This window comes from Tauraco erythrolophus, chromosome 12, assembly GCF_009769465.1.
Source record: "Tauraco erythrolophus isolate bTauEry1 chromosome 12, bTauEry1.pri, whole genome shotgun sequence".
Classification (NCBI taxonomy): domain Eukaryota; kingdom Metazoa; phylum Chordata; class Aves; order Musophagiformes; family Musophagidae; genus Tauraco; species Tauraco erythrolophus.
This window is the reverse complement of record NC_141476.1, coordinates 14,066,314-14,210,492: the sequence shown is the minus strand read 5'-3', so window position 1 is coordinate 14,210,492 and position 144,179 is coordinate 14,066,314. Positions and strand designations below refer to the sequence as shown.

Here is a 144,179-nt window from a genome sequence, read left to right as displayed (position 1 = left end):
AAACAGTGTAACGCTAAAAACACTTCTTAGAGGGTTCAGAGAGATTCTTCAACTCATTAGAACCAAATCTCATCTGTTGCTGTCAAATTTGTATCTCAAATAAAACTTTTGAATGCCTTGCAACGTTTGTAAAAAAAACGTACACAAAAGGTAAGAACAAGACTAACAATATATTATAGAATGTTTCAACATAAGACATATATTCAAAAAGCTGGCTACTAATTCAAAGCAGCCCTGTTAAACTACAAATTATTAGAAAGATCCTCCTCTTGCAACTAAAGCAAACTGAATCATTAAACTGAATCACTAAGATCAACAGAAACAAGACACATTTTTATGCAACATGCCAGCTGAGATATGAAAGCATATTTCTCCATATTAAAGATATGTTTGACAGTGTTTTGTTTTTTCTTCTACAAAACATTTAATTCTCAAAGAGCCCTTCTCTACTGGTAGCAGCTAAAGAAACATGGGTTTTTCTGCTACTTAAAGCTGTAAATATACAAAGCTAACTAAAACCAATTCTTTGTAAAGTTACTACCTTCCTGAATTTTGCCAGGGAAATGCATCTCTTCATACAAAACAGAGCATTTCTTACAGAAGACCACTGTAAAACTTGCTCACAAGTTAACTGATGTCAAAGCTATGTCCGTATATATATCAGTCACGAACCAACGCTGGTATTCTGTCACATAGTAATTACAGATACAAGACTTAGTCTTTAAAACACCTCGGTAAGATAACTCCGGATGATTACCCTCATGTGACAGGGAGAGAGGGAAGTGGTGTAACTTGCTTCAGTCAGGTGAGTCACCAGCTGAGCTGGTGAAAGAACTGACTGAACCCCGTTGTAACTGAAATTTGCTCACCCTCCCTACAAAAGAACCTAGAACAAACAAAAGCCTCCTCACTTCAAAAATCTTTAATTGTTTGTAATTTAATACCAGCCTTTTCCTTTATCTGCTTTTAAAGGTGAAACATGATCTGATACAACATAAAGAAAGGTCTCCATAGCAAGACCGCACAATAGTTAATCATTTGCTCTGCTGGATGACTTCGTGTACTTTCTAATCAGGTTTTATACCAAGTTTATCTGGCCCCAAAAAGGGAACAGCCTTTTTTTTTTTTTTCCCCCTGCAGTAATAAACGTATCTAAAAAGTTACTAATCATCTATTAAAACGCAGAAATGAAATATCAAATAATTTCAGAGTTGAACCAGCTTGCAAATTCGAATACAATGTAAAGTTTGGCTTTGCTTTTGTTAGTTTTAAGAGTGAGAATTTTATGCAGCCTCTTGTTTGACACATGGTATACTTTAATGTTTTTAAATGAATGGAAATCTGGACGGATATTCTTGGTTAGCAATTTGTACATACTCAAGACCTCCTAAGAGGCCTCTCTTAAAATATGAATTGCTTAACCTGCAGGAATAATTTACAGTACAATAACTTTAGTAAAAACGTACTACTCACAGAGGGCAATTCAAGAATATGCTCTTTTTCAAACAGTGCACAACGACCTGGTTCAATTCCAGCAAGCCCTCACAGTAGTTTTAAGCATTTCAAAGTTGCCACCAACCTGCAGCACCAAGCCCAACCAGCCTAAGAACGCGGGAAGTCTGTTAGAACTGATTATACTTTTGCTTCACAAGGGGAAAAATTGTGGTCAGCAACGTTTTTGGTTTTTTTTAAGACACAAGCAGGAACACCTGGGCCTCAGCTGGAGCTGCCACTGGAGAACACAAAACGCGAGGGAGGTGGGGACGGAAATACTTTCCTCATACAAGCCCCGGGAGGTGGTGGAGAACGATGCCACAGGGATAAAAGCAGACTCCCAAAAGGTGGGCGCCAGGTGACAACAACAAAGGGCAGGAGACGCCGCCATCGCGAGAGGGACACTGCGGCGTCAGCCCCACCGTGGTGCCGTCCCCGGGACAGCCGCCCGCCCGTGAGGCGGCGGCGGCCAGAGCAGGGACAGGGCCGGGAGGAAGCACCGACTGGTCACACAGAGCGCGGAACTGCAAACGCAGAAAAAAAAAAAAAAAAAAAAAAAAAAAAATTAGTTTGCTTTTTCCCAGCAACTTGACAGCCATCCTCGGCCCGCGGCAGCTGCGGGCCGGCCCTCAGTGTGGAACCGCCCCTTTCCGCCTCCGCTCCCACTCACCTCCCCGAACCGGGGGCGGCCCGACGCAGCGGTGACGGGGCGCTCTCCCGAGAGGAGGGAGCCCGCCCGACGGCGCCTCTCGTCCGCTCCTCGTTTCACTGACAAGGGGGCGCGGAGCCGCAGCCCCGCCCGCCGGACAGCCGCCACGCGCGCGCGTGTCGGCAAACAGATGGGCCCCTTCGCCAATAACAAGCTGGCAGGCTGCGACGGAGAACCAATAGAAAGGCCAAGCGGGCAGCGGGGGGGCGGGACGTCCGGCGCGGAGACGCCCGTGTTGTGACTAGGGGGGAGCGGGAGGGGTCCGGTCAGCTGGGCGTGCTGCGGGGTGTGGGAGCTGCAGCGGCGCGGAGTCAGCCCCTGCGGCCGCCATGCCCGGGATCGACAAGCTCCCCATCGAGGAGACGCTGGAAGACAGCCCGCAGGTAGGAGAGGCAAGACGCGGCCCGGTGGGGGGAGGCCAGATGGGGCGCGAGCCGTGGGCGCCGGGCCTAGCGCTGCTCCCTCCCGCCGCATTCCCGCGGGGAGACGTTGGAGAGTTTCGGTGGCGGCGCGGCAGGGACGCTGCGTGCGCGGCCAGGTGCCTTCCTGTCCCCTCGCCCCCGTGGCGCGGCAGGGCTTGGGGCGGGAGTCGCGGCGCTCGGGCTGTCACCTTCGGCCGTGCCCGCTGCGACACGTCGCCCCGTCTCTGCGGCCCCTTCTTTCCGCTCAGGCGTCCTGCGGGCCGACGAGCTGCTCAAAAGCAGCGAGCTCGGTAACAGCTCTCCGGAGGTGCTGCGCTTCGGCATCGGGCGTCAGGGGCGCAGCGTGCCGTGGTTCCCTCGTTTCCCACCCCGCGCTTACTGTCGTGATTTGTTTTGGAGACCTCGCGTTGACAAAACCCGCCTTCCCTTCTCAAGGCGATTTTTCTTATCTTTGTCTTTTACTAAAAGCGCATTAAGGTTTAATAGATACATGTGAAAGGCGGTTATTGGATGAAGTTATCGTGGCGGTTGTGGGAGTTTGATTGATTGAGAGGTGGGAGCCGCATGGCACTGAGAGGCCTGTAATTGCCCGGGTGTCTTCACTTCCGTCTGTGCGGCCTGACCTTTGTCGGCGATGCCATGTAGCGCTTTGGCGTTTCTTTCATACTACTATTAAGCAGGAAGAGCTTTATTCAGTTGCACTGGTTTCTCTTGCTGGCAGCAACAACAGCAGGTACTTTGTACTGCTGTTCCTGGACGCCAAAAGAAAAGTTTGCAATATATTTTCTTTTATTGCATCCTTTCGAATTAAGATCCTTGTTTTGCTGCATTGTTTATGTAGATGAGCAAGACTTCCTGCATTGTAATAGCATTGCATTGGTAGTTTTGATTCTTCAGCCATAGGTAAAGAAACTTTCCCTTTCTTAATAGGGAATTTTAACACTTAAAGTGGCATTTTAATAAATCTACATCAAGTGGAGGGATGACTTAAGAAAGGCAACAGAAGGAAGCCATGCAGAAAGTGTATCATTGCTTTCCAAAGGACGGTGCCCCATCTAGCTCAAATACTAAATATTAAATGAGCTCTAGCCTGTAGTATGGTCTCTGGCCCAGTGATAAACCTGATGTATTCTCATGAAGAGAAAAAGTTTTTGAAAGTGTTATAATAATGGTAATTAAACAAAATTATCTCTTGAAGGTCTGTTCTCAATCTATGGAAGTCAGAACAGTTCATTTTAATAGGAAATGTCAAATATAAGATAAACTTAGGATCCCTAAAAAGTACAGTGTAAGGTTCTTTTTTCCGAGCACTTAAGACTGGAACATCATTTGGGAACCACATGCAAAAAAATTACTATTAATTATTGGAACATAATCATAAATTCTAGAAACTTCTGTTTGAGGTTGTTTGTGATACAGACGAGCAAAGCCTAACTCAGCCCAATGAGTTTGATGTGCTTAAATTATTAGGTTTGCCAATACCATCTTCTATTTTTGGTACAAAATTTTACATCTTTCAGTCAACCTAATATTTCTGGTGAATTCCGGCTAACACTTCAGAAGAGCGTAACAAGGACTCTATAGTCTTCTATTACATTGGTTCGTTTCTGTTATTTTGAAATCAATTGGCAACAAACGTTGCTTGAAGAAAAAAGAAACCTTCCTTTCTTGAGGAGTTGCCGTGACTTTCTGATTGATATGTTCATCAGTCTAGGTCTTGGTTTAGTGCTGATCTATGGACAGGAGTTTTGCACCTGCAGACATGTTCCAGACGCTAACTTTCAGGTATATGAACATTGTATCAAACTTATTCTGCATCTGAGGGAAGGAAAGGCTTTTCTAAAATGGCGAAACCCAATCATTTCCTCTTGTGGCAGGATAAAAATCTTAACCACTGTGTTTTCAGATGTAAACCAAATGCCAAGTTTACGTTGTCTTTTGCTATGCAAAGCAGTGCAATTTAAATATGAAGTTAGGACACGCATTACAGACCTACTCAGTGTTTGTGTATGTATTTAGAGAGAGTTTCTGCTCAGACTTCTTTGCATTCCCGAAGCATTGCACAACAAGAAAGCCAAGAGACTTGATAGTACAGGCTCTATCTCATGCCACTGACATTACTACACATATGATGGGATGATAGAAGGCTCAACAGTTCACTGACTTCTAACTAGGTGGTTTCTTTGTGCAGCTTGTCACGGGTAGTTTCCAGTGTACCTCCTCATATACGTGGGTTGAAAGCATCTTAAAGAACATCAAAAATGATACAAAGTTTTACTAGAAACATGAGTAAACAATTCTTCTAATTTTTTGCAAAGCAGTAGTCTGCCATAACTTGTTTACAGTTTCAAGTTATTTTCTTTCCATCAATACCACACAATGTCAGTTTGAAGTCCAGCTATCAATAACTGATATTTTTACAATAAAATATAGAAATGCTTTTATTCTACAGTGTTCAGTTTTAAAGAGTGAGCATAATCTAGAAACCTGACATGATATTCCTTGAAAATTACAAGTACAGGTTTATTTATGTTCAAGTTTAAAGGTCATGAGTATATAATTCAGTGGTTATGGTACTGTGTAATTTTGTCTTTTCTTTCATGTATGTCTCCTTTAATGAGAGAGTCACAACTAGTGGGATGAACACAACATGTTGCCAGGCCTGGCAAACATTTGAGTTCTCCTCCACCTCCTTCCTCCTCTACCCACTCTTTTCCACTTGTTTTATAAAGTAGAACCACCATTAAAATGATTTGTTGTGTTGATGATGCTGTTTGATTTTTTTTTTTTTTGTATTTAAGTATCTTGTAGGCATTATATGATATTTGTGAGACAGCCAGGCATCTAATTCAAGTTAAATAAAGCATGGTCAAATAACATACTTTGTACAAGTTTAATATGTACTCCTTGGTTATCATTAAAAGCAGAAAATCAGAAAAGTAACTGAAAAAGACCTCCATGCTTCAAGGGGAAATGGACTAAAGTCTAAGTCATTTCAAGGCAAGTCTTCAACATAGCAAGAACTCCTGATAATAAAACCCCCACAATCCATATGTAGTACAGTCCAATGCTTTTTGCTGTTCTCATCAGAGAGGTTTTCCTGACGTCCGGACTCCTTGCGTCAATCTTTCATTCTTTTCCCAGGTTCCCTAAGTTCCTTCCCTTCCTCCTTGAGGAAACTACAGTTATTTAGCCTAGGGAAGATTAAGACACAGAATTTCCGATTTCAAGTGTTTAACAATCATATTTTTTTTTGAAAAAAAACCCAGTTATGTACCTAACAATTCTTTCCATTTGCTGCCTGGACATTAATTTTCATGTAAACCTAAAACCAAAGCACAGTCCTCTTGCTAAGATGTTACTAGAGTTAAAGGATTTATTTTTTGGGTCTTGCAAGCGATACTCTTGTTTCTACATCCAAGCACCTCAACCAGTATTTTTGATGAGGAAAAGCAAATGTAGCCTGTGCAGAGTTATAGGTACATGCTCTGCTCATCCTCCTTTTGGGTTTTTGTCTTGGTGGAAGGAAGCTATTTAATATCCTGGTGGTGAGGAGTAATATTGCTTCCAAGTGCAAAAAGGATGCAAGGACACTGAGTCAGTGTCTTGTTTAAGTTTAAGGGCAAATTATACCTGAGCAACCTGATTGCCTTCTCATCCAGAGTCATTCGTTCCATCATGGGGAAGAGTAGTGGATGTCATTTACCTTGACTGAAGCAAGGATTCTCACGCGATCTCTAGTAACGTTCTTCTGGCCAAAACGGCGAGGTACAGACTGCGACCTGGGTGGAGAAACTGGCTGGGTAGTTAAAGAGTAGTGATCAGTGTTTCAAGTCTAATAGGTGGACAGTGATAAAGGTTTGACTTTGAGGTGGATACTGGTAAGCACCTTCATCAGTGTTGCAGGCAGTGCAATAGGATGCGTAGTCATCAAGCTTGTGGGTGACACCAGCTGTGGAACAGACTGGCTGACAAGCAAGGGTCAGGACAGAAGGACATACCTTCTCACTCCCTTTCACCGTGGAGTGGTGAGGGGGAGAAACATGTATTTTAAGAACAAGATGTAGGTTGTACTGGTTTGGTTTGGCTTTTAGTTTCTCGGCCTTTTGATCACAGAATTGACTGTTGTTGCACAGGTGAGTTACAGGACCAAGCACAGCCAGCAGCTCTCTTCGTGCAGGATGAATGGTACCAGAAAGTCACAGCCTTTGTCGTGATCTGACTGCAGAAGAAATGTGTCTACTTGACACGCAATTAAATACCAGTCACCTTTAACCTTTTCCTTAGGGGTGTACCATAGTGGGTCCAGTAGTTGCCCACAGTTCCAACTTTTTTATATGTTAGTCTGTCTCCCTTGGTCCTGTCTGAAAACGGACTTGTATTAACCTGGAGAGAGGCTGACAGTAGGACTGGTGCTGAGCTTGGATACCTGTAAGATTCTCTGCCATGCAACAGGTATCGTTCCTGTAAACAGTGTTGGAGGGTTTATAAACTTTCCAGTAATGAAACCTGAAACAATGCTATTTAACTTTGAAATTCTGGTACATTTAAATGCTGCTTTTCTACCTTGACATGTTTTTTTGGCTGTTTCATTTTTACAGACCCGGTCTCTGCTGGGCGTATTTGAAGAAGATGCTGCTGCGATTTCCAATTACATCAATCAGTTATTTCAAGCCATGCACAGAATCTATGATGCACAGGTAGTGTTAATGAAATTCTTGAATATATTGTAAAGCTTTTGAACCACTATTCATGTCTTTTGCTTTTTTTGAAATTATTACAAGCAATTTTTTTAAAAAAACTTTTATATTCTTTAAATGTGGAAGTGAAGTAAAATAAGAATTAAATTACTGTTTTTCTATAGGAGAGTGGTAAAGACTAAATTCTCATGATTTCTCTTGCAATAGAATTTCTTATGACAAGTAAAAAGATTTTCTAGTCTTCTAGTAGTTCTATTGTATTTCTCAAGTGTTTTTAAAATGTTTTCCATCATGATCTGAGCATGTATAATAGTATGGATCAAGTGAGATGTTTCACTCGTCCTCTATAAGTAACTGCACTTTTAAGCCAAAGGCAAAATCTGTTTTGTGTGTTTTTTCTGAACAATTGAGTTTATGGCTTTGTTTTTAATTTGTGTATACTTGAACTGTTTCACTTTTTTTCTGATTTGTTACTTTTGCTTTCCATATTTTATTTTACTGTTGTTTTACTTTAATGACTAGTGTGTTGTAGGTTTGCTGCTATGTAGTTTTATTTTACTGCTTGTCTATTTAGCTTTTAATTTCTGTACTTTCTCCTTCAACTGCACCATGAAAAATGAAGTTGTTCCATACCATGAGTCTGCTAATTAGGTCCTGTCTGTGTATGACCACAGAGCAGTTGGTGACCAGGTAGTAGTGAGGTTCATTGTAATCTTTTCTTTCCTTTACAGACAACAAATTCCTAATACTTGGTAACTCGGGCAGCTAATTTGAAATTATTAAATGTAAATATGCACCGCATAACATGAAATCGATGCCTATAGTACAGGCTCTGAGTTTGGTATTTGTAAACACTGACTACCTGTAACTCTCGATAACGTTAGAGAAGTGGAAGGGCAGGATGCTCAGGTTTTTTTGGAAATCTGTAGTCAGATTGTAAGCTCCATGTCTGTAATAGTTTCCTCTTCAAATATATGATTTATTTAATATTAATTTAAATCAAAAAGTAACAAGCTTGTTTTTGTTGTTTTGGGTTTGTTTTCTTTTAAATCAGAATGAATTAAGTGCAGCAACGCACCTGACTTCAAAGCTTCTGAAGGAATATGAGAAACAGGTACTGTGTAAATAATTGTTGATTTTGTGTGGTCAAGACTGTGTATTTTTGTAGTCCTTTATCTCCCAGAGCACGGTGTAGAATGTATTTAGGTTTGGTCCAGATAAAATGAACTGCTGTAGTTGGTGGCTCGAATCTTTGCCAAAAGAATCTACTGTCTTCATATTAGTTCTTCCAACTAAACCAGAATGAAGTTCCTCTGACCACGATGAATATTAATAAGTTCTGAAATATTTTACTTTTGGATCAGGGTTTTGGGAGTTGCTTAGGGGGGTGGTGGTGTTTTGTTTTTGTTTTATAAACCTGTTTACTGTTAAGTGCTTTAACGTTACTAGTCACAATTAGGGCATGATATTCGTGTTTGTTAGCAGTTACGGATATCAAAATAGACACCAAATATCCTTATTTCAATTACAGTTTGGTACATTCATTTAGAAGAAGAAGGGGGGAACTAACAAGCTGGAAGGAGGTGGTCAACATTTTTAATAAAGAAATTTATTTATTTTTTTTATATTTCCAAGTGTTTTATGTATAGCTGCTGTGAATTAAAAGACAAATTAAATAAGCACTGGACCTTGTAATGTATTTTTCTGATTTGTCCCCTTTGGACTGCTTTTTTTCTCAGTCAAGAGATTAGCTTAAAAATACACAACTATGGTTTAACTGGATTATTTTTTTTCAGTTGTGACTATTTTGCTCATACTTTTGCCTCCATCAAGGCATTATAGAAGTAAACTCCTTTGGGTGGTTAAAAAATTTCATGTAATCACATAATTTGAGACGTAGAAATTTAAGATGAACATGAAATATTGCTTAATTTTTGATAATTTTAAAATAATTTGCAAAGCTGGATAAAAATCTTCATAGATGTCAAGTCTGCATATTTCTTGATTTTTAAAAATTAAAATCTATTAATTAATTTATAAAATAGATTAATTACATAATCTATTTAAAATGCATTTTTAAAATGAGAATTATTATGTCCTCCTCAAATATTCCTTCCTCACAGGACAATAAAGAAGTGCTTCAGTGTATCTTAACTGTATAATATTTTAAAATAATGGAATACCTGAAACTTTCTTAGACATGCTGAATACAGTTTTGTGAATGGCAGAAAACACTGCAAACAACGTGCCTCCTTTTATCTTTTAGCGTTTTCCACTAGGAGGAGATGATGAAGTTATGACTTCCACTCTACAGCAATTTGCAAAAGTGATAGATGAGGCAAGTACTTGTATTCCTTTCACTTACTTTGCTAAAGTTGTCAAGTGTAGACTTTAACTTGCTTAATTATTCCAGCCTTTTTTCAGACAGCAGGTGCAGAAATGGCATTCGTTTGTCAATAAGGTAACACTTAATTGTACATTGCAGCATATATTTAAAGTTCTGTGAGATAAAAAGATAAAGTATCTTGAAGATAAGAGTCAGTTCAGCAAAATGAGGGTATGTTGTTGAAAAAGAACGTAGTTTAACTTACTGTAAATGCAGCCCCAAACCATTACAGAGTGGCAGTTAGAACTGTTGTTCAGGAGGGTGTTTGTATTGCCTGATTTTACTTACCTGACTGACAAAGGAACCTCCTGCTGTCTGTAGTAGAGACAGAAACTGACTCTTAGGAAATACAACCCGCACCATTGAGATCTGGATCAGGAATTGATTGAGTGAAATTAATGTCTACTTACCTTGATTTGATTTGATTTAGTCTCAGCACTGTTTTCCTAAAACTTCCTTCTTTCTCTTGTCTCTTACAGCTCAGCTCTTGCCATGCAGTCCTTTCAACTCAACTTGCTGATGCAATGATGTTTCCTATCACCCAGTTTAAAGAAAGGGATCTAAAAGGTAGAGTGCTTGACAAATACTGGTTTTGTCAACAGCAGCAATAACAAAAACGTGGCATTTAATCTCCATAGCTCTTTTTTCGCTAAATAGAATACGCCACTTATTTTTCAGCTCTCAAAGGTATGCATCTCCACTTTTAAAAAAATGTAAGTTATTTCTATTCATGAGAGTATTACAGTTGAAGAACTTAACACTATTACTGTTTAAAAAATATTACATATATTATGGAAGCACTTACCTTCCATTCAAGATGAAAATTTTGTGGTTACTGTAAACATTAGGAAAGAATGATTTCAGGTAATTTTACATGTTCTGGAAATATTTCATATATATTATAATACCATGACATCCAGTATAATGGCTGGATCAACTCAAAAGGCAAAGTTCCAAAGCTGTATTACTTATTATATTATTAAGATTTAGTAAGGTAGTTCTTCAACCCTGCTGGTAATATAGGTGGCTTCTTACATGCAGGGTAAGATCTCAACTTGTTATTCTTGTAGCAGTTGTATCTTATTCTGCTTTGTCTAAAATAATACCTAATGTGTCTGATATGATAGATTTCACTTGAGATGCTGGAGTGAATAGACTAGTGTGGCAAACGAGCTTCAAATATAAATGATAAGAGTTAAAACCAAAATAACTTAAATCCTGAATGTGAACACCCTACAGTGGGTCTACCTGACATATGAACATTTAAGTCTATAAATGAAATAAAAATTGCAATTCTTCCATAAGTCTTCTAGATTTTTATGAATCTTGGAAAAAACTTCTTTGGCAATAGCTTGTTGCAAAATTGTGGATTAAATAGACTATGCTATTTGAGCAAAGGAGCATGAGTATCTCGAGGCTAATATTATTCCTCAGAACCTGGAAAAATCTCCTATTAACATTTACTGAAGAAGCATCCCTGAGGTGATAATCACAAATTAAATTTTCCCACTGGAAGTTTTTAACCACAAACTGATGTGGTATTTAATGACACCACACTTGTTTGTGGACTTCGTAGGCACTTTCTGTAAAGCTTTTCCATACTTTTTTGTCTTTGCTTTACCATAGAGTTGAACATAGCTCTCCGCTTGTTTATGTTGCAATATGACACAAAACCACGATCAAGATCAGAACAAGTGCTAAGTGCTGTGCTGTTTTCTGTTCCGTGACACAGTGAGAAAAAGTAACCATCTAGACCATGACTAATTTTAGGTGGGAGGAATCACATGTGTTTGGGGCTTTCCTTTGATCCAGTGGTACTTCCCCATCTCCTGTGCTTCCACTTCCTCAACTCAGACCAGAACTTTGACCAGAATCATAGGTGACGCACTTGTATTGACCACGTCTTTCAAAGTCTTTTGAAAAGAAGTTCCTTCTTAACTTACTACAGTACAGTACCTTTTCTGGGAAGCCGGACAGCCACGTAAACGATACTCAGGCCTGAAGTAGGAGCAGACTTTCCTGGCCACAGTAGTGCCTGTGCTGGTAATTCAGTACGGTACAAGGTGTGAATGAACTACAACTGTTTAGTAGTGAAACACTGAATGAGAAACCTTAGTGTATAAATGTTACGTTAATAACAACTTATTTAAATATGTTGTTTTTTAGAGATATTAACTCTAAAAGAAGTTTTCCAAATTGCAAGCAATGGTAAGTGTAAAATACTTAATGTTACAGATAATACAAGACGACAGTATACTGTAGATTATTTACCTAGAAAACTAGTGGTGATATTTGCAAGACTTAAAGTGACTAATTAACGTGTAATTTTTTCAGTGATACTTAGGCACCCAGGTTTCCTTGGCTCACTTGTAAACCCCTGCTTTGTGTACCAAACTGACAGTATTAGTCTTTTTTACAATACTTATATATAGAAATATTAAATCATTTAGGATTATGCTACCAAAATTATGAGAAATAATAAGGTGCTAGCTCACTTAAAGTCAGATTGGATTAATAAACAAATTTTACTTCCCTAAATTAGTTGGGTAGTTCCCTTCCCTATTGTCAGAAGTTACTGTTTTTAGCTCGCTTTCCTATATCCTCATAGAGAACCTATTCTTTAAGGCAGGATCAACTAGGGATTCTGCTTCTCTCAATGTAAATGGCTTCATTGCTTCAGAAGCAAAAAGATTAGATACAGGTTTTCATAATAGAAAGTTGTCTCTACTTACAGGAAGTTTCTGTCCTTTGAAGTTAATGAGATGTTAGGAAAAATTCTAACAATTGGTCATATTTACATCTGGTTAGATTTTTTTTCAAGCCCAGTATTTGTGGCAATGAAGTAATTATAAACAGGCAAGAACAATTCTCAATTCTTACAGGTTTATATGACAGAACTTTGCATTCAGCTGGCTGTGCAACACAGTGTGATATAAAAGGTTTCTGCTCTGTTTCATAAGTCATTAATTTATCAAAATGATAATAAATTCTCTCTTTATCGCTTAGACCATGATGCTGCCATTACCAGATACAGTCGGTTGTCAAAAAGAAGGGAAAATGAAAAGGTTCGTAAAACAAAACACTTAATATAAAGCTTTTTAGAGGAGATAAGAAATATTTTTCATGTAATATATATTTATGATGGAAGACAACGTATGGCAGATTTCCCCTGAAGTTTGATAGTTTACGTTTCAGCAGCATAGACAGTTTGCTTCAGGACCAGAAAGCAGGCTTCCCCAATACATGCCTGTCTTGTAACACTGAGAATGCTCTATGATTAAGATTGTGGTACTCTGTTCAATTTATTTTTGTAAAGAAATAACCACACTTTCCTGGGAGAAAAGAATGCTTTATTTTTTTTTCATGTGTCTCCCATGTATAAATAGAGAAGCGGAATGTAGGGTGAAATGTCACAGCAATCGCTGAATGATAGAGGGTAGACGTTACTGTATTGTTTTTTCCATGCTGGCTATAAAGCTGTCCAGAATTTAGCGGAATACCAAGTCTCAAACATTCCTTTTCCCCCTCCCCCTGTCTGTGTCTCTTTAGGTCAAGGCTGAAGTTACAGAAGATGTATATACTTCAAGGAAGAAACAGCATCAGACTATGATGCATTATTTCTGTGCGTTAAATACTCTTCAGTACAAAAAGAAAATTGCTATGCTAGAACCCTTGCTGGGATACATGCAAGCTCAGGTAACTTCATATTCGGAAAGCTGTAGGTCTGAAAGAAGACGTGAAAGTACTCCATGGAGGTTGATGTACTGAAATCCATTGCCAGACCTCTTTTGCAATCCAAGGAAGCAAATGGAGCCACCACCTCCTGGTCGCTCATACACCATCCTCATCTCTGTCGCTGTCCTAGCTGCTACTGTGAACAGTGTCATTAGCTAGCGCTAGTCATTTCCCACTCAGTACACGAATCTCATCATGGCGTGCCTCACTTCCAGCAGAGAATCTTTGGGAAAGTCTGGGTGACAAATATAAAGGTCTAATTCTACCCCAAAACCCAGATGGCTGATTTTAATGCACTGCCTAAATTTTCATTGCTGGGTGCTTTTTTGCACTTCATCACTAATGGGAATAGCTGATGAAAACTTTCATGCATGCAAGTCCACATGGAAGTGTACCTTCTTAGAAAAGTAACGTGGAGACAGCTAAACCCTTTCCTGTGGCAGCTGTTCTGAGATAAGATAATCATCAGTCATATCGCTCCTGTTTTCAGTCAAGGGCACGGAAGAACTGGAATGCTGAAATCATTCCGGCTTGTTTTTGTCTCATATAATGAGTTCATGATGGGTCTATTTGAGGATGGGTGCAATAGAAAATACAACTATTAAAAGTCTTTGGAGGCACTTAATTTGTACTTTCAGAAGTATGTCATTGGTATGTTTTTTAAAAAAAAAGAAAAAAGTAAAACTTTTTGCAGCATCTCACACTGCCACAGTGTCCTGAGTAGAAATGAACTTCTGAGTACTGTCTGAAAGCTTTCCGAGTGCAAGAAGAGCTCTTTGAAGGACGAAGCTCTGCATGTTTTCGGTAACAGAGTAGGTCGTGCAACCTGCTGTGCAGGTGCAGGTTTTGACAATCTAAGGACAGGAAGGGCAAGTCCTCACAAGTTCCCCTTCTCCTGTGCCTCTCAAATAACCCCATCCATAACACAGCGGTGGGCTCGAAGAAGTATAGAGAGACCTTGGGATCACTAAAAGATCAAACCTTGTTTCTTTTCCAGGGCAGTTTCTGCATATTTCTGTATTTTCTGTGCACATCCTCTTGCCACAATGAAATCCCACTGCAATGTCAGCATCAGCCTTCACTTGCAGACAAAAACGTGCATTGTGCTCCTTATTATTGAGAGGCTTTGGTGGGAATGAAGGACGAAAACAGATTTATCTGAGAAACTTTAACCGCCTGTGGTTTAATCTGTTAATTGCTAATGTAGTTTTATTAATGACTAAATTATCCCTTTTCTTCCTCTTTTTTTTTTTTAAAGATAAGTTTTTTTAAAATGGGTTCAGAAAATCTTACTGAGCAATTGGAAGAATTTTTGACCAATATTGGCACAAGTGTACAGAAGTAAGTTTGGACTATTATCAAGACAATTATTTTTTCAGTTTCTACTTATTAATTATCTTTGTTAATAACACATTATTTACCTTAGTGTTCGCAGGGAGATGGAGTGTGAAGTAGAAAACATGCAACAAACTATAGAGGACTTGGAAGTAGCCAGTGATCCACTGTATTTGCCTGATCCTGATCCTACGAAATTCCCTGTTCATAGAAATCTAACACGGAAAGCTGGCTATCTCAATGCAAGAAAGTAAGACTAACTTGTTACTTACAAATTCCATAACATTTAATTTTGAGAAAGGAAAGCTAAAGAAGTATGCCATTTTTTTTTTTGTTAGCTATGCTGATTTTACATACTTAGTTGAGTAAGTGACTTAGGAGCTATTCTGTTTCTTTGGACTGCCTCAATTAGTGTTAATTTCATTGTTACAATGAGGTAGTGTCATTCAGGTGCAAAGCATAGTTATCCTGATTTTAGCCTAATTTTGCCAGAGTTTTCAAACCAAAAAGAAAAAGTTTATGAGAGTAATTTCACCAGATCGTAACTGGAAAACAATAAGATTGCAGCTATCAGGATTGTCTGTAAGTATCTGTTAAAATTTTGGGATTTGAGTCGATAATAAAACATGACAAGCTTGAGACAGACAAGGCAAAACGTCCTTGACTACAACACAAACACACTTGGAGTGGCTGCCTCAATTTCCTGAGGTAGTCTCTTCTCCACAGGACAGAGCTCTTACTTCTATTTCTTAAAAGTCCAGCAGCTGGTTTTTATGGTCATCAAAAATAAATCGTAACACTGAGATTTTTTTTTTCTGTAATTTATACAATAAGTTCCAAGGAATTTTTTTTAAAAAACGTAGACTACTTTTACAACAGGTTAGAGTAACATGCTCACTGAGTGAGCCATGAATTTCTGTAGCAGAACACAATTGCAGCACCTAATACAGAACACAGCATCTGAACAAAAAGGAAGGCTACACTGCAGGTGTTACTGATTTTTGGTTTCAGATTGTTACTCTTCTGTTATTCTGGGGAAAAAAAAGACAAAAACCCAACATGCTCTAAGCAAAATGTTGGCAGTCTTGTTGAATGGCACAAAATACTTGAAAAATTGAGAAATCTTATGTGACTAAGCTAACTCTTAACACCAAGTTCTTCAAAACTGAGTCTTAGCAATGGGAGTGCGGCGTTCAGAGGTCTCAGCAATTATATCGATAATGGATATAATTTAAATGTGCAGATTGCCTAAAGGAATGCCATAAAAGCTGATCATCAAAACTGAAGTGCTTGTGACTCTTCATTCTAAAGTGGTTCACATAATTTCAGAAAGCCATTATTATTATTATCTATGCATTGGTTGCCCTGCAGTAGGTTTAGCATGAAAAAACCAACAGGTGGAAAGAAACTAATTTAGCTGTAAAGCTAGCCTAAAACAGTAAAGAGAGAAAAAGGTTTTCTTACGTGCCCAGATGGTTTGTTCCAAGTGATTTTCAGCTCAGATGAATACCTAATCCACTAACTGAGAACCTGTTTTTATCTTTTAGTAAGACAGGGCTGGTATCTTCCAGTTGGGAGAGACAGTTCTACTTCACTCAAGGTGGAAATTTGATGAGCCAGGCAAGAGGTGATGTAGCTGGGGGACTGGTCATGGATATAGACAATTGTTCCGTAATGGCTGTGGACTGCGAAGACAGACGGTACTGTTTCCAGATAACTTCTTTTGATGGTAAAAAGTAAGTGTTCTTACATTACTGTTACCTTTAAGTCATACTGGACTCGCTGATTAAGAAGAGAAAGATGATCCACCTTTAGCCCGGTCGTAGCTTGATAGATTTTGGGGGTATTTAGAAGCAAAATCTGGGATGTCCTTTTAACTTTGTAATGTCTGAGTTATTTTTTTTTTAGTTTATCAGCTCTATAATGTACCTGAATGGTATTTCAGAATAAAATTACCATAATCAGTTTACAATTGTGTATTATTGCATTTTATGAGTGTTTAAGTATTACATGGGCACAATTAGGATTTTGTTCAATTGAAAGGAAAACACAGATTATTTCCCCCACCCCACAAATTAAATGTTGACTGCACTCAGCACATACACAGAATCTTCGCTTTTCTTAATTTGTTGTGCATTTTACAAACACGAAAGTGGATTTTCCTGTCTGAATGTACTTGTGAGGCATTTTGAATAGGCAAAAATTGTCTTTTCCATTCTTCTCTTTCAGGTCTTCAATATTACAGGCAGAGAGTAAGAAGGATTATGAAGAGGTAAGCTTATAGGAGGTTCATGTGGAGTCCAGTGATTTTCTGTTGCACAGAAGGAATGCATTCATAACAATAGTTGGAATGCTCATTTTATGTTCTCTAGGTGGTAAGCAGTGAACTTTTAACTCATTCTATCCATAATGACAGGTTTCAGGAAGTCTGACTAAATATTACTGTGTTTAAATCCTAGAGGAAAAAAGATGCAGTTTTGATTGCCACCAGGTCCTTTTCAGTATTACGGAAGAAAGAAAGTGGGGGAGAGGGGGAAGCCTACAGCAAAATAGCTAGCAGTAATGGAATCTCAACAAATGCTGATTCTCCTTCTTCCTGCTCATGCTTTCCCAACATTCTTTCTTCCTACCTGCTTGTCAGGAAGAGAAAATAAAAAAAATACTAGGTTAGGACACAGGTAATGATACAGGCAGTTGAGAAATGAGGAAAAACTGATTTTCTGTGCCCGGTGCATGATGGGAAACATGTTTACACTTCATTAACAAGTTGGATTAAGAAATGTGAAATAATTTGGTTTTGGCTGCTTTCAAAGCTGCTTCACTGTTTCAAAATGGTCGCTAAGTCTGGCGATGCAGATCCAGTTGCACGTGCAGTGGATGAATACCACCTGAGAAACGTCAATATTCAAGTTCTAGGTCAGCAAACTTGTATGTTGTACAAATATTGATGGGGAGAGAAAATGGGGAAAAAAAAGCCTCGCCCAACCAGCAGGGATACCTTTCCCTACCTTTTTTAGCTTCTCTCGAGATGAAAATAAAAAGTTAAGGCTTAAAAAGTTACTGGCCTAACAAAGAAGGTTCTAGTTATTGGAATTTATGTTTTAATTGGACAGCTTCTTACGGCTCTCCGAAGGCTTGCACAGGTGGGCCAGACTGATAGATTCATCCCTTTCATAGTCCATGAATACAGTCAGGTTTGTCCAGAAACAAAGGAACAGATGCACTAAGTGATATGAATATTAAAAAGGTCTGTTTGCTTCATTATTTACTACAGACTTTTCAATAGTGGGCGGGATGGGAAAAAATGTTTTAAAAGTACTGTTGATATAAAAGATGTTTGGACAAGCAGCTGGATAAGGAAATCTAGAGAATTGGTACTTTCAGCCTGGATCCAAATCCCTCTGCAGTCGTCACTGTTACCTTGCTCTAAACCGGCCTTTTACGCTATTTCTAAGGTTTTTAGCTGGGCTGTGTTGGGGTGGCCCTGGTTCTTTTGCTCTGTTGAGGCTGTACAATAGCCCAACCCTGAAACCGCTGCACTCGGATGTCTCACCAGAGGAAGGGAATTTATAGTCAGCTTCAGCAGCTCAAATTTGCGATTTTGGGGGCTGCAGCTGCTGTGCTGTTTTTAGGTAGCTCAGGTGACAGCCCTAACAACAAGCTGGGGCTCAGTGGAACAGCAGAGAAAAGCTGAAAAGCAAGGAGCAGTAGCAGATGGTTTTCCTTAGCCCAGGAAGAAAATAGATTCTAGCTTACAGATGCAAGAAATGGGCAAATTCCATAAAAGGCAGATGGAATTTTTATAATCTTGAGGAAACAGTGTCAACTGCAGTCGCAGAATAATGGAATACGGAGAATCCTGTTTTTTTTTTTTAATTATTATTATTATTCCTCAGAGTCTTGATTTAAGCTTGTTTTAGCTTTGATCTTCAGAGTGACTAAAGCAATTTTTTCAAGAAAAATCTGATATTATAAGGTGCAGCATGCAGATAGTAGTGAATCTAATGACAAGCTGGGTGCCCAGAATACTGGTTTGGCTCCCTGAAGTTACCAAGAACATGGAAGCAGGGCTGAAACTAGCCAACTCAGGTATTTATTCAAGTTTGTTAAAAATCTCTGAAAAATTATTTTTTTTTCTTTTTTTTTTCTCTTTTTCAGTGGATATGCACCATAAACAACATATCTAAACAGATATATCTAAGCGAAAACCCTGAGGTAACTTTACTAAAATGTACAGCATCAGTAATATGTTAAGATGTGGACAGGCACAAATTAAAAAGAGATCAACTGGATCTAATTGGGTAGGATAGAATTCAGCCGGGTACCTCCTACATGTTGGTCAGGTTTTCATGGTGTGAAAGCAAACAGTCCATGGTCTCCTTCATCTAAACGCTTACGTAGAAAGCATTAAAAATATGTGACTCTTATTTTGGTGTAACTTTCTGAAGTCAAGATCCTGTATTTGTGTTTTGTGTATGATACTTTTTTACAAATTAAAATGATAAATATTCGGATAGATACATTTAATTTCTACTAGAGGGAACTGACAATCTTGGGAATTACATGAACAGCAATTTTGTAGGAAAGACATTTTTCACTTCATGGAGGAATTATTTGCCTTTTAAAGAGTTAGAAATTGTAAATTAACGTCACTAATATGGTTTACGTTTATATAGTAAATTCATGTTGATACAAGCTTCCATCGTGATTTTTACTTGCTAAATTAGAAGAATTCACAGCTGTGTTAGTGAAAATTAAGGAATGTAAGATCTCATGAAGGGTTGACTTTGTAAATTCTGTGAATTGCATATAAATTAAACTAAAATATTAAAGCATCTTTTGAGGAACATGTTTTCAGTTATTTTTTTCCCATCTCTCTGTTGCAGGAAATTGCTGCACGTGTAAATCAGTCAGCTCTGGAGGCTGTTACTCCATCGCCTTCCTTTCAGCAGAGGCATGAGAGCATGCGGCCAACTGTGTAAGTTAATGAACTATGGGTCATTTGAAGAGCACATCCATAAAGAGAATCCTGGATACAGTTCCAGGAAAAGAAAACAAACAACAAAAATTTCTATGTTCAGAACTAAATCTTTGATGTGCTACAGGAGAATTTCTTGAACTCACCTTTTTAGCATTGTTTAGCATCCATTGTTAGAAGTAATTCAGATTTCCAGCTGACTAGGCAGTTGTGTTGTTTTGCATCATATGTCTGGTTGGTTGTATGAAATCATAATGAGGTTTTTCTTAAGGTGTCTTCTTTGTGATCTGATCTAGGTGGTCCTGCTCAGGCAGGGGGATTGGACTAGATGATTCTTTGAGGTCCCTTCCAGTCCCTGACATTCTGTGATTCTGTGTCCAGCCCCTGGAAGCAGACCTCAGATTGTTTTAACATCAGTATATGATCACATGAAATATAATACAATCTGATGCAATTAATGCAAGTAGTAACTTTAACTTAAATTTGACTAGGAACGTAGACTCCACTTTTGTTTACTTTACCCTGATCATCTTCAGGTTTTTATTTTTTTGGTTTATATCCAAGTTTTGGAATATTATATTGGTCTTCCATATGGTTCAATTTATTATCAACCAACTTGAAACTAAGATATCTTCGTTTTGATTTTTTGTTTTGTTCTAGACAATCTCGTCCTCCTGCAGCTCGTACTAGCAGTACAGGGTCACTGGGATCTGAATCAGCAGCTTTATCAACACTTTCCTTGGATTCACTTGTTGCCCCTGACACTCCTATACAATTTGACATAATATCTCCAGTTAGTGAAGATCTGCCTGGGCAAGGAAAATCTTCAGGGCAGTCGGGCAGGTAGGAAATGTAGAGAGAAGGGAAAAAAGTCCTGATGTTAATATTATTAATTTAAAACCAAACAAACAAGAAAACCATGTTTAGGCTGCAGCTCCAGAATCCGCATTGCATTTGCCCTGACTCATGTCACAAAATTTGCAGTGGCCAGCAAAGCAAACCAATTTTTTAAACTGTTAAATAGAGTTGTAAAAAAATGGCTTAATTCTGTGCAATAGATTCAAGGTGTAGTTTTCTATTTAGCAGCAGCTTTTCTTGCTTTAACAGCTAATGCTTTTATTTCTGGGTTTATTTTAATCTTTTGGTTTCACAAAGTATTTTCCTTTCCTATTGCTTGCTCACCCAGCAGCTTGGGTTATTTCCTCTTGGAAACTCAAGAGAAATTTGGTAGCCCTGCCTCCAGGTGATGATGGCATACGATGACACTCTTCTTAACCTGAAAGGTGAGTGAAAATGATCTAGGCTTCTAGAGTAATCTCATATACAGACAAGTTAAAATTGTCTTAAGAGCTCTTCCCAAAATATAAAAACATTTTCTCCTACTCGTGGTTTTTTTTTTTATAAACTTCCCAATCAAAAAAATTAATAAAAACCTGTAAATCTGCACAGCGTTTCTGAAAATATATGTAGAAAATTCAGATATTAAGAACACATATTTGCAGATCCATCTGCCCTTAACAACAACAAAAAAAGCCAAAAAGCTGAAAACTAATTTATGTGATTCTAGTCACAATAATGTGTTGTATCCCCCTGCCTTCTAAAAAAATACTTGAATTTTCAGTTGCAGCTGACAGATACATAAGAGTTAAAACTATATATATATTCAACTATTTTTTCACAGTTTTTGTTGTTGTTGTTTGGTATAGCAGGATAATCAGTTGGCTAACTAGATCCTTAAGAACATATTGATTTTAAGTAGACTTGACCTGTATTACAGGAAGTGGAAAGGTTAATACTTCACTAAATTCATGTCATCAGTTTTAATTCCATTCTAGAAAATCATATTTTCGTAGCAAAAAATGATGCAGTTGTGCTCAGTATTTTCAGTTATCCATTACTGTCAGTAAAGAACTGCAGTGTTTGTACAGACAGGCAACATGTTACTTTAGAAGTATTAATTATTAAAAAAATACTACTTTTCTCAGTTTCTGATACTGATGACATATTATTTAAATTTTATTTTTGCCTTTTGAGAGATCTTGTGAGATTTTGCATTTACTGTTCCAGTCTAATCTAAAATGAGAAGAAGAGTCTGAGCAATAAAAGATGCTAATAGAATTTCCCTTTAGTGAATTTACACAGGTCAGCATTTAACGGGATGATTCTGGATTCAGTCCATGTTATAGAAACATTGTGGCAATGCGACTTCAGAGTTCAGTCCAGAACAATTTTATTACCCAAAAGTAGACAACTCTTAGTTAAGACTTCACTGCTGAGATAAGACTGGCAGGCAGTGTGGTGCGTAACTGAACAAGAGACATGGACGTTTTTTCTCTTAGTTATGAAATTTGCTTTTAGAACACCAGCTTTCAAGAGGTGACACCTTCATTACTCCCCTATAAAACCCAATTTGAAGTTTATTGAACCCTTGACAGTAGTTTTTCAGCTACCAGTTAGCTGAAGAGAAAGGGTTTTTTCTTCTTTACACGTTTTAAATAAAATTTCCCCATTTCTCATGCTCTCTTCAGCGTTGCTTTACTACTTTTGAAAAATGCAGACTTGGAAGCCTAGAGTATTTTCACTTTTTGTTGTAACTGATAGCAGTTCTGTCTTTGAGAGCCAGAAATAGCCACATTTCTCTTGATCCTCTAGGAGTAAAACCCCAGTGATGTTTTCAGAAAGCTGCATTTGAAACAAAACCAGTGACTTCTCTTCAGTAAGTAATGCAACAACTTGAGACAGTGATGAGAAGCGTGGTGCTCCTGTGGAGTACTGAAAGGATGAGCTTTTGGTTGTACTTCCTGAAGCTGTTCTGTGAAATTTCATCCTCTGAAACTGTACTTTTTCAGATATTAACAAGGTTTTGACTTGGGCTTAATTCAGATATAAAAATACCATGTGAGCAAAACTCTATGGCAGCAATAGGACAACAATATCTGGTATTTTTCCCATAATTTGAGTGCTCAAATACAGCAGCTTATGTCTGACTCTTGATTAAATTTATGGTTTTTATGATTTATAATGCATTATTCCTCCGGATTACGAGCCTGTGAAATCGTGACATGTTCTTATTTGATGCACCTTGAGACTAATACATTACTGATTACTGATTCTTGCAATCTGACTCTTGGTTCAATGTTTTCGTTTTTAATAGACGCACAAATCCTTTTGGCGAATCTGGAGGCTCAAAATCTGAAACAGAAGGTAAACCAAAATTTTATTCCAATGTAAAATAAAAGTAGAACTTGAGAATTGTTTTTCTATTTTCATCTGTATCTTCTCTCTTCTAATTTAACATCAATTTTAGAACGCTTAGTTACATTTGCAATATGTTAAGACAAGTTGAGCTAAATCAAGCTACTATGTGAAAGTCTGTTTTAAAAATAATTCATTGCATCTTTTGTATTTATTAAACCAAACAAAAAGATTTGGGACTTGCTGTTTAGTAATTGTGCCTCTAACTCATAAGTATGATCAATCTCTTTCCAAGTAATTAGAAGTTTGGAGTTTTCCTGACTGCAGTCCATCTTTGGTTTTGAATGGAAAACCCAAAATGGAGAGTTTACTTTTTTCCAATACTTTTCTTTGTCATAGATTCAATTCTGCATCAGTTATTTATTGTAAGATTTCTTGGCTCTATGGAGGTGAAGTCTGATGAAAGTCCCGATGTTGTTTATGAAACGATGCGTCAAATACTAGCAGCTCGTGCCATCCATAATGTTTTCCGGATGACAGAATCACATTTATTAGTCACTTGTGACTGCTTAAAGTAAGTTTGCTTCCTGACTTCTACTGACGATAACTTACAGAATGATCTTTCACTTTGGTAAAATTGACTTTCTGGTTTGTTTTTATAAACAAATTTTTAGGTTAATTGATCCACAGACACAAGTTACAAGACTACGAGTAAGTAACTTTACATTTTACAATAAATACCCAGCAATGTAATTCTTCTACTTTAAAAGTAATATTATTAGATGTTAGCAAAAATCAGACAGCATGAGCTTTCCAGAGAAATTTCCACTGAAGTGAGGAGATTAATGCGCACATGTGAAAATAGACAGAAAAACACTTGCAAATCAGGTTTGCGGGGAGTGATTTCAATAGGTCAAATAGGCTATTTCCAGTAGTGCTTTATTCTGTCTTTACCTTTGTGGCATTAATTCAAAGCTGCCCCAAAGCTGTAAGGCTGGGAGCATCAACCAAGTGTATGTCCAGGATTTTAAATGTGTACATTTAAGGTTAGGAAAAAACAGTCCTATCAGTTTATAACAGCTGTAGTAGGGGCTTTCAGAATTTAAAAACTTATCCTGTGATAAGTCCACCCTCTTTCAGGTATAAGAATGCAGAATAGTTTTCTTGTAACAAGATAATGAGGATAAGTGGTTTTTCGGTTTTTATTTCTTTTTACTTGTATAATTCATGAGAGCTGAACTAATCACAGTAAGGGCTTTGGAGAAGCAGTGCCTTTGCCTGGCACCAAACATCGCAGTCTGAGTCACAAAGGTAGTTTGTATGAATGATGTCTCTTTAAGGAAAATAAAAAGGGGTGTGTTCACACTTAGAAAGATGACTGGATCGCATCACAAATGTAGTCCCCTTTTCTTAGCTGGAGGGTATTTGTAGAAGTTTTCCTGTCTTTTGAATAATTTAATCCTTGCCTTCTAATCTACTGTTGGTGTTTCGTAATTACATATTTGGTCAGGTTGTAACTTCTGGTGTAGCTGTGCATTTATGATGCTGAAGTAGTTCATGTGCAGTATATTGAAACTCCATATGGAAAATATTTGCAACCAGTTTTAATATCTCCATGTTTGATCCTTTTGGCAGTTTCCTTTGCCCAATGTAGTCCTGTATGCTACACACCAGGAGAATAAGCGCCTTTTTGGATTTGTGCTTAGAACTTCAGGAGGGAGAGTTGAGAGCCACCAAACTTCTGTCTGCTATATCTTTGAATCCAATAACGAAGGGGAAAAGGTACTGGCGATGGTTGTAACTGTATCAGTTTTGAACCTGACGTGGGTGCCAAGACATTAGATCCATGCAAGCTGTCTAAGGGATTTCTGTGGGAGAGCATTTTGTTTATGTATGGAAAACAGATAAGCCTGACAGTCTAAAGTACCTGCCAGTGCTTTAATATGCTATCATATCTAATTTGGGAATCTGGCTTAATTTTAAAGGCACTTTTATTAGAGTCTTTTTGATTATTTCCAATCTGTTTTGTGTTTAGATTTGTGACTCTGTTGGACTGGCAAAACAGATAGCTTTTCATGCAGAACTGGTAAGAATCTTTTTGGGGTGAGGGATATTTGGGAATGGAAGGGAGAGTATATTCAATATGTGTAACGGAATATATTCTGCAAGATGCTTATAGATGCAGTAATACTGTTGGGGTGTATTTTAAGGGATTTTTTTTCTAGAATTTGAACCCAAGATAAAAAGACTGACCCATGTCTACTGTGGATTGGATTCAGCCTGCTACCTCTAGCAAACATACCAGTTCTTTAAAAGAAGAATAATCAAACCAGTGGTATAACAGTTTTGAGCAAACTCATGTAAATCGGTAGTGGTGTATCAAACATCTCAGGCTGTTGTTCCTTTATTTACATTTTTGCCCTTTAGGATCGAAAAGCATCAGAAAAGCAGAAAGAAATAGATAGAGTCAAAGAGAAACAACAAAAAGAACTGAATAAACAAAAACAAATTGAAAAGGTACATTTCATCATTATTTCTTAATATACTTTTTTTTTTCCTACCTACTTCCTTTTGCAGTTTTGTGCTCCAAGCTCCACTATCATAGTCTTTAGTACAAGTTCATAGAAGGTTATGGAGTTACATTAATTATTAGAAGTATTTCTTGTGGCCATTGAGCAGATTTTGTATAGTTTTGTATAGTAGTTTGTAAAAAGAGCTCTTCTGAGGAGATAAACCACAGAATGTCTTTATAGGAATACTTAAGAGCTGTGCTTGAAGAAACACTTGTCACAGGCCCGAAATAATTTCTTTGCTGGGGAGAGTTCAGTTGCACAGTGAGGAGGGGGCTGCAGGGAGTAGGCTGTAGCCAAAGATACTTGTTCTGACCTGCTGTGGTTTGTGGGTTATAGGTACAGATGTGTTAATGTGTCAGATGTTCCAGTAACCAACTACTGAAATGTAAATGTTTTGGTTCCCTGTTCAGTCTTTCAGTTCCCTCTGTATAGAAAGCTGTCCCTTGATAGTACTAAAAGAAAGTTTATATATCATAAGAATGGTATCTTGCTTCAATTGTAGGTGGCATTACAGTTACTATTATTTTTCTGATTTTCCAACCTCTCCTTCTGAAATTAGGACTTAGAAGAGCAAAGCCGGTTGATAGCTGCTTCCAGCAGATCGAACCAGAGTGGTGGTGAAGGACAATTTGTAGTCCTTAGCAGTAGCCAGTCAGAAGACAGTGATTTAGGAGAAGATGGAAAGAAGAAGAGAGAATCTGAAGCCTAAGGTTGCCTACTTTATTGTAATTGGAATCACAGATGTATCTGGTGAAATGGCACAAGTTTTACAAGAAGTGAAATGTAGGTGGAGGGTCCGTTGTATTATACAAAAGACTTCACAATATGTAGACTCTATTATGCCTTGATTTTTCTTTCTCAATTACGTGATTTCCATTTTCATGTCAGTATAATTTCTCTTCTGTATGCCAGATAAAGCATGGTGATGCTACCATGTTTATTACAAAATTGTGTTTTCTGAAGGCTTCTCTACAGTATGGAAGAAACTGTGGGTGGTTTTTTCCCTGTACCTCTCTGTGCAATTGATAGCTCTTGAAGCAAAACTTTAAACTCTCATTGGACTTCAGCAGTGCACTGAAATTTGTTCCTTACACTGCTGTATGGAGTACACCTTGCTGGAAACAAAAGTGGATGTCCTACTAAGACAGTGCTTAGCTTTACCTAATCGGTTGCACATAACTGTTGTTAAATTTAGAAAGAAAAATTCTTATTATCATCAGTGAGATGTGCAACAGTTCTAGACAGAAAGATCTTATTTTTTGTTTCATATTGCACTATATGATACTGTTGATTTTTTTTTTGTGAATATAATGCTGAAAGACTTCTTTCAACAGGAGAAAACAACGGTCAGACCTAGAGAAGAGCTAACGAGAGGCAGTTGCACTTTGCTGCATAAGGAATGTATAAAGCATTCCTTATCGAAGGGTTAGAATAATGTCTGTGTTCTTGTAGCACAAGTGCCATGTTCTTGGTTTTTCCCCCAGTATATGTCATAAAAAACTGTAGGCCTTTGAGTTCACTTTTTATAAAACATGCTTAGGGTTGCGGGAATATCTGGAATTCCATCATTTGAAAAACCTTCAGAATATGTAAATGCCTTGCCCCCAGTACACTACATTACTGAAAACGAGTCGAGGCGCCTTATGTATTTTCACGGAAATTGATTTTGCAAACAGAATGTAGTAGCTCTGAAGCAAGAGACTATGCTAATCCGACATCCAAGAGTCAATCCTGTAAAGTAGTCTCTGTTTACAGTTTGTAATCTGAGCTCCGTGTTCCATACCCTGTGTAATATTTATTTTGTATAGTACTAAATGTGCATTCACCTTTTGATCCAGAGAGGAAACTTGAAGAGAAATATTTATTTTTGCACTAATTACTATAAATACTAAAATCCAGTGGAACAGAAGATATCTCTAATAGTGGCATGAAAATAACAGGAAATGTAGAAAGAGAAGAATATACTTCTACTCTAAGTTATATTATAACAGTTAGGAGTGTTTTACAGTTCGGAGTGTTTTACAGTTCTTTGCAGGCCATTTCTGGTGTTCAGGAATGGAAGCAATTTTCAGAATAACTCGCCCTCAGCTGCTGATGGCTTAGCCCTCTGTAGCTGGAGCTGCTCAGTGCTGATGAAGTAAGCGAGGAATCTCAGGACCTCTCTGCTAGATGTCTGAGGTGCACAGAGGGATCAGTATCCTTAGCGCTCCTCAAGCGCTAGCGGCCCTGTGTTGGCTAAAGCAGGCAGTTTCTTCCTGCCCTTTATGCTGGAGATGTAAATTCCTGTGCAGAAGTTCACTACACCTGCTCCTGTCGCAGGAGAGAAAGGGGAGCAGTGCCTGGGGCTGCTACTGCAGCATGAGCTAGAGCAGCTCCTGGAGCAGATGTTTTTGGCACCACGGCCGATGGAAGAGTTCAGCAGCCTTGGAAGGGGTCACGGTGCCCCTGCCTTAAAGCAGGAGGTGGAGGGGGAGGCTGAGCAGCAGGCAGCCTCCATGTTCTCTTCCTGAATGAGTTAGCAGCTCCTGTTCCAGTACATTTTTCATCCCCAGAGTAGCCAGTCACTTGCAGAAATACCTGCTTTTGCTGTTGCCCAGTCAGGCCAATGGGCATTGCCCTGTGGCCAGATTTGGCTAGCATACTGTCACATGGACCACACAAATCTGAGGCTTTTTTCTAAAAAAGAGTGGCATTTTGTTTCATATATAGTCTTGTATGGGCAGTTCTCATCCTTAAGAGACTGTTTTTATTCTTGGCAGCAAAACGTACAAAGGCAGCAAATCCAATTTTTTCCCTTTTTAGGCTTACAGATAGTCTGCAAATCGTTTCTTTCTCTGTTTTTTTTTTTTTTCTTTGGTTGTTTTTATTTACTGATATTTCTGTTTTCTATCAAATAATACGACAGCATAGCTCAAGTTTACTGTGTCTTACTGTATCTTCCTCAAGGATGTGCTGAAGATGAGGTAGTTTTGAAACAGCGCAGGAAGAACATGAAATCAGTGGTCTCCGGTTTCTAGAATCTAGTCCTCCTGCTTGCCACAGTAGGATTGGTTGTGTTAGCCAGTTCAGCTGCAACAGCCCTAGCTCCAGCCAGAAGACAGTTAACAGAGAACCATCTCATCAAAAAGCATTTCTGATGTGTAGCCTGTTTTACATTAGCCTTATTGAAGAAACACCAGAAAACTGAATTGCTCTATTTTTTCTTGAAAGCTACCATTACTGTTTCAGACAAATCTGGAAAGGAATGAAGGAATGAGGAAGAAATGGGAGAATGAAGTTGGCAGATCAATTTACTGTCATACGGGATTTGTCAGATTTAGCAATACATGATTGGAATTATTCCATTTGCTTTTCAGGCTTTCCATCTATGCCATTAAATGTAGTTTTCTAAAACAGACAGCAGAAGAGTGAAGTGCATTTCATTTGTGTTGGATGATTGTCATCTTAAACGCTAAAAAAAGAGGGAAATTAATTAAGAGAGTGGTTAAAGAAAACAGATGAATGAAATGAATGGGTTTTTTTTTTTTTTGCTTATTTAGGAGAGTTTCACTGGTGTAAAATGAGCAAAAAGATATAAAAGCTTCTGGGAGGGTGATGAAAGCTGCAAGAGCAAACAGCAGGTCAGAAGAGATGAGGAAGTTTAACAGGAATGGTGCAGTAAGTCAGCAGGGGGGTGAGATTTCTGGGTTTTGCTCAAGGGGAGGAGCTCATGGCTCTGTAATTAGAACTACCTCAAGGCAAAAAGTAGCTGCTGAGGTTTTATCCATGCCCTCCTACCCCCTAAAAAATCCTGTTTGGTACATTTTTTCCTATGAGGTTTAGAACTACTTCATTAGAAAACATTTTTATTAATTAAAAAAATTAGAGTGCTTAGTATTTTCCCTGAGAGTATGACTTTTAATATAAACACCTCCTGTTCTGCTGAGAATTGCTGCAGTAGGATTTCACCACCTGAGCATTTTATTATTGATTTCCTCTCCTGACATTTATTTCTCCTCTTTAATATTTCCTATTGCCTTTTACTCACAGACTGATCTTCAGGCACTTCCAGCTGAAGCTGCAGTTTGCTTCATGTGCATCTGCTTTTATTTCAGACACTCCTGAGAATATTCTTGCAAGTACATGACATTAAAGTGATTTTGTATAGGTGCTGAACCAGCAGTATTTTCCAGGACTTTTTATGTTGCTAATTGCGGCCACATAGTTACTACTATATTTTTTCCCTTAGGCAAGGGGCTATGAAGTTCGCTACACTGTGTAGATTTACATACTGCAGACCTCTTGCTGTCAGTTGTTTCAAGCTACATACATTTTTATGTATGTAATGGTATGAATATAAAAAGAGATGAAGTGTGCTTACAGTTCTGCATTTCATCACATTACAGATAAACAGCCAGCACTCCTCCATGGCCACTAATAGATTTCTCCAAGTTCACATCAGAGGACAAGTTAACAGTCGTATACAACTTAGCCGTATATAACTGGTTACGAGTGGGTGGTGTAAACTAACTTGAATTTGATAGTCTGTTACTTCCTTAATCTGTTCAGGTTTGAAATGGTATCAAGACAATTTACTATCTAACAGTGAAGTAATATTTAAGAGTTAAAGAACATTCCCGCTCTACAGTGCTGTCAGATTTCATCTTTATATGGATGTAAACCCAGAGCTGGAGATGCTGAAACAGCTGAAGCTATGTATGAAGATAAAATTTATGTACATAGATATAAAGAAGCAAATTTGACGGTGCATATGTTTAAAGTAAATTCTGATGAATTAGTTGGGCAGAATTTAGGAGAAGCCAATGGAGAAAACTATGTTATGATGTGGTCTCCTGTTATTTCAGAAATAATTCACATAGAGAAAGAAAACCTGCCTCTGCTTAGAGAATTTAGTAGAGATATTGTCTAGTCTAACAGCAAGAGCTGATATTTTCTATTCTTTCTGTTGCTCTATTTCACAAAATTTCATGCAAGTCAATTAGTCTCCAAGGCTTTTCTTTTTAACCAAGCAGTAAGTTGACTTTTTTTCCCCTGCCACAGTGGCATCTAAGTTGTCATGACAAGAATAAGTCAGTGTGTCATCGTGAATGCTCTTGTATTCCTAACGAAGTTTATATTGCAAGCCAAGGATTTTGTACAATCTTTCAGGTCGTTTTTATAATAGAGTGGAGTGGTCAAATTCTTATGATGATGTTCTGGACTGGTCCTGTTCTAGTGACGTGTAAGTGATTTTTGCAATGTTTGCGGCTGACTTGCACATTTTCCCTGAATAGCTGTATTAAAAACCTCCAATGGCATACTTAAGTCAACTTTGATTGTTGTGTCTTAATCTTAGAAACATGGATAGTAAACATATTATGCCAGGGCTTCAGTCAGCATTTTGTAGATTAAATAAAAGCTTAACTATAGTAACTTTCTGGGTGGGATTCGTACTGATGCAAAAAACCTCCTGCACTTTTCGTAATACTGACTTCCAGGAAGTACCATTATTGGTGACAGGACACGTGCCCTTCCATTAAACTACATTTTAACATGCAGTTATGTCCTCTGTTGTCAAAGGGTATCTCAGTTCTCTCAAATTTAACCACGTTAGCCAGATAACCTCAGAGGAAGTTCTTGTACTTGGGAATGCTGATAACTTATTTTTGCAACAATCAAAGACTGAACATTAGAAGAAGAAAATCTGTACCATCCTACCTGGCTGGTTTAGTGCACATGTTGTAGTCTTGTGACAACGTGTAGCACTCCGCAGAGCTGTGGTTGTGGTGATGATCAGAATTCACATATACACAGGCTATACCAGCACAACCATTAACGTGGATACTGGTACATATCTCCATGGGCTTAAGTAGTTTATTATATGATAAACACGATGTAAAAAAGCAATGGGTCATAACTGCATTATGGTTAAATTTGTATTTTATAAGGTTTGTAGACTTTTCTGGGGGAAAGCAGACTTTTGAATTATGTAACTTCCGTGATAAAGATGCATGTATAACTAGAAAAAAAATACAAAATCTATGCTTACTTGATAATGAAGGAATAAATATTACTAATGCAAAGTGTGTTGATGAACTACTACTTTTTTTTTTCCCCTAAAATACAGACATCTGGAGTATTTTTAGAAAGAATAGGCATGTCATGGGTCTGTGTGTACTATATAAGACTTCCTAAGATAACTGTGACTGCTGACAGTGCTCCAAAAGCTTAAGCTCCAACTGTATGAAGAGATACTCCAAAAATTGCAAGCATGCCTTTGGACAGCAGTGTAAAGAGAAAGCCTAGTTCTAGAGAGAGCGATCAAAAGAGGTGGTGGATGAGACGTGTCAGTACCTGAGAATGAGATACAGAATTAACATGTCTCTCAGAAACAGCACCTTCTTGCTGAAACATCGGTATTTCACACTAGCTGCTGTGATAAGCAGAGGTTTCTATAGCTATTCATCCCATTTCACTGCTTAGAATGTGGGGTTGCTTACTTAGGTGGAAAAAAAAAAAATCTACTTAAGCTGCTCCTCAGAACTTCACTGTAGCACTTCACAAATAAAAACCACTTCTTGCCCAGAGAAAGGGAAGCAGAAGAGAAACGTCCTTTCCTGTTTTTTGTTACATCCCTGACCTTTAGCTAAACCCTGAGTTTAACTCTGCAACGGGGGTAGCGCTATCTGTTACGACAGGCTTTAACTTAGCAGGAACACAAGGTTTGCAGCCCTACGTTTTACCGTTCCTTTTCACACTAAGCATTTAAAATCCTATTGCTATAACTTTAATTTTATATTCCGGTAGATATGTAGAATGGGATCACCGATACTTACATTTTGGGGCACTCTCTATTTTCTTCAGGGATGAGGGGGAAATGCTGGTATTCCTTAATATACATAGCAGATAAAATCCCAAAAGAAAAAAGCAGCTGCACAAGAGTCTGTCTTATCCACGTCAACATTCCCTTCAAAATACAGAACTAGTAATTATGTACAGTTGAGGTTGTAGGTTCCTGTGAAGTTTTCCTGTCCATAAAGGTCATATTCCTTGTATAGTATGTAGTCTTTCAAGCAGTTTGGCAGTGGGAGGAAGGTCATGAAGACAGGACAATGGAGACGCAACCGGCCCATGCATTCCCGTATCTTTAGACGGCAAAGATGCTTCAGAGAGCGAGGATTTGCTAGAGATGAGAAGGCGAGACTGATAACAAGTTTTTTATTTCATTTTGTTCAATTAGTGAAGTTTGAGGAATGTACTTTAACCCTAAATAACTGGTGCCAGTTTTCTGTCAATCTGAAGAAGCTATTTAAAGTAGAATTTTGAGTCACTACTTCTTAATCTATGTACAAGCAAAATGGACATAGAATTAATCTAGACCAGAATTAAATCACTCAAAACCAGTGATTTGTTAGATTTGTTACATCAGCTTGAGGCAGGGGGAAAAGCTTTTCTCCTGTTGAAGAGGATTGTGTTGTCTACATTGTAATTCAAGTTCCCAAGTGCTCTACATGAATTGCGTGGCTGCTGTCTATCAGACTTGTGAGAGAAATTTAGTTTAGATCCTACCACAGACTGATTTTTAAGAGGCCTCTTACTGTCAAAACATAACTTTTGGCCCAAAAAGGGTCAAGAAAAGCACCAGTTTGAGGTGGAGAAAATGAAAACTAAAATACTACCAACAAGAAAGCCTCCAATCCCAAAACAGCTTGTTTGTAATTTCAAATGTAAACATCAGATACTTACTTAAAATCAAATTGATATCTGGCCAGAGTTCCTGCTCTTTGAGAACTGCTTCTAGTTTCCAGCAGATATGAACGTGATCGACGTAATCTAACATTATTCGCACTACTTTCCCAGACAGGTGCTTCAACCACGACAAGGTTATCACTTCGCAGAACTGTTAGAAACAAAATGTTTAATAGAGTAATGCTCAATGCTGCTGGAAATGACTTGGGCCTCTGCAGGACGAGAGCTGTGAAATAGCTGCAGCGGAACACCAGGAGGAGCGAGTGTCCTGTCGGGAGCTTTAAAGGTTGTCACAGTTTGTGTTAAGACTCACTAAGAGAATCTGAAAATCTGGGAGATGGTTATTTCCTACTAGATCCAAAAATGAGCTTAAGCAGCTGTGTATTTCGTAACTAAGTGTTTAAAAAGAAGTGCCACCACTCCCCAAGAGGAATTTAAACTTGCGTCCCAGCATGCTAAACTGGGGGACTCACCAGCCCAGTGCACGGCACATCCCCTTATCTTCAGGTTAAAGAAGGGTTTATTAGGTTCAAGTGGACTTTACAAACTGCAGAACAATGACGCTGACGGGTGTCTCTAGGGAGCTCTTTAGATTGGTCTAGGTTTGTTAATCTCTGCTCAGTGCTTCTCATGCCAGCTCAGGGGGTCCTTACAACAGTCCTCCAGTGTCAGTGTTAGGATGCAAGACAACCCAGCGAGCCAGCCTGCAAGTCCCTGCTTTCACAGCATAGACAAGACTATTTAATTTAATCTATTTAATTTTAAAGCCTCGTCTGTTGCTATATTTATGGGTAAGCTGTCTTACAGTTTCAAAACTTCCTTTTCTGACTCTGCATTAAGTACATTTTCATTTAGATTTAGGAAGGATACTGGTAGTAAAAAACCATATGAAGCCATATGATATACTCACCATCGTATCTTTGATAACAGTAGAAGTCCACCCATCAGTCACATACTGGGAATGCGAAGTGTTTCCCCGAGGGCAGTCGAAGCAGCGGTGCACATCATACCCATAGTTCATCAGCATTCTTAACATGACTTCATCTTTCAGAGCATACTGTAGCGCTGATGGAAAATGTGTCGTATTCACTCTGCAGAAGTAATTGACATTAGCCCCATGTCGGAGCAGCAGATTCATTAATTCGTAGTTGCCCATTCTTAAGGCTATTTGGAGGCAGTTGATGGGATCTTGGTTTGGCAGGGCTCCAGCATTCAACAGCAACTGTGTTGAACAGATATCCCCATTGGAAACAGCAAAGTACAACGCTGATTTCCGGTGGTCATCGTAGCCTTTGCGAACTCTTTGATCCAGCATAAAATTGGCATCAAATCCAGATTTTAGGAGAAACTCAAGGCACTGCGGATGTGCTCCTGCTGCTGCTGAGTGAACTGGACTTATCCCACTTTCTTTAATGGCATCAAAATTAGTAACCGGAACTAAATTTTTTAGGGCTCTGAAGAATTAAAAAAAGAAGAATGTCAGAATCTTAAACATACTGGATCACCTAGCTCAATCTTTGAATTTCTCTGTGTTGCTGGGCTTCAGAATTGATCATGATTGTGCACAATTGTCTTAATCTACCAAATCAGTACCATGGCACGCTATGCCTCTACGTTGACTTTAATTTCCAACAATGAAATTGTTAGCCAGCAATGGATACTGACTTTACGCCTAATACAACTAAAATATTATTTTATTTTACTATTATTCACGAACAACCCCATTTGTTGCTAGAGGAAAAATTATTCCTTCTCAACAGAAGCTTTTCCTGAATGTTGAGAGCATGGTGTTATTGCTTAACCCACAGGAATTAGGGAATTAATAGCATATAACATAGTATAACATGAATACATATAATATATAATTTAATACACACAATACCTTTAAGCTTAAATAGAAATTAATTAATATATTAAAAATATTAACATAGGAATTAAGAATCCTCAGATTCTTAACCACAATGCAACATTCCCCATATTGAAGACTTGTTCTCACTGGTTGTGATTTTAGCATAAATACCTTCCAGTAACCTTCCTGTCTTTAAAAAAGGGATAACCATTACCCCCTTAGTCTATTTGTTTATTTTGTATGTTTACCTTCCTGTGATGGGGTGGAGATGAGGCATACCCAAAGAGAGTGAGGACGTCCAAAGAACCTCAACATCAGACTGGACAGTGTTACTATATGCGACGAGTTGGGCAATACTATAGGAATTAGTATATGCATTGTAAAATGATGAAGATCCTGACTAGTCTCTTACATTCAGACACAGAAAACTCATATTTACAAGGTCAAAGAGAATTATTTCTGCAAAACGACAGATTTGCTGCCTGCTTTGAATAAGGTAGAATTAGCAAAATTAATATTTCTGGTGTCACCACTTCTTGATTTTGAAGTATATTAACTCACAGAAAGTGTCCTCTGTATGCAGCTCTGTGGATTGGCAAATGACCCGAGTGCTTTGGTACATTGGCATCAGCCCCATATTCTAGTAACAGACTCAGAGAATCCGGATTTCCTCCTCCTGCTGCTTCAAATAATATGGAAGCACAATCCATTGCCTGTGAAAGGACATTTGCACCTGGAAAGAAGCATCAAGGATTTTCACAGTAGTCACTGTAAATATCCAGCAGTAATTAACATCTCCAACCCTCCAGTGACATGGGATTGTGAATTCTATTCTCCACCAAAAAATAAACACTATGGCCATAAACCTTCATGCTGGATCCTTGAATTTAGATGTGTTTATGTAATCTTGGGAACAAGAAGATTCAAATTGCTTTGAACACAACTACACACTAAGACTTGCTGCTAGAACTGGGCAAGCCAGGGGTTTGGTTCTTATTCATAGAAGCAGTTGTTTTTCGCTTACATACAATGCATTTCAGTTTTTCTACTTTACGAAGACCAGACAGATATAACTGTAAACATGCAAAAACTCAAAACCAGTCAAAACAGTCCACACAATCCATTTCCAGCACTTCTGAGCCATTGTATAAAATTCCCCACCATAAATGTCTTGTCAAGCCTTCCCTAAGGTGACCTGTCTACATGAGAAAAAAATATGATTTGGGAGTCAAAGTTTTGAAATAAGAATAATATATATATATTCTTGAAATAAGCTAAGGTGCCGTCCAAAAATGCAACCAAAACATCTCCCGGAATATGTCAGATGTGCTTGCAGTTTTGCAGAGCATTCACTGATGACTACTGCAGTTTGCTACAAGTAAGTAATCTCTAAAAATATATTTTGTATATGTTTGGATCTATTAACACTACAGGCTGTATAGTCAGTAACATGATAACAGTTCATTTCCTTTCACTTCAGTAATACTAAGTTTTACTGCCTATAGAACTAAGACAAATTTTTTGCTTCTGCATTTAGGAATTATTTTCTCTGTTGGAAAGAGGATTCACTTTGTCCCATTTGGGCTTTAAATATTTCAGTACTAACACACGTGGGTTACAATTTCTACTCACTTGAAGTGCACCACCACTGAACCTAGATATTACTAAGACAATTCTCTGAGTTGTAAAACATAACCACAGAATAGTTGAGGTTGGAAAGGGCCTCTGGAGATCATCCAGTCCAACCCTGTGCTCAAGCTGCATCAGCTACAGCACGTTGCCCAGGACAGCGTCCAGTCAGGTTTTAGTACCTCTGAGGAAGGAGACTCCACAAGTTCTCTGAGTGACCAGTTCCAATGTTCAACTACTCTCACAGAAAAAAGTGTTTTCTTATGTTCAGACAGAATTCGCTAGGTTTCAACTGGTTCCCATTGCCTCTTGTCCTGTTATTGGGCACCACTGAGAAGAATCTGGCTCTGTCTCGTCTACACCATTCCATCAGATATTTATAATACCGGCAAGACAGACCCCCACCCCAAGCCTTCTCTTCCTATAACATCCTATAGGATAGAGTCTCACCTTTTTGCAATAAGAGCTCCATAATTTCTGTATGTCCGCCCTGTGCAGCCAGTGCTAGCGGTGTGAGCCCATATCCACTGCGAGGGTCAGGATCTGCTCCAGAACGAAGGAGAAGCTTCACCAGATCCTTCCTGCCTAGTCTGGCTGCCTCATGTAAAGCAGTCCTCTTGTGGACACACTGCAAATTCACTTGTGCACCAGAACTTATCAACAAGGAGGCCATCTCATACGAGTCATGTTTAATTGCTGTAAGAGAGTAAGCAACGTATCAGCCAGAGTGTTATTTCACACTGTTCTGTGCACGACGGCTTCTGCTCTGCAGCAGGCCAGGAAAGCTCGAGCTGTTCCTGGCAGTGCTATTTATATACTGAGAAATGTCATACTACACTGAAAGGTTTAACTTATCAACAAGTCTGTTCTTTGTTTCCAGGATAACATGAACTGTACAAATGAATAATTTTATGGTAATCTTCTTTCCGTAATCCTCTGTTGCATTCAGCAATGCAGCAGAACGCAACTTTACTTTCCACTAGATGGAGATCATATGCAGGGACTTGGTGCAGTCAGGAGCTGGCCTGCTCAGAGCGCTCTATTCTATGAAACAAAGTTTAAAATGCCTGTTTCATATGCCTTCTTAGCGTAATAAGCCTGATCTGCTAAGTCAGTAAGGATCTTAAAGAGTAATTTGCATTGGTTCCAGTGGATGGAACAAATAAGCAACACCTTTCCCTCCCTCTCTCTTTGATCTTCCAGGCTGTGCGGGCTACAACAGTCAGTGCCCTGCACTGAAACAGATTAGGCAGAGAAGCTTCTTGTGCCACAGCTGCCTGAAATACCACTGACAGCACACTATAACCTGTGGTGCCTCATTACCTGTAACCTGCGTGACTGCGTTAGATAAATCCCATACATCGCCTTCTTGGGGAAAGAGGCATTTTAATACAGTGCATTTCAAAATGTCTAGGAATTCTCTGCATCTTTTCTAAGTAAGTGCCCACACTAGAAGCTTTAGTCATTTCACAAGGATGGACTGGGGGTCCCTGCAGATGGTTGGTGGGCTTTTTCCTCTTCCTTTAACAACAGTTTTGAAAAAAACAGCCTTCTATTATGGAAAAATCTTACAGGTTTGTCCAAGAAACTAACAGTGCTCCTTTAGAACTCAGAAAATGAGAACATGCTTTCCTTTTTTGGCTAGGACCCAGTAAGAATAGCAGCATCATAGCCCAAATTGAGGAAAGCAAATGGAATGAACACAGAACAGTTTTTAAATACATCTTGGCAAAAAATGTTTTTTTTACAAATCAAGAATTACAGTTTGTGTGCATGATCAAATTAAAATGGTATTTACAGTAAGAGTGATACTAGATATAGGACCTTTTTATTAAATTAAAAAAAAAAATCAGAGAGAAGTGAACCAAGAATTTAGGCCTGGCTAGCTTCTTCACTGTCATACTCACGACTGGATTAATTCCAGTCATGTCTGAATAGGGACAAATACTGTTTACGCTCTGCATAATGCAGATAAATCAGGCCGGTTTGCTGTAATTTTTGACAATCAAAACTAAATACCACAGTTTTTGGACAAAGAGAAGCTGATGCAACAGAAGAGATACCATGTAAGCAAAGTATATGAATGCTTTATGCCTGCAGACATGAAGAACAGTAACAGCATGAAGAAGCAGGAGGACCTGGTTGTCCGGCACCACTACATAAACGATGCCAAGGAAAGCAGAGGAAGACACTTTGCACTTTGTGGAGAAAGCTATTTGATTCTTTGAGGAAAAAGATGTATGTTCAACCTGAAACCCAAACTTTTTGCAATTGAAGGGTGGAAAATGGTAGGTGTTTGGAGCTCCCTGTATTGGATCAGACTTTGGGGAAAGACTTGTGGCTTCTCCTACTTCTGTGTTTCCCAATACTTAAGTAGACTAATAAGGACAATACTTTAATTAATAAATAATGCTAAGAACTTTGTGGCGACAGTCCCTAACTTGGAATTACAAGCTCATTTAAAGCTTTGATATGTCTAAGAAAAAACAGACAGGGACAGACACATTCAATACTGAGATTACAATATTTTGCTCACTATAGTAAAATATTTTGGATATTGATTCGAAGTCAAATATGTCAAATTGAAACCTAAAACGTGTAACCATCTCACCCCATTCCCTCACCTCTCCACCCCTAAACAAGGTATTCACCTATAACTAAAGCAGAATCTCCCTCTTCATTCTTAACATTGGGACTGCAGCCATGGAGCAGGAGAAAGCGGACATTGTCTACAATGCAATTCCTTACTGCCACCAAGAGAGGTGTTTCTCCTTTTAGAGTGGTCTGTTCCCACATAATGGCACGGGAGGCTGAAATACAGAAAAGCAGAACACATTTAAAGTTGGATGGTTCATCAAACCCGATTTTGTAAAACTTTTTGGTGGGAAACCAGAAGGACTCTGTACCTTTTAAAGTTATTTCAAGGATGTTCTTGTTTAGCTGTGCTGCAGCTTCATGCACAGGAAGCCAGCCTTCTTGATCTGCTTCTTCAAAAGCAGAACTGTGCCTCACCAGCTTCATCAAGGCCTCTTCTTGGCCTGTGGTGTTTGAAGACAGACACATATCCCATTACTCATCATAATCCAAAATTCAGGCAACTAATACATTGAGTGCCGTTTATCTCCTCAACGTACCTAGCATAAACAACTTGCTTTGTCAAAGCCATTTTTTCTCAAAGGGTGGTTTACATGAATGGAACAATCAATGCTTGACATTGACTCACAAAGCATTTTGAATTATACACAGAAAAAACTGCCTTATGACTAAAATATTTCAAATATTTTACAGTATGACATTTCACATCCTTGTGAAATGACTAAATATTTTACAATATGACAAATATCTTACAGTATGACTAAATTATTTCAAATACAATCCTCATGAGCAATAATGCATGAAAGTTTAATGTATAAGCCGGTGTTTTAGTGAAACTGTAGGAAAAAACATTTAGGCTGGCAAAAGTAAAATGAAGCTGACTCAACAGGGATGAGACCTAGCTCATTATTCCTGCTTTTACTAACAATCTTAATGGATCTTTAATCAACACAAGTGATTATGCTTTTAACTTTATATCTCATAAAGAAACAGCAAAACTTTCTTGACTGGAAAGCCTGTTTAAGTAGAGGCCTGGTTTCTGTTCTCTTTTTTACCCCATCGTTCCTGCGAGAAGGCAGTCTGCCCTCCTGGTTTTTTACAACTACAGAGCTAGGGGACAGACTGCTCCCAACCTCTGCTGCTGAAGTTCTCCTACATATGGAAGAATTACGTACTCACAAGGCCACACCGCAAGTGTAACTAAAGTTTAGACACGTTCTCCATCGTGTATGGAACATTTGTAGTGTTTGCTTTTCCAGAAAAGACTTGGTTTCTTGACTCTTAGTATGCTAAATGTCTCTGTAACTACTACGATGTGTGTAGGGACTGGACTGAAGGTTTCCTGCTACTAGACAACTGCACTACTTATGCTTGTTGTTTAATTATCTCTGTGACTCAATATATAAATCAATTATACCACAAAAAGTAGATGTTTCAGAGGAGCAGACTAAAAGCATCTCATATTTGAATACACTAAAGTTTGGCAGCTAAGTAACAATTCTGGAACACTCTTTAGGTAGAGAAGGGATTTTAATCTGTAATTATCTCATAAAGCGGCAAATGCTTTTATGAAGTATTGACTAGGGGCCTTGCCATTCTGTTGCTTATTTTACAAGAAAGGCCTGGAATTTTCCCCTAATTCCAGGAGATGAAGCACTGGAATCTGAGTGAGATTTGAACCCATCCCATTACCATGCTTCTATCTAATAAGTTTGCTTTTGAGTGTTATTAAATCAGGTGACCAAACACCTAAAATGTAGACATTGTTCATCAATGCAATACCCAAGTGATTCCTGGGCTACAGGCTTGGTATGGTGTATTTGCACTTAACTGTCCGAATTGCTGCCATTATCTTTCCATGTTCTTTACTTGCAATATACTTGAAACTGCATAAACAGAACAAAAATAAAATGAGAAATAAAAATTAATGTGAAGTTCAGGATATAATTATAACTTAGTTTAAATACTCAAGTCTAGACTACGTGTTAGATTTCTGTAAGTTACATAGGTTTTGTCAGGGTTTAACACATTAAAACACTTTTTTTGTTGGTCTTCTCCTGCCACTATAAATATTGGATTTTTCACACAAAGGATGACAATTAAATACAAAAATGAGGAAAAGCTACCATATCAATCTATTTTTACATCACATACTTATCTTCTTCATAAAGCCTCATACTCATTTAGATATTGATGTAAAACATCACCTGAAAGTTTCATACATTCCATATTTTAGAAGGAAATGGGAATACTTTTTCAGGGAGAACTCTAAGTGAGCTACCAGTGGTTTCTAGTATCCATGAAACAAGGTCAGAGCCATACAACAGAGTCACAAAGGAAAATAAGGTTACTACATGCTTATAATAATGCCAAGAAAACACCCAAAATAGAATAACTTATTACCTTTCGTCCTCAGTTGCACTGCCACTTATTTCAATCTTATGCCTATCTTGTAAGCTTTCCTGAATAGCTTGTTGGGTAGGGATTTCATCATCAGAATCATCATGGAACATATACATGCCAAATTAGCGCAGCCTGGATTGCTTTTTGTAGGGAAACACTGCTTTTTAATTGGAAGCAGATGTTAAATCCTCAGGTTAAATCTAGAGTAATAGAAATAGCAATCGCTGTTTAAGAATTGAGAGAAATGAAACATAGTTTAAAATAAATGAATCAGAAATTCTTTCCCTCAAGTTCCAGTGTCCTCCCAAGTATTCAAGTTGGCACTGCAAAGAGTTATTCTATTCAGAGCAGAGTAAAGGTTTTCTATTCCAATAGCATGTGGTAGCTTTTATCTCTGTTCCACAGACTGAACATACAGAATAGCTGTTTGTTCTGGCATTACTTACTAGAAAGCAAAAAATAAGTAAAACTTAGTTTTCAGACAAATTGTCATTCCCTCTTAAGTCTTTTAGGCACTCAAATATCATCACAATTGTGCTCTGATGTCTCCTCAGTAGGAAAACACATGTGCCATAAGACTCAGGATGTTTTTTCAGTTTGTTCACAGAGGGACTGAAGCAAAGCACAAGTGAAGGACATGAAATTTTTTAATAATAGCTTTTGTTCAAACTGTTTCAGCAAAGGTATCATTAGGGCCATTATCCTGTAGTCAGGAAAGTATTGTAGATTTGTGCTATTATGTGCATCAGCCTTCCAACTGAAACAAGATCAAAGTCCATGCTTGCAAAAAAAACTTTACCACCTTATGTACATAATCTACAGTCATTGAGAACAGATAAACTGACAATTCTGCATTCTTCATCAATGCATGCCTGTTTTTTTCTTATACTTGTAAGGGATATATATAAAATACTGCAATAATATATGTCCAATTACAGGTAGAAATAAAACACACTCATGTAACCGCAATGAAGTTAATTAAAAGAAAAACAAAACAAAAATCTTAAGAATAGCATTAGTTTAAATAATAAAAAAAAAGTCTGCCAAATTGAAAAAGTTCAATTACAAATATTTTTACTCTTTTAAGATTGTAATACAAACAACAGAACATAGAAATAAATCCCATTCATACTATCTGTTAAGTCTAAAAGTTAAAATTTAAGAAATCATTAAAAAATTACTAATGATCAAATCGATCATGGAATAGTATAATGTGTGTAGAGGTACACTGTTATATGCACAAGCAGTCACACTGTTCTTTTGTATATTCAGCTACACGCTATTATAGACTAAAATCACAGATGTTCTGGTAGGCTCAAACCTCTCGTCTGTTTACCTTATCAAAACCTCCACTTCTGTCTTTCAGGAGAGTTGTGCTGAAAAAAACAACCAAAAATACAGGGCAAAGTGAAATAAAATGTGTAAGTAGAACTGAAGGAAAATAAATAAATTAGCAAAATAAACGAGCACAGCAAAATGAAGAAGGTTATCAACACGCCACTTACAAAGTTTGGAATAATTCTAGACACATCTTAAAGTCGAGCAGCAGTAATTCACAGCAAACCTGCGTAATTTCATGTTTTACCTGATCCGCCTAATGTGTCATTGCAAGGCCTTGCTCTGCAATTGCACATGTAGCAAAAAAAGAGAAATATACTAACAAAATACACGGACAAGTAACTGCTAGTATTTGATTATACCTATAGTACAATGAGTATATAAACACTTTAAATCTAGATGACTATTTTTTTTGGTAAAAAGACTACTAATTTTCCTATGAATTGAGAAAATACACTGGTTTTCCTCACCTTCTGAAAGAGAGAAGACCTCACACTTTGAATAAGTGATTATTAAGTTGAAAGTGATATTTTCAGGATTGAAAATGATCTCAGTAGAGCCTATGTCCATTAATAGCTTGCTATAAATACCCGATCATAAGATACCCTGGGACTTTCTCCATCTTTCTTTCATATAAGTTAGTTATGTTTAATAACTGACCTGAAAAATGGTGTCAACAAAAGAAGGAATTACAAGTCCAGTTTATTTGTAAAAATTTTCTTGTTAAAAGTTTTTAGAATGAGAATTTGAGAACTATAAGTAGTAACTATTACATTATGGAAAGAAAATTCTTTAGTGCTTTCCCAAGAGAGTAAACTGAAGATGCTGTTAAGAACTTACTTAAGAGTAAGACAGTGTAAAAAGAAAAACTAAACCAAATAAAAGTAAACATAAACAAGCAAATAAAATCAAGCAAGATCTCTTAAAAATGACTATGTGTTTCTGGTTGCTTAATCACAATTCACGTATTAATATAAATAGGAAACCAAACAAAAGATAAACATATAGAGTCTTTAAAGGGAAAAGCACAGTCTCAGAAAGACTGACCTATGCTGAAAACTTATGCTGGTGTAACACACAACAAGCCGAGAACCGAAGGACATCGATGCCTCGTTACAATCGTGATGGTAGGATGGAGTGAGACTTTCATGTGCTTAATGTACTCCTACTCTACTTTATGGAGGGGTCCTTACACAGAAATGTTTGCGTCTGTGTCTGAATGCAAGGTGAAAATTGTTCTTTGCTGAAGGAGATCTAGGAAGAACATCTGAGTAATTTTAATTTATTTAAAGAAAACAAAAGCGCAGAATCAGTGAAGGAACTGAAACTGGACTGCTTCTCTGGAGCAAGAGGGAAACGGATGACGTTTTATAGCAGGTGGTCATAAGGGAGATTTTATCATTTGTTCTTCACGCAAACTATTTGGAAAAAGAAACTCTTAAAAAAATAAATCAGAATATCCTGAAAAGATGAATCTGCTGAGGAAGACAGGCATCAGAAGTACCCACTATAGGTAGTTAAATGATTTCTCATACTGCAATCTTCGCTGTTGCTATGACAGAACATAGGCTATATATAAAAATCCAGACTGAAATCTCAAACTTACTACCTACTAGCTTTCCACAAGCATGATTCAGCACTCTTAATGCTTCAGGTTTGTTAACTGTAATGTTTCTCTCAGAAACTGAAGACTATTTTCATTTTACATTACGATCTATTTTGTGATAGTCAGGTGATACATAAAATTGATGTTTACACATGAATAATACTACCAAAGGCTAAAATCCTAGCTGTACCTTTTACAGACTGTAAAGATGCTAATAATAACAACACATACTTATTTAAGACAAAATATTGAGGATCAGAAAATATTTGCATGCCGTTTTTTAATACAAAAAAGCCCAGATGTTTCTTGTACACAGTGTTCCACTTCCTCTGTAAGTCAACAAAAAACAGGATTTTGAGAAGTCTGTATCTGAACTGTCCAGTTAGTCATCCAGCTGGCAGAGCAGCGCAACACCTCGCTTGATCCAGTGTTGGACTGGTTTATCCGTGTTAAGCGTCAGAGCAATGACGAAGTTAGTAGAATGTCCAGTAGTAGATAGGGTTCCTTTACGCTCACTTGTCTTGTAGAGAGGGCAGACATAGGCATTAGATTTCTTTATGTCTGATTTTGCAGCTTCAAAAAAACCCAAAATAATATATTACATTCAGCAGACCTATTGATAGAAACATAATCTACATACTTAAGTATTTACAGTAACATGCTTAAAGATAAATAAAAATGCAAAATTATTTTGTGAGTATCATAATAAAATTATCTGGCTTTTTTGCTGTTTTCTCGTGTAGCTTGTTTCGTTTTTAAACCTGCTTTGTTATCACTCAAATCTGATCGTTACATAGTTAAAGCATAGTTTATACACAAGCTTTTAACAGCTCCACAAGAATTCCGGTCCAGCAGCCACAGAACATAACTGCAATTCAAGTCACCTGAGATCCAAGGACACAACTCTGCAGGAACCCTTTGTGTGCCTAGATCGCTTACGCACAACTCGTGCCAAGTCTAAAATCATGCATGTCTGAACGGATTCACCCAGCCGCAAGAGAAAGCGCCAGCACAAAAAGCAGAAACTTTGTAAGACTGCCCGTTTGTTAGTAACACCCACATCTAAGTTGCAACAGGTGCAATAGAAAGTCATGCTTAAGTGAACAAATAAAAACAGGGATTTATTGCTCTTGACCAAAGAAAACCTGAGTTATTAAAAATATCTTACTAGTATGACAGACAACTAGCATAGCAGCTAAAAATAACCTGAGCAAACCTTGCTAAATAAATCATGTGAGGTAAAATACTGAGTTCAACTCGAGTAGAGCCAGGAATTCAAGCACCATGTGGTTTCCTGCCCAAATTAACTTTTGGTTGAAAAATAGACTGGGTAGCATCTAAACATATTTATGAAAAATTCATTTAACTCGTCCTTTTGGCTAATCCATAATTATAAACACTTGTGAGGAGAGGGACAGCTTATTGCTCAGATGAGACTAAGTCAAGCGAGCAGGCACCATTTTTAATGCAAAAACCGTAGGTCAGATGCACATGAATTCTGTGCACAGTTGGGTACTTTGGTAAGGGGCAGGAGCGAAAAAAGGAATTCACTGTTGCAGTTTCTTGTTGAGTAGCTCACACTTCAGAGAAATTATACTCACTTGGCTTTATCCAAATGATTGGCATCGTATCAAAGAGCAATTTGGGATACTGCTCAGCCAACATTCCCCTGATGAGAGAAAGCAATAAAGTAATTATTTGTGGCTCCATGTTAAACCAAAGCGGGTTTTGGTCTGTGGTTTTCTGGTTGTTGCATGAAAGAGTATTTCAATAATATGAAAAGTATCACTTAAAATATTTAAACAAATCTTGTTTGAGCACCTAAGAAAGCTTTTCAGAACCACAGTAAAACACTTTGTTACTGACTTGGTCCTGTCCCAGCGAGCTCCATCTAAAAATAATCCGTGGATATAAACACCATCTTCTGGTGCAGTATCAGCAGTATCCTGAGGAATAACCTACAAGAAAAAAAAGTGTTCTACGTTATCAAACTTTCATAGCTGTTTGCTTTTTGAGGCATTATGCCAATAGCCAATTCTCAGAAGATCAATCCAAAATTAGAATAATACAGTAACACTTCCTTTCAGTACTAGTTTTATACAAACTATAAAGATAACAGATTTCTGTGAGTTTGTTAATTACCTTTATTGTAGGTTATAAAATAAGGCTTTAATCACACAGACAAATAAATATGTACTCTGTAGGCTGTTTTCTTGAGTGGAGGTCCAGGTCCAACGAGAGAACTACTCTTCATACACCTCTTTTACAGACGTTATTGAACATGCCTACCTTACCAAAGAATTAAATTTATGTCTTCACATCGCAGTGAGTTAGTTGCAAAACAAACCTTCCAGTCAAGATTTATTTACTACATCTCACTGCAACATCAGGACTCAGACAAATAAAATATGCCTTTATAACTTATCTCTACCTGAAATTCATATCCCAGAAGGTCAATAGGGATCTTGTGCTTCCTAGCGTAGTTTTGCAATGCTCCAGTTAAGAAAGCTTGAGTAAAATAGAATCCTGACAGCCAAAAAACCGTGGGCTTCCCTAATTCATACCAATCCTGGAAAGAGGAAAACAATACATTCATAGATTTCATAGATTTCTAGGTTGGAAAAGACCTTAGAGATCATCGAGTCCAACCATCCCTAATCCCCATTAAACCATATCGCTAAGTAGATCATCCACCCTATTCTTAAACACATCCAGGGATTGGGACTCAACCACCTCCCTGGGCAGCCTATTCCAGTGGCTGACAACCCTTTCAGAGAAGAAATACTTCCTAACATCCAACCTGAATCTCCCCTGACTAAACTTATACCCATTTCCTCTTGTTCTATCACCCAACACTAATGTAAAGAGCCCTTCCCCTACGTCCCCACTATCTTTTCTCAAGTATTTATAGGCCGTAATCAGGTCTCCCCTCAGCCTCCTCTTCTCCAGGCTAAACAGCCCCAACTCCCTCAGCCTCTCTTCATAAGTTTTATTTTCCAGCCCCTTGACCAGTTTAGTCGCCCTTCTTTGGACTTGCTCCAGGAGCTCAATATCTCTCTTAAAGCGAGGGGCCCAAAACTGGACACAATATTCCAGGTGCGGCCTCACCAGTGCCGAGTACAGGGGCAGGATCACTTCCCTATTCCTGCTGGTCACACTATTCTTGATACACGCCAGTATCCCATTGGCCTTTTTGGCCACCTGGGCACACTGCTGGCTCATATCAAGCCGGTAGTCAACCAACACCCCCAGGTCCTTCTCCACCAGGCAGCTCTCCAGCCACTCAATAATCAGGAAATTCTGATAATCTCCATTCAATAATCAGGAAAAGATAAATGCCATGTTTTTTGTCCATTTTCTATATAGTTGTACTCAGAAAATCTAAGCAGTCTGTTGCTCCTTTCCCAATACTTCTTTAACATAAAGGAAAAATTATATGAAGAAGTAGATTAAATAATTGGCAGTACTGCCTCTTGTACATTACCTGTAAAAATTTCAGCCTTTCTAGAAAATCTAGAATATAGCTCCCTAGTGGTTTTAGACTTGGGTATGAACATTTAGCCCAATTCTCAGGAACTTTTCCAATAAGTAGACTGCCACAAAGAGCCTCCAGTTCAGCATCCATAACAACCAGTCCTTTAATGGCCTTCTTCAGGTTAATTAGTGTAGCACGAATAGTTCGGATTAAACTAGAGTTAAAATATAAAACAGATTTTTCATGTTTTGCATGATTTGTAAAACACAACATCCTCACCAGAAAAAAAAGAAAAAACAGGATTATGAAACCATCTATGGAATTTGTATAGCTGCTACATAATTGCATAATTAGTCCTATCTGTAAAGTCCTGGATTTGTGCATTCGTTCCAATTTATTTAAGACTAGGAAGAGTTTAATAAATTGCTTTGTTACCTCTGATATCCTTTGTGTTGCTTGGTAAGAGGATAAATTTGGAACTCCAAATGTATACATGGTATACTAGATCAAGGAAAAAAGTTTAGATTGCAAAAGAAGAGGTGGGTAGGGTCTGCAACAAAGGAAAACTTAGAGACTAAAGGCCAGAGAGCATTATTGAAAGTTTGGGAGAAAATGAAGTGGGACACGTGAAGAGACAAACATAAATGAAGCAGGACAGAGAAAAACAGAGAAGAAAGATTGGAGGAGCAGGCGAAGATAAGAAAGAAAACTAGGTAACAAAGTCAAAAGAGACATAGGGGACCCAAAGAGAAAAATAAAAATAATTACAGGTTTGTAATCCTGGGAGAATAAATGTGAAAATAAGGTATAGGAAAAAGGCATCAGGAAAGGGGAAAAAGGAAAAATTTAGATCTGAAGCATCTAAGACAACAAAGAAATAAGCAGAAATATTTCCAACTATCGAGGAAAGTGTTTCATAAAAACTGTAACTGTGCATGTATTACAATTTCTAACCCTTTTACCCTAACAGGTCAGAAATATGAATAAAACATAATTAAAGATAAAGAAAGAGAAAGTGAAGGAAAAAAAAAAGGAACATAAAAATATTGTTCCCATTTTCTTTTCCAAGTGCATCCTCAGACTCCCTTCTTCTACCATGCATTTTTCTCTCAGTCCATTTTGCCACTAGATCATTTTTCCTGACATCTATCCTACGTCCTGAATTCCCACAAAGAGTAATGGTGCTTGGACTGCAGATATCACTGCAGACAATTAGAAGGCAACAAAATAAATAAACAAAATATTTCACAGAATACAGAGTTTACAGTGCATGATTCACATGAAAACTTTTTCTGCAAATGAAATTATTTGGGTTACATTTATAACGCTCTTACTTATTAAATCTTTCCATTTCTTGCACCAGCACAGTGTTCATACTTTCTTCATATCTCACAGGATATTTACTTAGGCAAGTTTCAATGTCAAAATCATTTGGAAGCTGTAAATTGCAACACATTTGGAAATCATTTCAGATATCGTTATGCATTGGTATTACATTAAAATACGCCGATGTGAAAAATTGCAGAGTAATAGATACCATTAAACTTTCTGGTAAGTATCTTGTCAATACAGTATTCAGTAGCTTAATACAAATAAAAATTATGGAGTTTTTAAAGTGATGTTTATCTTTTAAAAACCACCTATAATTTTTCATAGCATGAAAAGTTATGAATATGTTTCAATTTGATTAAACGTGTTTACATGAATGAATCAACTGTTCTTCTGAGTTGCGTTGGCTGTTTTCCATCTGTCTCCTATCTCCTACCTACTTAATAAAACTTTTTTCAACTGAAATGTAGCTGTGCTCTGTTACAACCACACCAGTTTTTACTTTCATATTGCACTATATTTCTCCCAGTAGCTTTTTCCTCCAACACAAAATCAGTTCGACACTGAAGATTCTAATTAAAGAAATTCTGTGTTGTAAAAAGATAAATTTGAGCCACTGGTATAATACAATACCTTGCTGAGAATATCATCTGCAATTTCACAAAGAGTGCTGTCATCACCTCCAGAAGTTCCCTGAATGCCTCCTCCTTGTGTTAAAAGCAGAGATTCAAAGAGGATCTTAGTTTGACGAAGATCTTTTGAAATATCCACGTTTTCATGCAAACCAAACACCTCTGGTTGCTGACTGAAGGGAAGACCCTAAGACAAAATAAACAATAAACATCTACATGAGATAAAGCAGCATGCTAGGAATTAGATCCAAGGCTTCTTTAAGAAGTCGAGTGAAAAACTACCACTGACTTCAGTTGAAGGTGAATAAGGACCTTAATATTTGCAGACAGTAGCACTGGTGATAGAGCCACCACCTCACTTATGGAAAGCCATTTCCAAGGAATTCTCGATTATCTATGCTAGGTCCTCCTATCTACTTACTAATTCCCTCTCTCTCCCAGAAACATTCTAGACCATGGCAAGGATCATACAAGGATGCCAGGCAAGAAGCCAAGCACAGAGTTTAATATGCTGCAAAACTACCCTTTTAACACAGAGAAGCCTTTAAGGATTACTTTCTTAGCACATCATTCTAACAGTTCAAAATCTTGCTGCTACTTTTTACCTTAATAAACTCAATATAGTCCTCATATGTGCCTTTTGGTGGAGCATAATAGTTGCCACTTGGAGAAAAAGTGTAACGAGGATTTTCAATAATATCTGGATTATAGAAGTCATCCAGCATTGTCAGCAGTAAACGTCTGTCCCAGTCATCCGTCACTCGACCTCCGTAGTTGCACTCACCAGTTAGATAAGATACAGCTTCAAAAGGAACACGGCTATATTCATTTATGAATAACTGAAACAGAAGACATGAGTTGTTCTAGTGACTTGAAATACGTGCAGAACAACAGCATGATCTACAGACCAAAGGGTTGGAAGCTATAGTGCATGCAATACTGCAGTTCCTGAAGTTTTTTCCCTAGGTGCTGGAAATTCAAATTCTGAAATCTTTTTTCAGGTAAAATTACTGTTTAAAATAAAGAGGAGTTATTAAAAGGAGTTATTTTTATAGTAAAAGCCTCTTGTGAATATTCAAATTAGTAAATCATCCAAGTAAATCATCATTAGTAAACCATCCAAGCCATTCTTGAATTATTTACAAATGGATAGTGTTTCCAGTCTAAACTTTCTAGAAGGACACTTTTCTGAGTCAAAAACAAATGTTCATTTCACATTATTTTTCTTCCAGTCTTCAGAACCGTCTGACCTCTTTCATTAACTTCTTGATAACTTTTCTAACAGTTCAGTCTCAACATCTGTAATGCACAGTTTTAACTGCCCTGACTTTTCTACACAGGGCTTGCAGAAGACTCAAGGTCAGGTAATATTCAGCATTTCATTTTAGAGACAGAGAATAGTTTGAGGCTCTGTTTAACTAACAGTATATATGTAAAAAAAAAAAATAATTTCCTCCTTCTAAGCACAAAACTCACCATAATAGGTAACTGTCACGGACATGACGTTACTTAAAGCACAGTGAGCTCTTATATATGACAATTTTAACTCTTATAGTTATATATGCTCATCATATTACATACATCTGTATGAATCTAAACCTCATGAAGAACAATTTTTCATTTTCATTTGTAATTTTGAGAATATTTATAATATGATCGACATTTCTTCCCTTTGTAGTCGAACTGAAGGAATAAAAAAATCTATCAACATTTGATGTAATTTAAGCGCATTGCTCCTTTTTGACTATCAGCTCGTTCCTGTGCTTCGGAAGATCAGTTAAAGGTAGCAATAGACGATTTTACCTGCAGCTGCCTGATACTGATTTGCAAGTCCGATTCATTAAATCCATAGGGTATATTCCAACCAAGAGGCCCAAATTTTCTTCTCTCCTGAACAAGAGCATGGAAAAAACAAACTCCAAAGAGCAGTTTCTCCCATACCTTTGAGAAAAAACAAAACAGAAGTATTATTAACTGGTCCATATGTTCATGCTAGTCTGTAAATATAGAGAACACACTATTTGACTACTACTCTCCATCTAGGGTACAAATACAACTATTTGTAGTTGCATATTGTATATGAACTATAAAGTAGTTTATATAGGCAGCTATTAAGTATGCTGCAGTTATTTGACTTGGGAACAAATATGCACATAGTTGTTGCATATGCAAGCACATTTAGCTAGTTCCTCACGTACCATTACACAAGATTTTTCTCTTCTTCCACGTAAAGGGCAGCTGACTTCACAAGAATTCAAATATCACCACATACTTTTAAGGCTCATTAGACAAACATAAAATACAGACATATTGTTTAAGTCCCTAGATGCACTTATACCTATGTATATTGATTATCATACTTGAATCTCTGAGTAATCCCACTGCTTTTTCACTTACTTCACAAGTAATGATTAGCTAAGTGGCTCATCCCATATCAGTAAGACATATGGGCACTGCAGTACTGGTCTCTGGTAGCAAGAGAAGATCTTCTCAGTGCTTACCATCTCAATAATGATAGGTATGCTCTAGCAATCAACTACGTATATTTTGTAATATGTATGATTTTAATAAAGCCTAAGAAAACAGTCTAAATATTGCCACATGAAATTACCTGGCAGGGTAATTCTCAACTAATCATCTTTATCATTGCAAAACCTAAACTGACAAATATAGTAAATATTTTAGCTTACAATATTCACTGGACAGAAATCAGTATATCTGTGGATAAAAAAAAAAAAAGAATAAAACCATCAACAGATAGGCACATTACCAGCTCCTTTCCAGGGCATCCAGAGAAGAACGCAGGATCAGAAATAGGATCAGAAAGAAATGACTGAAGTAGGTTTAATCGGAGACCAGTAGGAGGTTCATTTGTCATCTTCACTCCATTCTGTAGAATAGTTACTGGAAACTAGAAACAAAAAATAGCAAAACTGCATTCAGAAAGTGTAGAATAGATGCTACGTTGTTATAACAATATATTATTACTCTGTGTTTGTTATATAAACAGTTATCTGTTAAAAATTACGTTTTAAACATCAACTTTTAGAAAACAAATTCTCAAGGGCATCAAGAAAGTAACACCTTATTGTAAACTACAAACTTATATTTTAAAAGATTTCTTGGTATTCAACACCTTATAAATAAAACGCTAAATTTTTGCATTTACGTGAAACAAAACCTCGGTGACAGCATGAAAACTTCTTAATTACATACGCTGGCAAAACGCAGTTCCATTCACTAGTATACAAAACACCACACATCACAATATCAAAATATTACAAAGAAAGATTGGTATTACTAAGTTTATAATTATATTTGAAATGTCTTTTCTTGATTACATTATCTCTTCAAGAACTTCATTGTATTCAGAGAAGTTCCACATTATTAGATCATTCAGGGATACGAATATTTCCTAAAAACATCATCAACTTTTCCTTTCCTCAAATACAGAATATTTGGCAATGCGTGTACCTTTGGTGAAGGGTAACTAGTAAGCCAAAGTCTGAAGACTGGATGACATTTTTCACTGTTAAACTCTTCACATATTTTCTCCAGCATTGGCATCCAGGAGACAGCTAAATGACAATTCTGTAAACAAATCCAGATTCCTTCTTCCATTCCTTTCTGAATCATTTTCGTAGCTATAGGTCCTTGTCCTTGTCCTAATGAGATGGACTGAAACTTATCTCCAACCATCTCTCTGTCATTTGCAAATTTCTGGAGGCCTTGAATAGAATGCATAAGATTTTAGTATTTATTAATTAAAAAGAAGTTATGTCAGGAAAAAAAATATTGAAAAATGTTTATTACTATTTTGTTATAATGTACTTACAATCAGATGGTATATGTTTGATGTAGAGTGTAAAATTTATCCAGTTTAAAATACCATTCCCATTTTTAGGCAGCACAGAATTTTACCAGTGTGACATAATGCACTCGAACAAAGTGCAAAATAATCCTTACTGTGCAATGAAGGAGAAATTCAGGTACTTCATCTGAAAAGCTGCACTATGCATTTGTTTTATCCTTCTTTGTATACTTACTAGACATGGGATCTGCTCCTGGAGATAGCACAAATATTAAAGGGATTGTAGAATTTGAATCTAAGTAACTTTTTGTTAGATCAAAAGGTGGTGGCTCTACAAATTTCTTCCCCAGTTTATCACTTACAAATGTAGTTATAGCTGGACCAATCTGGTAAAAAAGTAAATAGATAATAAACATATATTAAACATAACCACATATTTGGCAACATCTTTTATGTACCATAAATTAGTCAAATTGCTGAGCCTATAGACACCTCTCTGCTTTGCACAGATTTGAGACTAGTCCTGCTGAATGCTTCAGAAGCAAAAGTTTCACCTCTTGATGACATTCTGTCATCCTCCCTTTTTATTTTACCTTACGAGAGAAATAATAATGCTTTTAGAAAACAAAAAATAACATACCTCATATACACAAATTATGTGAAGATTTTAATTCAGGCTTTATTTGATGTGGAGAATCAGCATATTCCCCCTCAGTAAATATTCATGTAGTAATTTTTAACTAGTTCTAAGGAGCATTTGCAGTATGTACCTTAAATCCTGAGATTGATTGTTCCTAAAGTACATACAACGCAATTTGCTCAGTGCATCAAAGGCAGAAGGTGATAAAAGTTCGCCTTGGCTGTTTGAATCAACACATTTGATCTTTCTTTGCCTTGGAACCCTTTGTATGAAAGCACATGGTACCAGATACTCTGTGTATTTGTTCAGGCTAGTATAGCCCGCCCTCAAGTATACTGGCTGTACCAGCAAACAGACGAAACATGAACAAGCTCTTCAAAAATATTAGAATGAGCATACTCTGAAAGATGCATTAAATCACGGCAGACAAAAGATGTCAGCTGATGCTTGTGGTGTTTGTATGGCTCAACTGAAAAATAAGAATATCACTTATAAGAATAGCCACTGCCAACTACGCTACAAGACATGGAACAGTATGCAAACACTTGATAAAAGATCATTTTACCTTGTCTGGTCTTAAGCATCGAAGAATTATCATCTTTTGTAATTCACTTAATGTATTATTGAATTCTCCTGGTAATGGAAAGCTTTGTGGCTCTTTACTGTCATAAATTTTTTTCCATTCACCTATATTTTCAGAGATGTGACTCCTAGAGAAAAAAAAGCACTTACAATTACTGTAAATACCTGGAGTCTGTTTTTTGATGTTTATCAAAAGCCAACTACATTGTATTGTCATACAAGCCACACCACTTCTACATCAGCAAATAATCTACAGTTGAGCTTCTCCATGCTGAAGAGTGAAAAAATATTTTTCCACTATGCTGCTGCAGACATACAAGATTCCACCTGAAATGCTCTGAGTTGACAATAAGTTCTGTCTGTTCCTCCAGCCAGCACTGCTTGGACCTTCAGAGGTCTGGGTGACTTTTCTGCCTCTCATGTTTCAGGAAAATTCCACTCTAACTGAAGAAAACTACCAGGAAATTTAATTAGGGAAAAAAAAAATATTTTCCTTCACACAACATGTAGAGCACGTCCTCTGCAATGGGACAACTCTCAGACTATTTAAAGGCTGGACCATCATCCACATTACTATTAAAACCCCAAAGGGGGAGAAACTCAAAAGAGTCCCAAATAATTTCTTCTAACAGAGCAGTGTTTCCGCAGTCAGATCCAATTCCTGCAAATATTTGGGTTCTGCCAGCTATTTATACTCAAGACTTGTATAGCCATGATGGCTCCAGAACTTCAGGTTAAATTCTATTTAAATCCAGGCTGAAATTCTCATGATTTCAGGAGACAGATTTTACCAGAAAAGCTCCTCCCCAGCACTGCAGTAGAATTTTGCTACATATACTTTCTTTGGCCTCCATTGAGTCCCTCGAAACACTGCTTGTCTACGGTGGAGACATTCCAAAAGGGAAATTTCTTTAGGGAACACCTCAAATAATTTAGGAAAATATTTTGATTAAATAATATCATAATTAGTGATCTGATTGTTTGACCTAAACAAGTGAAGCAAACCTAATGATGAAAAAAAGGGTTGGTTTTACCATGTTAGCATTCTGGCACTGGTTTGGAAAATGTATAGGAAACATTTCTTTCAGCATGTTACACATGTTTTGCTTAAAATCAATTAAGGCTAGTTCACATCAACATTTTATTATACCTCAGTCCTTTCAAAGCAGGGATTTCACTTGCACGACATAATTCATCCCAGCTCTTATCTGGTAGCCAAAACGGGGCTGGATTCTTGTACTTATTCTTGAGACTCACACCCCCAGTTAGTAAGAACATAAACTCTTGATGTTTTATTTCATTTTTAGCCCTATTTAAAAAAAAAAAAGGATAATATTTAGTTTCTGAGACACAATTTTACATAATATAAAGAGCTGTTTAAAATTAATTACTTCACTGCCACTTAGTAATACCTCTACTGCAGTAACAGCTGAGATCAGATCTCAGTATTCTATATAGTTAAAAAACTGTATAGTAAAAATAACTGATTAAGACTACAGTAAGGGTTTCAAGAGGTAAATGGTATATATCTGCTTATTTGTTTTTAAAAAGTGTAACTATTCCTGATTTTTAACAGCTTTGTAGGAAATAAAGGGTTCGAGGCATACAATAGCCTTACAAATTGGTCCAGGAAGAATGGTCCATATACAGATGTGCGCACATTGTAATTATGTATGCACGTTATGGTCGTGATCGTGCAGTTTTGAACTTATCTTTCCTTTCACAATGTATTCACACAAAACTAAAAAAAAAACAGGGACAAACTAAACAGTTGGTGGAAGAGAAAAGACTGCAACTGAGATCTCATGATGTATGCAAAAGGATAAAAGAAAACGAAAAGAGAAAATTAAGAAGAAAAACAAAAGCCTAGTAGTTGTTGGGATGGCACGTTACTGTCCTAGATTTCTTTCTAAAACTTTTTCTTAAATAACAGCAATTGCTCTTGACATAAGGGTGCTATGGGGCACTACCCAGGACCATTAAGGGAGTTAAAGGTATATCATTGACAAAACCATTGATTTAAATGGGCACAGGAACATTCTTTTCATGATGTTTTCAGTAGTAGCGATACTCGCACTAGAAAACCCAAAACACTCACGACCTTATTCCAAAGGCATTATTATCAATATGCACAAGAACATGCTATCTCATCAATAACTTTTTCAATGATGAAATATCATTAGCTTCTGTTATTAAGAGACTTCACAAAAATGAGCTTACATGAGAAGGTTACAACATAGCAAAAAGGAGAAAAGCAGCTTGTCCTTTTCAAACAGTGAACGACACACATTGCAATACAAATTGTATGTGAAGTGGTCATTTAGATATCGAAGTCGCTTCTCCAACATTTTGGATTTATTACTAAAAAGAAAAGAAGTAAGAAATTGAGACTTCAAATGAAATAACTTAGGCAAATCAGTTAAGAAATCTAAATCTATTTTGGGTTGTGGAGGAATTATATTAGACCCACATGATCGACAAGAGACTTAGATGCCCATTTCCCCAACATTGCGACTACACTCAATGTTTTACAGCTCTTTTAAAAGTCCTAAGCAAAATAATGAGTCGAAATCCATTTGCCACAGACAGGTGGTGGCACTTGGTGTTCATAATTGAGCCTAGTTCAGAACCAGACTACATCCTTTCTATAAGTCACATTGTTACAAGCACTTAAATAAAGCGCATGCTTACAGTTCACAATTTGCTCAAATAGGAACTGAAAAGCGCATTTACTTCATTAACAAATCATATTTTGTTCTCAAAAGCCTGCATTTAAGGAGGAATAAGAGGTAAATGGTTTCAAAACAGAAAGAACTGTTCATAAGAGCAGAATGAGAACACGTTATTTTACATCAGAAAGACTGTATTTACCTATCATGAATAGAGGTGATGAAGAGGTTGACAAACCAGCTAAGGGAGTACTGGTACATGGGATCAATGTTTGCCAAGTCTGCAATACTGAAGAACAGCACCGATGAATGCTTCGCGACAGGTCGATAGACTTCTCGAGATTCAGCTATTTTAAGTTCTGTTTTCTCTGCAATCTAAATATCAATAGTAGTGGACAAAGAAAAACTTTCAATATTCCTCATACAAAAACATTGCTACTTCATAACATTATTAAATTAGTTTTATACAGCACTTTATAAGGTCAGCGTAAGACAACTTTTATGTCCCAAAAGGTACAATCACAGTAGGTAATGACTACGCCAGGTAAACCGAGTGCTTGCCCTTAACACAGTACTGCCTGATCGATTTATCTGTGCCACAGGATGCAACAGTCAAAACAAAGGAGGTACCAACACTTTCAATGCATCATTTAGCATCAAAGTATCAATCTATCCCTGCCATATTCAAAAATACGACTAATGTCTGACTGTTTATGTATTTAAGCTCTACTTATTCTACTCTAAATCAGCTTTATGCAAAACAACACTTTGAATATAAAAAGGTTTTTCAGAATTTGACCATCAGAAAAATTCTGAGATGATATTTCATAGGCGTTAACAAGCAGCAGTAGGCCAACATCACCTTAAAGAAAACATTAATATTTGATTTCTGTTAAGTCTATACTAATTAAAAAAATTAAAAAATCTTTATTCTCTTACTAATATTATTTAGCTCTCGTTGACTTCAGCTGGTATTTTATGCATGAAGTATAACAAAAGAACCTGGGCTTGCCCACTTACATTAGTCATCTAGATTATTAATGTCTCCCTGAATATTTTTGTTATTTTAAAAAATTAGCTCCTTCCTTTATCTTAACATGTTATCTTATCTTCAGAACTTATTACTTTTCACTCACTCCTAACAGATAGATAAACATTCTTTAAAGCATTTTAAACTAAAGATTGAATAAACTATCAGTGGAGATTCTAGAATGGATCCAATTTTATTTCTCTTCACGTTTCACAAGCACAGAACTTTCTCCTCATGTTTTGCATCTAATTCACAGTCCTGCCAGCTGCAAATTTTAACATTTCTATGTTTTGTTAGGGAAAACACACATACACATTCCTTACCTGCTGTTTTTTCATGATCTCATTAGCCATTAGTTTAGCAGAATCCAAGACCTCGATAGCAGTCTCATCTTCCAGAATATTTCCTTCAGATGAATGTAAGGTTTCTAAAATTTTCTTCTCAATTTCTTTTAGATGCTTTTTATTGGCTGCAGACTGAAGGATGAGAGTATTTCTTTCCTCTTCTAATTCTGGTCTAATGAAGAAAAAGGCATACAACAAAAACAGTCAATGCTTATCTTCCACTGATTGTAAACAAAACCCATGAAGATGACTCTCTCTTCTTACAATAAATATTTGTGAATAGTCTGTTCAGTTTAAACAGGTTGTTACTGTTCAGCAGGTATTTATAATTCTGAGGACAGATTTCTTTGCAAAGCTTCGGCTCAGTGTTTGAAAATGATGGTGTAAACTTTAACACCTCAACATTTTGCAAATGTCAGTGCATCCTAGTTTTCCTTTATTATCTCCCTACTGCCTGAAAAAGCACCATGTGATATGCAGAATAAGTTTACTGCTGGAAACACTTTTTTAGAAAACAGAATTTAGCCCAATGGCACAGACATTTCCCTACAACTCAGATACTACTTCTTTGTATCTCTGTGAGGGTTCAGATAAGACCCATAATAAGTTTCAGAGGTACTGTGCATTTATTTCATACGAAATTAAAATTAAATCCTCATAATTCTGCATCTTTCTCCAGCAGCTCAGTCACATTCTAATATTCGCAATAGTAATTTAAACTTTAAATAACATTTATATAGTTTTCTATCATTCAAGGAATATTTCAGGAGAAAATTGCCATAAAAAAACCCAATGACTTTACATCTGCTCTTTTAATTAACTTGTGGACACTTACCCCACAGTAAACATGACAATCTGTTTCTCTAAGAAACTTTTTAGATAAGAAAATTAGAAAAACAACTTTTTTTTTCCCCAAAGCTGTTACTGAGCAACATTTACACCATGTAACATTCATTTTGTTTTACAGTAAATTACACTCATTTCCTTGGAATTACGCCATAAAAAGTTTTAATTGCTATTTGCCATAAATAGAGACTTACCTCTCTTTCGCTACGACAATACCCAGCAATTGGTCTTCAAGTCCCTCTGGTGTAATCATAAAATTGAGTAAAGAAACTTTTGTAGCAAGTTCAGGCATATAATGTGGATTTCTCAGTTTTGTGGTAATAAAAAACTTGAAGTCACTGGAATATTCAATAACAGTCTCACCAAGCCTGATACACTCCATGCCTCCTAAAGTTAAGATGAGAAATGTTAAGAAAACCATTATCTACTTCAATTACATACAGGAAAAAAAAAAATTACTTTTGTGATTAAATAAAAGTAAATTTATTGTCAATGACAAATTTCCTAAAAATTGATAAATAAATAAATAAAGCTATCTCATTCTCTGAAAAATTCTCACAGACTTCAGTGAGGTCATGTTTTACTCTTAGGAGATGAAATCGAGTCGATCCAATTACTATCAGACTTTCAATGTGTGTATACCATAGTGGAGACCTGTGGAATTATAATCAAATATGATATTACTACAGAATACTCTATCCTTGAATTACCTGCCTGAAATAGGAAATTCAAAAATAAAAGAAAAAAACTGTTTGAGCTTTTATCTTTTTTGGGCTTTGGTTTGTTTATTTTGATTTTGTGTTTTTTTAGTATGAATGCGAAAACCAGTAAAAATAAACTATGCATGAAGGAAGGAAAGCATACTTGTGTTTACGTGCATTTTTCTGTCTTTTTCCAGGAGGAAAAGAAAGAAAAGTTGAAAATCAAATTCATAGCTACTTAGCAAGCTTCAGAGAAACAGAGGAAAATTGTGCCTTAAGCAAAAACCCTTAACGGCTTTTCTTGATTGATGCAAAATTTAGTAAATATTAGTATTAGACTAAAACATATGAAAATGAACAAGCAAAACATAATTTCATGGAGAATCTTCCCTTTGCAGAGTCAAGTGTCTTCATTTAGTCTCCTATAGCAACATAGTGAAGGTTATTTTTTCACATAAATACACTATCATGTGATATATGAATTATATTTATTAAAAAAAAATAAATAAAACTTCAGGCTGTTGTGAAACTACCTTCCTCTTACCACAGGCAGCAGTAAACCAGAGAGTAATGAGAAAAACATCGGACAGTACCACAGATGGCAAGATGAACATCAATATAATCTACTTCAGAGTTCAAAATTAATTTTGCTGTACCTTGTTTGAAAGTCTGTTTAAGCAGCAGAGGTTCAAATGATGGGTCTAGTTCTTCTCCAACATTTTCTAGCAGAAGTGGAGTTCCAAACTGAATGCAGTTTTCCACAGTTCTCATATAATCTGTGTCACTGACCTTGATAACATTCAGCCGGTTTTCCTTCTCAAAATTCTTGATCCATCTATTTGCTTGACCTTGAGGATCAATCATTAATGGCCTAGGACATACGAGACAGTTTTCTCAGTGCTCAGAGTTTTTTAAAATTTTAAACTATTTTGAAATGTTTCTGTGTCAGGCAAGGAAAAAGTGATACAATTTTTATTCTCTTATTTTAAGATAACAGTAAAAAATGGATGGATGGGTATTTTAGCATAATTTGAAAAGTAATACCAAAAATAGATTTAAGAATTGAAAAAAAAAATGTTCATAACATCAGGACGCAGAATTCTTGTAAAATCTTGTCCTGTTTCTCTCCTGGAATTCTCAGTATTTAGAAATAATTTATTTTTAAAAATTTGGAGTTCATTCTCATCTTTTTTTTCACTTAAAAAAATAAAAATCAACAATTAGCTGCAATGCAAATCTGAGACATTGGTATATCAGCTAGTATAAGACTGGAAATAAAAGTGGGACAGGGAAAGGTGACAATATTTTACTTTTGTTCAACAGATTTGCCTCACTTCGCACTTGCTGATTTCATCTATATGTATGTATTGTAGTAAGTCAGGCATTGGTGATATCAAACACCTCCTCTAACTGCACCCTCTCAGAACTAAGTAACATTCTAAAAATGGAATTACACACTGTAATCGGAATGTAATCTGAATCTACCATGAAATCTAATTCTTAAGAGAACACAGATCACAAGAGCATCACTAGAAAGTTTTAAAATCTTATATCTCTACTGTATGCAGATTATTTGCAGACAGCTATCACAAGTTTTCATATAACGCAACAGATATCATCCTTGAAATACAATTTCAGTTGGAATTAAAAGAATTGTTAAAGGTCCTAAAAGAATCCTTTATATAGATGTGAGTTTCACACACAATAAATACCTATAAAACATAAAAATGTCATCTGATAGCCTTATAACGGTAAGAATATGAAGTGGACTGTGGTATCTGCACACTGCAATTTATATAACTTGAATCCCACCATTAAACGTGTGAAGAATGAGGATTTCTGTGCATTTCTAAAACCGATTCTTACAAATGCTTTATTAGTCAGTAATAGGACAAGACACAATATTTAAAAAAAAAAAAAAGAAAAAGAAGTCCTCACTTTATCCAAGAGCACTGCATCTCCCGAAATGAAAGCTTTCAAATAACTACATACACAAATCTCTGAAGTGTTATGCCTCTTAAATTTCAGAAGAGCTGTATATAAAGATCCCACTCTTGTTTCCAATTGCATTGTCTCTACAGAAGTTACATTGTCTGTAGGTATTTAGTTTACTTTTTTTAAAAAAAGTGCAAAATTGTTTGGATTTGAAAATTAAACCTTTTTGTCACCTACCAACGTCTTGAGTTGTCAACAATGACCCCATTGTCTACAGAAAATACGTCGGTTGGCAAACCAGCAATGTTCCAGGCTCTTATTTTTATTGGGTCACCAAGAGTCTTACTCAAACAGAAATTCTCAGAACAGGGGATATTCTTCTCCTGGAAAAATAAAAGAAAAGAAAACCCCATTTACCTTTAACTGATGTTTCTTTACATTTTTTATTAAATGCCACTTCAATCTAAAGTGACAATGCATTTCATTTTAAGAGTTTGAAACAGGTTAAGTGCAATTAAAAATCCTAGGGGAAAAAAAAAATCATATTTTCAATAGCTAACTGTATTTCCCCATAGAATATTTACTATCTCCAGATTTTGTAGGATTTGTCCAGTTTTTTCGTACATTCTAAATGTGGGGGGTTTGTTACATGAAATAATAACAATGTATTACCTTAAGAAACTCATACACAGTTGGAAATCATGTAACAACTCTGTCTTCCATTACCTCTATGCAGCAATCCAATGCTGATTTGCTACTGTTTGATGTCACAGTCACAGTCAGTGACCTCAAACCACTTGGATTTATGAATTATGGTGTTAGCATAAGTATGTTGGAAGTGTCCCTTTGCAAACAGCATAATCAACCATTTAATTAACATATAAATATGTGTCAGTGTACGTTATTATAGAATTTTTTTACATTACACATAATTGCATTTTAAAGTTCATTCTTCCATTTAAAGGCAAAATAGAGAAAATTCTGAGATTTTACTTCAGTAATAATCAAGCCTTACAAAGTCAATGATGCGCTCTTGTTTCTGATATGCTTTTAAGTCTAGAGTAAATTCACTAATTTAATTAAATTCAAATTTACAGAATATTAGACGAGCAGAATTTATCCCACTAATCTTAGTGAGTTTTACTACGCCAGTATTAAACAAACAAGGGATTTCTGAAGTCTTTTGCAATAGTCTGAAAAAAAGCAAACTCTTACTTAAATCTAAGATAACCTTCTAACCTTGCACAGTTTGCTCCAATCTTTGGTACATTCTTGTCGAAATCCAGCAGTAAAAGCTCCCAGATATGCTATGACACCAGCTGATATCAGAACATCTCCTGTCAAATTATCATATATGTCCTGAAGATCATTTGCAGCATTATTCCATCTATGACAAGCAAAGATACAGAAAAAAATAGTGCTGAAACCTCCACATTAATGATATTGATGATAAAAATAAACTTTTTGTTGTTGTAGTTTCTCTTAACTTCAGGTGGAGAATAAGGACACTGCGTTTATGTATTTTATTCTCGTTTTGAAGACTTTCTCTACAATTCTCCCAATGTTGCTGCCCGTATTTTTACATTACAAACAATTAGGAATCTTTCAAGGGCCCAGACACTCTTAAGTAGTACAGCCCTCAGACACAGATACAGCATCAAAGGCTCAGAGAACTAAAGTTCAAACTCTATTTCTGCAATGGCTGTTATATCTGACATTCTAACTTTAACCTGACCTTGATTTCTCTCCACCAAGGCCTCCGATCAACTTCTCTGCTCGTTCTAGTTTCTTAGCACACAGATCAAACTGGAATTCTAAACGAGCCTTTTCCTCAGTTTTCTCAGCAAAGGTTTGTTCCAAAGCAGCCAAACGATTTTCTACTGCTGCCAGTTCTTCTCTCTTCTGATTCAAGAGTGTCAGTGTCTCTGCTAAGGACTGCTGTGCCTCTCTTAAACGATCTTTCTTGGGTGCAACGACCTATAAACCAGTACATAAATGCTTAAAGCACATTTTTGCAAGTTTATTATTTAATACAATGCTTAAGGTGAACTTATCAAGCAAAGGAAAGATTCCATAGCACTGAGAGACTAGGATCAAAAACGCACCTTCGCAACCCTGTCATACATCTCCATTGCCATAATCCATTTGCATAAACCCTCTGCTGCAGAGGAAGCTTTAGCCACCTTTTGTGGATCAAACTCAGGATTAGTCAAGTATTCAGTCCGAATCTTCTGCATGACAGCTGCCTGGATAACAAAAGCATTACAGCTAAGCAAAGTCTTGTGGCTGATGCTTTAAAATTACACTGATTGATTGCCGTTTCTCTATAGAATGAAACAGCAAAGAATTACTTGGTATTAATTGTGCTAGAAACCACTGCTCATTTGTTTCTTTTGATTTTCCTATGATGCTTTGTAGTCTGTTCCTGTTTTCATCTTAATCCTACCCTTATCCTTTATAAACGTGCATTCGGTATGTCTTCCATGTGGCAGCTACCTAAGAGCATTACAGTCACAGAGAAGCCTTAATTTACACTGTCCCTTGTGCAAAACATGCTAATTTCATTATTTGCTATCTTTGCTCAAGACACAGCTGTTGGGGATCATTATAAAAATGTATTCCTACCAATGTAAGGCAAAATCTAAATAAATTACATTGTTTGCACCTACTTTTGGGGATCTCAGTTTTATAAAAGACAAAGCATATTCCATTTCCACTGAACTAGGCAAACTGCAAGAATCACACTATCAGATAGTAAGATCTTTAGGGCAGATAGTCACGTCTAAATAGTTATTTAGCTAGTATATGTCTGCATTTATTGTACTTAAAATATTACCCATTTTAACAAGATTCATTCAATCAAAATAATACAATTAGAAACAGCTATTAAGAAAAGCACCAATGTGGGCAGTTATTTAAAAATACAAAATGTTTATAATGCCAAGTAATGGATTTAGAACAGCTAGCACAAAAAAGACATAGAAAGGGTGGACAGAGATCAAATGTTCACCGGTTCCACAAAAAAAATGCAACCAAAACCCAAAACAGAATACATGAAATGAGGCTAAAAGGACCCAGGTTCAGAAGAATCAGAAGGAGATCGTGCTTCATACCACTTAAAAAGTAGACTTCTGGAACGCTTTGTAAAACGTTCTTGTAGATACAGAAAGTCTACATGGCTTTAAGCGGACTAGAGAAATTACAGAAGAGAGATGTGCTGAAAGCTACTAAACACACAGAAACTACACCTAGCTTTGGAAGTCCTTTATTTAAAGTGCCAGAGGCCAAAGAATATTTGGAGAAATTATCATATATTCTGTTCCTACTCCTTCCAAGGTACCTGCTTTATGGCCATTTTTGGACACAGGATACTGGACAGGACAGACTATTTACTCTGATACAGTTTTTAAAGGTGTTATTTTTACCTTTTGGTGAGATACTACCTATAAATTGCAATGTTAGAAGCATTTGTGCACAGAAGCATATTTCATTCAAACAGAAGACAGGCTGCATAGAAGCCTTAGAAATTCCCAAAGGGAATTCTATGATCTTCTGAAATGCCACTTCCAAGGGCTCACCCTGAGGAAATCTGACTCACTTGCTATGACCATACTCATCCTATAGAGATACCCTATCATCTTGTAAAGATCCTTGGTCATAACAGAAGTTGCCTAACTCAGGACAAATGGGGCCTCTGATATAGCAATTTCTAATTCCATTTCCCGCCTGCAACAAAGGGTCTACATGGTAAAAATCACTGAAAAATTAGACAGAAGTCTTACTGGAATATTGTCCTTGTCATACTCTTTCAAATCCTTTAAGAAATTCATGTCACCAAGCAGTTTCTTGCTTGGAGCCCAGTAATCCAAAATCTACAAAACAGAGTAGGAAATATATTTTCAAGTTTTAAAACAAAAACACAAACAAAACTCAACAAATCTCTTTCATTAACACTCATGCATACTTAACACTCATGACTTTGTATCTCCTTGAAATGTCAATAAAGGACAAAGTCTATCAGATCAAACATTTCCCCAACCATACCTAAAGCCAAAATCCAAACAGTGTCTCAGGGAAGAGTTGCTCATTATCTATTATCTATATATGAGTCAAGCAAATCAAATGACTTCTCTTTTCACATGACAAAACTTAGAAAATTCGGAATTCTGGAAGTTTTCAGTAAAATAATAGATGGAGGCTATAAGTACTTGCTTACTTTAGTGGCCCTTGGGTGATCTTGTTTATTGAACAAGTGCTCTGTGTTGAGAAGAACTGAAGTACACTTTTATTTGAAACTATTGTTTGCCATTTTACCTTGCCTCCAGTCCTTGAAGGATCTGCAATTTTTTCAGGTTTTATATCTCTCATAACACAGACAGCAGCCATGACAAGTTTGACACCAGATGGAGGATTTTTCATTGATTTGACAATTGATATATCAGAAGGCTAAAATAAAAATCACATTTAAAAACTTCATGACAAATGTTATGTGTTTCTCACCACTAAGATAAACAAACAAACAGAAAAAAAGGAGAATTACAACACCATTACCAATGAACATAATTATAGACGACTTTTAGAAGGGATGATACCGTGTTAGCAAGACAACTAACAATATCCATCAATGTATCTATCCTATGCAGGGGAAGTAAAAATGAAATACATGCTAGCAATTGTAAGCTAATGATTAATTAAAATTATGTTTTAAAAAGTTCAAGTCAGCATGTTTTGATACACTTCCATAAGTGTAATCTAAGACATCTCATATACTTCATAACTCCTACTGTACTAAATTCCTGCAGGACTTTCTCAACAATACTGCTTTCAGATAACGCACAATTAATGACAAGGACAAAACCTTTAAATCAAAGATCCAGATAATTCTTAGCCACAAACCAATGCCACGTTACACACTGGCGATCAACACTAACTTAACTGAAAGAGGAAATTCAGCTGATACCACTGCTGCTAACTTCAGGGTTTGGTTACTTTTCCTACAAGTGGGCTTTCTTGCAAATAAACAATTCTTCAAATGCACATACCCTCCTGTATTCTGAGTACATGAAGAGGAAATACACTGAACAATAACTGTACAGGTCCTCTCCTTTGACAAAACTGAGGCAATTTAACACTTTTTAAATACTTTTCATCTTAGTGCATTCTTTCCTAAATAAACAGAAGAGTTTCATCATGTCGAATAACACTTTCAAATGCTGAAGTTTAGATCAGCTTGCCTTCAAAGTGTCGAGAGCATCGAGTGCGGCCTCCAGGGCTGGGATCGCCTCTGCCAGGTCACTCTCACATTCATTTTTCAATGTCTGAGCTTCTTCAGCTTTTTCTGTAGCAATTTCTTCATCTACTTTTACAGTTTTTCTTTTTTCTTCTACTTCTGCAGATTCTATTTCTATAGTCTAAAGAAAAACACATAGGTGAGCTTCCTATTGAGCAGTGAATGATCAAATAAACCAAAATTCCCTAGTATAGCACTTATGGAATACTGTAAAATGTAAAGAGAAAATGGAAGCATTCCAATATTTTCATATATTTTCAATTTGGATTAATTTGCTTCTTAGCATAACGCAACATCATTATGGAGCTTTAACAGCAGGTAAACTGCAGGAAGGGAAATTACTGTCAATAAAAGCCATTTAAAATATGTTTGAAATTCAGGAGATAAACTCTTCATGTTTGTGCATCAGGCTATAACTAAAAAATGACTATTTTTTATAGTGAGTTGTCATAGCTTTATAGTCTATAACATTGACTACTGAAGTTTATTTTCTTTTCAGTGATGAGTCAACCCTTCACCCAAGTACTCCCTTTTCAGTTCTACAGAAGTGACATCTAGTTTTCTTAGAAGTTTGTAAGAGCAGGTAGAAGAGATATCACTGTATTTGCAGAAACACTTACAAATGAGAAGCAAGTGCATAAAAATGTCAATCGAACTTTGTTTTTTTGTGACACAACACCAACAGATAAGTATATTTTCATGTCAGAACTTTCAAAAACACCTAAGAGATTGGTTCCTAAACCCCACTAAATTCCTATGAAGTTAACCCTTTTTAGGATCCTTTAAAAAAAAAAAAAAAATCAAGCATATAATTGCTGTGCACGCAAAGACAGACTGTGCAAAACTGTTCTTGTTTATTTTATATGCTGAAGACCTATTTGTGGTTTTTGCAATGTTTGTGAACGATCTTGGGAATCCCAGTGTAACTACTATTAGCATGAAAGTTCCTCTAACATCCTTCAGCACAGAGCTTAGGCAAGGACTATATATCCAGAGTCTGTATCTTACAAAAAGAATGCAATTTGCTTCCAGTTCTAAGGATATAAGCATAAATACTGGCAAGTTTCACAACACTGCAAACCCCAGTAAATAAGAAGTGAGCTCAAAAACCTGATCTCAACTCTTATTTTTTGAAAGTCACATATCAGCAATCTTACACAGGCGTATTCTTTATAACCTGCCTACAATCAGCTGAGATACCAAAGTAGAAGTACATTGTACAATTAAGATTCCTCATTCAAAGCTAATTATTATGAAGGTGATGTTATGGATCCCAAGTACACACATGCTTACTTAAAAAACCATTAAGTTGTATTTGGATAACTCTACCTTCATCATGTTTGCATTATCCAATTTAGCCTCTTCCAGCTTGGGCTGCAGCTGAACTAGTGCTTGTTTCATCTCACCAACCTATACACATGCAAAAGAACCAGGCAGGATTCAGAAGTGCCAAGTACAATTTCCAACAATTTCTCTAAGATGTACATCTTATCTAAGGACTAATTTATTGATAGAAGGAAATAACATTCAGTTTCAAACTAAAACACTTCGGATCTCATATGTACTATCTCTAATTTTAAAAACTACATTCACTTATAGACACCTGTTAACCATTTAGGAAAGGGGAGCTCTGCTCATATCCTGCTTAGCAATACATGCTTGGAGGTCTGTGGCCTCTAGCACAACTGCTATGACTGTAGGAAAGAAAAGGCAAAATACATTTCTTATAGTTTTACTGTTGAAGATCAAGCTAAACAAAATCTGAAGTAATGCTTTTCACTGACCTCTCCAGGAAAAAACCTGCTTTTGCCAAACATTTTGTATTTTACGTTCCATTTTTGTCCCTACTCACCTGTGATTCAGCAAAAACTAGTTTATCTAGTCCATTTAAATATTTATTCCTGGCTTTCATTACAGCATCTCGTTTCTGAGTAAGAAGATTCCGAAATGCAGCAATAAGCTCAAGATAAGAAGTGGGAGTAACGTAATTATGGCGCCCCAGTCTTTGCAAGAACCTATTAAAAAAAAAATTGTTAGCAAAGTTATGTAACTGTTTGACAAATAATAGGAGCAAACAATTTTGACAATTTTATACAATATTTTCATGCAGTAAGATAGTATCCATTAACTTTTAAGACAGAAATGAGTAGTAATGAAACTCAATCACCTACTATTTTGTTGTTTCTTACTTGTAAAAATTAAACTTTTGAGTTCTCTGTTGCTCAGTTTACTACTTTCAGCAGCACAATCTTTTTCCTCTTAATATATCTATAAACTAATGAGTTGTTCTCAAACAAAACAGACTGACCTTACAGAGAGTGACAAAACTGAAGTATGAAAGTATTTACAGATGGGCACAACTTCCTGACGCTCACTGTCTGTGAGCTGAAGTGTTTCTAAGAACTTATTAGCCACACGTTCAAGGGCATCTTCAGGCCACGGCTGAGGAAGAAGTGAGGAGAGAAGCATTTGCAAAATTCAGCTGTTAGCAGTCTTCATACTTTAAAACCAGTTTTTACTATTCAAAACACCAGCATGAGACACACTAGTACCAACTATGTCTCAAGAACAATGAGCTGATATAAGGGTTAGATCAGATCAGCAAGAAGCTGATCTTCAAGTTAAAAGCTACATACTGCCATTCTATCCAAATGTTTCTGTGTCTATGTCATCCTCTGGTAGAAAAATTAATTGATGTCAGCATCAGGCCAAGCTATAGAGCTAACTGCACTTTATTGAGACTAACACTGCTTACATGAAGGATTATTAGCTACAGTAATTTTCAAAGTTTTATTCTGCTAGAAAAGGTCGTCTGATAAACAGCAGAACTTGGGTTTGCTAGTTGTTCCCATGATGCACAATCTGTTCAACAGGCAGCAGAAGTTATTATCATTTTCCGATCACACTGAAATGGTTTCCCTAGTCCTTTAAAACATACACATTATGCAAAAAAATTATAAATTACCATCACCAAACTGTGACTAATCACTAATTCAGAAATGTAAATTTTGTAGCAATAAAATTTGTGTAGTTGTAGAAATACTGAGATTGCACACCAAAGAGCTCCCAAAATATCACAGAAAATGCCTGTGCTATTTTAAAATTTCGAAAAACATGGAGTACTTCTATACAGAAGACAAGAGGAAATCTAATGGCACATGAAAATACAGATTGTTAGAATAGTTTGTTGTAATAGTTTGTTGAGGAAAAAATAAAGATATTTTCACATACCTGGAACCAATCAATAGTGCAGCAGTTGATGAGTGAGGGAAACTGTCTCAGACGATTGCGGAAAGCATCTCCAATTGGGCTAAATGCTACCACAATATGGAGATTTTCTTTGCAGCAGTTCACAAAAAATGCAAACAAGGCCAAGGGGCTGAGTTCTTCATTTTTATTGCCAGTCTGAACTATTGCACGAACACCCTTAGGAATAATACATAGGGTAAAAACTGTTACATAATTTCTCATTAAGTCCTGTAGCAATTCTGTTAATGATAGCACCACCATGAAATAAATTTTTTTATTGATAAATGAAACAGGTTGAATAGACTAGAAAAACAGAACAAGTAGCAAATACTAATAGAGAATAGGATCATGATATTTATCTGTGACCCTGACGATTAATTCCAGAAATGATCATCTGCTGCTTTGAGCAATTGAGAATATATCAGAAAAAAAACCTAAAAATCCATCCCAAGACAAGTTCCAGATGGATAAGACACATTAAGATGAGACAGAGGGTTAAGACATTCTGAAAAAAAAAATATCATAATTAGCTCCCTCAAGAAATAAACAAAGCCTTCTAATGATAAATACAACTATCAGGCTTAATTACAGTCAATCTTCAGTCACTCAAAGATTTAGGAGATACAAACAGATAAGGCAAATTACTACTCTCATTACACAAAAGCCACTATCACAAAAGCAAATGTTTTTCTCATCATCTACGCTTTAACTGTCCTATTAGTCCCCTAAGCATTTCAAGGCATTAAGTTACTAAGCTTTTTTAGCTTTAATATTATACTAAAACATGCTGTATTTATCTAATTGGAGAGCAAGATTTAAGTTTCAAACATCAAAATGTATTCCATTTGTTCATTTACCAATACCAATAATCTCTCAAAACAAGAAGAAACCTCTAGATTTGAAACTAAAGACTACTTCATAAAAGTACGATTATCCTAAATTCACTAATAATCCATGAAACACTGGATATAAACCCCTAAAACTCAAATTATTCTTCCACAAAATCATGTATACTTTACATAATCCCACAATTAAAATAAATGACAAAAATTAGTTTAATAATAATAGAGTAAAAGTGGAAATATTTTGATAGAGTAGTTTTAAATGAGTAAAACCCAACTTTGCTCCAGTTGGCATATCACGTTTAGCTACCCAGTTCTAGCATACACCACCTGAATATGTTTGTACAAACTGTAAAATTGAAAGAGTCGCATTATCTTAATACTGTTTTTATATACCTTGCAAGAATGAAACAGTAGCAGAGAAAGCTGATTAGAATTATAATCTCACTTCTTTGCAAAACACATGAAACGCAGGTATCAACATGCTCCATAATTTAAGCACAAGAAAAACCAATACACTAACATTTATCAAGTGATATCACTATTTCAATAAAGAACATTTGTGCATGTACTAAGAACCACCTTGAATGTCAACCAGAAGCATCCCTAGGTACGCATTACCTAGGTCATTTATTAGTAAACATACCACGAGATATGAAGACAGCCCAGCATACCGTTCCAAACACTGTTAGCTAACATGAAGTTTCCAACTTGATGGATACAAAGATTGATGCCCCTCCCTCCCAACTGGTGAATGCTACTTTGAAAATCCAAGCCTGATTTTAGTGAGAAATTTTTAAAAAATTGCCTGAGTACATTGCATCTTTACTTCTGAGCCTGAATTCATGGAGCACCCTTCCCCAGCTTCTGAGTGGAAATTGTCAAGACTATGAAATTCTGTCTAACAGCGCCCTAGTGCCCTACACAGCAAGAGTCTATTGACAAAGGCAGGCTGCGTTTTCTCAAAAAATGTCTTTGTCCTTAAGTGATCAATGAAAACATTACGATGTACATTCTTCTGCACAATACACTGCAAAAAATAACTATGGCCACGGGGTATTTGTGAACAATTAAAGTTCCCAATGTGCATAACTTAATGTGTTTGTGGGCATAATTCCAGGTCAGAATTAAAGCTAGTATTAGGCATAAACTACTCCATAAGTTTACTAATAACTGGCTGACTTATCTAAAGTCTCAAAAAAAGTCACGGAATTAAGTGCATATATCCAAAAGCCACACTTCACACTGAACTGACAAAATAGCTTAAAGGGAAGTGACATTCAAGAGAATTTCTAAAGATACCTCTATAATTTCTTGTCTTTCATCTGCTGCAAAAAGATTGGGTACCTCCCCAGTGTTGAGGACACTGTCAACATCTTCTAAAAAGCTTTCTTCTTTAATTTGTGCATCTGTGATTATAAATACAGTTTTCAAGCCTTTTACACCTGCATTCTTCAGAAGACTCTAAAATGCAAGACATAAAAAAATACTGTATATTTCAAAACATCATTCCTCAAAATTAAGCCAAAATGCAAACAGATAATACTTACTTTCAGATCTTCTCTCCACTCATTTGTGCTATAGGTCTTAGAAATCTCTGGTTGCAAAACACACATTTTTGCCATGAATGCTGCTAGACGAGTCAAAGACTGACGTCCACTTCCTCCCATTCCAACCAACAAAGCATTACCCCCTGGCTGCTTCAGAATACGGCTTATACGAGACAAATGTTCCAACATGTACCTGTATTGGAAATGTGCTGATCACCAGAATGGCAGAAATACATATACATTTATACATCTATAAATCTGTGAAACAGCTATAGAAGTAGCATCTCCAAAAGAAATTTCTGAAAGTGGGGTGGGGGAGAAGAGGAAAGAAAGGGAGTGGGTACACACCACAAAATAAAAAAAAAACAAAAACACTCAACTCTTTTGTCATACTAGTATCAGTATTTAGCTAAATTAGAAACGACTACAAATTACTAAGAGGAATCGGCAGCAGTGAGAACAGGAGCACTATATGGACAAAGGTGTCAAAGAAAAAGAAAAATAACAGAATTTTTCTACTTCTAAATCATAGTGGTACTATCAGTTTTAACTTTCTTGAAGTATAGCAGTTTAAATAATTTTTAAAGAAGCACCTGGGGAAAAATGAGTTATATCAACAAACCGTGCGCTTCCCTCTGCCTCTGACAGTGTTTTATAATTTATATGTGAAATAGATATCAGAACAATATCTTCATAAAGCAGCATGTGCACATGACTGAGAGTCCCATCTGTTGTGAAAACACAAGCATAGTTTATCTCGGAACACGCAATGTCTATGGGAGATTGCCTGCGTAAGCACAGGGCATTGGGCAGTTAAACTAAGCTGAGCAGCAGTTAAAAGTGGTCTCAAAAAAAAGTTACAGCATTTCAAAAAGATAAATTATTGTTTATTTTAATTGATTATGAAAACAAAGGAGGCAAATCCAGATGTTATCCATGAGATTGGACTCTACGACTACAGTCAGACATGCTCTCCTGGCTGCTGTTCAGTGAGGTAACCTGAATATTGCTTCTGCACTAAGAAAGTGGCCTCTGATCAGAGGCTGCCAGCTCTTCAGACTCCCAGCACAGTTGTATATACAGGTACTCACAAATCCAGCTTGTCAAAATGACCTAGACTAAAATAAGCTGCTATTAGAAGTGTTTAAACTAACCCTATCACTTTCACTAAGCATCTGTGTGTCGAGTTACACTGGCAAATATAAAGAGGCAGTAATCTCTAGCAACAGGGAGGAAGAAAGAGTTGTGACCTCTCAGTTGTAGCTCTGTCTGATGACAATTTAACGTAACAATGGCAGCCTGCAGAGTCTAAAATCTCACAGGATTAGCTGCAGCACCAGGCTGGGAACATGTCCTGAAGTGGGCACGGCCGTGCTGCATAATAACCAAGCAGACAGGCAGTTATGATGGTGCTATATCTCACTCTGCACCTCACAACCTTAGAATCCTTGTCCTTGGTGAAATGAAAGTCCAGCAGCCGCAGGCAAAACTGATATCCATCTTCACTGGTAACAGAGGCCTAGCAGAAGTAGAGCAGCAGCCTGATTTGGTGTACAAGGTTTTTATAACAACCAAAGAATATATTCAAGGCCCCTTAGGAGAAAAACGTCTCCTTATTTACTTTCAGATTGAAAAAGCAGAGGCATAAGAGAAGAAATCAGTTCACTGCCATCCATGGTGCAACACCACGAACACTTTTGTGGATGCATAAAGGGGAGGAGACATAGAAAAAACACAGCCCACAAAATTGGATATACTGAATTATTAACTACTGCTTAAAGCTCTTAATAATGCAGATGGTATGCACCTGAAAACTACAAGGTTCATTCTTGTTTTGTGGGTTTGATTGTATTCATCCAGACACTGCTCCACAACATCACCGAACAGCTGAACACTTGGAATTTCAACATAAAGTCTTTCATTTCCCTCAAGTTCAGGAATCATGTAGTCACCAAAAAACAGACTTCTCATGTCTTCTTCCGTTACCTATGGTAAATATTCAACATATTATGAAGTCAAGTTTAATATTTAATGAACATATTCCTCACTAGAATTCTGGAAAACAAAGGAGAATTAAGACAAATACTCAAGACACAAGAACAAGCACTCTGAAATATTTTGACTCACAACACCACTCACCTCAAAATTCTCCATTTCCTGTATTAAACAATATACTTACTCTTAATTTGTTCTTGGAACACAATTGGCTCAAACAGCCATTAACAGTCTCATAATCATGACCTTCAGATTACACCAAATTTATACAGATGCATGTTAAGTGATTTCCAATATATACGAAATGGACAACTTAGGGCACAAAGTTATTTCTTCTATACATCAATGAAATGACAGGGGAAGAAAAGAAAAACAGAAAAAAGGAAGACAAAGCATATAGTATAACATGACTATACAACGTTTTAAACACTAAAAGATTCAGTACGTGCTGCTACATCTTCAAGAAAAGATGTGACAGAATTTTTTTGAAAAGTTGCTCTGCCTACCTGCTGATTAATTGGATGCTTTATTTCTATGTGCAGACATCTAGGAGCTTAATAAAATAACTATGCTTCGTAAATTAAATTTCTTAAGATACAAATACTCAGGGTTTTTTTGGTAAATCTGAAAAAATGTTGCACTATTTTTTTAATGGAATGAGAAACAAGTTTTTGTTGCACTATCAGATACACAAAATTCTTTTATGGAAAAGTAATAAGTTTATCCATATTTTAAATGAAATATTTTTTGAAAAGGATGTTTATGTACAAGAGCTAAACACTTCCAAATGTCTTTACTATTTTTTTTCCAAATAAGCCATTTTGCCAAATTCAATTTGAATTTTCAAGCACATTTGATCCGAAATTTCGCCTGTGATTGACAAACTTTCTAGTCTTAAATTTATGATGAAAGCAATTATTTTGCAAGAGGTCAAATATGATACTCACAGAGGTGTTTCCTTGCTTCAGATGTGCAAAAACTGAAACAAATGCTTCTTTGAAATGTTCTTTCACAATATCTTTCATTAAATTGAACAACCAGGCTCTATCATCGTCTTCGACTAGACGATCATAGAAGACACGAAACACCTCATGTACGAACAGCCGAATCATTACATGTTTGCTTTCAACTGATTTTCTCTTGATGAGCAAGCAGCCGTGGATAACACGTGAAAAGTCACGCAGGTTGAATGTATAATGAGATTTGGCTGGTGTGGGCAAAAGATTTTTGATAGCTTGCTTATACACCTTAAGATAATAACAACAAAGAAGAACAGTATCAACAAAACAGTAATACCGACTATATTATTATAATAAATCTTCAATGTATTCTAAAATTTTAATTCTCCAAGAAAAACATTTCACACTTAATAAATCCTAATATTGGCTAAAGATCTCCAAGTCCTATGAATATATTAGATGCACCTGCTGCAGTTCTGGAACACACATATACTACCGATCAAAATTTGCAATTGGGAAAATAATTGTAGTATGTGTAAAGAAATCTGTTGTAGGACCAGGAATACCACTCTCATGTCTTGACTTCCTTTAATTACATGATACTCTCCTTCAAGTGAAATATCGAATGATATGTAATGGTAGCTTCTCAGATTTTCTGCTGTTTGAATCCATTTGTTTGCATATTTACAAACTACTGAAAATAAACAGAGACAGTACAAATGCTGAAGGAACAGGCAGAACAAGAAAAGCATCTTTTGACTATGTTTTTGCTCTAATCTGGAATGCATCAGGTGTTGTCAGCTCATGCTGTTATGACAGAAATAGTGTCATTTCTCATTATATTGCACATAAATAGCAGGCTGAAGTGAATGCTGACAGAGGAAATTTTTGATCTGGGTCTATATACTCATAGGTGAAGACAACTATCAAACATCAACCTGCTAAAAAAAAAAATGTACAGTAAAATCAAGTTTTACAGACTTCACTATACCCACTGTACTGAGCACACATTTCAACTGTTGTCTCATGTCCAAAGCCAATTCCAAAACCCAGTTCTATCATACTTTAGTCCTAGGAGTTGGAGGGTATTTCTTACCAGGATGAAAATTTACGTTAGAACAGATTGTCTAATGTGTGAGAGTCTAATAGTATAAACAAAAACTTTGATGCAGTCTGATGAAAAATACCTGCGTGACTGTATTAAAAGACAACACTTGGAAATTGGTCTAAGACGTATCCTGACAAAACTGAATATTTTAAATACGTAGTCAAATGCCTTCAAACTATCAGCTGCTACTACCATTTTCTGTTTAAAGAAGCAAAACTTGCAAATTGCTTTTACTTGTTTGTTTGTTTGAAGAGGATTAATGAACCTACGAGAAGATTTCTAGTGGCAGTAGTCAGTCAGCCTTGTGATTCATCCATTGAATGTATTATCTAACAATAGTTCTGAAATATCAGCTCTGCAAGTCCTTGGAATAAGATGGATTCAGTCTTGAGTATGTCCTTGGGTACAAGCAGAACTAGTGGGAAAGTATGAGAAAGACTTCAGTTATGCAATAGATGACATCCCCTGTGAGTCTTCAGCCACTTGATTTTGCCTTTGAAGCTGATCAGATTTTCTGTCAGAATTTTTCATTGGTCAAATATTAGCTACCTAATGCATTTCAATGACAAACACAGCAGGCAACAGAGTTGTTCACATTGTTACTGATTTCTGCTACATAATAAGCCAGGAAAGCTGTACTTTGATATTATGTCTGTAACTTAATGTTTCTTTGCAAAATCATCATGAATTGCCATTCCTTTTGTCACGTGTATGGTACACTGCAAACGTGATACTCGCTAAAATCTGTAACATGGAACTTCACAAAACATTTAGAAATTCCATACAGCTGGGCCTAATACTTTCCATTTCACAACGTTTCTGCGACATCTTCTATAATAGTGGAGTCAGATTCTACAAAGCTGCATGTTTGCATTGGCTTCCTTAGTCTGCTGTGATGTGTCCATAATTAGCATAAAAACAGAGAGGAAGGAGGAAAGTGGAGAGGGTAATTTCTTCATTCTGAGTCTCTCTGAGAAGGAATTTTGGAAGGGTTGCAATTGATATTTTCATTTTATCTTTGCGTGTGACAGCTTCCTGCGCCTGTCAGACTCCAAAGAGACTCCAGTCTCATCTACTTGACATTATGTGGACAGGTATCATGGAGCTCACATTAGCACAATTTCAAAGGTAATTTTCCTAGAATAAGAAGGTTACCACAATAATAAAACTAAGACAATTTTGTCAAAGTAGATGAGGCTGTATATTAAAAGTAATAAGGAACAAAATATCTAAAATCTCTACTTCACAAATTAAATTCTTATAGAGACAGAAGAACTTTACTGAACAAATTAAAGGAAACTTCCATTAGGATATTCGCCTCTTACCTCTAAAGTGGCAGTGACAATTTGATTTCCAACTGTGAAGAACTCAGAAGAAAATTCACTAGACCGCAGGTAGAAAGCTACTACAGTAGAGAAGATGCGGACCATTGTTTCATCACTAAAAGAATTAATTGTGCAAATGTTGAAGTGTCGCAAAAATCGAGGAGTAACAGGATTCCTACCACCGCCTGGAGGCCCCATAGCAGCAAGTAATTGTACATCAACAAGTGTAATTTTAGATGTGTCCTTTAAATCATACCTTCAAAATAAATTGTAATGTGACATTTAGATAGTTACAGGTACGACACATTTGTTACAGCTTAATGCATCTATATTACAGAGTACTTTCTGTATGCATAACATATGTACTTAAAAATACAAAAAAATATAGTATGAAATATATTTTTTATATATATTACATTTTTAAAACAAATGAACAAAAAACCCCAAGAACAACTAGTCTTATAACTATGAGCCAGTTAATCTCAACACATCACATGCTGGCCTGAAAAAGCGATTAATTGTTTAAACTGGGTTACATAAAACTTGATATGAAATTTTGATATGAGTATTTAAAACTGTAACATGGTAAGATATATTATCTCTATTCAAGAGCAACAGATATTTGAGCAGTGTCTGGAATCACAAAAGCAACAGTATTTGAGAAGTGCCTGGAACACAGAATAATTCAGGCCAAAGGAACCTCAGGAGACCACCTGTTCCCATCTTTCCATCTAAGCAGAGCCCAAAACTTCAAAAGCAGGGAAGACCTTTAGCTTATTTTTCTTCATGCCTATTATCAGATCTGATGGCATTGTTATTTTAAAAATTTATTTTGAAAAATTGTTAAAAAATGTGATGATTAATAGAATCTTGGATAACAATAAAAACAATGCAAGTAAAAACGAAAGTATTATATAATTGCATATATATAGCAAAAAAAAAAATTGCCAATTCACTCTAAGGAGGAAGAGAAAGGAAAGGAACAAGGAACCGCACTGGAAAAACAAAAACAATGAAAAACATAAACATAAAAAATCCCAGTGTAAAAGAATGATTTTACTTATATATACAAATACTGCTCAAGTTCAGCAATAAAACCTTCTAAAAAATCCCAAACTAATCTAATGATCAATTTTCTAAACCAAAAAGTCACTTAAAGAGCAACAGTTTCTTCAACTTTAAATAATGTTTTTCTATAAACCAAAGCTATCTTAACATTTACAGAGCACTTTGAATTTCATTCTCAAAACTTTAAGTGAATAAATAATTATAACAGCAAACGCAGCAACAAAAAAGTCTCGGTTGTATTTCAAATAGTTACCAAAATCCATGGTCAAAGAACTGTCTTAAAAGTTCTATAGGAGGCTGTGCACCATACTTCTCCAAGGCAGGCATATTCACATCATCCACAAAAAAAATGCACTTTTTTCCCATTGGAGGGCCAAAGACTCCTTTGCGCCTCTTGTCCAGCCTGGCCATAATTATGTTCTACAATGCAGGCAGGAATATTCAAAACATAGATTAAATACTCATACGCGTTATCTTTTTGAAACATATATTATCTATTCTACTAACCTGGGTCTGGTTGGCACTGGTTCGAGCCGAAAAATTAATGAAGAAGGGAAAGTACCGTTCCTTCTCCAAGTTGTTCATTAACTTGTCCTTGACATACACAGATTTCCCAGTGCCTGTTGGTCCCACGAAAAGCAGTGGTCTTCACAAAGAAAGAAACAAAGCATACAGACTGCAGAAATCTAACAACCTATAAGCTAATTGCAATTAGAAGTCAAAGGTTTTACTAACTTGCCCTGCTTGTTCTACCTCTAAACTCATTACATGCCTTAAGAAGAAACTAAAATGTTTTAACATATTCCTATAACTCTCTCATAATTTTAGTTTGCTCCCACCAACAAGACAAAGGGAACAAAGAGAAAGAGAGATTTCTCATTCCCTTATTCTACTGGCTTTGGAGTATGCATGAACATACATGGCAGCGAAATTTCTCCTGATAGGTCTTTGCAGTACTTTAAACTTCATAAAACTTTCAGCCTTGAAATTTAACCTGAGCATGGTTTATATTTCATTCTCTTATATGATCTGACCATAGCTAATATAACTGATCTTGATATGACTAATTAAAGGAAAAAAAATTAAAGTGTTTCATGACCAAAGAAGAAAGAGGGCACAAAATCTTTTTGGGCTGTCATAACATCATCATTAGAATGAGTGTACTAAAACCGGATTATATTAAGGCTTCACAAAAAAAAAACCAAAACAGACATTGAGGCAACAAATTGCATTGCTTGTAGTAAATGAATATTTTTAACAGGCCAAACAAACTCTGAGGGCTTGACAAAAACAATTCAGTCAAGGGAAAGAATGAGATATTTCTACCTATGGCACATATTTTGGAAATTTGCACTGAAGTAACTTACTTTCCATGGGTGATGAATAGGTCTATCAAATAGGTATACCGGACTGTATCCATAGTTGGTACTATAATATCTTGAATCTTCACATTTTTATCACTGTGATTAATATTTTTAATAAATCCATTCCAATGAACCCAACATCCTCTGCCTTTCAGCTAGGGAGAAATACAGATGTAAAATAGAATGGTGTTACTTCTATACATACGGAAGGCTTTCTCTACTACTTCACTTTCAAAAAATTAAGATAATTAATTTTAATAAATGAATATTAAATGTTTCAGAAGTTCATACATTTAGTTTGCTTTATCTCACAAATAAAATATTAAAGTACATACCTAAGCTTAGACTTGTTTCTTTTCTTAAAAACTTTGTTCAGCCAAAACAAAAAAAAAATACAAAAAAAACAACAGAATATAAGCAAAAATTAAAAAGTGTAATTATAATTTAACATTTTTAATGGCTACTATAAATAAAATTTTAATATAAGCAAACTGCATCTGGGCTCAATATCCTGCCTTCCTTCTAGACAGTCCACATCTTTCCTCCTGTACAAAACAAGATTTCACTGGGTCAGCTTAGCTTTAGCTACAGAGTAACTACAATGCGGCAACATTATAAATAGAGCTGACCTGTACATCTTGGTATTTTCTAAAAAAATTTTTTCAGTACATTAGTATTCAAAAAAGAAAAAAAAAAAAAAAGAAAATGCATTGTGGGATTTAATCCAACACCACCACTCTACAACACCCAAAAAGTTTTGTAAAGTTAAAATATCCATCTGTGTTTTCCATCCATCCAGACGGTAAGAATCTACTTCAGCAAATGCAGAAGCAAATCAATCATACCTCATACATGTAGTCATAGACCAAGCCTTTCTCTTCAAAGGGACACTCCCATTTCCCCACACTTGTCGGTACAGGATTTGTTCCAGATTTCCCAGCCAAAGTTTCCCTCAAGAAATTATCAAAAATTCTTCTGCTGTCAGCATCACAAGTTCCACCAACGGACCAGACTGTGGCAAAAGCAAAGCAACCCTGCAAAGGCAAAAAGATGAGCAGCTCTCTAAAAAGTTGACATATTGTATGAACATTGTACAGTCCGATTAACAAACATCATTCTGAAAAATACTGTTAAGCAGATAGGTGTTACAAGTTGCCCTTGAACAGCCCTGATCTGAAGAGACTTAGAAATCTGATTAAAGAGTAAAGACAGAACAAACAAAACACCTTATTCGAGGACAGATGTTACATGTATGAGGCAAAAAGGCCACTGACTGAAGCATTATGTCACATGACAGAGCCTGAGAGGAGTTCAGTCGTGCTCTCAGGGATTTTCTAATCACAAATCAGGATCTAAGAATTTCCTAATTCAATTTCAAATAAATACTTTTGCATTCTGTTTTCTTCAGTTTTTCATGGGAACAGACATAAGGTCAGACAGAGCATCCAACTAATACAACTCTCATAAAACACTCTTCCCAAGGAAACTTCACTCAAGTCAATCAGTATTACACGAACACTTACTTCCCTTTAAGGGAAACAAGACACTCTGCTTTAACTAATTACTTGGTTAGTCAAAAAGCACATTTTTCAAAAACACTATTTATCCCAGTTAATTGGAAAAACAGTAAAATATTTAATCATATTTGTTACTTGTGTCTCATCTGGGCATCTCCAAAGTCTGGGGGAAGCAAGTAAGGAGGTGGCGAAACTGCTTCATGTCTCTTATCTCAAATTCAAGTTGGTTTGATTAGTCCAATTATTTTTTAAGACTGGCATATGCAGAAACAGATACACATTTTTCTACAGGTTAAAAAAACCAACCATAATCCATGCACGGATGTTTCTGTTGGTGGGATCTTCTTGCACAGTTTGACAAATCAGCATTTCAAAAAGCCGTGTAAGAGCTACTACAACATTGGTATCACTTGTGGGTACCAGTTCCTAAGAGACAAAAAAGGATAGGTATTATACCTTACGTGTTCAGGTAATTTATCTTGTGGAGCTAAAATACTAAAATACTTAGGTAATAAGCTAATTCTGAATAAATACTTGAAGGCAAAGTTTACATGGACTTCTATTCAAAAGATAATTTGCCCTCCTCTATCCTTGAAATGTCAAGACATTTAGCTTGTTAACCATGTTTGCAGCTACCATGTGACCACAATCACACATCTTAAAACAAAAAACACCGAAGAAGTAACTACAGCAACACATGAGCAAAAGCCTAAGCACTGCATCATAGAGAATTTGTAAGGAGCTACACATATGTTTCCCCTAACACTTACAAGAGTATTTCCCTATTGAACATGACATCTTCAAAGAAAAGAATATGTGTACGACATTCCCCTGGGAAGACCTTCCACTCAGAGCTTCAAATACTTAGCTTACTCTTGAAAAGAACAAGGTGAAAACTATGATCAACTTACAACACGAGTCTTGCCTAACATTCTCACTTTAGCTTTCCAAATTGGACCCAAGAGTTGCCCTTCTCAAAACAAGAGGAGACTGCTGCATGTTCATTCCAATTGCCCTTGTCATGAGAGACTAGTTCCTCCCTACGAAGGGTACAGAATTGAAATGGCCACCTAACTACTGCAGGAAAAAACAGCAAAAAATACCTTGCACTGTTTCTGACGGAGTCTTAATGCTGGTGGTATTAACCAATCAAAAAGTCCCCGCAGAAGATCTTGATGTCCCTTTAACTTAAGAGGTTCAGGCAGTTTACTCAACCAAGAAGTAACAAGTGGCCTCCAGCCCAGTTGAGAAGGTTCCAAATAAATCATGCCACAACGACTGACTGTAGCAGGCTAACGGAAAAGTTGTAAAATAATTTTATTATACATTTAATATACCGAACTGTGGTTTATATTTTCATTAAATGCAAAACTTACTGATGCCTGGGAAAGATCCATTGTTTCAAAAATAAGACTCATCTGAAGGGACATTTGGATGATTTCCCCACTCATCAAACAAAGCTTTAATAATTAAAAAAAAAAAATCACAAGCAAGATTAGGGATAAAAAAACAATTTAGTTGTCAATTATGCTTCCTGTCACAGGAGAGTTCTATATGAAAATCAGCAAAACCAAGTATAACCAAAGGCAAGGTCAACCACATAAAATGTTTAATCACTTGGAGCAATAATTACTTTTTTAAGCTTTAGCTAAGTTCTTCACTTAAACCATAGTACTCCACATTATCCTACCAGTAGGTTCATTACAGGTAACTATCAATCTTGTTTATGACAGGATAAAGAAAAGACAGCAAGCAGAAAGGATATCTGCTGCTATTGTTGCTAATACTGAAGCATTCCAGCTGGAGACCCAACATTCCTACTTATTAAAATAAAAGTCCAGTTGAAATATTTTGATACACTATGATCCAGAACTTAAAATGTCATCTCTAATTTTTTGTATTCACTTTGAGAATCACAGAATGGTTTGGGTTGGAAGGGACCTTAAAGATCATCTAGTTCCAACCCCCCTGCCATGGGCAGGGACACCTTCCACTACACCAGCTTGCTCAAAGCCATGTAGAAGAGTATTTTCAAAATGCCACATTATTTTATTCAGGCATTTATTTCCACTGACTGATACCTTTTTGTTGTCATCCAGAACTGTGTTCATGCTTTCTATCCACAGAGTATCAATTGGGCCATCAAAGATAACCCACTTGCGTTCAGGAGTCTCAGATGATGCAAATTCTCTGAAAGTATTAGCAATTATACCATCTGTCCACTGGAGGGGCAGAAGCAGGAATGAAAAGTAAGACATAATACACATAGGTGAATTTAAACTCCAAGTAATAGAAATACCTTCCATTTCCATTTCATTATTCCTCTCTTTTAATTATTCTTCTCTTGTTCTGCAGAGAGCAGAACATAACTTTGCCATTTCACTGAGGGTCATGCAACATCAGCAAATTCTAAAATAGTGATTTTTTTCACCTTAAAAATATTTTAACAAACAGAAGACCAGCAATTGAATCTGCAGAAACATAGAAATGCTTCTGCTCTGTCGTGCATCTGCTTCTCCCCAGAGTCACCCTAAGTCTCACTATTTCACATTCACTTCTTCATACTGTTTCTTCTACACAGCTAAGTTTCACACCTGGGGACTCATGAGTTCATAAGTTTTCTAGTTTTTGCACCACTTTGAGTATACTGTTTAGGAATAGAGAAACCAATACAGTTAAGTTTTGCATAATTTCCTAGCATGGATGCAACTATATTAGGACAAGTACCCTCAGAACAGTAATGCTTTTTTTTGCTATTTAAACCTATGTAACTGCATACATACTCGGTATTGCATTTTTTTAATACAGCAATTTAAAACAAACCATGAAAATATTGGTTAAGATAAAACAATTGTGTTATATTGGTTAAGATAAAACAATTGTGCTCTCATCTGTGTTTAAAATCATAAAACTATGAATTCAATGGTTTACTATCCAGGTTAATGGAGGTATGACATATACAGGAAAACGGGGAAAAAAAAGCAAGCACTAGAAATACTACAAAGCAGAAAATACAGACAGGATTAATAGCTCCTAGCCTTGAACCCATACTGGTATGTTTGCCTTTTTTTTTTTTCCTAAAACCGAATCAGTAATTTAATTTATAATTTAAATTATAGCACAGCCTTATGAACACTGTCCAGAGTCCAGGGAACAGATGAAGAAATGCTGTCTGGAATTGAGACCACAAAAGCAGAAGCAGGAGCCTTGTAAATTGCCTTTCCTGCCCCTGGAAGCAACTGCGGAATGACACCATGAGTTAATCTGTTGTTAGAACACACTTACGCAAGTGCTTTCATACAAACTCCATGAAAGCCACAGCAAGTGAGAAGAAGAAACAGATAAAGGTGGGCATTTACTATTCACTATTTTTAAAGCATACATTACCTCATGGGATACTGTATCAAACTGCCCAAAAAGCTGACCCATAGTGATTGATTTTGGATTCACAGTTCTAAAAATTACTTTTTCTTCTTCACCATAACCACGCTCCTTCATAAGAGACAGTGTATCTGCCAACACATGTAGAACTTTGGTCTTCCCAGAAAAAGATGCCCCCACCAGCATAAAGCTGTCAGATGGAAAACAAAATGCTATTAATAAATGTCTTGCAATTTAGACTTTTACAGACCACATGAAGGCCAAAAGCATCATTCATATGCTTAAAGTAATTTTCACCTAATTTTCAAAAGTCAGAGCAAGTAAATCTTGTCTGAATATAGGAAACACCATTTAGGCAAAAGCAGTTTACTTGCACATACAAATCTGATTGCACAGCCACTGTACACAAGTTGTCCTCTAAAACATAGAATTGACACCACACTAGTTCATTTATTTGCTGAATCAAAGATTACTTTCTAGTTTCTTTTCAGTCTAGACAGAGTTTATAACAAAGTTCTGGAAGAACACAAACAGTAGGAACATGTACTACATACATGCACACAAAAAATAAAACTATCTTCACTCATATTTAAAAATAACTTTTTTAGTCACCCAGAAGAGGATATAACAATGTCACACTGAAAAGATTAATGAGCTGAATATTAACAACCATATGGCTAATACCATGTTGTATATATTTTCTCCACACAGTTGCTATTCAGTACAGACATACAGTAGTAAAAGCCAGGAATAAAATGGCAGAGAGTATTGGTGACCAGCTGTTCCAATACAAATAGAAACATTTTGCCACCCTTGAGACCTTTTATATTTGATATAAGTAACCACTATGGTATAAGCCAAAATGACAACAAATACTGCTTGTGAAAGAGTAACGAAATCTTACCCATGTCGAACAATCATCATTTCATATGTCTGTATCATTTTCTCTATAAAAGCTTTAACAGGTTGGACATTATGTCGAATGCAACATTCACTGGCACATTCCAGAAAATCCTAAATTCAGAACAGATCATAATCATATGACTGATACAATTTAAATCACTGTCTTGGACTACAGTAGAACAGTTTATGCTGATCAAATTAATTAATAACTAAAATAGTATTAATCAGAACACAGTAGACATCCCTGGAAAAAAATTACTTCTGTACTTCATATGCTAGAAAAGGAGTTAATTACAATTTGTATATTAAGGAGAAGGAGTATCACCATCAGGAAACCAACAGTGTGCTTTGGAACAATACACTTCTAACTGTAGTATTTAATAGAAATTTTCAACAAGTTAATCCATGTTGCCTTTTCCAACACGCCAATCATATTATCAACCATCCTCCTACAAAGGAGCTATGCTTTAATTGTTGCTATAAACAAAAGAAAATACAAACACAAAGCTTAATCTCACTTAATTATGTCAAAAAATTAGGAAAGAAATCAGCAAAAGACCCTAAAATTCAGTAAATCTGCAGATCAATTTCCAATCTGTAGGATGCCTTACACAACCCTTCTAGACGTAAGGGAACTCAGAACAGATACAAGAACTTTCCTGGTACGAGCTTTCATTGCAAACATTCAGTAATTTTTCTTTTCTTGCAATAACTTCCAGATTACTGTATTAAATACACTTGGCTAAAAACAAAACAGCCCACAAGGATTACAATCCAGGAAAGTTACAAGCGTACTTACATTGTAGTCTGCATCAGGAAGCTTGATTCCAGGAAATAAATCACTGGTTATACCCATGAACAGGGGTATATCATGTGCCAAAAACTTGGGCTCGTTCACATCCTTAATTGATCTAAGAAGCTAGAGGAAACAAATATACATGTTACTGTTCTTACTAAAAAGAATAAACTATTCATCATTTATAATAATCTAATGTAATAAAGATTAATTAATTAAAAGGTGCCTTTGATAAGCAGTTAAGCACAACTGTGCGATCATCAGCATAGCACTGGAGAGCACAGAACGTATTTTATTATCTTTCTTTCCAAATAGAGAAACTAAGAAACTTGGATCAGCAATATCACAAGATGTGTGGAACTGCCTTAGAACTGCATGCATTTGTAAAATTCCTTACGAATTATTCCTTCAGGAACTCACCAATATGTCTTCATCTTCCATGGGAAATTTCAATTTTAGATTCCCAGCAGCCACCAACACAGCTTTAACTGCTCGCATACCATAGTCATAGTGATACTGAGAGGAAAGCTGCTCTGAACAAAGTCTATAGGTCATCACTATTTTCACTGACAGTGACTTAGCATTCAAAAATCCATATGAATAGAGTGATATTTCTGCTATCAGAGCATAATTAGGAACCATCATGGCTACCGTTCGGAAAAGAACCTGAAATATATATCCAAAGGAATATCCTTAAATAATTAATTGAGGAATGGAAAGCAAAACAGAACTTTTGCAGATGATGGATGAGTATTCATTCCATCACAGCACTTCTGACTGAAAATAGTAACAGTGCTTTAAATGATTAATGCTTAATATGTGGATCATTTAAAAGCTGTGGATCATTTACAAGTTAACACTGGAAAGCAGTGGCCTGCAGAACACTTGGGAGCCAATGAAATAGAAGAATTATCAACGTTTGCATCTTACGACTCCCTAGGAAGCTAACGCAAGTTAAAGCTGCCGTCAAGATTCATCTCTATGTACCACCCACTGCAGAAAAGATGCCGTCTCTCCCAGCTCTTTCTCTCGTCACTGTCTCAAGAACGCAGTTTGCCCTCACACTGATATACCCAGCACGGGAGTCAGCAAAGGAAGGGGTTGTACATGGCGGGTGAGAGAATGCACTTCCTTTCTTTTAGGTAATCTGCAGCTGGTATACTCTTCATGCTGCATTAACTCTGCTTTAAGTTGGCATTCCCAGTCTAGTTCCCACTGAGGGAACCTGCTCTGGCCCAGTAGCTCTGTGCCATGTTAAGCCTTAAGGAACAGATGCTGTTCCAAAAGGCTTCAGATTACTTTGCTAAAGCCAAGTTTCCTCAATGAAACAGCTAATCTAGTCAAAACAACCATCTCAACGATTTTATCTCATGAGATAAACTAAGCAAATTCATTACATGTATTAAGTGTAGTTCATTAAGAATTCTTTTAATTAAGACTACAATACACACAATGTAAAAATACTTTCTCAAAGCATTTTTTCCAACATACTCCTCCATCTTAAAGTTAGCATCCAAATCTTATAATCTATCCACAGCCTGACACTTGCCAGTTTATTTGCTACAGCATTGCAGCCTTTGGCATGGAAAAATGATTATGAAAAATAATAATAGACACAAGAAAATGAAAAATATTTCAAATTCCTCCAAAAATAACAAAGTACTTGGTGGGGTGGGGGGAAGGCTTAGTATGCGTAAATCATGTAACAAGTATATGTTTATATTCCAGCAATACACGTGTCCTCCAATTTTTTTAAAAAATTCCTTCTTAAGCAGAAGCATGCATTTCATTGTTATACCTTCAGATTATCTGGAAGTTCAGAACGTCCTGCATAACCTGGATTCATAGTAATAGCTACAAAACAGTTGGGGTTAAGCTTCAGTTCAGTTCCTTCAAAAATAAAAGTTTCTAGCTTTATCTGTATGGCTTTCTGGATGCAAAGGATCTGCTGTGCCACAACAGACAGTACTTCCAGCTCAATGCGATTGAATTCATCAAAACATGCCCATGCACCTGATGAAGCCAAACCCTTGAAAAACTGTAAACGAAGAAAGAGAGCAATGACATCACTAACAGAATCTTAGAAGATTCAAAAGAAACTAAGAGTATCCTGTTGGAAGTTTAATTATATGAAAGATACAATTATGATAATAATATCTAAGCCTGTTCAGAGCAAAGATCAGTTTAATAGGTCAGAAAAGGAAGGGAAAATAATAATAATGATAAAAGAATATACAACACAAGTGATGCACAATGCAATTGCTTGCCACCTGCTGACTAATGCCCAGCCAGTCCTCGAGCAGCAGCCGCTGCCCCTCAGCCAGCTGCCCCCCAGTGTTATTGTTCAGCATGATGTCATATGGTACGGAATACCCCTTTGGCCAGTGCGGGTCAGCTGTCCTGGCCATGTCCTCTCCCAACTTCTTGTGCACCCCAGCCTCCTCGCTGGCAGGGCAGTATGAGAAGCTGAAAAGTCCCTTGGTGTAAGCACTGCTCAGCAACACCTAAAACATCAGTGTGTCATCAACATTATTCTCATCCTAGATTCAAAACATAGCAATATACCAGCCACTAGGAAGAAAATTAACTCTATCCCAGCCAAAACCAGGACAATTTTGATTGTTTCTTTACATGTTTTAATTAGCAACTTCATACAATTTCGTAAAGCATAGAATATTGAACACATGTGGAGACCAGTATATAGTGTCCAAGGGTAGCAGACCACAGGTGTCACGTTTATTTAAGTGTCTCTGCAAAGTATGGACCCTACAATTTTCATCCTAAAAAATAAAATACAAAGCCTAATATTTATTTTCTATTTACCTTTCCCATTGCTAGGTAATCAAGACCATCAGAGCAGTTGAAGACAACACACTGAACAGCAAGAGCTTTAGCCAAATCTTTGGTGGTCTCTGTTTTACCTGTTCCTGCTGGACCCTCTGGGGCACCACCAAGGTTTAAATAAAAAGCTCCAATCTAAGAAACAGAAATAGTTCATGGAAATTATTAGTACTTCATTCATACGAAATTATCCTGAATGAAAATGTTAAATTAAATTGCACTAGATAGACTGTACAAAACTAACATAAAAAGTATAGTTATACTAATTAAACAATAATCTGAAATTTAGTTACAGCTTGGAAATACATACACGAGAATTGAATTTCGACCCTAACAGAGATTTTAGTTTTATTATCATGTCCATGATTAGTTACTCAAACTTTACTGGACCCAATCCTTCAGTTCTTACTTAGATACATCTTTCAAGTTAAATATGATGAAATTACTTGATTGCTACTCTTTTATCTTTTTTTCCTTCAATATACTTTTTTCTTCTTTTCTTTTTCTTTCCCACACTGTCTCCCTTCATTGCATGTGTATTCCATTGACCATTCCATATTGTCTCCTATATGCCATTGAAGCAGGAGGAAAATGTGACAGAAAAAAATAAAAGTTGCAGACTCTAAACAAAACCTCAGATGTACTTGGCTTCCAGTATACAGTTACAGGGCCATGTCTATATTGACAAGCACTGGGAATGCTGTATTAAGACCATAGCAGGCAAAGGACAAGACTTGCATTTGTCAGAGTGCCAGCCTTCCAGCTGCTTTGGTCCAAGATTCAAGGTCTGTGGGCCTAAAAAAGAAACAGACTACCAGCTGCAGTGCTCTTTGGTTGATGAGAAGCTTGACACGAGCCAGCAATGTGCACTGGCAGCCCAGAAAGCCAACCCTATCCTGGGCTGCATCAAAAGAAGTGTTGCCAGCAGGTTGAGGGAAGAGATTCTCCCCTTCTACTCTACTCTCGTGAGACCCCACTCGGAATACTGTGTTCAGCTCTGGGGACCCCAACATGAGAAGGACATGAACCTACTGAAGAGAGTCCAGAGCAGGGTCACAAAGATGATCTGAGGGCTGGAGCAATTCTCCTATGACGACAGGCTAAGAGAGTTGGGGTTGTTAAGCCTGGAGAAGAGAAGGCTCCCGGGAGACCTTCTAGCAGCCTTCCTGCACCTAAAGGGGCTACAATAAAGCTGGAGAGGGGCTTTTTACAAGGGCGTGTAGTGATAGGACAAGGGCTAATGGCTTTAAACTGAAAGACGGGAGATTTTGATTAGACAGCACTTTGAGGGTGGTGAGGCTCTAGGCAACCTGTTCCAGTGAAGTTGTGGATACCACATCCCTGGAAGTGTTCAAGGCCAGGTTGGATGAGGCTTTGAGCAACCTGATCTAGTGGAAGGTGCCCTGCCCATGGCAGGGGGGTTGGAACTAGGTGATCTTTAAGGTCCCTTCCAACTCAAATCATTCTACGATTCTATGATTCTCTCACACCAATATACCTTGATGTTTTGACAAACAGGTACCACGCATCAGCTACAACCATACTGTAAAAACCGAAGGCACGAAGAGGGAAAAAAAACATCTCCAAATGCATCAGCCAGGTCTTTTCAGACCATTTCTTTCTTGAACCCTATGGAGTTTGTGATTAGGTGTCCATGGCATGAAAATTACCATCTTACAACAGGAGGAGGATATGTGCCTAGTAAAACTTGAAAACATACTCCAGCCAAATAAACGTCAGTAAACAATAGCCAGAAAAGCCATATCTGAGGTAACTTCCGTAACTTTCAGTTGTGAGGTTAGTTGAGGACAGACCAGTACAATAACACCTCTAAAAAGAGCAAGGATACTAAAAGGTTGCCAAACTGTTGTACTAGTCTTAGGAACAATATGATCACAAGTGGATCCTTCTCTACTTTATTTAGCAACCACTGATCATCAGAAAAGGATTTTTTGTTCTCATAATCTAGGCAGCAATAAAAATATTGGGTGCTTTTTCTGTTTGTATTAAAAAAAAAAAACAAGACATCGACAAGAGAACAATCCACTAATATTTCAGTCAGGTTGATGGGCTGTCCAGCTTTGTTGCTATAAGTCAGTTCCATGTTCAATATTCTATAGAAATTACCACCTTTGAAAACAGCATTTTAACAGAAATACCCGAGTCTGACAGCAACTGCAAGCCCTAAAAGTATGGCTGTAATAAACAGTGTAAGAAACACAATACTACAGTAAATAAAGTATTTAATAGCACTGGTGGAAGATCATACCAAGGTGCGGTAACACCTGTCTGTAAGAGGAGTAATGACAAGGCGTGGTGAGTTTCCAAGGTATTCATAGGCATATTTTACATTGCAATTAATGATGCAGACACGAACGTTCTCAAATTCCCAATAATATCGTAGTTGTGCAAGCCACTGAAAGTCTGTTTCACTCTGCACACCTGATAAACACCAAATTGGAAGCAAAGATAAATGATGTTTTAGATAAGTGGATTTTCTATTAGGTTAAAACAGCTTTGACATTATTAATGTTGATGCTCATATCCAAATACTGACATACATATCTTAATACTGTTGCGCTTTAGGCAGCAAAATCAGATTGGTTAACTATTTTTACTTAACTATGTATTAAGACATACGTGAAGAAAAACATTTTAAGAGATAGTTACCACTTTTGATCATTTCCATGAGGACATCTCTAGCATGAACATCAATCGTAACCAACGCACCCAGCGTAGTCCTTGTTTGCTTTGACAGTTTTCCTCTTACCAGCTCTACAATATCATTAAGTTGAAGCTGAAGTGTATCATAATAATCCTTTAAACCCTAGGAGAAAAAAGGTAATTATGAAACTGATTATACGACAGCTTCAAGTGTTCCAGACTTCTTCATGTTGACTAAATATCTTAATGGAGTTTGCATATTAAGCCATTCTTTGATACTGTCATGTTTTTGCATCAATGTCTCTCTCATTCACAGTTATGCATTTATGTTGCAAAGATACATTTTAGTCTATGCTTGCTCTATACAAGAATATTCAAGTACCTGAATCAAAGGTATAAATCACTGTACAGTAAGTTAATGTATATCAAACTCATATGCTGATTGTTTTTCAGATTTTATTTTTTTTGGTTGTAGAAAAATATTTGATTAAGCAAAATACATTAGCTGAAATGAAAAATTAATAAATATTAAGACAAAATATTATGCATTACGTAATACCTCTGGTCCACTGCAAAGAACTTCATGTACCTCACTTGTCCAGAACATTTGAGAGACACACAGTACTACTTGTCCAGGCCACTCCAGAACCCATCTTATTCTCTCAGTCTCTAGATATGCCTGAAAGAGTTAAAGACAGTATACAAATACAGTGTCAGTGCACACATACCATAATTTAATTCAGAAGCAGATAACGTGATCCTATTATCTTCTTATTTTCCAAGTCCGAATGAACTTTTAAATGGTCTTTTCCCCTTACATTTGCAATTTGTTATCAAATAATTTTGAGAATTCTTGCAATCATCTTTCCACATTATGTAAATATTCACGAGTTGCTAACTTCATATAAGGAAACATTTTCTGGCTAATGATTTTCTTTCAGGAGGGAGCAAACATACTACAAGTGTTGTATTTCTAACTTGTAATTAAATAAAAAAATATGAATGATTTATTTACATCAGGTGACATATCCTATAAACACAGTATTGCTGCCAAGCTTTTAAAAAAAATGTACATCCAGTGTTACAGAAAAATAATTGATTCTTATTCAAACTAAACTCTCACTTATCTCACCAGTCTATAAACACAAGTCATGTTAACTTGGTCCTGGCCCCATAACTTCATCAACTCTTGTGTTCAGGAAGAATTTTAGGAAGCCAAGAGACAGCCTTAAAATAGAGAAACGTCTATTTGTGCCACAGTTATTAAAACATTACAAACTCCATACCATTCTTGATTTAGCAATAACATCACGTATACTCTTCAGCATAGTGTCTTCTACTTGAATTAACCACTTCTCCACTGCACCTCGAGCTTCAGAAGTAGAAATGGTTGAAATCAGTTCTACACACTCGCCTTCAGAACTATACATTGCCTTAATATCCAAATTGGGAAGGAAATGCAACTTAGCAATGCCTTCAAAACACTTCTTCAAGTGAGGCTGAACTCTGAGAGGATCCTTAGTCTCTGACAGGATCTCCAACATTTCATCATTAGACAAGAAAAAGAAGCTGAAAAAAAAATTTAGAAAAAAGAAGAAAAGAAAAATCCAACTGTATTATCAAGCTACTTTAAAGGCTGTCCTTATTCACAACAAAATAAACATCCAGAATCTTTGTTTTTCAAATAGCCAAAACTCATCATACCGGGGAAAGAAGAGACGTTTTTTCTCAAGATAAGCATTAAGCCCTTTCATGATTTTGTCAAGAAGCACATTACAGTTCTGAAGCTTCTCCAATAACCCTATCAAGGAAGTAGCAACAAGAACCTGGAACAACAAACACATGCAAACTGTAAGTTATAAATAAGATACTTTAAACAAAGTTATTCAAATAATGTACAACACGGCTTTCTTCCTAGAAAGCCTAGGCATGCAGTAGTTCATCACACATCTTGTGAAAACAAAGCTTTAACAAAAAAAAAAAAAACAAACCTGAGAGAAGCTGTTGTTTCCTTTTAGTACTGTATATTTTCCTTACCTTTGGGTCTTTGGCACAATACTTCATGATATCCCTCCAGTATCCATCCACCGTCTGAAAGAGACGTCCCTCTTCTGGCATCTGTTGCATAATATCCTCAGAAGAAAAAATGGGTTCCAAATAAAGCCACTGTGCTTGCACTTTCAGCCATTCATCAACAATCTCCTGAATTTCAATTAGGCGATTTTCCCATTCCTTAATAAATATTTAAAGAATGTTACCTTGATATTTCCAAACAAATAACGTTAGAGGGAATAAACACAGGACAAGTAGACACTGTGGTGCTCTAGTTACCACGGAGAAAATGAAAATATCTAGCAGTACACAAAATCAAACAAAAATATTTAGAGGTATTTAGCTTCTTCCACATATACAGATGGCCAATGGAGTTCAGAAAGTTGAACTTACATGGAAGTGAATTTTCCAAAATGCAGTTATCACTTCAGTGCGATGATCTTTTAACAACTTAATGATTAAGTAATCCCCAGGAGGCTGGCAGTGACAAACTCTGTTTCACCTCCCCACAACAAAGAGCTCTCGGTTTGCAGCTGAACTACAGCAGGGACACGAGAATACCAGAAAGGCCACACTAGATCACAGGAGAGATCTGGCCACCCCAGTATCCTGTCCCTAAAGTGGAAAAGAGCAGATATCTCTAGAAGAAGCTGAAGATGTTGTCCGTAAAGGGTAAATACAACCTATGTTCAGTGAGACTGCTTGAACCTGAAGATCTCCTACACAAGCCAACAAAGAACCAGGGATGGTAAATGCAAAGTCATTTCCCCAGCTTCTCTTCTGTCAATAATCATGGCGTTAGCACTACCACAAAGATTACTTCAGCCCTGAAAACACAAAAGCAGTGTAAAGCAAACCATCATTGTTCTGAGGTCTGATTAAAAAGCACCTTCTCCCGGACCTCAAGAAATTTCCTTGCCCAGATAAAAACACTATCGTTTAAAATCTGAGTCCCAAACTCAAGGATTAAATCACGAAATGCTCTTATTAACAGTAATAAAAATATAGTGTCTTTAACCTTGCTTCTTAATAACCGGAAACTAACAGAAATAGTGATTTTTCAAAATATGTGAAAAAATAATCAAGTTCTCTCGGCTGCACTTGAATCTGAAGAGAAGAGGGAATTCCAATACCGAAATAATGTAAAGTAGGACTTAAATAAACTCAAAATAATCTTGCTGAAAAAAAAAAAAAAAAATCAGTGAAAGATTTCACTAACAAGTCAAACAATAAAGCTTTAATACAACTGGCATACTCTTGCAATATAGTTACCCTGCAAATAAAAATGGTCAAAAAAAAGCACTAATCATACCCTGATTTCATTGTCAAATGGCTTAATGAAAGGTGATCCTCTCATTGTCTGAGTTTTCATAATCTGATCATCGACAACAGCTTGAATCTCATCCACCGCAGACAGAATATGAACACCAGTCTCACGATACACACTTGTATTGAAAGAAATTGAATCCCAGGTTTCCATCATGGCATGCATTGCTTTCTCCAAGGAAAATTCCTACAGTTTAAAAATAAAGTAGTTTATTTTAGTCACTGCATTATTTTTTTCCAGCTCACTAATTCAATATATAAGCTTATCTAGGTGAATAAGCTATTTTGTTCAACAGCAAAAAATTAACTTCTGGTTGTTATTTTTCTTACTATATCATTTTTTAGCGCACAGAAAGCAGTACACTCAGGAAATACTAATGATGTAACATAAGACACGAATGTTTACACACTCACTGTTATCATTCAATGGGCCAAACTCTCACCAAATCTCTCTCGGCATAAGGGCAAAGACAAGAAATTCTATTAAGCCATTAAATCCACCACTAAGATATCTGATGTCATATTTAGCACAATCAAATCTCTATGCTTACCTTGTTTGCACCTACACTTACAGCTTCAAACTGTTCCAAATAAGGGGCTAGATTCTGCTTTAGAACTTTTCTCAAGGTAGTTCCAGAGTCTGGTGTTAAATCATATCCTACTATATTTGACATCTGCTCCCAATGACGAGTTCTCATGCCAGGGTTACAAAAGATAGTCACAATGGGAATATTCTCCTAATTGAGGAAAAACTTTTATAAGGCCAAAATTGTGACATGCATTATTTCTTAACTTTTTAATCATCTTTGATGTGCATTTAAAATTGTGCTGCCGTAGCTGATAACATGAAAATCTTTTCTGAAAAGCACAGATGGATCCATTCAGTTATCCATTCCATTTCCAAATAATTGTAGTAAATTAGTGAAGAAGAAATATAAAAGTATTAAGCATAACTTTAGCAGAAAAGAAAAAAGGAACAATTTTTCAGCTACATTATGTTCAAGTGCGCTGCCATTAACATAACATATAGTCCCATTTCAAAATTTCCAACTACATCCTTAAATGTCTCTCTTGCATCCAAAAATGACTCATCTCCTGTGTGCATCCACTCCTTAACAATTCACATTTCTAAAACTACAAAGATATCTAAAATCCCATCTGACTAAAATTGAGGGACAGTACAATCTGGAAATGGTGATTCACAGCTCAGTCTCTGGAATAACAGGAGTCTCTGACACTGCACCATCTACCTATACTGAGTGCTGAATATAGCATTTGTCCCTCGGCATCAAATACTAATATCCCTTTCCTTTTCTCACCTTAAAGTCTTTAATCTGCTCCAGAACTGAAGAACACATTTTAAGAGTTGGATTTGCCTTTGTTACTTCTTCTGTCTTCTCTTCTGCAGTTCTGCGTTGTGATGCCTTTTTCCGCTCCTGTTGAATTTTCTTCTGCTTTTGTTGGAAGAGCCTTGACACTTTGTATATCTCCCTAAAAAACTCATCAATCTCAGCTCCCATGCCTTCCCCATTTAGTTTCAAAAAGGTACCATCCATCCATCTGAGAAAAACCACAAAGTTAAAAAACAGAGTAACAAGTGCAGTCCACAAAAAATTAACACCTTGTTTTGCAACACAAACAAGGTGTAGATTAACAGTTATTTAAATTAGAGCAAAGCTCTTCTTTCCAATTATTGTCATTCGACACAAAATTCTAATGCACAGCTACAGGTGGCCTGATCACCCTCTTCTGTGTATTCTCTCAAGTCAGTCACTGAAACCAAGTAACTGCATGAACTGAGAAACTTCTAAGCTAAGCTCTGGATAGAGATTAACATATGACATCAAAATACAGGAGGCCTTTGTATTTTCCAAAAATCCATACTTTCTAGCCATATCACATGGTAATTTCCATAGAGTGCAGGAACTGGTAAACAATCTCAATTTAGACTCAGACACAGCAGAGCTTTTGGGGCAGGATCTAGCCACCAGATAGCAATGTAGTCATTTGAGCATTCCTACATGGCATTTTGGACAGCCATTAGGTTAAAAACGGTTTTCGTTACAGATTGTGAACTTTCTAATTGAACTTCTTCCTTTTCTGGTATACAAAATGGCTCACAGCTAACCAAATTTTTTCTTCCTGATACATTTCTTTCACAGAATTTGTCTTATTATAGGCTTCACCAGCATGACCAATACAGTTAGAATCCAGTATGCAATATACTTTGCATTACATTAAAAGAAACCCAAAAAAAACAACCTGACATTTTTTCTAGCTGAACTAAAAATAACAAACCTGATATGCAAGTTATATTAAAATAATACTTGGATTGCTAAAAACAAATGTTTATAAAAAACCAAATCCATATTCTACATCTGACAAGAACAAAAACAGCGTGAGCATTTTTCCTGCTCTCTCTCATTTAGCTTCAAGAGCTGAATCACCTTTTTTCTGTTCGTTGCCATTTCAGTATAAGCTGAAAGAGTTTCTGATACGGTTCAATCTCAGTTTTTATGTTGTTGAGGAGTGGGAAGTCACTCAGTTTCCAGTCGAGCAGAGTCTCTTCTTTATTAATAAGAGCTACTGTTTCATCAGCCTCCTGTAGACGTTTCTGTAATGCCCTCAGGTCAGTCACATACTGAAATCAAAGAATTGTATGTCTTAAGAGATAACTAAGTTATGCTCCAAACAGTCATCAAAATCAGATATCGAAATCGTTTATTAAAATTTTAGAAAACATGACTGTTTTAGAAAACTTGTTGTCTTACCCTTGAGCAGATTAAATGTGAAGAACCTAGATTAACACTAAGAAAAATAAAGTTGGTTTTATCATCACCAAATTTAAGAGTATAAAACCATTTTCAGAATGTTTGAGCTTTAAAATTCACTGTTCCAGGAGGTAGGCATACATGTTTTTATGTACCTGGCATATCACAAGGGCAACTGGGATTTATTAGCTTAGAGTTTCTGTTTTGTGCTTTGAATTGGTTTGGTTTTGAAAAACAAAATTATTAAGCAAAATTATGATATCCTCCAATTAAAGCACAACACATGCTCCAGCGATTATAAAATCCTTCTAGAAATTTGCAAAGTTTTGGAGCCAGTGATCTGCTCTTCATTAGCAGAAAAATGAAGTTTTAAGGTTCATAGAAAAGAGAAAATAAAAATAAATTTTAAAAATTGCTACCAATTGCTATTTTTTCCTTCAGCTCCTCAATATATCAAAAACAGGGAAAGAAATTGGGATCTCACTGAAGTTATTTGCAAATAATGTCACTGCGTCCAGAATTCCATGCACTATGCTTTATATAAACCAGAGTTTAAAAAACATAATCATAGAATGCTTTTGGTTGGAAAGGACCTAAAAGATCATCTAGTTCCAATCCCCCTGCCATGGGCAGGGACACTTTCCACTAGATCAGGTAGCTCAAAGCCTCATCCAACCTGGCCTTGAACACTTCCAGGAATGGGGCAGCCACAGCCTGTTCCAGTGCCTCACCACCCTCAAAGTGAAGAATTTCTTCCTTCTATCTGATCAAAATCTCCCCTCTTTCAGTTCAAATCCATTGCCCCTTGTCCTATCACTACACGCCCTTGTAAAAATTCTCTCTCCAGCTTTCCTGTAGGCCCATTTAGGTACTGGAAGGCTGCTAGAAGGTCTCCCAGGAGCCTTCTCTTCTCCAGGATGAACAACCCCAACTCTCAGCCTGTGTTCATAGGAGAGGTGCTCCAGCCCTCAGATCATCTTCATGGCCCTCAAAATCATTCACTTTATACATCTGCAGTACCAGTCCTTGCTGGGATTACAACCTTACAACTTTACAGTAAACTCTCCTTTAAGTCAAACGTTATTGCCAATGCAATACAAAAGAGGGGTGGGGGCCATTTTATGAGTTTGTTCATTGTGGCAAGAGGATAACAAAGGTTTTAGTTCACATTTGCTAAAATAACTGCTTACTATTAATTCTAAGTTTCTTCCATGACCCCTGGGTATCAAATATACAAAACATTTCTATCCATTTTATACTGAATGTTAATCAGACCTGTTGCATGCAATCCAGTTCTGAGTATTCTTCCAATTCCGTCACAGAACACATCAGCTTGTCTAATTCCGCCACCAGTTTCTCATATTTATCTATTAGTTCTTGCTCTCCTTTACGTTTAGACTGTTCAATCAGCTACAAAACAATTGATTTTTTAATGGTTAAAAAGCAACAAAAAAGTGGTTGTAAGTCCTTTCCATTATTAACATACGTAATACCATCTAAATAAAACATGTAGCACAAACAGAGAAAAAATAAACAATACAGAGAAGTTATTATGCTTACAATAACTGAAATTTCTTCAGGAGTTGCTTTCTATATGTCCCATTTAAGTGTGTGCAACCTCTATATGGTAACATGGAACCCTCACCTCAATAATCATAGCAGCCAGGATTGCCTTAAAGGCCTCTGTCAGCAATCAGAAAGAAGACAGGAAAGCTCCAACTGCTACAGCATAAGGTGTAAACACTGTCACCAGAAAGACAGGATGTATTACAGAAAAAAAAAATAGTTTCTCATCTTTGGGTTTCAATGTTTTATTGCCAAAAGAGGAGACATCTACAGTAGTTGAAAGCCAATGCTATTCCACATGTATCTACCACTATAAACCAAAGAAATTCTAGAACATAAGAGCACTGTAAAGCAGAGGGTCTGCACACAGAGTGGTTACTTTTAAGGTGCCAAACAACAAATCACCTGAGACAAAGGAGATCTCCCAAGACAAGGACCCCTACTGCCACGCAAAAATTGTGAATCAGACAAACAGAACTTCTCCAAAGGAGGAATCAGTCTTTTCCTAGTGCATTAGAATACAATGAACTCATATCTAAGAGTATAAAAAGTATGCAGACTCCTAAAAACTTCATGTTTTCTTGTATTCTTTCAAGCGTATTCTTGTCCTCAAGCTCCAGCACAATGCAAGTTGCTAGAAAGTCAGCTACAGAGAGGTAAACTCCTGACAGACTCTCATTAAGTCAGATACACTCTGTACTACCATTTTCATTACAAAGAACTTGAACAAGCATCATGGACTGTCTGCATATAAGTAGAAAATATTTTTTTTTTTAATTAAAATAATGATGACATGCAAACAAGACATTTTACAGACATAGCAGTCTCCCAAGCTGGGTATGTTTTAAGTCAGAGGCTTATTTACTGTCCTTGGACATATTACTTAGTATCTAAATAAAACCTAGTGAAAGAGAAACCCTCAATCGTGGTCTTTAAAAGATATGGGTATTTTTACTAAAAAAAAAAATTAAATGTTAATTCTTAAACATTTTTAGAAGAAATTATTAAATCTAAGCTAAATTACTATGAAGAGGCAAGAGAACACCAAAAGGTTTTACTTATTGTATAATAGCCAGAAAGAATGCTAGCAAGATGAATACAGACAAGGGGAAGAAAAGAAAATAATCTACAGTCACAACGAGAAAATTAGATGTTGGACATCTGTTCATGATTGCTACCTAAAACCCACAATTCTCACTGTTCTTTTATTGACAGAACAAAATATCATTTTAACTAAATGACTTCCTGTCCAGAGCACTAACTCTTAATAAGGGTCTGGCAGTTACATTTTCATAGTCAACTGCAGTGTAGTGAACATCCACCTACCTATGAATTACCTAGTACTGACCACAAACAAATTAAGATAATAAGACTTGATGAAGGTTTTAAGTTGCAGTGACAATTTTTAAATCACACCACAAAAATCCCTCTGTTAATATAAAAATCTGGAAATATATTACTTATGCATGTCTAAATTAGTATTGTTCATGTTACATGTGTAACATTTAGCCTGCTGAGGAAATAAATAGATCAATTAAAGTTAAAAGTCCAACAAGCCAAAATACATCATAAAGTAAGAAAATGTTCTTACATCATCATGCTCATCAAAAATAGCGTTAATCTTCTTTGGCCACAAGAGAACTGTTGCATTCAGTGCAATGTCTTCAGGATCAAACAAAAAAACATCTAGGAAGTAATTCATTTGTCGACAGCACTCCTACAAGGAGAGATTTCACAAAACTTTAGGTATCATGGCTCTGTTTAAAATATAGGGTAGGACAATATTATCTACAAAAATAAAATAGAAATCTACATTTTACAGACTTTTCAGAATTCAGCCAACTGAATACTCAGAATACATACAAAAAGTTATTTAAATCCCTGTCCCATTCACGAGTTTATTTCCCAAATACGACTCCTGTGGCCTGTAAAAATCCTAAAAATGTAAACATGCAAAAACACTAATATTATTAAAAATACAAAAAAACATAAATTCTGCAAAATAAATGTGTGTTATATTAACAGACTTATTACCAAAAGAGAAAATCTGATACTTATAAGATATACCAAAGAGCTTCTTATCCAGTAACGATTCTGGCTGACTCACACCTTCAACAATTTCTCAATTTTTTTTCTCTGAGCACACACAAAGTACTACTGCCAACGTAACATCATCTATATTCTGTTCAAATAGTAAACTGCTTATTGGGTGTGCAAAGTCATGACTGGTTTTACACATCATTCTCTTTACACGTGTGTTACATTTTCATGAATAGCTTTTTAAGCAGCCCTGAAGTAAGTCTCTAGGTACAAACAACAAACAGTGTCTTACAATCTGCTATGATTTATTAAAAGCTGCATTTCCTCACCAACACGCAAAACACACGGGAATGGGGAATGAGAAGGAAAGGCATATGGAACAGAACGAGCTGGACTTCCCACTTCTGGCTGAAGTAACACTGGAGGTACAGTTTATTAACGCATGCAGCATGATCGGACAAAAGCCTCTGCACTCCAGAATGAATTCTGTATTTCCATAGCATGTCAGGTAGAAGATTAGGAACTGAAGGATAGTAATTTACCTTGATCCTTAACGACAGGTCCTGAACACCTTCAGTTTTGACCTTCTTTATGTAAGCTATTGTTTCCACCATTTCCTCTGTTGTCTCAGGAACTTTTAATGCACGCTCCTTAATTCCTTCAAATTCCCTGCATATCCTATAAGTTTATTTAACATAAAGTATCAAAATTTTAAGATTTTAGTTTGACTGGCTTCAAGTTCAGCTTTAATGGAATTAAAAGTTCAAATTACTTCTTCAGTATTACTCCCGCACAAACTCCACTACTTTATGAAACCAGACAGGCAATACAACCAAGTCAGTCTAGAAAAATACTGGTTATTAACTTGCAATAATTGATTTGTTTGGATTTTGGGGTATTCTTTTGCAATAAATGCTTTATTTACTTATGGTAAGTACATGAACTTAAGTACAATATCATTAGCATGCACACAAACACTTTCCTAGTAAATATTTTGTCATTTTGGTAAAGTGCAATCACTATAAAACTTGATGATAACTGTTCATTTTAACCAATTTAATATGACCTCACTCATTATTTAATCCATACCTGCAAATTCATCTTTAGGATCCATCAGTGTTATTATCTGTCATTATCTATGAAAACCTAGAGGCATCTGTCACGTAATAAGAGAATCTATCTAGTCTTGCCTTTGACAGTGCAGTAGTACTGTATTTCACACTTAAAAAGCCAGAACGGCAACGAAGTCCTTTCATTTTTTAGCTCCTCCATTATCTACGTCTACTAGTAAGTTCCCCCACTAGTTTTTGAGTCTAAAGCACAGGAAAAAATACATCAGCTAGAGCAACTTGCATGAGATCATTAGTTAGTCAAGAGTCTTCACTGAACAGGAGTATGGTATATTTGCATTTTTTCTACATGTTTCTACTATACTTTTAACACATATAGCATTCACAAGCAGAAAATTCTACTTACTTTTCATTTTCTTCTCTGTGTTTTGCAACTATTCTGTCCATTAGCATTTTCGCAAAGATGTTTACATTACTAGCCAAACCTTGTTTTAAATCCTCACAATTCAAACAGATCATAGGGAAATGAGCCACCTCTGGTAAACTCAAGATTTCCTTCTTCAGGGTGAAGAATTCATCTATGAACTTCAGAAAAATACTAGGTTTTACACTTCAGAGCTGTTATTTAAATACTTGGCTACATGAATAAGTATTACACATTGAAGAAAATAAATACTATTTTTTTTCTATTTACCGCAGACTTTTAGGGAAAAACACACTCATGTTGCAGATTTGTAGCTAGTCAACATATTTTTTAGCCAAAGGCTAAGCACCTGTTATGCTCTGTTCCCTTTTCATTATTGCTGTATGTATAGTAAAAATTATATACAAAATGTAGAATTAAAACTTACAGCAGTGTATTCATCAAAACTGTGTTCTTCTGCTTCGAACCTTTCTATACGTGCCTGTGCAGTTCCATCTACAAGCCAGCCATACCTTTCAACTACAATTCAATAGTGTTACATTAATACTATCATAATGCATACACTGTACAGTAAGTTACTTATTTCAAAGTAGTAACACAGTTATTTAAACACTCTTCTGTCACTCACCATAGTTTTCCAAATATTCCTTTGGACCTTTTACGTTGCCTCTGATTGATTGTTTCAGCGTAGATGTGGCCCATGCTACGACATGGTTAGGAAGCTCAGTGTTCAGGGTTGTAGTGTCTCCCATTAGCCAAGAACGAACTGTCTGGATGTTCTAAGAGAAGTGCAAGTTCTGATTACTTAAACTTAAAAAAGCAATGCAGGGATACCTATATTTTAAAAGTTGCAATCTGCAGGAAACACCGCATCAGAAAAGTATGAGACGTTAATCATGACTAAGGCCAGGTGCTTCATGCACATCTAGAGTGACTCTTCTTGATTCAGAAAATTTAACAGAAAACATGTAAAACAGACAACCAGTCTTACATAAACTGAAATTTTATCCTATCTGCAAAGACACAAAACTAAACCCAAAACACTTCTCTGAAAGTACCATCATCTATGATTAAAGGCCAATACTAAGCCCACAGGGATACATCTAAAGTCTCCAGAAAGGCCGTCTTCCCTGGAGTCACAGGCTGGCTCCTAAGACATAAATCTTTAGATATTGTATATATTAGCTGTTAGGGATTTGAGGCTTTTCTTTTTCTTGGAAAGAAAAGGAATATCAACTCTAATTTTCCTTGTCTTTCTCTGGAGATCTTAATTACTAGTGCAAGTTTATTGTAAATCATCACACATGTAACTAAGTTGTTAATTATATTTCTACGCAAAATGTTAGTTCACAGAAAGTACACACTGCAAAACTATTTGCTTTTCATTGTTAAAAATAAATACACAAATAAATTAGAACATGCAGTTACTTATACTTAAAAGTACTTTCAGTTTTCCTAAACATATCAAAGAAGAAAAGAAAAGGCTATCTTCTAGCTAGCTTTCTTTCCTGGGTAAGTTTTCACCTGGCTTCCATTTAATGAATAAGCAGAAAATTAATTTGTAGACATACACACAGATTTGCAGTTTAAACCAGCAGACTAAAACAATCATTAGCAGATGTACCATTTTTTTTTTTATGAACAAGGAATAACAACATGATTTTCACAGCCTGGAGTTCTGCTGAGCATCAAGATTCATGAGGTGATCTGCAGAATGCTCATGGAAAATAAATTCCTCAAGTTACGTTCTGCTTCCCATTACCATGGTAATGAGAGTCCTAAATAACTAATATTTTCACATACTGAGCAACTTAGTTTAAATAAAGATAAAAGCACACCTGGAGAGTCTGTCCTATACGATTTACTATAAACAGAATTGCTTCTTCTAAGTCTTGGAAGCTTGGAAAAAATTCCATTTTCTTTTCATCAAGAGTCAATTCCATCTTAAATGAAGGCAGACAATTTCTGTCTTCAGGATCAAGAAGTTTCACAAAAGCTTCAACTGTTCTTCTCAATAATTCTTTCAGCTAGGTAATAACATATATCAGCTATTAATTGAAGGAACAGAAAGTCCCATTCCACTTCCACTTCATTTAGTAAGCCGGATTTTCATTTATTTTACTACTTTTGGCCCGATACATGGATATCTGATGTGAATTTTTCTAATGACTTCAGTGGGTATTAGTCCCACCCTTAAAGATGTAAACTAACGAACGAGTAAACAAACATTTCAACAAAGTCCACGTGCTTATTTTTGCTACAAAATTGTCTGTTACTAATGCATGCTTTAAGTATAAATGAAATATCTGCAATGCATTTTCCTCTTTTATTTTTTAATACAACAATGATTTTGATTAGACTATTGCTCCATTATTCTTCTACAAAGTAAATAAAGGTTCAATGCTAAAAATGACTGCTTTCCCAAACTGCTGAACATATATATGCCCACTGATTATTATATTCTTAAATCGAACAATGTAAACAACAGATGCTTTAAGTTAATTGGAAGTTAAGGGATTTTTAATTTTCAGCAAACTAAGAACTTTGAAAAACAATTGTCTCGGTCTGAAATCAGTGATTTCATTTGAATGTTCTTGTTTTATTATTATTATGAAATAAAACAATTGGAAATTCCTAAAACAAAAAAAATAACTGAGAAACACTTCATATAACTTCCATCTTGAGATAAATGATCAGGAGAAAAAAACAGATTAGCTCGCCAAGCATTGTGGTTATCATTTTCCACAGAAAAAAAACGCATTCGGAAATTTTGCAGAACTACAGCCACTGGCATGCACGTTGGCAGAGCCGGACTTTCAGTCTGTTTGTGTAGGTATGTTTGTTTTCAAGGAAGAGGGACCAAATTTTGTTCCTTTTGCTAATATATGACACGAAACTGCAGTGTCAAGGTGGGTGATAGGAAGGGTCCTGACAACACTGATGTTTCTTTCTTTAAGCTAATTACATTCTAGCTGGCAGAATGAATAACATTTTCTGCATCTAGAAAAACTAGAAGAAAAAGAAGTAGACAAGGCCACATATTTATTTTAAATGAAGGAAGTTAAAAATACTCAACGCTTTGAATACTTTACTGGGTTACATGCAACACATGGCTAACAACAATTAGTGAAACAGACTAATATAGTGTACTGACTCATTAAAATTATCAAAATTTCACACTAAGTTTACCATGTAGGGCAAAGATTTTTACCTGATTAGACATAAGCGTAGCTACACAGTTATAAAAAGAGTCAAGCTGATCCAACTTTACACCACTCAACGACTTCTCCTGAGTAAAGAGACCGATAACTCTTTGATACCAGGTATTCAGTATCTTCTCTTCTGCTTTAGAACAGCTCAGAGAGACATCAGTCTTTAAAGATACACAGTCAATTGGCCCTTTCAATCTAGAAAATAAAGTTCCAAGCAACTTTATAAACAAAATTTAAATACCTATGGAGTAAAGTAACAGCAATCTACACTGTATTACAAACCCATCCTTTTTTAGCAGCAAGCACAGTGGGAATCTAAGCATCACTTCCATAGACTTAAATGGGGAAAAAAATACCCAAACCCCAGGAAATAAAGAAAAGTTACCAGAAAAAGTAATGAGGAAAATATACTGAAAATTATCTTTTTGAAAATTATGAAAAGTTCCAAGATTAAAAACAAAAATCAACTTACGAAAACTAGCAAGAAATCTGATCTATAGGGTTAGCACAAAATTCCCCACAGATAGTAATACTACTAGAAGTCAATTTTTCAGATGCTACTTTAATCAAACTTCTATGAGGATCACAGCATGAAGATTAAATAAATAATGAGGAGGCCTTTACAGAGTTAAAGGCAAAATAAATTGAAAGGGCTGATACTACCATCCATTTAAGCACCAATAAAAAATTTCTATGTAACACAGAGAAGAAAAGTCAAATGTCTCATAACACAAAGTAACCTACTCAAAGAACATTAAATGACACATTGAAGAAATTTATTATATTAAAACCCCTACAATAAATAACAGAATTGAACAAACTCTTCTTTACCAGCTTCAAAAACGTATACCAATTAATAACTCACCAGAACAGACTTTACCTGAAACTTGAGAAATCCACTATAAGAAAGGTAGAGAACGTTGCATAACCAAAATCCAGTAGTGTTTTCATTGTGGGGTGGAGAATGTGCAACTTGGAAAGGATTCGGTTTTTTGCTTTGATAAAACTGTTATGCCACGGTCTAGAAAAATCCAGGCCTCTGAAACAAAAAAAAACCCACACCACCAAAACAAACAAACGGTGAGGAGTTCAAGCAATACTCAAAACATTCTTACATATAAAAAGTAGTATTAGAAAGCTTATCCCTTAACATGAATAGTTATTCAAGTGCCATACACATATCCTTAATATGATGCAGTAAAAGCCATGAAGATACTCTGTCTGATCAACCATGTTTTATACTCCAGAGTATTTTCATATCACCTGCTCTTCCTGAAGGTCTTTCAATGTAAACTTCTAACTTCACCAATTGCTAACAGGAAGTATTTATCATCAATATCTAGATGGAGCACACATTCTGATGCTTCAGCAAATCGTGCAATTCAGATAATTAATTTCTGTCTACCTGAATTCCTCTTCTATTTTGACACAGCATAATAGCCTTTCCTTTTGCCTGAAGGTTTCACCTCATAACACCAAAGTCATATGAACCCTTGGCATTAGATGTGGTTTCAGCATGTTAAAGCACTGCACAATGCTGCTGTCTGCCAGTAAACTGCCCTGTACACACACTTCATTCCGCAGGCAGCTGCAATAAGACTGCAGCGTCTGGGCACTCGGAGTCAGAAGTCTCATTTGCAGCCGTTAGTGCTTCTCTAAGTAACTTTAACATCAGCAATAAAAGACTGTCAGTGCTAAAACTTTGTAAAGCATTCAGATATAAGATGTTCAAACCTAAGATCCTCTATAGAGAGAAAAAAAAGTCTCCTTAAGGGATTCCAGGATTGATACTGTGCCATTCACGTAGCTCAGCGAGAATTTCACTCATGCAACTGAGTACGTTTTGCCAGTGGGTTATTTACTAACTTAATCCACTCACAGAGGCAATAAGGGCAAAGGTGCCTCCTCTTCATCTTCAAGTCCTTTTACGTCTGGTTTAATAAGAACATTTCGCACTAGGAAAAAAAAAAAGGAGAGTATTACAAACATTAGAAGAAAATTAAGCCATGCTCAGCAAGTGCTGTACTTCCTCAGTCTTTCTCCAAGTTGAACCACACATTTAGTAGGATGGAACAGTAACTGTATCATCCAAGTCTCCAAAACACATTCTCCCAAAGGTAACTCAAAAACACAGTTACTGCTAAATATCTATACAAATTCAGGTGGCTTAATTCCAAATCTGTCCTGTATTCATGAAGGTTTTCAGATAGATTAGTGTTAATTAAGTACTTTCTTCACCAAAAGGATGGTCGGTCACCTGGAACAGGCTCACCAGGGAAGTGGTCACAGCATTGAGACTGTCAGAGTTCAAGAAGCATCTAGATAATGCTCTTAGTCACATGGTTTAGTTTCAGGTAATCCAGCAAGGAGTTGGACTCCATGATCCTTATGGGTCCCTTCCAAGTTGAGATAGTCTATGGTTCTAAATATTTATGGCAATTTTGTTTAATATAATGATAGCGGGATACTATAATTATCCCACTGATAACATTATGAAGAAGTTAGTCCCATGAAATTGAGTATTTTTTTAATCTGCATTTTTAAAAAGATCAGTCATCCACCAAAATATTGACAAAATTTGGCTCAATTTCATTTTTTCAATGGAAAAAAAAAAAAAAGACATTAATACATTATTTCAAGGGAATACACTTTCAAAATTCCAGTTCATGACTCTTTTAAAGTTTTAAAATTGAAGGGAGTTGTATGAGTGATATCTGCAAACAGCTAATTATCTTTGCAGAGTTTTATTGAGAGCTTCCTCATGCACAGAAAGCAGCATCAGAGAAGTTATGGATGTGCTTGTGGACGAACAGCTTAAAAAAAAGCTGCTGTTCCTTAAGAGGTAAAATAAAGAATGACTAGTACATGAAAAGTTTATACTTTCTTTAGTAGAAAACAGAGATGCATTCTTGCATCAAATTAACTCAGCAGGTTAAAGACTTAATGAAAAAAAGTCATCAGTAATCAATCTTTTTCTCATGAAGTCTACAGCTGCCTTTGTCTTTGCTTGACCTATACCTTTGGCTGGTTAATTTTTTACTAGTCCAAATAAAAGCATCAAGTTTTGCCTTAAGGATCACAGTCAATACACATTTGATGAGGCAAAAAAGAGAAATCAGTGATTGATTACAAAGATCATGTCTGGCTAAAAGAACAGTCTAGAAAAATTATTTTCAGTGTGAGTACATGGAACAGTTTACTACATATATTTATACACACACACATTAATATAGCAATATTAGTACTGTGTAGTTTCTGATACTTACCCATACATCTTCTCATGCTCATTTCATAATCCCTTATTATCTCTCCTAAAAGCTTTTCAACTAACAGCTCTGTATCTTTGCCTTCCATAAGCGACTGTGGCACCAATGCGAGCATGGACATCAGCCACTGCTGCTGAATGGGAACCACTGGATTACTTTGTACACACTTCTTCATAAACAGATAGTTTGTCTGAAAGGACAACATTGTCAGAGGTGTAATAATTGGCCACGTAAATATTTTTGAGTTAGGTTGACAATGAAGTCTCCTTTTATTCACCATTTCTTATACTTAGTGGCAGGTGACATAATCTAATCTGACAAGTACACTAAAAGCTACTCTACAGTTGGTAAAATGCTCTCCCTGTCTCAATGCTTCAATACAAAATATTGTACTTTTTAGTACAGCAATTTCCTTGGTTCTCTGCTGAAGGTTATGACTGACAATGAAACAGTTCAAGATTTGTTCTTTGGACAAATATTTATCTGGCAAAAAGTATGCACAAACAGGGTTGTTTTTTTTTTTTGCCAGAGAAATAGGTATTTATGGTTTTGAACAACAGTTTTGTTATAAAACAAAAAGGGATCTGAATCTCTATAATCTTCAGAATGAGTTCACCTAACATTGGCTAGGAAAAATTCACGTTCCTTTAAGGTTCTGAACGTAAATATTTCAACACTAATTTGAGTTTCAAGTGGCCCTCAGAGAGAAAGTCTTATTTTAAAAGTTATACACAAATTCCAGGATTTGTAAATGTTCTTCAAATCAAGTGAACAACTCAAAGACTACTTTTTGTAGAGGCCAAAGTATGATCTATGATCTCAAGTGAAAAAGTCCTGAAGCCTGTTAGAATTTTTCTAAGTAATGATCTTTAACTAAGGTTTAGATCAAAACTTAAATTACCCATGGACATAGTTTCTGTAATAGAAAAACACTTTCCTTCTATTGGAATACAAGAAAAGATTCCTATTTTGCTTCCTATTCCACTTTTCCCCCAACAAGACTACTGAAAAAGCTTTTCTTGTTTAAACACCGCTAATTCCACATAACATATCCAACCCCTCTGAATACAGGTCATTCACTTTTCTACTCTAAAGCAGAAGAAAGAATTTAACTCACTCTTTGTTGCTTTTGCTCACTGTTCATCTGTATAAAAAGGAACAGAAAATTGCGATGTATAAAGAACATATAAACAAAACAAAAAATTGGAAATATAAAATCTAACAAATATTATTCCTAAACAAGGACTTTATTCTGTAGATATACAGGTATCAATTTCATTGGGGCTACTTGAGCATGTAAATACATTTATGAATTATTAAGGATTGAGATAAATATCTTCAAGTCAATACTAAAAAGTAAGAGGCATAAGTGCCCCAATAACAAAGAACAAAACAGGCAACAGTTAAAATATTGAAGAAGTACTTTCTCACAGTGGAAGGCAGTTCTGGAATAGCAGGTGCAGGATCTCTGTGGTATTTTTCTTCCATCGATATGTGGTAGACTTTTAAAGCTTGATCAATTCTGAAGTAAAACATGAGTCAGAAATGCAGATAAACTACAAATAATACATGAATACTATCATATTAATTGATGCAACCTGTTTTTTCTTGTTTACCAACTCCTTGATCACTAGAAGGTAAGGCTGCCTTTGCAAACTGTCTTCTCTTTTATAAAAGAGCCACATTTATCTTGACCATAATCACAATATATACATGCCTTGACTCACCTCATTCAGTTGCCCAGTGCTCCTGTTAGGATTATATGTTAATTCTCAACCAACTACAACAGATCTTGTCCAACCGTATTATGAAAAAAAAGAAAAAAAAAGTGCAGAACAAAACTCCTAAAGCTGTTTATTTTAAGACTAGCTCTTTCTTACTGCCTGTGATTCCCTTCTGTGATCAGTCCTTTTCAGACTTCAATTCTGCAACTTAGTTTTACACCACTGCCTAGCTCCAATGAACCCAACAATTTGGGATGCATACAAGTATCTTCTGAGAAAAAGCAACCTGTAATACTTGACCACTTGGAAATTTAGCCACTGAAGTGGAACATCAATTGCATAGGAATTAGTTAAGTAACTGGTTACCATCACCAAATGTAGTTACAGCAAACGATATCACTAAAAACCCACACCAACAAAACCAGAATTATTGATATCAGTGCCACTATTCAAAATGGGTTAAATTAAGACTGTATGTAGGTCTTTAATTTCCATTTCCTCTTTCGAAGGCCAAAATGATTTTTTTCTGTGCTTTTTAATCCTATCACGTACTATTAGACTTCTTTATCTTTTTAATCTTCTACATGAAAATGCAGGTTGCTATATATTCCATAATACTACTATAAACAATGCTACCCTAGCCCACATAATCCTCTCATATTTATGCCACGATAATCAACATATCTCGGGTTTCTTCAGTAAGTTCCTGAAAATAACGCAGGTATTTCAGGAATAAATTTCTATCAAGATAATAATAAAAGAAGAACCTAATTTTCTATTAGACCTAGAACAACTAGATGAAAGCAGCTTTTTCCTGTCGTCTTTCCTCCTTTGCAAATGAAAATCTTGAAAGACAATTTTATGTGAATTTACCAATCATCTTGGCAGCTGTGCTCCTCTGGTAATGACACAGATGACTAACCTCAGCAGCAAATGTATTGAGAGAGTGACAAAGAAGCCTGTTAGAAGTAGACCTACATTTGGGTCATTCATACAAAAGCAGGCAAGTAATCCAGACTTTGATCCTCTTTGAAAAATGTTTTCATAAAGAGAAAGAATGTTTTTCAGTCTATCATAAACAATGTTCGAAACCTGGAGGTTGCTTTCTCCTCACAACTGATCGCAACAAACATACAGCACTCAAAATTTGCCTGAGGTAAAAGAAAAAACATCAGAAATCCCATCAAATGTTCTTCTATTATTAACAGTTTTAGATGGAAAGTGTTCAGCACTGCAACAGTGATATCGAAAACCTCTAAAATCAACAAACACCATTATTATTTCTCAGATGTCTAAGTGTAATGTTTCTTTCATTTGAATTTCAACATTTCTTGAATATCATGAAACTCACAGTAACTGACTAAGCATCTTTTGCTGTTTGTTGCATCTTCGGTGCCTCAGTAGTTTATTCTGGAACGGTGACATATCAGATGTGACTGACGAAGGTAAAACAGTGGGAAGAAACAAAGTTCTCAAAGCCTTTTTATTGGAAGGTGCTCCATCTGAGTGCAGCATCTAAAACCATAACAAAACCAAGATTCTAGAATACAATTAATACTGTCCAGAAAGCAGTTTAACACATGCATGTATTAAGTTGAATGTACATAAAATGTAAAATGAGGTAGCCTCAGGGATTTCCACAACTTAGGTATGAAAGTTTAGCTTTCAGAAAACAGAAAAATGCTGTATATACTAAAATCGCCAAGTTCAACAGAAAGCAAAGCCTGCAATAGTAAAAAAACAATAGTACAGTTCCGCTAACTGAAGATTAGCACATTGCATAAAAGTAAAGTTCTATTACAAATCTAAGTGTTAATCTTCTGGCTGTACACAGCACAGAAAACACCAGAAAAGCAGTCTGTTAAACCCCTCGGCAGACTGCACCAGCCTGGCTCTGACATAGGTGCGCTTCCTGCTCTGATCGGGCCTGCGACAGCACTGCTGTTCCTGTGGTTTCAGAAAGTGACTACCTACTCCTTTCTTGTCTGGTCACTAAAAAAAGTTACTGCCTCACTAAGTCCACCCATGCTAGATAACGTGGAATAATTCAGACAAGGGTGGCCTCTGAAGTTCTGAGGAAAAAAAGTGCTCCAAAGCATCCTTGATGTTTGGTATTACTGTGAAGATAGAGCTGCAACAAATTTTCAAGTGTAAGATCCTAGAATTCTGGTGAAGTGAGAGACAGTCTTTAAAGGAAAAGAAATAAAACCATAATGACATCAACATAGACTTCTAGCTTCACCACAACGTCAAATGGGAGCAAAATTATGAGAAAGTTATTCTTTAGACACTGTATCACTGCTAAAGAGAGACAAAGTGCAGGAAATTATCAAGAAAGCATTTCTATAAAAACAGCACCCTATTCTTCTTTTCATGTTTCTCAAAGAAAAAAGTAATTAAACATGTTCTATGTGCAAAGTAGTCATTAAAAGTTCTATTTAATACATGGAAAGGTTAAGAAACTGCATGACCATCTTGTAAAAAGCAGCCTAAAATTGGAGACAATTCAGAAACAATTTTGTGATGCTGAAAGCCTTGTGGTGAACTTACAGTTCTCAAGCAGCCTGCCATCTTGCACATAAACATATGTTCCATCAACAGACTCTAGTGATAGTTTTATGTATGTATCTAAGGCAGAGCAGGGCACGATTTCCTTGTAACTGCCTGTCTGGAAATGTTTATCTGAGCTACCAGAACAAATGCCTGTGTAAATACCAAGCAGGTGCTTGACAGTACTTTACTATTTTAAACTGCAGTAACTCCAGGCTCTCCAGATAATCTTCACTTACAGTACACCAAGGTGTACATCTTCGGAAGCAAGGCTAAACTGAGATTACTAAAACGAAAGAGGCAAACAAGGTGTTAATGTGGCTGAGGGGATGCGGCTAAATCCTGGCTTGTGGATGCAGATTCCCAATGAAAAGAAGGCTTGTAATTTGGTGGAATGGATATGGAATTCAAGATAAGCAGAGGGGAGTTTTGGTTACAAGATCCCAGTTGTGAGTAGTTGGGCTGTGCAACAGGAAAGTGGAGACAGGTATGGGTTTGAAATAAGAATCCTAGTCTGGGAGTGGGATGAAAATGTGGAGATTACTGGATAACCATGGTTAAAGATACTTCGCAACCAAAGATTGATAATCACCTCATATTAAGAAGAAAAAAATGAAGGAAAATTAAAAAAAAAACCTGTAGTGAGATCGGGCTCAAGTTCACTAAAAGACCGTCCTTCTATAGCGACTTAAGTCTTGCTCGTGGCCGAGTATGGCTATCCCAAAATATTGATGGTAGGGCTCCCCTAGAAACAGCACACAAACTCACAACTGCATTTCAACAGATTCTCACAAGGGAGCAGAAAGCCAAAGCTACCTCCTAAATTAGTGGTGTATCCTAGAAATCAATTAAAACGGGTGGTGGTGGAGGCATCGAAAGGAATAAAGCTCAGCTAAAGAAAGCCGCGAAAGCGTTATGTTTCCCTGGCACTCCCCCAGGCCAGCAGGCGGAGATGCGGAGGGAAGAGCAGCATCAATCCCTGCAACCGCCCCCCAGCCCCGTGGGGGCCGCCCCGCCGCCCTCACCTCTGCCGGTGCCACGGTCCCGCGGGGACGCCGGGCGGGACGGCGGCGCGGACGCGGCTCACAACAACAAGGCGGTTGCCACGGAGCCGAGGGCGGGCGGCGCGGCGGCCGTCAGCGGAAGGGCTGAGGCGCGGTGGAACCGTGCGGGTCGCTGACTGCGGGAGAGCGGGTCTTCCCGGTGCCTCTCCCGGGATACCCACAGTCCCGACCCCGTCCGCCTTCCCTGGCGCCATTTCAAACGCCGCAGATACGCCGCGGTGTCGAGGCCACCCCAGGCACCCACACTGCAAACGGGCGCCCTGCGCACCTGCGGGCATTAACCCGCCCGTCTCAGCTCGCAGGTGGCGTGTGCGCAAAACCATTAGACGGCCAGATCTTTAACCGTGTCTCTTCAGCTTTCGGAGGAGACCTCCCCTTGAAGATAAAGCAGCACACTGCTCTTAGAAGGGAGCTATGCCTGCCTGGATCCCCGCTGCTAGCAAGGTTCGCTTGCACGAAACAGAACGCTCACTCAATGCCCGTTTCACCTGCTCACAGAAAGGCTGTTTGTTGCATTTGTACTATCCAGGCTACTAACATACTCTTGTGATTAAAAAAAAAAAAAAAAGCAAATACTTGGAAGAATCTTACCTTACATTTCCTAGTCTGCCACAGGGCTTAATCTAGTCTAAGCAAGTCATTAAGCGTCTTCGCTCCAGTGTTCTGCCTGCACAAAGCAGATAAAAACCTTCCTGTTCCAGATCACAGCAAGAACACTTGAGAAATTACAATACCGTCACACACCAGATAGCTGTTGCTAAGCTTCTACATTTTGTAAAACTATAAATGGAAATTTTAAGAAATTCCAGAGATTTACCACCCACTTGCCCGCATTTAACAGAGAGACCTTAAAATCCTAATTTTAAATCTGTGTGGGCAGAGCCCCATGAGCGGAGACTGCAAAAACAACAGCTAGAGAGAGTTTAGAGTCGTTTTAGCAAGTGCCAGGCACCCCGCCAAGCCACCTTACCGGCCCAGGACTATTCAGTTTGAGGTTTAACTCCAGACGTGAAATGTTTTCTCACCAACAGAAAACAAGCCCAAACCCTTGGTATCAAGGTATTTACCCATAAACAGTTCGCACTCATTCGCGCGTTATGTGGGGAACTGAGGCCCTTTTCCGACAGCCGTTTGCCAGGCGGACGTGGAGCCTTTCCTGAGGAGACGGGATTTCACTGCTGAGGGAACAGAACCTGCTGGTTCTCCAGCCAGTCTCACTGACACCGTACGGGCGGGTTAACCGCCGAGAAAGGGGCCGAGAACACACGAGCAGGAAGAACGCCGCCACCGGGCCGCCCTTTCAGTCAGACTGAGGCGTGACCGCTCCCGCCTCTGCCCGCGGCGGCGCCCCGCCCCTCCACGGCGCGCGGCCGGTGCCACCCGGGAGTCGCTCCGCCCAGCCTCGCCGCCGCGCAGCTTCCGGGCGCGCCTCTCGGAAGCGGGCGAGCGGCGGCGCCGGCTCCATGTGGCGCAGGCTGCGCTCCGCCCTCGGGCGGCTCCGCGGCTCGCCCGCCGCCTTCCCCGCCGGTGCCGGCCGCCCGCCCGGCCCTCGCGGCGCCATGGAGCGGGCCGTGGTGCGGTGTGTGCCGTCCGAGCCCAAGCTGAGCCTGCAGTTCGTGCTCCCCGACGGCAGCGCCAGGCACATGCAGCGGGACCAGGCTGAGCCGCTGGGCCGGGCGCTGGCCCGTATCGCCACTAACGCCGCCAAGGGCCACGCCAAGGCGGCGAAGAAGAGCAAGAAAGCGCGGGCGGAGGGCGGCCCAGCCGAGGAGGCTGCGGCGGCGGCGCCGGCTGTGCGGCTCTTCTCCAGCGACGGGGAGGCGGTGGCTGAGGAGGTGCCCAACGCGGCGGCCTGGCAGGACGGCGCCGTGCTGCAGATCGGAGAGGCGCAGTACCGCGTGGAGCGCAACCCGCCGGCGCTGACCGAGCTCCAGCTGCCGCGCTCGCTCCTGGCCGGCTTCCCCGTGTGCCCCAAGGTGAGCGCCGAGTTCGCCGCGCCGCAGCACTGCCTGTTCCGCTGGTACCGCGAGCAGCGGCCCGCGGCCGGCGGGGGGGAGGCGGCGGGCGGCGGCCCGGCCTGGGTGGAGGCGGCGGCTGCCGAGCGCGTCTTCACGCCCTCTAACGCGCTGGTGGGGCTGCGGCTGAAGCTGCGCTGCACGCCCGGCGACGGAGCGCAGCGCTACGGGCCGCCCCGCGAGGTGGAGAGCAGCGGCCCCGTGGAGGCCGGCCCCGGCGCCTGCACCTTCGACCCCCGGCACCTCTACACCAAGAAGGTCTGCGGCGAGGGCTCCATTCGCGCCGTCTCCTACAACATCCTGGCCGACACGTACGCCCAGACGGAGTTCTCCCGCACCGTGCTCTACCCCTACTGCGCTCCCTACGCCCTGGAGCTCGACTACCGGCAGAACCTCCTCAAGAAGGAGCTGGCGGGCTACAACGCCGACCTTATCTGCTTGCAAGAAGTGGATAAGTCCGTCTTCGTGGACAGCCTGGTTCCAGCTCTAGATGCGTTTGGACTCGAGGGGCTCTTCAAGATTAAGGAGAAGCAGCACGAAGGCCTGGCCACTTTCTACCGCCGGGACAAGTTCAGCCTCCTTAGCCGGCACGACGTGGCTTTCAGTGAAGCCCTGCTCTCGGGCCCACTGCACAAGGAGCTGTGTGATAAGCTGGCCAAGTACCCCTTGGTGCAGGACAAAGTGCTGCAGAGGTCATCTGTGCTGCAGGTACCGGCTTTTACGTGCATTCGTCTTCTTTCCCCTCTGCTCCTGCTGTCTCCAGGCAGCTGCAGCCAAGCTAGGCTTGTTGAGCGTCTGACCATGGGAGAAGGGAGGTGAGGGATTAACAATCTGAAACATAGAATAGTGTGGTATGTTCTCTGTTGGATGGGGTAGTGAATAGAGCAGAAGAGGAACTTGGGAACAATAACAAAACACTGAGAGTTTACTGAACTGGATATATGGAATCACCAAAATTTGGTAAAAATGGCAAATTTTTTTTTGTTTGTTTTAAAATGAAGATAGCTGTTGAGATTCTGGGCCAGGTATTGATTCCTGGTTGGTGGTATTGGCTGCCAAGTTTTTCACTAGTTACTCTTGTATATCAGAATATGTATTTCACAAAACTTAAATCCCTTCTCAGTGACATGACATTAATTTAGCTTGCTTGAATAATGCCACTTTAGAAAGTGACAGTAGGGAGAGAAATAAGGTTGGTCAGGTTTGTGAGCTTGTTGATGCCAGAGTGTCTGCCACCAGAGCTATTGTGTAAGTAAAAATGTGTAAGATGCATCTGTGTCAGGAATTTCAGAAACACTCGTTGGCAAAAGTTTCCACTCATGGACTGAGTAGGACTAACAAGCTTTCCTTGATAACTGAAATCACCTCTAAATTTATGTTCAATTTAACAACTATGCAGTGCTACAGTTTGCTTGCTAAAATCGGAGACACAGCTCCAATTCTCTTGCAGAGGTGGGAGAATAGAAAATAAAAGTAGTTAAGAATGGTACAGCATTAGCAACATCTTATGAAAAAATGTGGAATGGATTGAAGGAAGAAAAACAGCCAAAGCAGACACTTACAGACAAAAGAACGCTTGTCAAATAACCTGGATATAGTGGTAATGTATTGGCTAATACTTAGACCTTGTATAGAAGATGAATAGACTCAGCTTAGGAGCTGTACTGTTCATTAGTTATAAGCATCAGATTCTTTGAACTGGATTGCCATAAAGGCATAAGCTAACTATGTATTTTTAAAAATATATAACCTATTTAAGACTTCTCAAAGACTGCTTTTCTCTTGAAGGTTTCAGTTCTTCAGTCTACAACTGATCCTTCCAGGAAGATTTGTGTAGCTAATACCCACCTATACTGGCATCCAAAAGGTAATTTTGTTATGCTCGGGTATGTAGGATAACTGGGATTGTAAAGTCCTTCCTAGGGAGAATAGATTTCCCCCCATTCTCTTGCAGCTATAACCTTTTCTTCTGGAACTGAGGGTTTCCTGCCTTGCTTCTTACCTAGATGAATCGAGCCAGGCTGCTAGGTCTCTTTATTTGTTTTCCTTGGAGTAAGATTCTTCTGGTCTGCCTGGGGGTCAGTAGAATACAGCTCAAAGCAAGGCAAGTCATGTTACACACAATGGACCCAAAGAGTAGACCATAAAATAGAGACAGCTTTGTGTGTGCTCATGGCTTCCCAATCCTATTGTACCTGAAAGAGCTACATTGGGGTACTGCCAGGAGGGCAACCAAATTGGGCTACAGAAGCTTTTAGAAGAGATTCTTCTCTTATAAATCAGTTTTCTTTGGTTCTGTGCCTTTCAGGAACATTATTAGGAGGGTTGCCATGAAATGGAAAGCTGCTGTAATATGGGTGTTTAAGGTTCAGAGTTCTTGCATGTGCGAGTTTAAATTAAAACACTGTCCGCCTCTCTAAAACTTTCATAGTCACAAACTTCAAAGGCTTATTTATGAAAACTATTCTGAAACATAGTGCACGGAAAATTTAAAATGAGATTGCCCTTTCAGAGCTATGCATGATATATACTTAAATGAGCAACTTGGAAAATTCCTCCAATGCTACTGTGAAGTATTTAATATGTTTTTATATTCTTAGGTGGGAACATCCGCCTCATCCAAATCGCTGTAGCCTTGTCTCACATCAAGCACGTCGCATGTGACTTGTATCCTAGTATACCAGTCATATTTTGTGGAGATTTTAATAGTACACCATCGTCTGGAACTTACAGTTTTATTAACAGTGGGAGCATTGCTGAAGACCATGAAGACTGGGTCTCGAACGGTGAAGAAGAAAGGTGCAATATGCCTCTAAGCCATCCTTTCAAACTGTTAAGTGCTTGTGGAGAACCTGCTTATACAAACTACGTTGGTGGGTTTCATGGATGTCTGGACTACATTTTCATTGACAAAAACACTCTAGAGGTTGAACAGGTCATTCCATTGCCAAGTCATGAAGAAGTAACAACCCATCAAGCTTTGCCAAGTGTTTCACATCCTTCTGACCATATAGCACTAATATGTGACTTAAAGTGGAAATAGATCACTCTTGCATGGTGCTTTTGGGGGGTTTTCAAACAGATTTAATTTGCCACTGGGGAACTGAGGTTACAGCCTGGATTGTATACTAAAAGGAAAGTCAAAAAGATTACTGAAAAATTCGTGTGTTTAATGGTTCTACTGAATATTATCACACTGTTCAGAATATTTGCGTGAATTTTCCCTTCTCTTTTTATATTCTAATAGGAAAAATAGATTTAAGATGAGGGGTTTGAAAATTGGATTATCGTATACCTTTTTATTGGTGTTTTTTAAAGGATTGAGAATTATTTTGTTAAAAATATATTAATCTGATTTATAAGACGGTTTATAAACTGAACCCTGCTTAATTCAGAACCAAATGCAGAACCTGAAAACAAATGGATTTAGTTGACTCAACCTTATTGGAATTACTGTCATGACAAGACGATTTGTTAGAATAAGTTCAGAAATTGTCTTGTTCACTTACCATTATTGTGCCCCGATTTTTTAGTAAGTGGCATGAACAATATACTTGTACCTACTACCGTCTGAAAAGATGTTCTTTAATTATCAGTGAATAGACTTTCTGTCAACAACCAACCGATGGTTATAATTGACTTGGAAGTGTTTTGCTTGACCACTTAAGATAGGTGGTAGGGTTAAGACCACTTAATATGAGGGTAATTTTAGCACCTGGTAAAATTGGACTACATACATAGGTAGCATCTACTTTGAATGTCTGTTTCTTCTGTTGTTTATAGTCAATGGCAGTAAAGGAAAGACTGAAGTCCAGGACAGCCAACTCTGGATGGGAGGGAGCTTTTTAAACAATATAATCTGTTTTCAGGTAGGGGGAAGATACAGAATAGTTGATGTGGTGCATTAGCTATCTGTGCCTAAATCTTGAAAAAGAAACATAAGTGACTTGCAAACCTTTATCACAATTGTTCTATTTTGTTCCTCTGTTGCATACAAAGATGACCTGAATTTTTAATCTTTTTACCCACAGTTTTCCTTCTAGAAATGATCTAGTCTTCCCTATTTTGTAGGACATAAAAGATGTGGGAAAATGTATTTTGTCTGTACTTTTGTTGAATGTGTTGGAAGGGTTTCAGTCATTTAACAAGCTGCTTTTCTTGCAACATTAGTCCATCAGAAACAAACATCCTTTGAAAAACATTTCACTGGATCACTCATCAAATAAAGTTCTCTTTTCAATTGTCTGTCACTGTCATCACTTGATTTCTTTCCAGTTACTGGTGTGTTTCATGGCAAAACAAGTCTGCCCAGGTTGGTAAAAGTTGTATATGCTATACTTGCACAACTAGCTACTTCTCAGTCCGCTGTGTTTTAGTGGACTCTAGGTTATAGCTATATAAGCTGGGATTCACCAGACTCTTTTTATGCTACTAAAAATAGGCAGTTGCTTTCAAGTAGTGTATTGCTGAGGGTTGTTGGTCATGTCTTTTGCTGTAGGACCTGCTATACTGTGAAGAGTGGTGCTTTGCAAAAGCCTGTAAACATCTGGCCTTCAGCCTTTTCTATGTTATTTCTAATAAAATTACGACTGGTTTTTGATACTGTAGTATTTGAGTATCTAACAAGTTGATGGTGATAAACAACTGCACTAGTAAAGCCAACAAGCAGGTTTAGTCCCAGAGAACGTACAAGGCTAAAAAGATGCAGGGCCAGAAATCTCAAAACATGTCTCAAACATTATGACACGAAAAGACAAGTCTCATGAACTGCCCAGAATTTTGTTACTGACTACAAATAAAAACACAGGTAAATGGGAATTGACAAAAGGACTGTTCTGCTAACACAAAAGTTTGTACAAGCCTGTATTACTAACGGTCTCATGTAAACGTCCTTCTCAAGTAGCTTTCTTCGGCAGTTACCTTCCATCTTCCTCTCATCCCAGCCTCTCTTAACTGATCCTGCTCTACCACCTCTGAATTCTGGCTATTTGTTCCTGCTCATGTCACATCAAACTAAAATAGGGAGTGATCCAGCTAAAAATACAGGGCCTTTAATTTTCTTGATTGTGTTATTGTTTTAACGAGTCATTATATCCTGAGCTGATTCACCATAAATCCTCTTGTGCCCAAAGAGTGAGATACAGGCTTGGAGGTGGGAATAAGTGATCAAGGCCTGGGGCAAGGCACTCACTTGTTAAGCTGATCTGCCACAAAACACAAGGCTTCATTGGAAGCGTGCTCATTTATTTTCATGGGCTTTGACAGGCTTATATGTAAACCTTCAGAATTAATTTTTTCTTGAGTTAGCATTTTAGCTAAGCCAAATGATAGCTAAGGGTCTTTGGATAAAAAAAAAAAAAAAGGAAGCAAAATGGGGAATGTGGCAATGAAAGCGGCAAAGAATGATGTTAGGTCTTCACAACAGGGCGAAGGACAGTGCTTGCCCTGTAAAATGGAGCCCTAAATATTTTGGGTAGGGTCCTTGATCAGTTACTGTACTGTTCTCTGATAGGTCTAACTAAAAAGTAAAATGTAGTTCAGTCTTGCATGAGTTGAAGGTGATGTCTGTACTGTTCTAAACTACAAAGTTGATAATAAAAGTATCAGTGATTCATAACTAAACTTCAAGATACAGGAGTGAGGCAAAAGTCTTGCAAACAGAATGTAAACAGAGGCTGTAAAACTCGTATCTGAGCGAAGAAGATTTACTAATTTAGTAAGTGAGAGAAAGCTTACACCTGAAGATGTAACGTTTGCAAGCATATGGCATCTTCAAGGGCAGAAAAATTAATTGAAACATCTGTTCAAGAAGAAAATCTAAGTATTGACACCTTGGAAAAACACTGAAAATAACACTAGAGCTGAGTCAGAGGCCTTCTACAATTTGCCAGCTCTAAAAAATTTGAGGGGAAAAAAAAAACCAAACCAAACTCCACTGAGTAACGCAGGCTTGTAGACTGGAAAGAGAAATGTGGCAGTCTCAGTCACTTAGAAGATTAAGACCGCAATTGTTAAGTTTGGAAGTGAAATTCTATTGCTTCCATAGCCTAACTGAGCTTCCCTTACAACTTTGAAAAACATTCTTTTTCTCCTTTTTAAAAACCTATCCATTACAACGGGGTTACTTCGTCTTAAGCTTCCAAACCCGAAACATTAAAAATCTGCAGCTTCTCCATAGTACCAGAAGATGGAGCTGCTCAGAGAAGAGACTTGCCTGGCATTCTGCTTCCCTTCCACGTGGCAGCAGGTCCCTCTCGTTCCCCGTGCGGGTACTTGGGTTGCTGGTTCTGTCTCTGTGCAGACCAAGGAGAGAGAGCGCACAGGAAAGCTGGCAGCTGTAAGGGAAAAAACACGGCACTGGAGCAGGCCCAGTAAAATTAGCTGGCCCTTGCACATGGCAGATAATCCTTTAGCATCTTCAGGAGGAAATTCAGCCCCACGAGGTAGCGCTGGAGATTCTCCAGCCCAAGCATCCCTGGTTTAATGAGTAAAATGCAGCAGCACAGGCTGACTACCAATAGCAGCAATGTGTCAGGAACCAGTCAGACATTTCTGGAGAGAATGCAGCACCAGGGTCTAGAATAGGAAAAAGTCACAATTCAAAAGAATTGTGATTTTTTGGGGGATGAAAAGTACCCTTTTGGTACACCTTTGGCCCATATCTCCCATGCTCTGAAGCTATATTTACATCTATGTGAGGTAAAATATGGTGCTTCCTACTCCACATAAGGTGATTTTAGCTCCCCCTACACATCTGGACCTTGGCCAGTAATTAATTCTTCTTCTCTAAATCACCTCTAGAACCCAGATTTGTAGAACTCCATTCAGCTTGCCTCCATTTTATTTCATAGAATGGTTTGGGCTGGAAGGGACCTCAAAGATCATCCAGTTCCAACCCCCCTGCCATGGGCAGGGACACCTTCCACTAGATCAGGTTGCTCAAAGCCTCATCCAGCCTGGCCTTGAACACTTCCAGGGATGGGGCAGCCACAACTTCTCTGGGCAACCTGTTCCAGTGCCTCACCACCCTGAGAGTGAAGAATTTCTTCCTTCTATCTAATTGAAATCTACCTTTTTTCAGTTTAAAGCCATTGCCCCTTGTCCTATCACTAAAACCTAAACTCACCTGTGTTCCTCTTCCAGCAACTGGAATCCTTGATATCCTTCACATCAAAAAATTGGGCAAGATTCTCTCTGCATCTTTTCAAATGTGTTTGGGTTTTTTTGTTTGGTTTTGTTGTTATTGTTGGTGTTTTTTTGTTACTCTACTTTCCCAGACCAGCCCTTAAGGAAGAATGGAAAAGTAAACATCTCACTTTGCTTTCTGATCGACTTTCCCATCTCTGATGCAGTGAACTCAAAGAGAGACAGCACTGCTCCAGCATCTGCTCTGACTAGCTGTTGTCTTGGGAGGGAGGAGTTTCTTCTTTCACACTGGCTCCTGCTGCGGACAAACTTGTCACTCACAAGAACATTACTAGAACTAGAAGCACTGAAAGATTGTCCTTCTGGAGATAACAGATACTTAGCTAATAGTTTTGGGGTTTTTCTGGTTATTGTGAAATGTAGTTTACCTATGTATTTGATATGTACCAAACCCAACCAAGTTCTGCCAGATCCTTCAGACCTGTCTGGCAGCTTGGAACTTGTTCCCTGATCTTTTTGCATACCAAAGGGGTCTTAGCCACCTGCGACAGTCAGTACTTGAATTCTCACACGAGTATTTCTTCTATCACTGCTAGTTTTGAAGGGACTAATTCAAGCCTTCCGTAAAATGCATTTATGTATCATGATAAAGCAAACAGTAATGCAAAGTATGATAGAGAGGAGGAAGAAAAGGAGGGAGAAAAATGGTACAAGAAAGGAAGGGAAAAAATACCCAACATGCTAAGCAGTCAGATCTTTCAACACCTCAAATTAATTGTGTAGTTGCCTCATTTCTCACATTCCTAGCATCAAAAAAAAAATGTTCCAAGACTTTCAACTTCCACCCAGTAAGAAGAAGAGCTTAAAACATTTCAGTTTTCCTAGAATTTGCATCAGATCCCTTAACAGAACCTGAGGCTTTCTGCATACTGCATGACACATTTGGTAGCTAAGCTTTATGGTAGGTCCAAGAGCAGCATATCAAATGTCATTTCTTACTCAAGTCCCTTGTCAATACCACTCTTGATAAAGGTGGGAAAGATGTGCTGGGACAAGGTGATGTCCAAGGTTTCATTATATTGCACTCAAATTGCTCTTGTTCAGATCTTAATATAAAGGCTACTGAGATGAGCAAGGGAATGCAAACTGTGCTCTGAATTCTCATTACTGGCAAATCCCTGAACCACTTTTACACAAGCCACACCAATGCTGAAAGTGCCCTCGAAGCATTCTATTGCCTCCAGTACATTGTTTTATGGGTATAGGTTGAAAACACTGAGAACAAACCAAGGAAGTAGAAACACTTGGAGCATTTGTTGCCAATTCCTGATGCATTTAGAACTGATTTATGTTCTGCTTGCAAACAGTTGAACCAAAGTCTGCAGATTATCTACAAAATAGCTGCAGAACAAGTTCTAGATTATGTTATTCATAAAGCCTTTTTTAAAAGGCTTTTTAAAAAAACAAACAGCAAATATCCACTACTATTTGTTTTACGATTGGTGATCAAGTCAGTTACATGTGAGAAAATGAAAACAAGCCTTTTGCTCTGGTCTGTATGTTCATCTGAATATTCATGCAAAACTGTTCTCCTAATGTTAGGAAAAAACCTCAAAAGCCAATCACACATGTACTGAACATGTAAGGGATAAATTATGTCCGTATGGCCAAATAAAAGAAAACACACTCATTCTTCAGTGTTTTGCTCTCTGTAGTTAAGCTGGCCATCTGATACACTGAAATAAACTCTAGTATATTAATACTGCTAGACTGACTCCCCAGTGCAGTAGAACTTACCCATTATTTGAATACAGGAGTTGATGCTACACAATGAAAAATTTCAGCTACTAGAACTCAGGATTTCCTGTCTTTACAGTAGAATGAAGAGCAAATCTTTAGCAGCCTTGTGCCTGTCCAAGATTTTGAACTTCTGGAACAACAGCTTAGTTCAGGTATTTGACTTCTGACAGGGAAATCACAAACAAAGTTAGTATATCTAACCTCTTAACAGACACGACAAAATTGAATCTTCATGAGAATTTCATCTGCTCTCCAGGAGAGCAGGGCTGCATTATACATTGTTGCTGATATACAACATATATAGGTCACTGTTATGATTGCTTTAGCCAGAAAATAACTATTTTAAAGAACGCCACAAAGCAACAGAAGTATTTTTTTTTCCTACCCACAATGTCTTAAATAAGTCAGTGCCTTAACAGTAGTAGAGTTGTACTGTTTTTGTGTAAGACTAGCATACAAATTATCAGCCTCTAACTAACGAAGAGGATGTACAATTTATCCTCTGTGTTTCAGTAATTCAAAAAGGAATAAAAGCCAGTGATGGAAGCGTTTCATCTTCTTTGATCTGTTTAAGAAAGTGTCACCGACACAGCTAATGAATTTACTGACAGCCATATTAATGGAATATGATACAGATTTCAATACTGCATGTGATCCTGGTACTAAAAGAGATAAGGCAGCATAATAAAAACCCAACTCATCAGGACAAAGTTTGTTCTTGCACTAACAGACAAATACCAGCTACAAAAGTAGCACTAACTCCAAAGGAAAAAGAAAGCCACCAGGATTTCAGCTCATAGCCATAGCCAGTAAGAACGTGCATAACTAACTACTTTATGCTTGTCATCTGAAGACAAGGTGACTTTCTAAGCACATGCACCAACCCCTGGGACTGCTGCTTAGAACCAAGAACATGTAATCTAGAGTGTACCTTGAAAATGTTTAGAGAATTGAGAACAGTTGATGAGAATATAATAACCTGAGGGAAAGTTTATTCACTTCTGTCATTGTGACATTATTCCACCGCCCATCAAGTGTCTTGTCCCTTCCACAGCTTAGTATTACATTGAATAAACTGCGTAACAGAGACCTTGCTTCCAAGATTACAGCCTTACAGAGTAGAGGCAAACGCCATTTTAGTAACAGAGATCAAGTCAAGTGTGATCTTATTTATTTACAGGAAGATTGAAGTACGTTCTTCAGTTCCTCTCTATGCTCTGATTAACACTACAGTGACTACTCAATTACACTCTAGAGTTTTATTGACTTTGTCTTACTACACGTCAGTGTAAGATGTAGCCTTAACTCCTCACACAGATCTCATCACTTTTAAATCAGGCTCAAGATCTTTACTACTTTCTGATTTTAATTTTGTGAAATTACTCTTTATATCATAATTGCAACCTAATGGTACACAAAGTAAAGCATGGCGACTCTTTGAAATACAAACTTCTATACACATGCTGTAACTCAAAAGTGTAGTGGCTAAACAGAGCTTACCTAACCCTGAGTATTTAACTACTTAAAAGCATTCAAAAGAATTAAACCAAGAAAATCTTCATCTCTACCAAACAGAACATTTCCTTCAAGATAATAAGCCTAATTTGTTTCTAAGTATCTGCTTTTTTACTTAAAGTCTACCTCTAACTTCTTCCTTTGAAGAGGAGATGGCACTTGATTTGTCACAAGCATTGGTTCTTTTTAACCTACTGGGACTACCAATGCAATCTGTATTACAGACCAGCCCTCTTCTGAACAAGGTGTTCCTTTTAAGGGTTGTTTCAAGTAACTGCATTGCTAGAAATATGCATATGAACAACTACTGACCCAATGCATGGATATATCAACTTTGGTTAATAAGTAATCAGCAATTCATTAAAGGTAAAAACAAAACCCTACTCACCTTACACTGTATCCTGGGTTTCTGTTACATATTGAAGACAGTTAATGACCGTATTCAAGAGCTCTGGAATTTTCTCTGGTTAGTTGTGTTCACAGTAACAGCACTTCCTAGAAACTTAAACCTCAGTTTCGGCAGAAGCTGCCTTGGAAGCTGCTCTTAACCTAAGCTAGCTTCAGTCTACCAAACCTTGTCACTGGGATTTCTTGTAGCAAGGATAACAAGACCTGAGCTAAAAATGAGAGAGGTGCTCAGCCTAAAACTGCAGTGAAATCATGCTTTGGGATCCTAAAGACAAACAATTAATAGATTAGAATATTTCAGTTGAAAAATTGAGCCATATTTGCATCCGTACAGCAGACAGGTAATAGAAAAACAGATTTTAAAATGCCCATTAGTAGCAGCCTCAAAAAACATGTTTAAGTCTTGTGAACTACAGAGGTATAAGGAGGCAGAAATATGAAAGCCGACAGTAGCAGTTGTGTAGAGATGATTTTTTTTGGTGACTATCACCATTAACATAATATTGACTAAATCCCTGCACAAGTGTTCAAGTTAACTTCAATAGAATTTGTGATTTTCCTGCTAGAACCCATGTTGAAAGTTTTTAAATGTAGATACAACTATGAAACAGACATGCATACTATTCAGGTAGTTCGTATTTGTTTTATTACCATTTCTGTAACTGTTAGTATTTTCATATCTGGACATCTTGAAAGGAATTTTAGATTTACAACTTCAAAATACACTTACAGAATTATGTACGTCTTGATGACAGCTACTCTACTGCACTGTATACAACTTTGTTGTCCACCTTCCATGTCCTGCTCTACAGAGCTCCAAGCAAATGACAATGCGAGATTGATGTTCGCATTCAAGCTGCAGGAAAGCTCAGTATACGTAAAAAGAATAAGTGATAACTTGCAGTTCAACTATTTCAGGAATCAAGAAGAGCATACACAGAACTATACATTTTATCATTTTATTAGGAATAATTCCAAGTGGGTTATGAAGAAACTAATCCATTGAGTTTGATGAATTTTCCAAAATTTCTTTATGAAGATATGTTCACCAACAAACAGTAAAACTTCAGCAGAACTATTGTACACTGGGCAAAAATAGTCAGGCTGATACCAAAAAGCAACATGCAACATAAAAAAAAAAAAGATACAATATAAAGGAAGACAATCTGCTGAATATTAAAAACAACCTCAACATGAGCTCTTCGCAACCAGCACAGAACTATTCTACCCATCAAATCCAATTCACACAAAGGCAAGTTGGGCTGACAGAACCCAAGGATTAATAAAATGTTCCTCAGTGCAGTAGATTTGTATAGTGTTTTAGAGCATTTCCTTGGCTGGAACAAGCAGTATTAGGAATTCGTTTTGGCAAGGGAGAGAAATAAATACATATGGAATGCTACATTTTTAAATCAGCAGACTGTCTGAGGAATGAAATAGGGCATCAGTAAACTAAAAATAGCAGGGAGAAAAAAAAATTAAAACATTAATTTATTTGGGCTCAAAAGAGTATTCAAAACAGATCTTAAAGATGTCACAATAACTATATTCAGGCATTTAGACTAACGGGGAATAAAATCAGAAGATACACTTTTTCCAAGTTAAGGAGATTTTTACCCAAGCATATTGCTACCTTTGCAACACGTAGCTTGGTAAGCAATAATTGGCAACAAAATAAGTTGAAACGCTGTAATATCCTGCCCAAATATCAGTTCCAGATACTGTAATAACCAAGATGCAAACTAATTTTGTTGTAACAAGCCTAGACCACTTATATCAAACATGTCCCTGGTGAAAGAGCCATCCAGTTTGAGTTAGCGTTTTGAGAGTTCATTTGACAGCCAGTCAAGTCCCTCATACAGACCAGTTCCTTGCGTAGCACAGGTAGCCTGGACATACCACTGTCAAAGCAGAACACAGACAAAGATTAAACTTAAAAACTGACAAAATGCAAGCTGTGTTATCACAGTATGTGACAGCCAGATAAAACACTCAAATATTGTTCTTTAAACACTGTTTTGTGCCATAAGTAGTCAATATTGAACATAGTATTTTTATAAGTTTTTAAAAGTAGATGAGGTCTCAGGCATTATCCAAAAAACTCAGTGTTGATCTACCAAATGCTAGGACATCGTTTAGTGCATCAAGAAACAAATACAGAACTTGTCTTTGGCTTATAAGCTGAAAACTAGCTTCTTGTTTTTGAAAGACTGCTCTTCAGGAAATGGACATGTAATGATTTAAATTAACATACCTCTAACACATCTTCTATCAATATAATCTGTGTCAACATATAGACATTAAGGGAGTATTACAGAGAATAGGTGGTTTATGTGAAGCAACCCTAGGTCTTAAAGGCTGGTGCAGGTAGAACGATTCAGGAGCAACTTAATTTCCTCCTATCTTTGTAGCAGTGAGAAAGCAGAATGCATTTTCTTCCCCAGAATAGCAAGTATTGGGAAATCAGGAAAGCCCACCGCACACTTTGTCAAAAATGTTTGACAGCTGTATTTCAGTGACAGCCAGGAATATCTGTATTTTTCCAGGAAAAGGTGAGAGATGAAACACCCACAACAGCTGTACGCATTCGATTATACTTCTAAATAACTTATTTTGAGTGAGGACCTTAAACTATGCGCTGTAGGCTTTAATAGCACGTATGCGCATCTCTCTACAGAGAGAGGTGAAAACTTCCCTTTCCTTTAAAGTGAGATTATGTTTATGATAAATAATAAAGGAAGACGAGCTCAGCAACCAGGAAGTTTAGCACTTACAGTTCTGTTACGCAGAGACTGAAGACCTAGTTTATCTGTCATTTCACTGATTGCCATGGCATTTGGCAGGTCCTGTTTGTTCGCAAACAGAAGCAGCACTGCATCTTGCAGCTCATCCTCCTGAAGCTAACGGAAAAAACGGTCATGTTATTAAATTAGCCTAGTTAAGTACTTCAATTACTTCAACAAGCACTGAAGAAAACTAAATACGGATTTAAGGGTTATAGACATTTTCGTTTCTGAAGTCACTAGTAAGTACTGAGCGAAATTTAACTAGGACCCCACAGAACTTCTACAAGTACAGAAACATTCTTTCAATAGGCAGTTTAAATTTACTGGCAACTTGCTGCTGAAATTCTTAGCATTAATTTGTTTTTCCATAATTTTTTCTTCATCTGCTGCGTTTCTACTAAGGTTTTATGAAGGAACGAAAGGTTTAACACATTAGTAGTTCTTGAGCTAAAGCTCTTTACAGAGTGGTAGTTACGACTCAGTGCACTATGTCAAGATAATATGCACTGTACAAACCCCCTAAAATTTTAAAATCCTAAATGTCTTAGGGCAGCTGATGCACATCCAAAAATATGACAAAAGTATAACAATCATATTTCAGAAAGTTATTGATATTTACCATTTTCTGCAGCTCTGCTGCTGCTTCCTGGATTCTCTCTCTGTCATTGCTGTCTACCACAAAAATGAGGCCCTGTAAAGATGTTAAGCAGTTTTGAAAAGCCAATGTAAACGTGCAGTACTATTTTAAAAACAAAAAGACTCACAGTGAATATTGTGGCTGTGCCCTCTCTTAGGTAAGCAAATTTGACAGAAATTTCTGTTTATGCAATGCAAGATGCCTGTCTGAACAAGTACATAGTAAGTTTCAACTGCAAATAAAGCTAGGTGATCTAAATAAAAAAGGTAAACACCACAAAAGTCAGTTTATAGACTAGTGTGGGATTCATTAGTTTGAAGGGAAAAAAAGAAAAAAAAGACCTCAGCAAAATTCCAGAAGCAAACTCTCCCCCTCCTTATTCACTCACTGTATCATGTTAAATGCAACAAGAGAATCACAAGTGCTTCACCATCTCATGTTTCACTTAAAAAACGCACACCCTTAAAGCAAGGCCTGAATTTGTTTAAAAAAGTTTGTACCAAACAGTATTTCCAATGGCATCTCTGTTTTTCAAGTGTCTCCTTACATATACTATTTACTCTTAAAATTTCAGTCTGAAAACCTTACATTTTATCATTCTCTTTAAGAAACCAAAAGCCAACTCTTAAATATATTTAGTAATAGGGTTGAATAAGGAACTGAAATTACGTGTTACTCTATTCACAACAATACTTTGCTAGCTCCTTTTCATCAATCCAGACATCTCAATTTTTCTGCCCCAATCACATGCATTACGCTGCACAGAAGTTTCTCGGAAACAACTCTACATTTGATACAGCAAAAAAACCACAGACCAGTCACTCCTGAAGTTTTCTAACACTAGTAAGCAATTTACCTTACTAACTGGGAACCAAGGGAAAGAATGACATTTACGTCACCGAAAATGACAGCGGTCACATCAATATGAAGTGGACGCTTTTAATCAATTGGTTACAAAATCTTTTACAGTATTTTTAGATACTCAGTGTACTAAATACACTGATCTAGCACAGTAAAAGCTATATACTTTAAAGCTGATTAGAAAAGCACAAATACAGGCTAGGTAGAGAATGGACTGAGAGCAGCCCTGAGGAGGACAACTTTGGGGTGTTAGTTGATGAGAAGCTCAACATGAGCCGGCAATGTGCACTGGCAGCCCAGAAAGCCAACCGTGTCCTGGGCTGCATCAAAAGAAGTGTGGCCAGCAGGTCGAGGGAGGTGATTCTGCCCCTCTACTCTGCTCTCGTGAGACCCCACCTGCAATGCTGCATTCAGCTCTGGAGTCCCCAGTATAAGAAGGACATTCTGCTGCTGGAGAGGGTCCAGAGGAGGGCTACGAAGATGATCAGACGGCTGGAGCACCTCTGCTACGAAGGCAGGCTGAGAGTGTTGTTTTTTTCAGCCTGGAGAAGAGAAGGCTCCAGGGAGACCTTAGAGAAGCCTTCCAGTACTTAAAAGGGGCCTACTTTACAAGTACAAGTAGTGACTGGACAAGGGGCAATGACTTTAAACTGAAAGAGGGGAGATTTCTATTAGATATAAGGAAGAAATTTTTTACAATGAGAGTGATGAAACACTGGAACAGGTTGCCCAGAAAGGCTGTGGATGCCCCATCCCTGGAAGTGTTCAAGGCCAGGTTGGATGAGGCTTTGAGCAACCTGATCTAGTGGAAGGTGTCCCTGCCCATGGCAGAGGGGTTGGAACTAGATGATCTTTAAGGTCTCTTCCAACTCTAACCATTCTATGACTATGAAAAAAAAAGAGTATGTAGAAGGCATTTAGACAATAACATTTTTCATGTATAAGACAAAGCCAGATCAAACGAATCAAAGCACGGGTATAGTAAAGTTGAAGAGTTCCTCACAAACAAAACAGTTGATCTGGGACATTACAGAACACTGGTAGATCCTAAAGGACTTCATCCTTGCCAGGCTACACTCATGGCTATACTTGAAGCCTTCAGGGTAACAAACCAGCTTCAACTAGAACAAATTCTGGGTATCCCTTAGAACTTGCAGGAAGTAGTGAGGAGCCCTTCTGAAAGGAAGGGACAGAAGACAACTTTTCATGTATAATGAGACTTTACAAAACAGGTCTAACAACTGCCATCTCAGAACTCTTACCTGTGTGTTTTGGAAATAATGTCTCCAAAGAGGTCTAATTTTATCTTGACCACCAACATCCCAAACTGTGAAACAAATGTTTTTATATTCTACTGTTTCCACATTGAAACCTAAAATAAGAGTCAAACAGTTAGAAATAGTTAATGCTAGTGTTAAAATGTAATTCTAATAGTGTTAAAGATAGTTGCTTCTAAGTTATATTTCTCCCAAATACACACAAAATCGCTTATTAGAAAATTGACTGAATGGGGAAAAAAAAAATAAAAATCAACAAAATTCAAGTATGTCAGCTTTGGCTCAGCAAGTTTTTCAGCCACACACTGCTAAAGGTTCATGTTGTTTGATTCCTATACTCCTGAGCATCTGCTACTGGCCACTGTCAGACACAGGATTCTGGTCTAGATATATCTTTGGCCTGACATGTTATGGCAGTACCAGAAAGCTCATGTTTGTCTTGATTCTTACACCAACAGCAAAGAGAGCAAATCCCTACACTCTTCAGAAGTCCATCTGTACAACACAGGTTTAGAGTAACAAGAATGAAGACTTGAGAATTGATTATCTTACCAATAGTGGGAATTGTGGTGACAATTTCTCCTAGCTTCAGTTTATAAAGAATAGTTGTCTTACCAGCAGCATCCAAACCAACTAGAAGAAACAGAAAATGTGATTTAGTTCACAACATGAACTGCAACCTGCTGATTTTAAAATACGCCATTTGACATACAGAGTATTAGGGTTTTTTTCAGAGAAGAAAAAAAACTTTTTAAACAGTCTTAAGTAATTGTCAATATACTACTGTATGTTTCTCCCCATCTCCTCTACCCAGCACTGAGAGAGAGAAGCAATGAAGAAAACGAGCTCAATAACACACTTCCATCCACAACCTACAGGCTCACAAGTTTCTAGTCATCATCCTTAGTATTTGTGTTCATTTTTACCATTCACTTGGAAAGTTCCTTCTGTGTAAGTCAGGATGGTTTTAGCAACAATCTACAAGCAGCACATAGTTTCTAACTGACCATGTTTGCTACTTCGCACTCAAGTTGGGGAAGGTCTCACTTACTCAGCCTTCAGCTAAGGCCAGTTTCACAGGCATCTCCACCAAGAGCAGTTGGCACTATCAATAGAAGACACTCTCAGCTCCTTCATCCCAGTCCCTTTGACAAAACATTTCTTTTGCATTGACAAAACCACATACATTAGGAAACTCCGCATATACCCTAAGGGCTGTAACGTCACTTCTATTCACTGAGACCCACCAGTAGGCTTTCATTAGGAGTCTCCACTTTTGACCATTATAGAAGGCCTTCTGCACTGAAATTTGCTCTTCTTTTTCTACAACAAAACTTAAGCTTGCTGTTTTTCAATGCAAGCTATATGGTAAATACGTCATCCTTAAATAAACAAATAAACTGGAGCCTCGAAGACATTTTCTAAGCAGCATCACCAACACGGCAGGCATACACTGCAGTTTTCTAAAACTGTGCAACTGTTTATCCTTCGGCATTTCAGAACACGTAAGAGCAAACCAAAACACAATTCTATACATTACAATCCAATGCCTAGCACGGAAGCACCTAAATAAACAGTGGATACTAAACACTTAACCACGGCAACAGTTTGAATAAGATGTCTATTTGTGAAACTTAAAAATAGTCAATAAAATTTTGCCCAAACAAAAATAAAACTCCCAAAGTATTAATTAAATAATACTTGCATAAGAAACCAAACGCTATCCTTCTTTGATAACATTCTTAAGTGTTCCAAGTTAACTTCCTACTTGGTGACTGAGATATATTAAGCTTTAAGTGGTTTGAGGACTATTAATAATATAACTGGTTCCTTAGCATTGCAATAAAATGGAATTTTAAATTACCTACTTATTCAGAATGAAACCAAACTCTTAAAAAGCCTCCTCCTTCTCAAGACATAAACTGCTGTTACAGCAAACTAATTAAAAACCCTATCTATAATTGTCCTATATTCTGACACTATGAACAGGATTATACATACCAATGCAGTTTCTTTGGTATTGTCATAGTGTGTTCAGAAAAAAAGGGTTTTCTAATCATTAATGTCATGAAAGAAGAGGGGCGGGGAAAAAGAGTACCATCAAAACCAAAGCTCCTTGACAGGTAATAAACTCCCCAAATGCTCAGATTACAATTTAACAGTTTTAAGTTTGCTATTGTCTAACTGTTGTTCTCTTTTAGAACCAAACGCAAGCGTAAGCAAAAAAGACAGAGAGTAGCAGAAGTTTCACGAGAGCCTGCAAGTCATGAAACTTGTAAACGTTAGCATTTTCCCCACACCAGTCGAGTGTCAGGTAGCCTTAGAAAAACCTTTAAGTCAACTCTGAAACCCTCAAATGCTCCATCTATGCTGAAAAACAGTGTTTTCAATAGCACAATGCTTAAAGCCCAACACTACTCTCACATAGCTCAAAGTGAGCATGTGTAGGTTGCCAAGATCTTTACAAGAAAATACATATTGTGTACATGCATTATATGCGATAGCTTCCCAGTAAACGAACATTAAGATTGTTTAGAGAGTCATCAATTAAAGCTACACATACTCACAAACTTTTCTCCATTCCCCCCCCGTTCCCCACCCCCACAAAAAAATCCCAAACCTGTAACAGGTATCAGTAGAACAAACACTGACAGGATTTGTTACAATTAGCAATGAAAGAAAGATGGCCTTATCCACACAAATGTTTCAGTGTGTTTAGGGTTTATACTAAAGGTATAGATAAAGGAAAAAAAAAAGCCAATCTCATTTCAAAGAATGTACACAGCATATCGAGAACCATCTGAAGATATGACTCAGAGTTAAGAAATTAGAAACTAGTCAAGAATTTTAAACTATTTCCTCAATTTAAGAAATTATCACGCCAGTTATCCACTCTGCTCTTGTGCCAGGACCCACCACCACCTCAACAGCGTTGGCAGAGGCCTACATTAGCTATGTAAGCACAAAGCCCAGAGACTTTGCTTAAATCCACTCTTATCCACAATTCTAATTAAGGTGTTGGACTTTGCACGGAGGCAGGCTGAGTTACAGATATGTGCTTTCTTCTTCTGACTCCACACTTGAGACAGCAGCTTTTAACCAAGGGAAGGCAGCTTCTGCAAATCATCATGACCCTATTTGCGAAAACTGCCTCTTTTAGCCAAACTGCAAGTCTTATGAAGTCTAAACAAGTAATAGTCATCAAGAGCATAGCTTCCGTCATATTTCTTACGCCAATGTACCATTTATCACCCTTTTTAGAACAAGAATTTTAGAGCACCAAATCACATCTAATCTTTTGAGCTGTTCTGAAGTGTAACTATTGCTTTTAGGAGTCCAAGAATAAACACATATTTACATTTGCACTGGAACACCAAACATAAATCTATGAGCTACTTCCATGTCATAATCTTTAGGTTGATTGAACTATCAACATTAAAACCTAAGTCTTAAATCCCCAAATAATGTAAATTTCCAATTCTACATTTTCACTACGACTCCGCTGTGTGACTGACCACCAACAAGACCGAGGTGTCGGACTCCTAAGGCAGGGTGTGACAGTCAACAGTACCACAAAGCATTAAGACTACAGTAAAGTACAGGTGGGAAGCAGAGACCTGCACTTGCAACCATTTATCGTTAAACTGAGTCCAACCAACATCCTCTTCCTCTAGCTAGAGAAAACACATCTACAGTGCTTTTAATTGCTTTTATAAACAAGTACGGCTCTAAGTCCCTTACCCCTCTTATTCACAGCCTATCACTCGTCTTTCTAAATCTTAAGCTTGTAGTTCACTTGTCCCTGAGAACACCACCCCTGTGACCACATCATATTCCTCATCTACCAACTTTCTACTTTGATCATTGGTCGCTAAAAATTAATCTGCCTTAGTTATCATAGCACAGAACTTTTAAACTATAGATGCAGAAAAATTGAGAATTGTCTTTTTAAATGGAATCCCCATCAAGACCAACCGATTTTGGTTGTCACACTGAGATTTCCAAAGTTTGCCACATAATATAGCACATTGCTGCTTCCAAAATTCATGTTTCCTCATAATCAGAGAAGGGGGAAAAAAAAAGCTTCTACTGTATTTAACTGATTCACAACATTCATGTTACAATCAAAAGCCAGCTTAAAAAAAAAAATTATTAATGAATCCCAATTTACCACAGGTTTGTATTCCTTCACTTCTGTTTTACCTTTATACTTGTTCCCTCAAAATCCCTCTTATTTACCCTTTATATGCTATTGCTCTTTCAGGTTTCATTTCAACTGGGTAAGTCTTTGGGGGGCATGAAGGAGTCATTCTCCATACAGCTTTCTCGAGAAAACACACACACACAAATCAACAGCATGCAAACCAACAGTGATTAATAAAAACCAAATGAAAACCAGCTAAATGGTTTTGTGCTGTACAGTGACACGATTCCCAAAGAATCTGACAATTTTTTTCCCGTATGTATTTAATAATTATCTTCATGTTCTGAAGCTCTGAGTAGCTATTATCTCAGTTAACACTTGCACAACTACACCAAGACACAGAACACTAAATTACCATACCGAAAGGTGCACAATGAATCAGTAACTTCTCTTTTTTAAGCACAAGAAACGGTGAGTGAAGAGTTTTACAGACAGGTACACGTAGGGTTAGGATTCAGTTTTTCCACTCTAATGCCCTGGTTGCCTAGTCATAACTTTAAGTCAATCAATAGTATCCTACAGTTATTTCTTTTCCCTCATGTTACTACAGAGAAGATGCAAGAATTATTTACATGCATTTCCTCAGAATGTTAACTTAATATTTCAGAAAAATACTTATACAAGTGCATTTTTTAAAAACCAAAATTTCAATAACAGCATAGCATTAAATGTTCACCTTTTATCATGTATGTAGTTTGAGAATATAAAAGATAGTGTGTCATGTTCGCTGTAGGTAATGGTACCTGATGAGAAATATTCAATCCTGCAGAACTCAGTGACACAAAGCCTGTCTTAAGAGTTAAATTAATTCTACTTTATCTTGAGTTCTGCAGAAACAGAAGCGGGCTGTGAAAAGGAAGATTGAATTATAAATTAATCGTATGTTCATTATCAACTCACCCATACAGTATTTTCCCCTAAATATTTCTCTATAAACACCTTAGCCTATAAAGTTACTTCACTGGTGTACTACAGGCAAAAACTGAAATGCCTACCTAGCCTTGTATGGCTCATTTTCAAATCATAAACTGAAAATTACCACCTTGAGGAAAAGTTTCCTTCAGTCCCAGTATTCATTCAGACATCCCCCCTCAGAGGGCTGATATATCATGTAGAATGCTATGAAGAGCTTCTTTCCACGTTACACGTATAAACGAATTACGTCTTATGCAATGTCACGTGATACATTCTCATCACAACACAGCAAAGTTTGCACTTTTATACTACATAACAAATACAGTGCAGTCTCATGCTCTGATCCAGTCCTGTATCTGAATATAATGCCTTAAAATCAAAATTATATATATTAAAAAAGATGCATTTGAACGAACTGCTAGAAAGTTCAGCTCCTTAACTCGTACCTAACCTAAAGCTGAACTGATTACCTATCAATGAAGAAACTAAAGCCTTCCAAGCTGTTTTGATCTGTATGACTTTGCTTTCTTGTTTTGATTATTTTGCAGGGTGCAACAGAACTACAAATACCATAGACACTATCATACCCTACAGTCAAGCTCATTTGAAGATGTTGCTTCATTCATTTAGAGTCATATAAACAGTCTGGCTTTTAGGGAGACAGTCAAATCACTTCCTTGAAACCAACAGATGTACTGAGCTGTATCAAAACCAAAAATTACTCAGGTTATTTTGAATTGGATGAGAGTATCTAATTTCAAACAGAGGAGATACACTAAAAATTACTGTGCATGCAATAAAGAACTCTGTCATCACAAAATGTATGGAGAACACAGAAATTATAACTTGAAAAAAAGCTGCACTTTGTGTCTGCTGTGCATACCCAGGCAGTGTTAAGGATGAGCTGTGTGCCAAGAAGTTTCACAGTTCGGATCCAGTCCCACTGCTGCCTACACCAAAATAAGCACTTCATGTAATTTCTTAGGACATGCTAACATATTTCACTTTGGTAACAGAATTGGAGAAAAATTTGAGGGTTAAGATCTCTTTGTACCTATAGCTTGCAGGAGGGGGTAGAAAGAGGCAGAGAAGAGCTGAAGTAGAGGAGGAAATACAGAATGCAGTATGCGCTTGCTTTGACCTTTTGAACCAGAATCTTAAAGTGAGAATCTTCAAGAGCCGCTGGCTTCAACTCTTACACAGTCCGTTTCAAGAGAAACACAATCTAATTCCAAATGAATAATTACAGGCTAACAGTAAAACTAAGCACTGAAAAAGCAACCTACAGGGTTTTATGATTTTGTGCACGAGGTTCAGGAGAATTAAAGCGCACAGACACGATACCGAAACGTCCTTTCACAAGCGTCGGAGATACAGACACCTTAATTACCGAAAACCGGCCATTATACAGCAATTTTTTACGCTCCTGGTGTTGAAGGCACCGGGCTTTGTCACATCCTTCTGGCGAAGCCAGCGGGCTGGGGCAGGAGCGGCGTCCCCGGGCCGAGAGCACAACGGCCCCGGGGGCGGCGCGGACCAGCCTGGGCAGAGGGACCCTCTCGGCAGCCCGACGCGTTCCCCCCCCCGGCGGGCACCGGCTTCGCCCGCTGCAATCCGATCTTTGTTCGACGCTTTGCTCCGGCCCCACGCAAGCGGAAACGCAGGTGCGAGGAGCAGGGGCTGCGGCCGCGCACGCCCCGCGGCCAGGCCCGGGGAGCGGGGCTCTGCCTCTCCTCGTCCGGGGTAGCCGCGACCTCCGGCAGCGGGATCGGGGGGCGGAGGGGAGGGGCCGGGGCAGAAGAGAGAAGAAAACGAGAACGCGGTAGAGGAAAAGGAAGGGCGGACATATCCCGATCCCACCTCCTTCCCCCACCGCTCCTTCTCTCCTCTCTGCTCGTTCACGTTCCAGCGACCCCGCCAGCCCTAAGGGAAGAGGGCAGAGGCGCCCCGTCCCCCACACACCCCGGGACTGGGCAGGCTTCCCACGCCTCGAGCCCGCGGTCCCCCTCCCGCCGTCCTCCCCCTCCCCCACCGCCAGCAGGACGCGTCCGTGAGGGAGCGGGCGGGCGGCCGGGCCTGCCGTCGGCCGCGGCCGGGCAGGGCAGGGCGCTGCGGCGGCAGGGCTCCGGCGGGCCGCTGTCGCCCCTTACCCATGAGGATGCGCATCTGCTTCTTGCCGAAGAGGCGTGAGAAGAGCGAGGAGATGGTGAGGCCCATGGCGGCTCCGGCGCGGGGCTGGGCGGCGGCGCAGGCGGCGGGAGGCGCGCGGGGAGGGAGGGGGAGCGCGGCGCGGAGCTGTCGGCGCTCACGGATCCCTCCGCGAGCGAGGAGGCGGGCGGGCGGCCAAGGCGCGGCGTTCGCCCGGCGACGCCGAATCACAAGGCGCAAGCGGCAGCAACGGCGGCGGCTGCTGCTCCGTGACCGGCAAACCTCGCTCGCTGCCTCGCTCTCTGCCACGTCACGCTCGCCACGGCCACCCCAGCTCCAACGCGGACGAAATCACGTCACGCTCGCCACATCCCCCCGGCTGCGGCGCCGCCCTCCGCCGCGCGGCTCGAGCGCCCGGCGGCGGCGGGGACTACTGCTCCCGGCAGGCGCCGCGCGCGCCGCGCGCCCGGCTGCTTCCAACCGCTGCCGCGCGCGCCTGACGGGGAATGGAGTCGCTGCCTCCGTCCCGCCTCGCCGCAGCTTCCGCCCGCCGCGGGCAGTGCAGAGCGGGACACGCCGGGAAGCGTAGTCCGCCGGGCGCCCAGGAGCTGCCCGGGCTGAGGGCACGGCCCCGCAGCACCGCGGCGGGCGGGAGCGCCCGTACCCCCGGCACGCGTGCCGCGGGCTCATCCCCCCAGCCCCAGTAATTTATCCCACTGCGTCTCGTGCTCCTGCTGCGCTTCGGCTGGGGTAGACAGCCACCGGGCTCCTCTTCCGAAGGGCCACAGGCTCGCTGGGAGCAGGAGATCAATTAAAAAAAACAAAACAAAACAAAACCAAAAAAAACCAAAAAACAAACCAACAAGATAAAGAAACCAACCCTGTCACAGGAACAGTGATTCCTGCAGGATCTTTTCCTCACACTGTTTCTAGGAGCCGGGCCCTCGGCAGTCCCCGAGGCGGCAGTCAAGGCAAACGGCATGGTCCTGGCACCAGAACGGCACACGGGTTTTTGGCCAGGAAGCAGCAGATAGGTACAGGGAAGTAACACGGGAATAAAACTGAAACACGCCATGGTTTGCTAGAAACACGCCCCTTTTTTGAGAGGTATGCTTGGTTCCGTAACCAGCTGTAACAGCTTCTTTCTTTTCTGCCAAAAGCCCTCAGTATGTTGATAACTAAATTTGGGGCAACACATAGACGAGCTGCATTTAGTACTGAAGCAACCGAGCTCCCTAGGCTAACGAAGCATTGGTTCAATCAGAAGCCCTAAAAAATTTTAAGGGCATTAGAGCCTACCTATACTAATTAGAAACTACGTCAGCACACAGTAGCTAACACTTTTCAAACAGAAGCTGTTCACTTATTTGTTTAAGAAAAACATCTCGGATCACCTTGATAAAGACAGTCCTGAACGAGATCCTAACAGTGGGCTACTGGGAGCAAGACTCAACTGAGGCTGTTCTTTTCTTACGTGTCATGTTGAAAGTCTTATTCGAGTTTTAAATCATGTTCTTCTGAAACAAAAATCTGTTGTGAATTAAGATTAAAAGTTATACTTTTATGAAATTCAAGTTTCAAATAAGTCATATTTTAACTTAATCTAGTTAGTGCCTAAGATGTTAATATGATCCTGATTAACTATTAGATTTCAATTTCCTGACAGTTTTAAGGAGTGCAGTTCTAGGCTTCCAATACTTAACTATTTTCTCTTCAGAGCCCTTGGTATTTACACTTTTTTTGGGCCAGGAAAGTTAAGCTTCCCTGAATTTAGCTGAGGATAAGTGTAACAAAAGTATTTGAAGGACTCTTTCTCAAATAAGCTACTTTCTAGACCTCCGGGCTGGCACATTCTCACTACAGCTAGGTCGTTAATAGATA

At 37.7% G+C, this 144,179-nt stretch overlaps 5 protein-coding genes across 6 annotated transcripts; 2 read left to right on the top strand and 3 right to left on the bottom strand.

Annotated features, from left to right (window-relative positions):
• The first annotated feature begins 2,514 nt into the window (after window positions 1-2,514).
• On the top strand, window positions 2,515-27,531 carry APPL1 (adaptor protein, phosphotyrosine interacting with PH domain and leucine zipper 1). 2 transcript variants are annotated; one of them, XM_086618837.1, is made up of 22 exons: window positions 2,515-2,586; window positions 7,227-7,325; window positions 8,380-8,439; window positions 9,592-9,663; window positions 10,191-10,278; window positions 11,878-11,919; window positions 12,718-12,776; window positions 13,261-13,407; window positions 14,705-14,787; window positions 14,873-15,031; window positions 16,329-16,517; window positions 17,011-17,053; window positions 18,940-18,996; window positions 19,668-19,759; window positions 20,420-20,602; window positions 22,914-22,963; window positions 23,354-23,528; window positions 23,629-23,665; window positions 24,590-24,736; window positions 24,990-25,040; window positions 25,382-25,471; window positions 26,087-27,531. In XM_086618837.1, exons 1-22 carry the CDS (start codon window positions 2,533-2,535, stop codon window positions 26,234-26,236), a joined length of 2,127 nt encoding a protein of 708 aa, XP_086474963.1. In that variant the 5' UTR covers window positions 2,515-2,532; the 3' UTR covers window positions 26,237-27,531. The 2 variants fall into 2 exon arrangements, with proteins under 2 accessions (XP_086474963.1, XP_086474964.1); XM_086618838.1 differs by lacking the exon at window positions 11,878-11,919.
• A 4,964-nt stretch (window positions 27,532-32,495) lies between these two features.
• On the bottom strand, window positions 32,496-41,864 carry ASB14 (ankyrin repeat and SOCS box containing 14). Its single transcript, XM_009979635.2, has 9 exons — window positions 41,732-41,864; window positions 41,164-41,214; window positions 39,640-39,776; window positions 39,385-39,543; window positions 37,184-37,429; window positions 35,666-35,837; window positions 34,166-34,709; window positions 33,253-33,406; window positions 32,496-32,689 (listed from the first exon to the last, which is right to left on the bottom strand). Exons 1-9 carry the CDS (start codon window positions 41,845-41,847, stop codon window positions 32,496-32,498), a joined length of 1,773 nt encoding a protein of 590 aa, XP_009977937.1. The 5' UTR covers window positions 41,848-41,864.
• Window positions 41,865-45,044: 3,180 nt separating this feature from the next.
• Window positions 45,045-114,487, bottom strand: DNAH12 (dynein axonemal heavy chain 12). Its single transcript, XM_086619344.1, has 73 exons — window positions 114,324-114,487; window positions 112,680-112,770; window positions 112,366-112,392; window positions 111,249-111,438; window positions 109,862-109,937; window positions 108,863-109,021; window positions 107,982-108,177; window positions 106,609-106,797; window positions 105,399-105,549; window positions 105,198-105,289; window positions 104,753-104,931; window positions 103,819-103,954; window positions 102,828-102,953; window positions 100,946-101,080; window positions 99,347-99,540; window positions 98,219-98,459; window positions 97,451-97,636; window positions 96,886-97,086; window positions 95,559-95,753; window positions 95,226-95,347; window positions 94,808-95,090; window positions 94,081-94,200; window positions 93,528-93,684; window positions 93,127-93,299; window positions 90,840-90,992; window positions 89,815-90,054; window positions 88,437-88,682; window positions 88,020-88,139; window positions 87,222-87,331; window positions 86,324-86,507; window positions 85,018-85,158; window positions 84,313-84,396; window positions 84,040-84,228; window positions 83,243-83,362; window positions 82,265-82,453; window positions 81,423-81,574; window positions 80,563-80,701; window positions 80,309-80,475; window positions 78,988-79,243; window positions 76,543-76,842; window positions 75,408-75,586; window positions 73,601-73,793; window positions 73,353-73,514; window positions 71,191-71,385; window positions 70,268-70,401; window positions 69,812-69,974; window positions 69,289-69,369; window positions 67,904-68,080; window positions 66,984-67,115; window positions 66,452-66,541; window positions 64,775-64,915; window positions 64,405-64,646; window positions 63,909-64,056; window positions 62,907-63,052; window positions 61,391-61,605; window positions 60,228-60,420; window positions 59,167-59,359; window positions 58,016-58,188; window positions 57,365-57,505; window positions 56,295-56,453; window positions 55,128-55,272; window positions 54,158-54,308; window positions 53,586-53,839; window positions 52,882-53,022; window positions 51,915-52,052; window positions 50,717-50,950; window positions 50,113-50,298; window positions 49,485-49,588; window positions 48,160-48,364; window positions 47,107-47,244; window positions 46,542-46,633; window positions 46,277-46,344; window positions 45,045-45,248 (listed from the first exon to the last, which is right to left on the bottom strand). The coding sequence occupies exons 1-73, from the start codon at window positions 114,485-114,487 to the stop codon at window positions 45,058-45,060; spliced, it is 11,877 nt and encodes a 3,958-aa protein (XP_086475470.1). The 3' UTR covers window positions 45,045-45,057.
• Window positions 114,488-118,049: 3,562 nt separating this feature from the next.
• Window positions 118,050-122,846, top strand: PDE12 (phosphodiesterase 12). The gene is made up of 3 exons (XM_009978107.2): window positions 118,050-119,309; window positions 120,390-120,468; window positions 121,202-122,846. The coding sequence occupies exons 1-3, from the start codon at window positions 118,050-118,052 to the stop codon at window positions 121,642-121,644; spliced, it is 1,782 nt and encodes a 593-aa protein (XP_009976409.2). The 3' UTR covers window positions 121,645-122,846.
• A 7,569-nt stretch (window positions 122,847-130,415) lies between these two features.
• Window positions 130,416-142,390, bottom strand: ARF4 (ARF GTPase 4). The gene is made up of 6 exons (XM_086618884.1): window positions 142,301-142,390; window positions 135,584-135,664; window positions 135,017-135,126; window positions 132,876-132,947; window positions 132,245-132,370; window positions 130,416-131,371 (listed from the first exon to the last, which is right to left on the bottom strand). The coding sequence occupies exons 1-6, from the start codon at window positions 142,365-142,367 to the stop codon at window positions 131,285-131,287; spliced, it is 543 nt and encodes a 180-aa protein (XP_086475010.1). The 5' UTR covers window positions 142,368-142,390; the 3' UTR covers window positions 130,416-131,284.
• Between the last annotated feature and the right edge of the window lie 1,789 nt (window positions 142,391-144,179).

Excerpts from the sequence above, each read along its gene's own strand:
- APPL1 (XM_086618837.1), top strand. The coding sequence starts at position 2,533 with ATGCCCGGGATCGACAAGCTCCCCATCGAGGAGACGCTGGAAGACAGC. Across the intron at positions 7,326-8,379 it reads ACAGAATCTATGATGCACAG|AATGAATTAAGTGCAGCAAC; the intron begins GTAGTGTTAATG and ends CTTTTAAATCAG. Across the intron at positions 12,777-13,260 it reads AAAGAAGGGAAAATGAAAAG|GTCAAGGCTGAAGTTACAGA; the intron begins GTTCGTAAAACA and ends GTGTCTCTTTAG.
- DNAH12 (XM_086619344.1), bottom strand. The coding sequence starts at position 114,487 with ATGCTGCACTCAGATGGAGCACCTTCCAATAAAAAGGCTTTGAGAACT. Across the intron at positions 67,116-67,903 it reads ATGCTCTCGACACTTTGAAG|CCTTCTGATATATCAATTGT; the intron begins GCAAGCTGATCT and ends TTTTTATTTTAG. Across the intron at positions 47,245-48,159 it reads AAAGGCTGAAATTTTTACAG|GATTGGTATGAATTAGGGAA; the intron begins GTAATGTACAAG and ends TCCTCTTTCCAG.
- ARF4 (XM_086618884.1), bottom strand. The coding sequence starts at position 142,367 with ATGGGCCTCACCATCTCCTCGCTCTTCTCACGCCTCTTCGGCAAGAAG. Across the intron at positions 132,371-132,875 it reads CAGCAGAGCTGCAGAAAATG|CTTCAGGAGGATGAGCTGCA; the intron begins GTAAATATCAAT and ends TTTTTCCGTTAG. Across the intron at positions 131,372-132,244 it reads AGTCTCTGCGTAACAGAACT|TGGTATGTCCAGGCTACCTG; the intron begins GTAAGTGCTAAA and ends CTGCTTTGACAG.
- PDE12 (XM_009978107.2), top strand. The coding sequence starts at position 118,050 with ATGTGGCGCAGGCTGCGCTCCGCCCTCGGGCGGCTCCGCGGCTCGCCC. Across the intron at positions 119,310-120,389 it reads AGAGGTCATCTGTGCTGCAG|GTTTCAGTTCTTCAGTCTAC; the intron begins GTACCGGCTTTT and ends TTTCTCTTGAAG. Across the intron at positions 120,469-121,201 it reads CCTATACTGGCATCCAAAAG|GTGGGAACATCCGCCTCATC; the intron begins GTAATTTTGTTA and ends TTATATTCTTAG.
- ASB14 (XM_009979635.2), bottom strand. The coding sequence starts at position 41,847 with ATGTATATGTTCCATGATGATTCTGATGATGAAATCCCTACCCAACAA. Across the intron at positions 39,777-41,163 it reads AAGATAATGGCAGCAATTCG|CACAGGCCAAGAAGAGGCCT; the intron begins GACAGTTAAGTG and ends GTCTTCAAACAC. Across the intron at positions 32,690-33,252 it reads AGATATCAATTTGATTTTAA|CAAATCCTCGCTCTCTGAAG; the intron begins GTAAGTATCTGA and ends TCTCATCTCTAG.